The sequence below is a fragment of the Chaetodon trifascialis genome, chromosome 21 (genome assembly GCF_039877785.1).
Source record: "Chaetodon trifascialis isolate fChaTrf1 chromosome 21, fChaTrf1.hap1, whole genome shotgun sequence".
Lineage (NCBI taxonomy): Eukaryota > Metazoa > Chordata > Actinopteri > Chaetodontiformes > Chaetodontidae > Chaetodon > Chaetodon trifascialis.
Window position 1 is genome coordinate 8,670,195 of NC_092076.1, and position 135,693 is coordinate 8,805,887.

The 135,693-nt window shown below is 45.1% G+C and overlaps 1 protein-coding gene across 37 annotated transcripts; it reads left to right on the forward strand.

Moving 5' to 3' along the window:
- Nucleotides 1-22,539: 22,539 nt before the first annotated feature.
- Nucleotides 22,540-112,388, forward strand: tcf7l2 (transcription factor 7 like 2). Of its 37 annotated transcripts, none has more exons than XM_070991367.1 (16): nt 22,554-23,077; nt 23,234-23,300; nt 23,527-23,651; nt 53,393-53,494; nt 60,801-60,860; nt 94,602-94,734; nt 97,427-97,529; nt 98,555-98,641; nt 102,942-103,082; nt 103,179-103,341; nt 103,878-103,985; nt 104,677-104,740; nt 105,553-105,603; nt 106,769-106,841; nt 108,036-108,096; nt 110,136-112,388. In XM_070991367.1, the coding sequence occupies exons 1-15, from the start codon at nt 22,889-22,891 to the stop codon at nt 108,076-108,078; spliced, it is 1,509 nt and encodes a 502-aa protein (XP_070847468.1). In that variant the 5' UTR covers nt 22,554-22,888; the 3' UTR covers nt 108,079-108,096; nt 110,136-112,388. The 37 variants fall into 37 exon arrangements, with proteins under 37 accessions (XP_070847482.1, XP_070847468.1, XP_070847473.1 ...); XM_070991372.1 differs by having other exon boundaries at nt 108,072-108,096; XM_070991368.1 differs by having other exon boundaries at nt 104,692-104,740.
- The last annotated feature ends 23,305 nt before the right edge of the window (nt 112,389-135,693 follow it).

Below are 135,693 nucleotides of genomic sequence, written 5' to 3' on the forward strand. Positions count from 1 at the left end.
GGCATCAGTGGAGGAATCACTGTCTTCAAAAGACGGCCTGCCAGTCACGCTCCTCCCGTAGCCGGAGATCTGAGCGCGCACTGATAACCCGCGACATCTTTCTGGAAAAACGAGGAGTCGATCAGCTTTGATGGAGCACATCCGCCATGACAGGCTACTGAAGAGCTCGCTAATCAACTGGGGAGGGTAGGGGGGGCATCGCTTAGCATGACAGCACAGAGGAGAAGGGTGGTGGAGTGGGGGATGGATAGATGGATAGATGGATGGAGAAGGTGTGCTGTGAGGCAACCTCACCTCCTAGACATGCAGGTGGATGCAAGGGTGGCTGGATGAGGGGGGAGACGGGAATGTGTGTTTGCATTGTCTGGTAAAAAGGGCACCCCCTCCAATACCCCCAGCAGCCTGTTACCTACTCCCCCCCTCTACGAAACCTCCGCCTCACATGGTTGGTGGCAATTAAATATTCATGAGAGGGCATCCAATCCCAGAGCTCGATGGCCCGGTTTCTCCACATAGGCCAGGAAGTGGAGTTGGATTCTTATGAGGCTGTTGCGTGGGGTCAGTTGAATCCAAAGGTTACAGAACCTGTGTGATGTCCTCTCATGTCCCTCCGCCTGTCTTAAAATAGTCCCGCACTTGCCGCGCACGGCACATGGAAGAATCCTGCTTCCTTATCTGTTTCTCATTAAAACACAGATGTTCAAGTTGTTTTCTCAGACTGTTTTGACCAGTTTATAAGCTGGATCAAGCTTCGCATGAGCCCCATTTACTCACAAGTCATTCAACCGCCAAATTATGACCCGAAGTTTCCCTCAAATACCTCGTACACAACCGCTCCACGCACATACAGCCTTGCAAACACAAAGCTGCATCTCGGAAAACAGACAGGCTTACTGTACACACACACACTGGCTCGGGCTCACACACAGAAAACACACACCTCCCTATTGAGACATATGGATGTGGCAACAAAATGCACAACTTTTTGTTCATCTCAAGGACTTGTGCGGGCCCCAGTGAACTGAGAGGCCATATTGATTTTCCCTCTTTTCATGCTGTGACTCTGGGATTACCCATTTTCTCATTCATTTTTAAAGACAACTCGTGAGATTCTTCCTTCCCCTTTTCTCTGTTTTTTCCTTTTTCCATCAACCCCCTCACCCCCCGCCCCCCACCTTCCAACACACACATACACACACGCCTCCACCAGCTCAGCAGTTGTACCCACCCCTTTTCCACAGCCAAGTCCCTCCTTGACCCTGAAAATTGTAATTCAGCCATAGATCACAGCTGCTGAATATTAGGGCTTACAAAAGCAGTTAAATAAAATATGTTGAAATCGTCCAATCCCAGAGGCCACGGCAGAAATTCTAATCAGGTGAGAGAAAGGGGAAGGAGTCAGCAGGGGGATTATGGGTAAAGAGAATCGTCTGGATATACCGGGCAAGAGTGAAGCGCTGACATAGAGGTGGGATTGAACCCAAATCATAGCAACCATAAGTGCGTCATGTGGTAGGATGGAAGCTGTATCATGACCGCAGTTTTACTTACGCAGAGATATGCAGAATACAAGGAATTCACGCCTTATGTTTAGGCTTCAACTCCTTTTTGATTCATAATATTGAAAATATCCAAAGACAAAATGCAAGATTTAAATCAACTGCATCAACAGAAATTCTATTTGTGTTTTATATTAATCAGAAAGATGTTTTAAAAAAGTATCACACTGTTATCTATAATTAGTGCCAATACCAGCATTACCTCCAGCTAAAGGTCTTCAAAGTTGGCAGCTTGTTGTAACCTGCAGTGTCAACCAAACTATCTGCAAAATAATTGAGTCTCCGGGTATTAATGCACTCACTTTATGCTAAACAGGCCAACAACACTTTTGCCCTATAGGCCTTTGTTTGACCGGCGTAGGAGGGGGTCAAAACATATTAATTATTCTGTTGGCGTGCTTGTTAAAGTGAACCACGAAGGTTGACCCAACTGAGGATCCTTCATGGGACAATGCAGCTTCAGATTAGCAGATTTTATCGTATTTTTCCACAGAGAGAATCTTTCTAGCCGGTGCGAGTCCGACATGAACAGCTCCTAAAATACACAAAGGTACCCGTGCACCCGAACAAATAGTCCTTCGAGAGCAAGTGGACGTCATGCGACACTGATGTGATCAGAAAATCATCAACCTGCCTCGAACGCGAGCGTGTGACGAGCGTTCAGAAAACTTTTCGCGCCTTCTCTCTTCATTGTTCCCGCCAGCGAGCAGCTCGGACTCAGCCACATGTAAAACGTCCGGACAGTCCAGAGAGGGGTGATTGATCGCGCTTCAATCCCTCAGCGGTTCTCCAGACAAGGAGACGCTCGATTACACTCTGGGATCAAAATGCTGAATTCACACACACGCCCCTCCAGAGAGAGACGGAGTTTAAAAAAAAAATGTCCAGAGACCTTCGGCAGGAAAATCCTGCACACCACCCAACAGCAGTCGGCTTCTCAGGACTTTGCGCTTTTGTCTTTGGCAACCAAATAATGCGTTCACCTTCATTCTGTCGTGTCTGAGCTGGTACAAAACAGCAGCAAAGCACGCTGGTCTTGATAGCTAAAACAAATGTAAATGAGCATTTTCCTTCCTCCAACCACAGTTCGGTGTGTTTACAGAGATAATGTAGAATGTGAACGCTTCCTCGTCTGTGCAGAAGAGAGCAGTGGACTAAATGAAGCCGAGTCTGGTAGTCTAAGGTTAACACAGCTAAACTGATCAAACCGTCTCTTTTTCTGGACATTTGGTGGTACGGGAAGACTGACGGTAATCAGGCTTCTTCAGTTAGACCTTCACAGACGTATTGTGATGTGAACAAAATGTCTTCAAATGCAAATACAGGCTCTGTGCGCTCAGCTGGCATGAATGCGTCTCTAAAAATGTTTAACTTTCAGAGGTGTTTTAGTTGGGATTTCAAGCATTTCTAAAGATGAAGATGTTTTGCTTCCTGGCTGAAGCAAAACATCATCACCAGTTCAACATCGAAGTCTTCTTTACTTCATGCTGCTTTGTGTTAAACCGTTGATGACATTAAGTTAACGGTTCTGTGTTCTGTGCTTTTCCACAGCTCTTAAATTCTCTTCAAATGCGTCACTGTGGATATAACCGCTGCTTTCATATTTAACTTTTATAGCAAATATTTGGTCAATAGTACGTAAGAGGAAACAGGAGCTCTTCTGTGCTTTGTCCTGTGGAGTGCTGCCTTCTTCCCTGACTTTGTGTTTGGGAAATATTTGTTGGAAGTGCTGACGAGTCTTAAACGTTGCGCACGTTAAATAAGAAACATCGTGATGCCTTTCAGTGCTCAAGGTTGTGTTTGTCGTACCTGCCGTTTAAGAACGATTGATCGATCATGAAAGCTCGATCAAATGTTTGGCCAGACTTTGAAAGCGCGTGGATATATGTAGCATCCGTCTTTTCTTTCTTTGTCTGTATATTGATATTATGACATCAGACCGAGCCACTGCAAGAACAAAAGCAATTCAGACCGAGTCAGACACACTCTGGGAGACATGAACACCTTTTACTTTGTCTCTTAAATAGCTGACTATTGAGATCTAATTTGTTTGGGCTGTTTTTCTGTTCTTCATCTCCTGCTGGCAACACATTCAAGTCCATACAAATAATAACGATTGTTTGCATACTCTATAGACTATAAATCTTTAACCTTGGATGTATCTGGAGGTTTTGTCACTGAAGAAATGTGGGGGACACAAAGGGCGGCAGGGGTATTCACCCCTGTGTGAGCACAATAGCAGCAAGGGTGCAGTGGTCAATGCAAAAGCACTCAAGTATTTTTGAAATGTACAGCTCATAGAAATGATGCCAGTGGACAAAATAAAAAAAAAAAAGAAAATCTGTTTGAGCTGAGTGAGTTTAATAAGACAAGCTGCTTATTCAGCTCAGCCGCTGTTTGTGCCCATTGAAATCAGATGCGATGCATGCTGAGCTGATGGCAGTGGTTGAAGGACAGGCTGTTTAGAAAGGCAATGATCTTACAGTTGCACACATGTAGTGCCTTTCAATGGATACTCACAGTGCTCATTCAAGTGAAAAAGTGTCTCATTTGGTGGGTTTTGTCCAAAACGGGACAATGGGATGGAAAAGTAAGTAAAAGTGGAAGATGGTGTAACTCAGAACTTTTTATTGTGTGTACCTGCCATTCCCTAAAGAATGCAGGGAGGTCAGTAGCTGGAGTACCCTTCCCATTCGCGTGCAGTGCCGTGTGATTGTGCTCTGGCCTTGGGCTCCTATTGGTGCAGAGTGGACATGTGAACAATTGGTTCATTAGGTTGGACTCACTTTCAGGTAGCATCCTCACTCTGTATTTCTCTATAGTGTGATATCAGGAGAGGTGGTGTCACGGAGGGGAGATACATTCCTTCCCTGTGGTTGCAACAAGGACTACAACGCATCATGCCATGCACTGAAAACTACAATACCCATAATCAGCAGGGCAGTCAGGACAACGCTTGCTGCCCAGCTGAACTTTATAAGGTGAGGGAATTGGAAGTGAAGGGAAACAGTTCAGCTAGCGAGGAACAGGTGTTTCCTTATGCTACCCATCAGACAGCAAAAGAGAATTTTGATTTAAATACCTCTTTTGGTTTTGTTTATTTCTGCCTGCAAGAATTAAGTTGGGAAAACATTTCTTCATTTCTTACGCCCACGCCTCAAAAGCTCCAAGAGAGAAGCTCCCGACCTCTCAAGGCATCACAATACTCTTTGAGGTACGCATCGCCCGTGGTTGTCAGTGGAGATTAACAAAGTAAAACAACGCCGGCTGTGTCAGTTAGGTGTCTTCAGGCATTGTCACGAGGGCCTGGTTACTTTTATATGCACATAACGTGTCTGCAACCAGGATTCAGTCAGAAATCCAGTTATTCTTTGCGGTGATGAAGCTGTGTACTAATGTTGCTTCGCTGTTTTCACTGAAGATGTCGTTAAACTGGACAGAGACGTCATTGTGATGCTGTTCGGCCGGTCTGGATCGCACTGAGGTTGCAGTTGAAAGAACTGTTGTTGATGTTAACTCATCTAAGAGCGTGCTAATGCTTTTGCAACCTAGAAATGTTGATTAAAATGTTTTACTTTAATGCTACTCTCCAGCAGGAATGTCAGCTCAAATTTCTTGGATCTAATGATAAGTAGTTTGCTATATATGCGCCTTCCCTGTTGAGTGTAGCACTCACTGGCCTGAGTGGATGGAGCTCTGCCTGTTCATTAGTCTGTCTTATACTTGCACAGCTTTCAAAAGATTTTTTAGGAATTATCTGAAAAAAAAAACAAAAAAACAAGACTTTCAGATAAATAAACAAAACAAATAAATGTAGAGCAACAGGTTTTGGAGCGATATGCAAAGGTTTGTTAGAGCGCTCTTAAATAATGAGTGATGCATGTCAGTCGGTACAGTTCTGTGAGTCAGCAGAGACAAAAGGACACAAGGGCCCGGGTTTATTTCAGCTGTCAGGAAGTCTCAGTAGGTGTCTGTCAGAGTTTTAACTCCACAGGTTAAGACATACAGACTGATGGATGATGGCTATCCACCAGAGAAGACACCATCCAAGGAATGCCAGACATGTGGTCAAAGACGAGCTGAGCATGAACCTGGAGGCCACGGGCTGAAAGATTTGCTTCATGGAACAAGAAATCAACATGGAGGGAGGGAAGGATGTGAACTTGGTGGAGGAAGACGGCCAAGTTAAGTCTGAAATTTAAAATTGTTCATTCAGATATACTGTATGAACTGCGTAGAAGTGCTTGGAGTGCAGTTAGCTCATCCATGAAACCAGGGATATTTATCTGGAAGGCCATCCACTACTTTATTTTGCTTTTGACCTGATCGGCTTTATTCAGGATTCTGAAGTCATCAGAGCAATAATTAAAATTCCTTCTAATTAAAAGCACCAGCACTCACAGGGTCGACTCAGGACATTGTTTTCTTGAGCACAAATGTACCATTAGATGGCAGAATGAAAAGATATGCTAATCAATTTGACTAAAGACTCTGTATTGCCTGTTCATCCATTGCATGCTGAGACCCGCACCCCCATTCCGCGCTGGCCAGGTCGTTTCAGCACCATGGACAGATTCAGCAACATTCAGACAAGTTCCACAAGTTTTGATGCGCAAGTAAATTTCTTTACGTGTGCTTTCTCTCTTTCTGATACGTCCCTGTCTAATTCTGCCCGCCCTGATGGCCTTTGAGCTTTATGATAAAGGTCAGTCCATCTGGCTTTAAGAGCGTTCAGCAGACTGGCCTCAGCCATAACGGCACTGCATGAAATATACTGAGCAGAGAACACACGGGTATCAAATCAGCCTTAAAAAAGTACACCAACTACAAGAGCTCCATTATCACCAGGAAACCAAAGTAAAGCAGTACCTCCTGGCCAGACATGAAATAGTTGTTTTACATGTGACGCACAGTGATGCTCAGCCAGACGGGGTGGTGATGAAGCACGGGCCCTCCTGGTTACACCGCGTCTCCTTAAAAAACAAAAAATCCCCCAGCGCAGCTCCAGCTTCGAGCTGATGTGCTATAGGGAGCCGAGGTCACCGGTTCAGCCGTCAGAGAGGCTCCTCGCTGATGGATGGCACTCAGAGCAACGCGCGCCCAATCCGCTGTAGCCCTAACCGCCGAGAAAGGGCCTTCGCAGGCAGAGAAATAAATAAATAAACAGCAACATCAAAGGGATGTTCAAAAGAAAAACAAAGCCTGCACACGTTCGTTTGCAAACACACACGCACACACACAAGCGCATCGGCTCTCTCGCACACATCCGGCGAGAAAGAAAAGGGAGGCGGAGGGAAAAAATACAAAGGACTGAAAGCATACACATAGTTTACTCTCCAATGACACTCGGCTTGAAGAAAATCTAGACAAAACAAGGCAGAGTGGCAAAAATTGGAGCGTTTGATGGTTCGATATTCACACCGAATAGACTGGAAAACAAAGATCAGGTCAAAGCTGTAGACAGGTTTTTTCATTGGAACCCACCAACACCCACAATGATCTTCATGAACCGCTTCCCCGACTGGACACCGGACCTCTGCGGCGTGTCTGTTACCCGCTTAATGTTACTCCAAAATGCCTTTAAATGGAGTTTCTCCCGTTGTCAGCTAATCCATGAGAAGACCCTGAGCACCGGGCAACATGTGCATTATCACAAAGAACGTGGGCTCTGCGGTTTCTTTGGGGTCCACCTCCACCAGCCTGCTGCAGCTGCTTCAGGACATTAGTTAGCTTTGTTTTTGAAAATGAAGGAGCATATTCCTCTTGTTTTTAAAGATTGTAGCTCTCCAAGAGGAAGCAGTGGGTTGGAAAGTGTTCAGGATGGACTGGCGTGCTGTAGGTTTTGATCTTTTCATGGAATTTTTAGAAAATTTTAAAAAGAAAAGAAGAAGAAGAGAAAAACCCAGAACATTTCCAGCCTTCTTACCAATAATATATGCCATTTGGTGAGCAGCAGCTGGGATTAAACTACAAACCTCGTCCGTGTTATCCTCAAGCCAAGCACTCACACAGAATCAAACAAATGTAAGAGCACCTTTTGTTTGAGTGTGTTCAATAATTTACAGGAGCATGTGACCAGTTAGGGCTTCTTATTTCACACGTTTCTGGACAGAAAACGTGTCTGCTGGGATCGTAATGCAGCACCAGCAGGCCGAACTGGAGACACAAAGAACCTTGCATGAGGTAACGTCATGCAACCGTCCGAGAAACAAGTTCGAGCTCAAGAACTTTTACCTGTTTGAGACCCACAGGATGCCATCAAAGACGAGCCTGCGTGTAATTGTGTTTGGGTTCAGCCTTCCAAAGTGCTCGAATTTTTTATTTTTTTTGTACTTTTTGTTGGGCCTCACTAAAGAAATTTGTTGTGATGCCAGTTTACACCTCCACCTTCGCTGCTTCGCTTCCGGAGCTGCGCTCGAAAGAGAAAACACATCATTTACATTTCATGGAAGTCATCTTGGATTCACTGTGTTCTTCTTTGTCTCATTTATCTGATTCCTGGGAACTGCAGCTAAATGTTATTGTTTCCATGATCGTGTATATTGGCAACCAGGAACCTCTGCAGACTGCGAGCGCTTTGGTTGGTTGGGGAGCCTTGCTCGCATGGCCTTGAGTTAGTCAGCATGGGCTCATCCCATGAAATATTGAGGAAGCTGGAAGGGCTGGGCTGGGGCCTCATGGAGGTGTGTATATGTGTGTGTGGGTGTGTGTGTGTGCGTGCATGTGAGGATTGCCTGACGGTGGAAGCGGTGGATGTTGTGTCAGCTCCCCCAAACCAAAACAAACTCCTTAGCCCCCAGTGTGCTCCTAAAATCAGAAAAGTGGATTGCAATATGCCTTCCATTGAAAATATACCATTCTCTCTCTTGTTTTCTCACCCTCTTCCCCCTCCTTCTCCCCCCTCCTCTCTGTTTTACACACTCGCACACACACACACACCAGCCGGGCTATCCTAGATTTAATCTCATCCTTATTCCCGTACCCTTAATCTTTTCATTTCTTTACATCTCCATTTCCCCATGCAAATCAGTTCCTCTCATCTCTGCCTATTCTCCTTCACTTTCTGCTCTTTCTCTTCCTGTCTGTTTTCCAATCAGCCCACTCAGAGCTGTTCTCTCTCTGTGTGTGTGTGTGTGTGTGTGTGTGTGTGTGTGTGTGTGTGTGTGTGTGTGTGTGTGTGTGTGTGTGTGTGTGTGTGTGTCTAGTCAGTCAGCGAGCTGAGCTACAGTACAGACAGCTTAGTACAGTTGAAAGAGCACATCAGACTTCTGCCCTGCTCTCTCTAAGGGCTGATAATATGGGCCCTTCTTACCTGTTAGGAGCTAGTGAGCCGCCGCTCCTCCCTTTAAATGAACTTCAGAGGGGGAGTCAGATTGACAGGAACACAGAGAGGGCTGCCCTGTTTGACTGGCGGTCCTGTCAAGGTGAACCCAAGGTGCTCTCTCAGGCCCGCGCCGCTTTCCACAAGGCTGCCCTGCTGAGCTGATTGGGTCTTAATGGTACAGTAATGACCAAAACAATCCTGCATGCACACACACACACGCACACACACACACACACTCTCACACACTCCCTCACTATTGTCTTAGCCAAGGGCGCGTTATCTCAAAAGATTTTAGAAACTTAAAGGTCTAAGCCAGCTAATTTAGCAAGTTAACATCAGTTGAGCCTCGCTATTAATCTTTGTTTCAAAGTGTGAGGGAATAAGGCTGAGTGTGGTAGCTGTTTGAGAAACCATTAAGGGTGCGTGGTCTCGTTTCCCTCCCCTGACAGATTCTGCATAGTAATAAAGGCGAGGGGAAGCCTCTCTTTAAGCCTCAGCACCTTAATAGCCTGTATGATGACACTTTATCTATAGTTTGTGCATATAATCACCAAACTAAAGGGGGTGACCCCAGGGCGTGGGTTCACCCGCTGACATTTGACATCTTTATAATTAACTGGGAAGGTCTAATCTCTGCCTTCAAATGACGCGTGGCCACATTCCATTTAATATGCTTATAAGCAGTATGTATTATTCAAATATGCAGATGAGGCTCTGTTAGAAAACAGACTTTTTGACACAGGTTTTTCCTCTCCCGTCGCGGTGGGCTGCGGGGCCACTAATGGACCTGCAGGGATCGGAGAGCAACAGCCCCTCTGAAATTTTCATTCCCAGAGAAAGACGCCGAAGTTTTCTTCTTTGTCTGCGTGCTGCTATTTGAATTCAAGCTCAGGAAACGCAGAACCGAAATGAGCTCATCCCAGCACTTTGTTTTAAGTGTAAAGGCGCTGAAAGATGTCTTAAAACCCGAGTGCAGATTCATCCAGCCCTCATTACTCCATATAAAACATTTCTGGGGACAGGGACTGCTTGTGTGGATTTTTCTGAAGAGTTTTAATAGTTTTGGTCGGAGATGTTTTGGAGGAGCCGGCCATCTTTAGACTGAGTGAACCAGCAGAGCTTTTTATGGATGCGAGCTCTAACAGGGCTGGAAGAAAGAGCCTCTTATGTTCGCTTTTGGCTTGAGTTACTTTTGAGAGGCTGGTGGTCGCTGGGTCAGAGGCTTCAGTGAGCCGGTAACCACTACACGGAGCCCTCAGTCCTCACCGGGGTTTTTCAGCTGCAGCAGCGCCTCGCCACCTTCACAACCTCATATCCTCTCACTTTAGGGAAGGAATGAAGTCAGACTCATGAGTAGTGTGGAGTCTCTAAAAGGCTACTCTATTTTTTTGTCTTTCCTTTCAATCCATATTCATGAATCACTTGCAAATGAGAAAATCAATATCTCGCCACAATTACACTGTGGTGAGGTCATGCAGTGTTATTATTTGGAAATCATGCATGCAGCTATTCACATACACACAACATAAATAAATAGATAAATAAATAAAGCAAAATTATTGTAATGAATGCATTATGATACATTGTCATTACAAACAGGAATATTCATTAAATCTCCTGCACTTGTAATGTTGGAAAGCTACAAAATGAAGCGTTTTGAACTCACTTTATAGAGAATAGTAGATGCATATTTTTAATGTTTACATGAAAATTCAACATCATGATGGAGTCTGAAAGAAAATCAAACACTCTTCAACCTGCTATCCTGCAGTGCAACTTTGAGCAACTTTTTCAGCATTTTCACCCCCTCTAAATATAAATACAGACCCAAATCTGTTTCCATATCTGGCTCAGGTTTGCAGTTTGCTATTCAAAGCTCAAACTTGCAATTTTATCTTCACCCTGTACGAAAAGACCTGCTTCTTTTTTAGAACTCGGTACATTTCTTTTGAGCTTTCTGTCTGTCCTCTGGTCCTCTCCGTCAGGCCTGACTGGTCGGGATCTCTCAGAAACTCCTCAAGAGGTTCTGTCATTTCATCTGTAACTTGAATAACATTAGTTTGTGATACATTTTGAAGCCTTGTGAAAGGTGAGAGAAGCATATGAGTATCTTAATAAGTGTAAATCAGACCTTTCACCCCTTCACTGCGCTGTGTTAACTGTTCTCATTCTCCCCACAAAAGGTGCAAAAACAGCAAGTCTGAAAAAGAAAAAAAAATCATATTAAAGACCAAAAAAATACACAAGTCTCTGTTGTATTTGCCCTCTGCTTCAGGTTTATCCCCAGTTTGCCATTTGGCTGTTACAGGGTTGATATCGAACGGCATCAAATCACCTTTTTTTGTTCCTTAAAGGTTGTAAACATTTGTAAATGAGTGCTTGCATGTGTTGAAGGCATATTAGGTTTTCTCCCTGGTGTCCGTGGGGGTTTATTGAGTGTGCTGTTGTTGATCCTGGGCCATGAATCCTTCCCTGCCCTCTCCTCTGCCTGGAGCCTGCCCCTAGCCTCTCCACCACCTCCCACTGAGCTCCCTCTGTCTCTGGCTTCATCTCCAGCTCTGCCTATCCAGCTCACCATCGCAGCTCCCGCCTCCTGTCTCATGTCCCTTTTAACTCAACTGTGGGCTTTTTTAAGAATATCAGTGTCCTATTGAAGCTCTTGCTATTTACCTACGTCTTATTTCTCATTTTTATGTGGTTTATTTGTTTCTTCTTAACTACGGTTTATTGTGTCTTTTACAGGGAAACATATACGCCCTGCACACACACATATATATATATATTTACAGACAATTTCTACTGTCTAATTGTTCTGCTGTCAACTTCATCTGCTGATAGCACATCAAGAACTAGACCTCTTCACAACTCCCACGGGTGTTTCCCACCTTCTCTCTGCCCACGAGTACACTTTGACTGCCTGGGTCTCTTTCAAAAGACATAAATCTGAGGTAGAATAAACAACAAAACGCTCAAAGCTTGATTTTGTTCTTGGTATACAGCCACAGAACAGCTTTTGTGTTAATTGGAGACATGCAGTTTTGCAAATTCACTGTTTTATGATGTTGAGAAGTCTCAGCATTAAAAAAAAAATGACGTATTGGACACACTGGAGTGAATGATACGAATTTGACCATATCATACTTTTTAAAATTTATATTGATTAATGCACATTTCAAACATGTTGGGATAGGAGCAACTAAAGACTGGGAAAGCTGTTGAATGCCTCAAAAACACCTGTTTGGATCATTCCACAGGTAAACAGGTTCACTGGTAGCAGGTGATAGTATCATAACTGGGTATGAAAGGAGCATCCTGGAAAGCCTCTGACTTTGGTAAAAAAAAAATAAAAAAAATGAACAAATAGATCAGACAACACTGCTTTTACACTTGAGTTTATGTACAGATTAAACACCTTTCAACAGAGCCAGGCTAGCTGTTGCCCCCTGTTTCCAGTCTTTATGCCAAGCTAAGCTAAACAACACCTGGCTCCAGCTGCACATTTACTTAAAACAGCATCAATTATCTCATCTAACTCTCATTTCTCAAAATGTCAAACTTCTCCTTTAATGTGAGCAGAACCGCTATGACCATCAAGTTCATCCAACATTTTCTTATTCTTCCTGGTTGTGAAAATTTAAAGGTGGCCTATTTCTTTTTCTTTTTTTTAAAATCTGCATTCACATAGCGTATGAACACAAGATTAGTTTTCTCATGCCAAGGGTCGGCGTACTTCGACACGAGCAACATCACTGAGAATTTGATTAGCAAATGCCACGCAGAAATGATGTGCTGTAAGATATGCGTGGGCCGCGCGCAACATCTTGTGCATCTGTTCAGAGTGCATGTCCACCAGCGATTCCTCCTCGCCGACACATAAAGAGAGAGGAGGGAAAAAAAAAAACAAACAAAAAAAAGAAAACAGGGGAGGCAGCAGGCCTGTTGGCAGCCATATTGGCTGAATGATTTATTACTTTTCTCACATCCACCTGTTGTTTTTCATGGGGCCTAATTAGAAGCCTGCTGTGTGTGTCATCGTGTAACATCACTCACAGAAACACAGGGGCAGTTGTGTTCAAATTTCCCAAAATAAACAAGGCAAGAAATACTTCCCGTCATCAGCCGTGTGAGATAACAGCTATTTTGGCATCTTGAGCTCGCATCACACGACCACGTTAACGTCTTATCTCGCTTTTTAACACCCTGAGTTTAACATGTGACATATTTTCCTCTTTATGCCCTTTTCTCTCTCTGTCCTCCCTCTTTCTCTGCCTCCCCCCTTACCAACCCCTCTTTATCGCTTCAACACATCTCTCTTCTTCTCTCTCTCCCCTTCCAGGCCCTGCAGATTGTCACTGTTATTTACCAAATATAGTCTGACAAAGAAGAAGTGGGATTTTTTACTGATTGAAGATCAAAGTAGCAAAGTCTCCTCCTCGAAGCCCGCCCCTTCTATTAGCCGCCCTTAAGAACAGAGGAAAACATCAATTTCTCGCACATCAATGGCGGCTTCATAATCAATTGAAAAAGACACTTGTATGGGGATGCAAATCTTATCTTTGTCTTATTAGAGCTTTTAGAAGATGCATGTCGGGATTTAATGTTATGAAATAAAAGGGGGTCGCTTTTTTTAATCTAAAGATGCAGAGGCGTTAGTAATGGTCGAAATCAAAGCCCAGAGACTGTGGTAATTACTGGAGGAGTTTGCCTATCCTTATTAATATTGATCAAATATTACTGTGATCTGATCTCTGGGCTTATGATGAATTTGGAAGGTGGTTAACGAGCACAAAGAAGAACATGGCACTCGTTTTCCCTGTGCTACAACCATGTCCATTTTCTCCTTGTTGAGATTTTGACCACTGAAGAGAGAAAGACCGGAAAAAAAACAAAACAAAACAACGCAGTCGTGTTTGAGGCAGAGTTGTTAAAATACTTAAAGATTTTAGCCTCGCATCTTTCTCATATGGCCGTTTTTCTCCGTTTTGCCTTTTGCCTGGAGCCGCAACAAGGTGATGCGCACTCGCGCTGTTTGAGTGCTGGAAAAAGACAGTTGTGTCAAAGGGAATTCAAGGTTGCTTTTTCATTGACCTGATGATGATGTGCAGTGCTTTAAAATGGCCCTAAATAAGATGATGTCCTCTAGGCAAGAGGGATGCACAAAACACACCGATTCATCCAGCAACAATGCCGCGGATGATCACAGAATGTTAAAAGATCCTCATTTTGAAGTGTAAATAAGGCAGGCTCAAAAGTGTTGGCGATGAGGGCACGATTTCTGCACAATACATCCCAATTCTTAGAAATCCTGTTCACGTTAAGTGATGCTTAAGTGGCAACCAAAGACATCATTTCATGCCCCGACATATACATTGTGCATCACAGGGTATCGCAAAAGGTGGAAAATTAGTGTTTATTTCATTGAAATTCATATATCAAAATCCTCCAGCTATGAACGCATAAACAAAAGAGTGAGCGGGATGCGGAGCCACCCATGTGGAAAGCATTGATTGCTGCTCGCTTGAAGCCTTCAGGAGCCTATTGGACGCAAAACTTGAGGCCAATTGATTTTTCTGCATTAATTTCTCAATTAGGATCCTTGTAGAGGACCATGAGGGCTGCAGCCAAAAAAACTCCAGTTGAAGCAGGAAGCTTTGGGGCCTTAATGGTGTGTGTGTGTGTGTATGTGTGTGTGTGTGTGTGTGTGTGTGTCAGATTATGCATGTGTGCCTCCACGCCACATCTGATCTACCTAACACAGAACTATGTGTGATTATGAACGATTTTGGGATCAATTTTCGGGAAAAAGGAATACCTGAGAGGTAATCAATATTTGCACCAACTATGCCCTTAAACTTCACACGCTCACATCCCTCCATCAGAGCCGAACATTAAAACAAAAGGCCGACGGACCTTTAAGGGCAGCTGTGAGCGCGCGGTGTGTCGTATATTGACAACAAAAAGCATCTCAACAAAGAGAGAAATTACGCCGCTGAATGTGCAGTTTGCTGTCTTGTTTGTCCTCTTTGCTTTTCACCCTCTGCTTCATTACTGTTTCACCTGAAAAATAACAACTATTATTATGGCTCGGGTCGTGTCCCCTCACTTGGCAACAGGCTGGGGATCTTTGGGGGTCAACGCTAGTTAGCGACAAACTTTTCTTCGCAATGTAGAATGTGTTTCATTTTGAGGCTTTACGCTAAGTTCCACGCTGCATTTAAATCTTGAGTTTTAATGCTTTTGCCTCCACTACCACAACTGTATGCGCTATAAAGACGGTGGTGGAAAGCAACTATCAATCAGAGATATTCCAGCTTGTCAATATAATAATATAATGCTCTGAAAGGGACTTTTTGACATGATTAATACTTGTACCTTTGATATTTCTGACAGTGAAGTCCTTTTCCACGCTGAAACTGATGGACGAAAGTGAGATTGTGAATGCAGGACTTTCACTGGCAGTATTTTTAAATTGTGGTACTGCAATTTTCTTTCTTAAGTAAAGAATCAGAAGACTCTCGTCCACCAGTGTCTATATTTTATCCTAAGACAACCTAGAAGCTTGAGTCATACTCAGCTTTGCTCCTATTACTGTGCAGAAGCGGACATTATATACTCGTCTAAGGTGCTTTTAGGGGCATGAGGTATAAAAGGATGAGCGATGCATATGTTGAAGGTTTTTTTGGGAGACTTATCCTCATTCAAATCGATGCTGTTGTATGCTGTATAGATTATAAAGCCCCCTGAGGCAAGTCTGTGATTAGTTTGTGGTTAGACTTTACTTGTTGAGTAAAGAAATGCTGTAATTGAATGACACAACGTGTATGCAGACCAGTTAAAATATTAATGTTTGGTACATGCAGTTTGCTAATTTACTCTGTCATTCTCAAATGTAAACAACCTCGATCTTTTTGACAAATAAAAAAATTAGTCCACATACGTGTTGCCGCGCTTCACGCTGATGAATAGACTTTAGTATAGGTCTCCATGCTGTTTTCCTGCTGTCTTTGAGATAGAGGCAGAAACGTGTGACAACAGAGATATGAGCCTTTGCATCAACTATAACCTGCTCACAATTTAACCTTGGATGATGTTTACCGCTCTTTTGACTCCTATTGTACAAAGAACGCAGGCTGATGTCTCGTTAATGGGCTCATCTTCTATTCTGTTAATGAAAACATAGCCAAATGAACACGACGTTGCTCTGATTTGTACTGAGAGGCGACCCATTTGACTCAAGGTCACGTCTCCATTGTGTCGCTCGTTAATAAGCGTGCATGTGGAGCGTTAAAGATGCAATTGTTTCTCTGTACTAAAGCTTTTCCACTAATTTATAGCATTGAAAGAAAAACAGCCGCTACTTTACAACGCAGCAAATGAGCAGCAGTGTCAAGTTCAAATGGGAAAAAAAAAGTAGGGCTTTCTTTATGTTTGCGATAATTTCTTAAATCCTTCTCTGTGGTTTCATTTGATTTTCTATAAAGATGATGAGATCATGTGTGCAACCAAAAACTTGCCCATCACTAAACTAAAGTGCCTTGAATATCTTGGAAAACATCCCTGAACCCAGCGAATGTGCACTGGAATTCAAAGAGCACTTCCATGAGTAACAGCAGCACCGTATACTGCCTTTTGTATCAACAAGATATGATTTCATTCATTGGATGAATTGCAGTGAATACATTATTTCCTCTGGAAAGCTCTAAATGACTGCGCATGCCAATTTGGACACAAAATAGCGCAAAATGTTGCACATAATGACCCTTCATTCAAACCCCAAAAGGTCAGCTTGCCCTCACTGTGATTTTAATTATGACCCCATTGTCAGGAACATGAAGAAGACACTGTTCTCTCTTTTTCTTCTCTCACAATAAGGCCTCCTGCTTCCTGTTTGAGGAAGTACCTTCTGTGAGATGTTCCCAGTCACTTAACCGCCAATCAGAAAGGATTTCTACCCCATTAAAAGCCCAGAGATGTGGAGGGCCCTGCACACAAGACCACCATGCAAGAGGCAGTTCCAATGTGCTCCTCTAACACAAAGCAGGGGTCAACAGGAAGCTCTGCATTTGTCCCGCGCATCTGCTTGTTGCTTTAAAAAGGTCACTTTGTTTTCTGACTTCTTCTTCAGTGGCTCACCAGCTGACAAACTCCCCAGTTCATCAGGATCTCGCAAACATGACTGGAAAAACCGAGATAAGAGCTTATATCCATCTCTTCACAAGGGGTCATACTCTTAAGAAGAACACCCGCGGGGTTTATCCGTCTATGATTCTGCTCCTGGTTTAATTACGCAGTCTGTCAGTGATTTTCTGCCTGATAGAATCAACCCTCTGCTCCATCATGTGGGCATGCGAGAGGATGACTGGACTTTGCTTTGGACTGCGCATGAACTGAAGGTCCAGTGGCACACACACCATCTTCTCTCCCAATCAAGACATAAATCAGCGGAAAAAAAAAATCCCTTTGGCTGCCTGACGGCTGATGCATTCACTGTAAAGCCAGTGTGAAAATATGACTCAAACCATTAACCCGCTGGCGTGTATACCATTGACCTTTAAGTAACATTTGCCAGCCAGCAGCGGCTTGGCTCGTCTTCTCCCTGCGAGATGCTGCCGTGACGGACAGGTGAACGGGTTTTTGTGCCGGCCGCCAAATCTGCAGCAGCCGAGCACATACTGTAGGTTACCTTGTCTCTCAGGTGGATTCCATGTTTAGAGAGTTCAGGACCTGCCTCAGACCTTGATTAATGACTATCGCGTCCATTTCTGAAAAACGCTTGGCTGTTTGTTTTGGAGGCGACGGGAGACAGCTCACGTAGCCGGCCTAATATGGTTCCCACGATGCTGTGTGGATGAGTTCTGGAGACGCTCAGCTCCTGCTCGAGTCCAATACCTACAGTGATATGAAAAGCAGCACGGCTACATTAATCATGAGTGTCCAGGCTGTTCACAACTCCTGATCTCACTCCTGGGGTTTTTCTGGGGGGGGGGGGGCGGGGGGACTAGGCTCTGCATCCTGAGATTTGATCTATTTTGATTATCGATTCATAAACTTTTAACCTAATGAAATGCTTGTTGAGCTGTCTGTTATATTAGTTGAAACGTCTCTGGGGGGTGATATTGATTTTAGATGAGTGCGGAGTCACAGGCCAGTGTGACTCACTCTTCATTACACTGGTTTTCCCTTCCCTCTGCTGTCTTCAGAGTGATTTGTGTTGTGGATTATAAACAGACAGAAAATTAATTTCTATTAAAAAAATGTGTTTTCAATAAGGTGCTTTTCAATGTTAACGTACATTTTCTGAGCTACTCCCTCAGATATTGTTGACTTTCAATAAGCAGGTATACTCTTTCTCTACATGTGCATCATCACAGTTTCTACCCTCTGCCCATAAGCTTTGGTCAACATAACACTGAGCATTTTGCTTTTTAAATTCAAGAACTAAAGAATTCCCGCATTCAAAGCTTTTATTTTATTATTTATCAAATGCATTGTCCCATTGTGTCAAATGATTAGGCTGCTGGGGGACAAGAGAGCAGAGAAGCTCCTTTTCTGCAAGTACAATGAGAGAAAACATGAATATACATCTATCTACTGTACATACAGTACATACATAATAACTAGTTTTTCAAGAAAGCAACTCTCCCCTTGTCGTTCTTTGTGTTTTGATGTATAGAATACGAATCCCAAGCCAGCAGAGAGCAAGAGAATATTCTCTCAGAGTAATTAAAATAAGTACACAGAAATATTCTGCATAGAGAGCAACAGTGACGTGCTGGATTTAACAAGCGCAGTAATAAGTACACTTATTCAAGAAAACACAATTGACCATCTACACACACACACACACACGCACACATGCAACCTGGATATTTGTTGTCTGGTTTGCTTTTACTCTAATGAATAATATACAGCATGAAAGAGTCTTTTCATAATCAGGTAAATCAGACATCTATTTCTCCATCCTGTCCATTCCAAAAAATGATGAGGACCATTAGTATACATGTAATTATGGCTAACCACAGTATTAGCCTGGTGACAGAATTTATATGAGCTGTGCTGACAATAAATGCCAAAATGCTTAACAGCATCTCTGCCAACAATAGAGGAAATTTGCACTAGACTAAATGCAACTAAAGTTAAATGTTAAGTTTCACTTATTATCAAGTGAACAAACTTCATTGCAGGAATAAATCAAGCCACAGTTGCCATAAAACAAGCCTGTTTTCATGAGGAAAAAAAGAGAAAATGTCCAGCAGTAATATGTTAATCAGCAATGAGAGACCTTTTAGCCGGTATGGCTGGCAACATGGATGCATGATGGGTAATTAACTGTTTGCAAACACAGAGGAAGTGCACCGTGTGCTGCAGCTACCTTCCCCGCTCGAGATGAAACAATGAGGGTGTTCACAGAAAAGTAGGTGATTTCTCAAAGTAGTTTGGTGCTCTCTGCGAGGGTTTTTCAGACCTGTTTCTTTGAGCGCTCGTGTAGAATTATTTTTTTTACCAGGCGTTTCGACTGCAGGTGCAAAAATGGAGAAAAAAAGATGCCAAATCGAAATCACAACGCGGTCAGTAAAAAAAAAAAAAAAAAATTACAACAAAGGACAAATCAATATTAAAACACAGATCTGGAAAATATCAGATTTAAGCTTTCCCACAGATTACATATGTGTTGATTTAATTATACGTCTTTCTCTTTTAAATGGCAAAATCTACAAACATAAACATCTGTGCGGTGGGATTAAGAGGATTTAAGAGATTCTTGATATTAAACACTCACCCTCTTTGGAAAAGCTCTGTACACTCTGCTTCTTTAAACAATGCTTCCTGACTATGGACGTGCTATTTAATTATTCAGCATTAAAAGAAATTGTGTTCCTAGAATCATTTGACACTAAAAAAATGATTAAAGCTAAAATGAATTACGTTAAAAAAAAAAGCTGTGTGGCAACCTGCATGAGTGCAATCTTAGAAATGTACCCTCCCTCCAACCCCCCCAGAAAGAATGCTTAAACGAGCAAAATTATTTGGTACATCTTGTATATGTATTGCACATATTGTTAGATATATTTCAAGGCGAAAACAGTGTATTTTTGAGTTTATTTGTCATCGTTATGTGTTGTCTATTCCCCACAGAGATGCAAACATACATGTAAGAGTCAAAAATATGTTGAGGACTTAGATTATTTACCAGAAACATGTAGCATACAAGAATGCAGCTGTTAGTAATGTAACAGATGATCAGGTGTAAAATATGAAATTATCATGCATTATTAAAAGTGCATGTGTTTTGCATTTTTATATCTTAAATTAGTGCAGGCTGCAGAGACACATTTCTAATTAAATCTGCCACAGTTTGATTATTGCTGACTTCAAATCTAATAGCTGAGGCCAGAATCAGTGTCTTTCTCATCAGGGCTGGTGGAGACAGTAGAGAGCTGAAGTCTTGTGATCACTGCTGATGCCTCTCACTTCCTCCACGCTCGAGAGGAATGGAAGTGCGTGGATGAGACGATCCCCAGAGGTACCCGAACCACATCTGCACGGGGAGCAGAGGTGAGCGTGCAAAACCCATAACAATCTAAATAACAGCAACAGAAAGCCGTGCGCGCTCCTGCTCCATCATTCAGAGCAGCGGCGGCAATGCAGCCTATCATCATCTTATTAAAGGGTCCTGCAGATTAGAATCACCAGGGCGGCATCAGAGGCAGGTGTCCCCACGGCAGGCATGATAACACGCTGCCAGCCCCCAGTAAACTCTCAGGTACCTGCTGCGGCAATCCGGGGAGAGGCCAGCTTGGAGCTCCTCTGCTTTGGTTTGGCCTGTGTGGGCTCAGTTTTGGAGGGCCCCGAGCGGCGGGGTGCCTCTTCTTCCACCGGCTGCCTGAACACAGACACACTGGATGAGAACCAGAGACGCCGATCCCTTCCCCTTCCCCTTCCTCCCTGCTCCCTCACACTGCTGGCTGGGCTGCAGCCAGCTAAACACAAACACTGCTTTCACCTCATCCAGATAAAGCACATCAGTGATCACCGGGCGGAATAGGCTGCTTTCATGGTGTCGCCTGGTCTAGGTGCGTTGGTAGGCAGGTTCACAACGCCGTGCACATAATTCCTCATCACTGCTGTTTGACAGCACCTGCATATAGAGAGGAATTACTGCCATAATATTGGTTCTTATGCATCTAACAGCATGATGACATGAAACAATATTTTTTTAATCAGCAAATCTGCGTCTTCTTTTGATCTTATAGCGATTTATTTTGCTTGAAGGGCCGAGCCATGTTGCAACAGGGTGTAAGTGTCACCTGGATGTATGTTTCAGCTCCACTCACTCGCGGCTGCATTTGAAATTCATTGTTGATTCTGTGATTGCTCCATCAAATATCGGCTATAATAGAAACTGCATTTCCTGAGCTGATGAGATAAGGTTACTGAATAACCGGTGCTGAGCTCATCATCGACACGCACACGCACAATCCCCTGGTGCAGCTGCAGAAAGCTTTTTCCTCCCATTGCTTTTATATACATTTCAGGTGAACCACATGGCAGCTTGTTCTTGTTTTATTTTGTCTTTATCCCTAATTAACCAGTTTTTGCTCAGAGGAAATAGTTTAATATTTAATATTTTTGCATTTTTTTCCTCTTTGTTGCTCCATTTTGTTATCTTAATTGTTAATTAATAGGAGCACAGCACATCAAAAATGCCTAACTGACTTCACAGAGTAACCGGCGTGCATGCAAAATGAACAAAAGCAGGTAATGAAAACACAATATGGTTTAGCAGACATATATTATAAAGGTTATCTTATAATTTAATGTGGTCAGATTCTATTTCCCTGAACTCCACATCAACCACGGTAGAAATGAGCTGTCTTTTTGTGGGCTGGGCTGTATTTCTAGAAGGAAAAAGACACAGAATTGAAGCATCCAAATCTGCATCAGTTATTTGTGTCCAGTCTGGCTGCTGAGGGAGAAAGAAAAAACAAAAAACAGCTCAGACTGTGCTGCCAGTGAGGAATTCAGGTTAGTCCCAGAGGACATCACACCTGTCAAAGAAAGCAGGATGCAATAACACCCTCCATCCCAAAAAATAGATCTGAGGAAACATTATCTAATATAATGAAAAATAGATCTAAAGGAACTGACAAAGCAGATAAAATTGGAAAACAAGCTTGGGAGTAATGGCTCCTGCTTTGATGGGCCTCTTACATTTAGTAAGCACAAAAAAAAAAAAAAAAAAAAAAAAAGAAGTAGGTTACAGAGGCTGAATGTGGAGGTTTAAACACTTTAAACGGAGCTGTAATGTTAACTTAATTTGGCCGGGGTGTCACACAGGACTGGTCGGGAATGGTGGAGTCAAACTGGTTGCAAACAGCCTGAGGAAGTACCTTCTTTTCTCCCCCCCACCCACCCCCCCTTCCACCAGGAGACCGCCCATATGTGCGTTTAATCCACATTTTCTAGCAACTCCTATCTTCCTCCTATTTTACCACCACTGTCCTGCTCCCAAACTGCCTTTTTCCTCCTCACATGCTTTGCACTGCAGTCCTCCGCCGGCTTCCTCCTCTCTCTCTCTCTCTCTCTCTCTCTCTCTCTCCCCCCTCTCCTTTTTTTTCCTCCTATTTATGAAAACGTCACTTCAAGTCCCTCCCTGTTTGAATCTCATTAGTTTCTTGTGTGTTTCTCCCTGTCAATAATCCTGAATCCAGACTCTCTCTATTTCCATCCCTCTCTATCTGTCAATCAGCGCCGCCTTTGAACTGAAAACCACTCCGACCAACTTCAACTCACTCAATCCGAGCGGCTCGGCTCCTTCTCCGGCTTCCTTTTTCTGCCAAGATTCCCTTCTTTTTTAGTTTTGTACCAACCGCCAGAGCTTTGGAAAACGCCAATACAGACCCCAAACTTAAACTCGGACTTTCTAGATCGCCGAGATCAAGGGTTTAAAACTTCGTGTTTTGCCCCCCCTCCCACCAAAAAAGAAAATTTTTGCTCGGGAAAAATGCCGCAGCTCAACGGCGGTGGAGGGGACGATCTGGGTGCAAACGATGAAATGATTTCCTTCAAAGACGAAGGGGAGCAGGAAGAGAAAATTTCGGAGAACTCCTCGGCAGAAAGGGATTTAGCCGATGTCAAATCTTCGCTCGTAAACGAGTCGGAAACGAATCAAAACAGCTCGTCGGATTCAGAGGTAAGTCGCAGATTGAAAAGCGGGGATCGATCGTCCCCGGCGCCGATAAGTGAACTTAGGGGCCTACATTTGTGACAGTAGACTTGAAAAGAAAGTTTCCTATCACGCTCATCGTGTTAACTTTAACGCAATCCCTGTGTTTCATTGCATTTCAAGGCGGAAAGACGGCCTGCGCCTAGATCTGAAACTTTCAGAGACAAAACAAGAGAAAGTTTAGAGGAGGGTGAGTTTCTGGTTTATTGTTCCACTATTTTTCAGCACCGTGACATTACATGTGTGTGACGGAGGGGGTGGGTGGTGGGGTGGAGGTGGGGGGGGGGGGGTCTCCCTTTGCTTTATTGCTGTAATGCATTTTTTTTTGTAGTGGAAAAAAAAAGTTTTCAAGGCCACATTATAAAAAAAAGTTTTCTTCTTTCCCCCCACCCCCCCTCCCCCCCCCGCCATGTTAGCTGCGAAAAGGCAAGATGGAGGGCTGTTCAAGAGCCCACCGTACCCGGGCTATCCATTTATAATGATCCCCGATCTCACAAGCCCCTACCTTCCCAATGGATCACTTTCTCCAACAGCACGCACAGTAAGTTCATTTATTTACAACTGTATGTGCACACACACCTCACACACACACAGACACACACACACGGACTGCCGAGGCAGCCAGACACGCAGTGTTGTCACCCAGAGGTGCAGCCGATAAAAACGCAGAGCCAAGTTTTGCAACTCGTCCTGAAGTGTACAGTACAGTGGCATGCATGTCCGCCTGCAGCGCCCAGCCTGCGTGCGCCATGGGCAGCAGCTAGCATGCTAACAGTGCTAAAAAAAAAAAAAAAAAAATATGGCAGGTCATGTGCACATGGCATTTTTTTTTTTTTTTTTTTGGCGTATTATTATTTTTTGCAACTTTTAAACTAAATGCACGAGAATCCCCCCCCCCAAAAAAATCTACATTGTTGTCATAATTTAGTGATTGTTGTGCTGCTTGTGTTTCACGCTACAAGTGCATGTTTTTTAAGCCCCCTGAATAATGCAGTTGGCTCGTGTTTGCACAGCCTCATCAAACATGCCCTTTTTTTCTGCGCGCAGGCTGCACGAGCGTTCGGAGCCTTTACGCAGACCCTGTGACACGCTGCACGCGGTGTAAAGCGATGTAAAAAAAACAAAAAAAACAACGCACAAATAAAAATCAATATGCAAATGAGCTGCTCGGGGTGATTTGCATGTGTCAAAGACGTGAGAAAGACGAAAGATGCATGCTTTAAAAAAATTTGACAGCTTTTAAAAAAATTCTCCAGAAACATTAAACAGTGTTTTTTTTTTTTTTTTCCTATTGATATACCTATTATTTTTCTTTTTAAGTGTGATTTATTGACTGGAAATGATGTTCTGCATGTGCACCACCTTTGCCTCTAATGAGGAATCCACTGCCTTTAAAAAAAAAAAAGAAGAAGACGCATGTGCCATGTAAACCCATATTTATAAATAAATTCATGTTATTTAGACACAATCAGCCATGCTATAATTATGCACACTTACTCATTTGCTCAGCACCTCGCCAGTCCCACTGGGCAATGGCAATCCTTAAGCGGAATAATTTTCTCAACCACGGGTGTTTTTTTGGCCCCCCTGTTTTAAACGGTTGCAATTACAAGTCTGCACTTTAGGACCTGTCATCTCATTTTACAAGGTTAAGGCAAAGACCAGGCATTAGGAAATCTGACCCCTGCACCCCCACCACCACCTTAGCTCTGGCTAACGAAACTGATATTTGTTACCTCAATTTTTTTTTTCTGTGTGTGTGTATGCGCTGTGCACACCTTGAAAATAAATGCACATCTGACACATAATGCCTCCTTTTGTGTTTGACACAATTTCTGCTTCTGAGTTCAACGCGATCACCCGGCTCTTCCGCACAAAATCATTTCTGCCGCTTACACAATTCTGTGTGTGTGTGTGTGTGTGTGTGTGTTTCTGCACTTTAAAAGATTTGATAATTCCCGGCATATGCACATATGAGAACATTTTGCCATTCTTTCCCTCTTAGTCAGCCGGCCTTGTTAACGCTACCGGCTGGTATGTGGAATTAGTCACTCATTATTCTCATCAGCGCCAGCACAAACACACATTCACAACAGCGCACATGATTTGAAGTGAAGCACTTCCTTGTTTCAGTGGCAGGGGTTTGGAGTTGTCTTTGTGGCTATCGCAGAGCTGCGCTCGTCCGTGGAGCGCTCGCTTCGTTGTGCTTATGCAGCAGTTAAAAAAAAAAAAAAGGGGCAGTAAAGTGTGCAGCATGGCTGGAGGATGCTGCGGCGAGACAGCGGTGACCTTTGCTCTCTTAATTCCGCCCCTGAAATACTAGTTCCAGACAAAATCCAGAAAAGGAAGGATCTTTTTTTTGTATTATTTTAATGTACGAGCCTTGATTTGTCACCTGTGCAGTTCCCCGTCTGCACCTCTTTCTCACACACGCACGATAAAGTCGTCACAAAACCGAAGAAAGCCGCTGCTGATTACTGAGGAGGTGCTTTCTGTGCAAACCAGGCGACAGCGTCTGTTGCATCTAATTCGTAGATCTACCTGAGCTGAGCTGTGACTGTAGGTGAGCACGGCGTTCGGCTCGCGGTGATCTTCCCTCTGTACAGCCTCGGCCCCCACCGTCTGCAGCGCCCTGTGTGTCCAGCCATTAGAGCTTTGAAGTCAGCGGCCGCTGTAATATAAATGTATTAGACTTAAAGCTGGCATAAATAATTCACCTGGACATTGATTAGCTGTCTTGCTCCCTAACATGTCATGTGAGACACTGAATATGACTGCTAGTATTATTGGAATGAGACTTTCTCTGTCTTGTCACGAGAGGCTTTGATTCTGGCTGCTTTTCCCTTCGTTTTCCTTCCTCTGCTCCTCTTGGTCTGGGCGATGCTGTGGTATTATTTTTAGGATGTGGCTTTCAGCTTGTAGGCCTTTAAATCTGTGTTTTTGTACGTAACACAAATGCTTTAAGTGGATTTTTTTTCATACCTGAATGGCAAAATTTTCAGGTATTTCTCTGAGCAAAATTCGCATCAGTTTGGATTTTTTTTTTTTTCCTCCTGTCGGCTGGCACTAATCCTGATCTGTCTGGATGCTTTACATTATTTCAGTGATTTTAGTTTTTGCATGACTTCTGAGAGGGTGGGGGTGGGGGTGGGGGGGATTCCTGCATGTGGCGGTTACCATAATTTGTTGGACCTCTGGGAGCCATAATCAGTGAGAATTTGTTTTTCCTACCACCTAAGTCCAAAGAGGCTCACAATTTACTATCATTTAGCAATTTGACATGACGTCGTGCCCGGGCTTTAAAAGCCTTCCTGTCCTCCTCTCCTCCTCTCTGCTCCCTGCCGTCTCCCTCCTCCCTGAACCTCACACAAAGGCCTGCTGGATCACCGGGTGCAGGTCGAATTGGAGTGGTGGCCTGCCCGGTTCACCCCTGTTTTCTGTCTCCTTTCGCTTTCCTCCCTGTTCCCTTTGCTCTGTCTGTCTACCTTTTGTTTCCTGCCGATGCTAACACGGGTCTTGTGAAAAAAGGCGGTGGGTTAACTCCGGTGCTGTGGGCTAACATCACACCTCAACAGGTCTGGAGACGCAGAGGCTCAGGGAGGGAGAGCGGGATCTGGGCGGCCAGCTCTCCAGCATCGGGGCTGCAGGGCCGTAAATCCGCTGGCTTTATTTACTGCCTCTCGGACTTATGAATGTTAAGATATTTGACGCCACCCCTGGCCCCATAATTCTCCAAGCCTGGAGACTTTTGGCGGAGGTTTTGAGTTTCGACGTATAATTACGAGTAGTTTAAAAAAGAAGAAGGGGGGGGGGGGTGAGGTGAGGGGACGAAAACGCAACACCAAGCATCCACCGCTGTGTTTAGAGTGAAAAAAGACGCTCCCAGAACCCGTGGCGATTCTACTACAAGACGCTGGAAAGGCTTTGTGTGGTTGAAACAATAGCTTTTCTCCCTTTTTCCCTCTTTGTTTCAGTCGTGTTGTCGCGGCGGGATCGCTCACGTTGCCGCAGATTCACCTTCCTGGAAATGAAACACCAGAGAGAGAAAAAAAAAAAAATCAATCCGCTTTCACACAGGCTGACCACTTCCTTTATCAGTTTTATTTTAGGAAGAAATAATGGAGGATTTTCTGCTCGGATTATTGTAATGAACATGCAGAAGTGAATGCAACACCGCCGCCTTTGTGCTCACGTGCGCACGCATTGCTGCGGCCTTATCTGTTCTAATTGACACAGACAGACAGTATCTTCCCTAAACGTGGCAGCAGCATAAGCATAACAATGGTATATCATATGGATTATGTGTGTTCGGCTGCTGTAAATGGATTTTTGGCTGTGACAAGAGGAAAGATAGTTTAATGCGGATTTAAGGGATCGGGCCCACACCTTATCAAATTGGCTTTACATGTTAATAGGGCCTAATTGGTGTCCGTGGGGGGTTTCGTGGCACGACGCGGCCGCGTTTTGCGCCTCCAGCCGCAAAATGCACTCTGAATTTAGTTGGAAGGTTGCGCTCCTTTTGTCTTGCAAATCACTTTTGTTTACAAAGTATGGCGGAAGCGGCTCCCGCTCCCTCTCTCTCTCTCTCTCTCTCTCTCTCTCTCTCTCTCTCTCTCTCTCTCTCTCCCACTACTCCTTTCTGTGCTCCCTCTCTCTCTCTGCTGGCTCTCTCATCCTCTGCGAGGAGAAGGGAAAGAGAAGGTCCTTATTTTTTCTTCGACTCAATAAACAGTCATAAAAAGCACAATCTGCTTTGGATTTGAGGAGTTAAGTTAGAGAAGGGTTGGGGTGGAGGTGGCGGGGGGGGGGGGGGGCAAAGTTTGGCACCATTAAACTAAAATTGGGGCCTGCTAGACATTAGCGGTGCACAGCACATTCTCGGAGCTTAATTAGTCCAAACTGTAATTGTTCATGGTCTGCCAATAGGAGTAATGCTCAGGAAAAGTGGAGTTGCACTAAATCGGCCCAGGGTTTTTAAAACAATAAATCACTCGCATATTTGTGCCGTGATTCAGATGGAGGCTCGACCTCTCCCATCTCGACATGTGGTAAATTGTAAAGTCAATGAATCGCAGATGTAGGGGTGGGGGGGTGGTGGGTGGTGGTGGTGGTGGTGTGTGTGTTGGGGGGCTCAGAAAGAGAGGGAGTACAGTAAGGTTTTGTTAGTGCCTGGTGAATGAATGGAAAAGATTTGTGCAGTAAATATTTACTGAAGAGATATATATATATTTTTTTCTCTCCGCTAGCGGGGCTTAATTGTCTAATGCTGATGATGTTGGCAGGCTGAGCCGTGTGAGAGCTCAGGCGCTCGTCGATCTGTCACTCTGCTTGAAACAGCACAGAGGCAGAAAAAAAAAAAAATCAGTCGGTTTGTGAGTGTGTTTCTAATCAGATTTTTAACTAGTGCAAAGGGAGCAGTGGTTCCCTGGTGGCAGTGTGAGCTGGGGTTGGGTGTAGCTAACGTTCAGCTGCAGTCAAGTCTGGTTTAGGGCTGAACCTTTTTTTTTAATTAAATCATTGACTTCATTGTTTTTAATGTAATAACTGCTAATCTGATGCCTAATTTTGACTTCAATGTAGCAGATTATGCCTGTTACTCATTAAGTCATAGCACAGCCTGGATGTTTTTTTGTTTTTTTTAGTTTAAACAAATTATTCTCAGAATGGATAAATCCATTTTCACCTCCTGTATCCTTCCCTGTTTCTGTCAGTGAGCCACCACTCTGCTTTTCTGTGCCTGAGCGAAGAAAAAAAGGCATTAGTTTAGCAGCTGTGCACTGGTGCCCCCCCTCCCCACAGCCCTCAGTGTAACCCCCCTCCTCTCCCAGTGGCACCCCCCCCCCCGCTCCCTCTTTCTCCCATGCATTTCTATAGAGCTCAACACAAAGATAGTACTGTACATCTGGAATGCAACTTTTGTCATCTGTTAAATATAGGCTCGCTCTGCTCCTGGCCCACAGGGCTTGGGGCTCCCTGAAACATGGAAATTAAATTATTCTGTGTGTGTGCGTGCATGTAGCCACCAGTTAAATTTGTATCCACGTACAGAGCGTGCAGCTTTATTGTTATTTACTGTTTTTCCTTGATAGAGAGCACATTTTGCACTTCCCAGAATTATTGGCAAGTTCACTTTTAATTTCAAAAGCAGCGCAGAAACATGCACAGAACTTGATATTCATTCCTTTTCTGAGCTTTTTTTCTCATTATGCGTCTCTTTTTAAAGTAAAAGTCTGCATTTAGGACTATAAGTGTGAATATGCACCTGAGCTCCTGACAGCGCGTCCAAAAGGCACTGGTCCTGTTGAATTTTGAATTCTTGAAGGACAGTAGATGGATAGCTGATCCATTCATCCCTGTTGAGTGCTGGTTGCTTGTGAAGCTTCCTCTCTCTTTCCAGCCCACAGAGTGACGTTACACGCAGACGTTTCAAATAAAGACTTATTGAAAATGGAGATAAGCCCATTTGGAGCTTGCAGGAGTTTTGAGATTTGATTGGCATTGTTAGCGCGCTGCATCCACCTGAAAAGATAAGGTCAAAATGACTATTGATCGCATCTTTTCGATATGAAGGTTATGGCTGGGATTAGGTAGTTCCAAGAGATGATTGCCTGGAATTGATATTTTTGTGTCACAATCACAAAACCGCGGAAAATGTCATTTTCTAGCAAGACAGTTTGAGTGCTGAAGAATGTTCTCAAGTGTTTTGTCCTGCAGAGCTGTAAATGTGCACCTAACCATATGCTAGCTGCGCCTCGCTTTTGATTGAGGAGAAGAAATCCACAGAATGTTGTGTGCAGGATTGTTAGAGCTCAGGTATCGCTCCAGAAATACTTCTGGTATGTGCATTTCTTTCTCTTTTTTTCCTCTTCCTCTTCTTTTCCTTGCCTGAATGTGCATATTTCTGTAAGTTCATTCATAATGGGCCCAGAGTGCTCCAGTAGCCAAATGAGTTCACCAGTAGCAGAGCGGGAGGGGGCAGAGAAAAGCGGGAAATGTGTGTTAGGACTGCGTGTGTGTGAGTGGAGGGGGGACGGAGGGGTGATGGCGGCGGCGGGGGGGTGGGGGGCGCTGGGGGTCGGACGCACAAAAGCCGTCTGAATAGAGCGCATAATTGCTGTTAATGCCAGGGCAATGAGAGCAGCGACAGTTCCTGGTTAGATGTCCAAACAATAGTGCCCCTAGGCTTCACATTTATCTTCCCATTTACCCCAAAAAAAAAAAAAAAGAAAAACCCAGCAGGGACTGAGCGGAGAGGAACACAGATTGGAGCAGGCAAGTTTCAGTTTTCAGCCACGCTCGACGAGCAGGCATGTGTTCATGTGTGTGTGGTTTCTGCCTCTGAATCAGCCCCCGCGCTCCCACCCACCCACCCACCCTCTCCACCACGTCGCTCTCCGCACTTCCCACCCTCATCGTCATCAAAAAATTAGCCATAAAAGCTCTGGGTGAGAGGGCCGCTGTGACGCCGGAGGAATTCTGGTGGTGCCGGCCTTCTGTTTGGATTGTGGAGTGTGTATGGGAAGGGTCAAAGTGCACCGGCGCTGACATGCTTTTCGTTGAGAAAGGAGCTTCCCCTCTCACCCCTTTTTTACAACAACTGATAGGGAGTGCTCGAGTCTCCACTGGAGTTTTTTTTTTTTTCTCTTCCTGCTTATGTGTGTGTGTACGTGTGTGTGTGTGTGTGTGCATGCAGGGAGGAGGTGCCACACTGCCATCACAGCTCTTAATGATCATGTCGGGCTGGATAATGACTAGCCGTGCCAGCGTGCAGTGAACACCTGTGGTACACCAGCCTTTTATGGATGTGGTAGAATGCTCTGGAACGTACCACAGAAGAAGAATCTCATTCATGCTAATATCTCTTTTTTAAAAAATAATTTGCATTCATTTGTTTTTGACTTTTGGCTCTGGCACATGAATAATCAGACGGTCGTGGTGGAAAATAGCCGCATTCTCTGCATAAAATGGAAACGAGCTCTCACGTTACCTCAGTTTATGGAGCTGGTGGTGCTTTGAGCTCTTGTATTCTGCAGTATTTTAATTCTTATTAAATGATATGAAACATAAATAATATCAGACTCTATGGGCAGTATCAAAATGTGCACAGCTACATGCAGCATATTGTGCAGATGGTGCTTTTCTGCAGTCTTGTTTTTCCTAGTTTGTATCTCCAGCATTACTGCAGTCAAGGGAATTTCTGTATGCAGATAATCTGTTCAAAATGGCTCTGATGGGAAGGAGGCACTTTGTGTGCGCTAAACACATAATGGAGGAGTTTAAGGTGATAAAACTCCAGCCAATGTATTTTTAATCTACTAATTAAACTTTTAATTGTAGCAGGATAAGCCCCGAGGAGTGCGTGCGATTATGCGTGTGTGTGTTTGGGAAGCAGAGCGAGTCCACTAATGAGGCGTCTGCTTGTTTGTCGTTAAAGGTGCTGGATTCATAACCGCCTGCGAAAGGTGAGGGAGGTTTTTCGAGCGCAGGCAGAAATAAATTCATCTGCTAATCTGAGGATTATGATAGGATTGGGTGGGGGGGGTGAAAAAAATGTTGGCGAGATTACTTAAAAATGCACAAGGCTAATAAAATGTAACGCCTTTGTGCCGGCGGGCCACGTGGAACAATGTCAGATTCCTCCTTTTTTTTTTCTAGTTGATGAACCAATTCCAGTGGAAAACAGATTAAGAGTAAATTCCCATGTTAGCTCTTAAACCAGCTGTTAGAAACCTATTTACACACAATAATAATACGCCTCTTGTAAAGAGACAGCTGTCAACTTGTGTACAGCACTAGATAACGTTTCATGTGAACAGCTTGTCACATCCACACATGGCCTACGCCTAGCCTGTGAGCACTGATTCGCTAAGCATTGTGCAGGTGATGGTGTGTGGAGTGTTTATTTTGCTCCAAAATGCAGCACCGAGCAATATGATTGGTTGTGCCAGTTTAAGTAGATTGAAGTGTAATTGTGTGACGTCTGCAAGCGGTGCTTTACAGGCTGAATATCTTTCTCTTTCTCTCTCCTTTAAGTGGATCTTCACATTTTAAACCGTGCTTGTAAAATGCACTGAAGCTCAAAACAAAACAAAACCCCTCCCTCCGAACCCCCACCGTCCTCAGTATTACGTATTCATTCCACTCCAGCGAGAGGCCGGTGTGGCGGCAGTGTTAAGGGTCAATTCCAAAAGTGAACAAATTGACTCACGGCACTGAGTGAATTGTCAGCGGCCTCCCTCCCTCCAGGGGTCAGAGTGAATGGAGTGTCTTGTTTGGACAACCGTCCCGAGGTGAGACGAGTGGCCCTCGCCGTCCAGCCGGAATGGACGGACCGAAATGAACTGTTGGACAAACAGAACGTGGCACTGCTGAGGTGGAAAACAATGCAATCTAGTCACCCTGAAATTGATTGAAATAATGACCCGCAGCTCGCCGTCGTTCTGTTGGCGTCCACTGCTGAGGCTCTGCCACAGGCAGGAAGTAATGATTGTATTCTTCCTATAGTAAAACCCAGCCTGAATGACAGCTGATTTACTCGACATCTGTGCTAAATATTATATGTGCTACACAGGCTCCTGTGCTAGAGTTTACGAACTTTGGCTTTAGGAACGCTGTTGGGATGATTATTCTGCGTCCCGGTTTGTCTTTTTCCGCCAGCTTCCTCCGCTGCAGCCCCTTTTCACAACTGTTGAAATGAGAGATTGACTTTCGTTTTTTGGTTTGGAAGCTTCTTAAGTGCAGCAACCCCTGTCAAAGTCCAAAATTAACACCGCAAAATTCCAAAGTTTGTCTTCTGTGGAAAAACAAGTGAGGAGAAACTGGCCTGTAACTTCTTGGATACACTAAATACAGCCTTTAATCCTTGAGTTATCCCAAACTTGAGAGGAGTTGTTGAAGTGATGCCATGTGTTTGTATGATAAACATGTATACCCCTCTATGAGCTCTCCAAATGTTTTCTCAGGTGCTAAACTACTTTACAATCTCTGGGCATGTAAGGCAAAGGTTAATTTCAGATTATCAAGCATGAATCCGAAACCTGCTAAGTCATAATGAAAGTTAAAGTTAAGAGACTGGCATCATGGAGCAGGGTTGGCCTTTGTTTCATGTGATGCACGTCACAGTGCCCTTTAGAACCAGGACGCTCTTTATCTCCTCTTTACTGCCTCCACTATCTTTATTAGTCGCCACACTTTGCATATTTGAAATATCAATAAAGATAAATTGCCGGTTTCGTCATTGCAGGTGGCGTCAAGCGGTTGTGATTTCAGGAGCGACGTGATGATTTTACCTCTTTCGCGAGCTAATCTCTGTTCCGTGGGAGGTCAGCGTGGACTCTGGCAGGCAGCGTTTCAGCAGCCAGCGCAGGGCTCTGGAGCATTTCTGCTAGACGAGTCCAGTTTTGCATGTCTATAAAAGCCCTTTGTCCGCTGTGGATGACCCTTGCTGTTGTAAGGCCGGTGTCTGTCTCTGCTCAGGCAGGCAGGCCTGCAGTGAGGATGCAGCAGCTGGCCGGGGCCCAGGCACAGGAATGCTGTGTGTGCTGTTTAAACAGTGGCTTGTCTCAGTGCAGGCTTGGAGGAGCTGAGGGAAGGAAGTTGCTGCATGTTTACATAGCTGAATTGTCCTTTGGGCCCCCCCAGCGTCTAATGCACTTCTGTTCAAACAGTCACAAGTGTGGAGATGACCCTCGCTGATGCCGGTGTTCGCAGCTCTGCCTTCACCCAGCCTCTGCTCTCTGTCTGAATGTGTGTTTGCGAACAATGAAACGGTGAAAGACTGATAGCTGCTACTTTCTTTCCTACTGTGGGTGTTTGCTGCTTTGACCTGGAGGCTTGGATGAGAGATAAAAAGTATTACACGGCTCAATTTATCACACAGAGACATAAGGGAAGGGCTACATGAAGAGATGTACAGACAGATGAGGAGATAGAAGGCACCTCATTGCTCCTGTCCAACAAGGAGCCAGACATTGACATACGGCGGAGTCGTCAAGCTAATTGTTGTTTGAATTACCTGTTATGATCCAATGACAAATCTCTCACACTCTTGCCACCGGAGCGGAAAATGTATCCGGGGATTGGCATGATCTTCGCGAGTGTGTAAACCTGGCTTCAACAAGATGGATAAATGCAATTATTGGGCAGACCTGGAGAGGAGAAAATCCATTTAAAGCCCGTAAAGCTAAGCAGGGGCCGTGGTTAATTCATTTGGCCAATTTACGGGTGATGTACGAGTGTCAGGGCACATTAGTCAGGTGGGGGAGAGGTGAGTGTGTGTTGGCTTGGTGCTTTGGGTGCATGTGTGTTTTTTTAGCGGGGGGGGGGGGGGCTACATGTGAAGATGCTCTTTGGTTGCACATCAGTCTCCTTGAGGCCTGGTTCCTCCCCCTCCCCCTCTGCCATCTCAGCGGACAAAACAAATGGAGCCTGGACGTTGAAATGACAAAAAGATGCACTGAGTGCGCTGAGTGGGAGGGAAGCGGGATTGCTTTGCAAATGAGGTGGGGAAACGTGGCCGTGGTCCGCTGAGCGGCAGAGTGAGTACCAGCACACTTTAGCTGTGCCGAGAGCTCAGTCAGGTCCTGTCGGCATCGCCACTTCCTGCAGGTTAAATGCCTTTTCTCTATGCGGCAGTCGTGGCCAAGCTGGGACCAGTCGTAGTAATTAAATGCCCTAAAAGCGCAGACCTGTAACCTAATTTCTGGTTCTAGTCTCATTCTTTACAAGTGAGCGTAAGATATTGCATAGAAGGGCAAGCTGAATGAAAAACAATAAAAATGTTGCTGTAGGGTTTCGTGTTGATTGTGTCGCAATTTGCTCTGACCCAGATTGACTTTGATACTTTCTCTGAACTCAGCACAGTCTTAAATTGGGTTATGATTACAGTGTGGATGCCATTGTTTACTGTGGCTGCGCAAAGCCCTCAGCGCGGTCACGGACTCACCTGAGATTTTCCCTCTGGCCTGAGCTGCGTTCGCCTCTGCCGCAGGAAGTTACACCTACGTTACTTTCAGGTTATCACGACAGCTGCTTGATGCTTCCAGTTATTTTCAGCTGTTTCTCTTGTACGGCAGATTTATGTTGATCAACCCTTGCAGCTCATTGACATTAGGTGGCTTCGCTCTGCTTCGTCTCTGTTACGCAGCCATTGTCTCACTGGAGCAAAACCACTCAACGGTTACACAAGCTGAGCGGTATGCAAAAACAGTGGTTAGAGCATTGCCGGGCGGGTGAGAGGCGTTGAGGTAAGCTTTGGTTTACAGCTCCAAGCCACAGCCTGAATCAGGGCAGGGTTTGCTATCAGACAGAGAAACACGAGAGGCCAAGACCTCTCTCACTATGATGCCGATGCTTTTTAAGTGGTTGGGATCATACTTAAGTGCCTCTTGGTTCAGTAGAATTGGATTGCCGCGTGCATGCGTGTTAGTAGTCTGTGTCAGAGGCAGTGTGTGTTAGCATTTGTCACCTGACTGTCAGGCAGCCGGTCTCAGGAAACCAGAGTCAGTGTGAATGCTGAGGCTTGTCAAAGACAGGTGCCAGCGATGCCACCCATGCCTGCCGTACAGCAGCTGGGGAAAGACTGCGAGGCCCACAGTCAAGTGTGGGCCACGGGGATTCAGCATCAGCTAGAATTCCCTGCAGGCGGGGATCAAATGGGCAGGCCTCACTGCAGTCCTGTGGCTTAAGGCTGAAACATGCTGTATGCAGCTGTGCATGCACCTTCTGCAGCCACTCTGTATACCTTACATGCTTTCTGGCTTCTTGTCTTTGCAATCCTATAAAGTGAGATGCAATTGCGCTTCTGAAACGTGTCAAGATCCCTGATACCCTGTTGCTTATGTTTTAAGCGCTATCAAAATAAGCGAGCTAGAACATGGAAGTCTGTTTTAATCTGGAAGCTTAAACAGCGGAACAGATTCTGTTGAAATATCCAAAGGATTTATACGTAAGACATAAACACTTCAAGCGCAGCTCATCTGTTGTTTTTTTATTTCATTGCGCACACCGAGAATCAAACACCGAAAGGCCTGCAATTAAGGCGTCAGTCGTGTTTTGAATTTAGACAGATCTGCACGCATGCCACTGTTACATCATCGCAGGCGTGAGACCTGTCATGTGCTAGTGAGCACCAACAACCACACAAGGCATGTATGGCCTTCAGTGTCGGAAATATTCCACTGTGTAACATCTGTTGCATGATTGTGAATAAGAAAAGGAATAAAACGCTTGTACGGATCTGATTTTGTTCTGGTTTTACATAGTTTTAGCCGTGGATGTCTGATTTAGCTGCAGTTTACTTTTAGTCTGAAAGTTCTTTGTCATAACCCAGCGTAGTGTCAGGAATGCAGGTGAACAGGTAACCAAGTAAAACTGCCCCTTCAACTTCTCTCTGTTTATGTTTTGGTGTCTCCGACTTCCAGTAGCGCTGTGAACACTGTGGCAGCAGTGCGGCCTCTCTCCCAAGCAAACTGAAAAGTCGAACAGGAAACCTCCCCCGTCCTCTCAGGATAGTGGGATTGTAGATGTGCCTGGGAGCCATTACTGAAAGCCCTCTGAGCCTTCGAGGGGGAAGCTCCACGGACCCCTTTCTTCTCATTTGCTAGACTCGCCTTTGGGATCACTTTGAGTGCAATCTGAAAATCCAGCGCTGCAGATACGCACATCGAGTCATCATCTTCTCCCGAATCCGCCCGCTTGCTTCTTCCCAGATGCTTGCCCGCCCTCATGGGAGAACAACTGCCGTCTGTGGGCCAGTGCAATTCCTCACCCTGACTCGGGGAGAAGAAAAAAAAAAATGCATGGAAGTTTTCGATGTGCTCCCACAGATCAGTTTACATCAGCAGACGTGCTTCTCGACACAACTGTTCCCAGTTAGTGGCGAGCTGCCAACGTTATTACGGTCACCAGCAGGACAAATGTTTTGCTCTACCACTGTGTGTAGTTTCATTCTATGTGGTTTGGTTGAAAAGTTGTTCAAGCTGGTGAACCAACTTCTCCCTCTTATGCTTTGTTAAAATTAGAAATAAACACCGGACTCAGCTGCACTTTAAAGTTTCGCTTTGCCTGGCGCGCATTCTGCTACTCCTGACATGAAACACCAAGGCGCAAGAACAAATTATGGAGAAGAAATGCAGAGTTACCCCAGGAAGCAGCCCGTCAGCTGGAGAATTTAGAGTCATAGCGTCCAAAGCCTCATCTTTTTTTGGTATGCCCAAGAACCAAGTTTTGGTAATTGAGTTAACATTAGTGGCATGCCTCGCGCGTTGAGAAAGCTCTCACTGAAAGCATTTTATGCCTGACATTAATGAGACCAGTCAGCGCAGTTAATTTGCTGTTATTTAGCTCTGTGGTGGTGTTAAATCATAAACAGGCTGAGCGAGGCCTCACTCACAGTCAGTGATGAGTAAATGGCAAAATTCAGGCCTGAACTTGAGGAGAGTCTTGTTTCTTGGCCGGCTGGCTCAGCTGCTGGGGCTCCCTGGCCAGAGATTGAGATGCTGTGGTCTGAGACGCTGGGAAAGTCGACCTCTAATTGTTCACAGAAGCCATTGGCAGGAGGAGCTGAGAAATGATGAGTGAGGCATCAGCAGGGGCGGAGATGAGATGAGACCGCTCACACTTGCGTTTGGGGTTTTTCAGGAAAGAAGTCCACTGGGATGCTCCCCAACGACAAACCGGTTGTCCTAAAGAGAGAGAGAGAGAAAAAAAAACAAAACTCTTTTTCCTTGGCTCGCTTTTAAGAGACAGACACTTTCTTCACGTTTTAAATTGGCCTTGTCATGCGGTTTCCTCAACTGGGCTGCCGGGAGCCGACTGTTTCCACATAGGCCAATGTTCTGTACCAGTTTTGGTTTCGAGAAAAATAAGGGTCTGCTTTTTCTGGCGCTGATCACGGCGGTATTAAACTTCCAGTTTTTTTTTCCCAAAAGCGAACACAGTCATGCGCTTGTATCCTTCACGCCTTTTTGATCTCTGTCACAGTTGCTCGGCAAGAGGCACATCTGCCTCTCTGTCCTAACGCTGCCACGACCCTTTAACCCCCCCTCCCACTTGTAGCACAAATCCAGTTTTTGTGGTATTTTTCTGTGTGCCATAATTCAGCAAATAACATCAGTAATGATTCAATTGGGCATAAAGTAATTGAGAGGCGGCCTGCTTGCCATCTGTCTGGTGAGATTACTACTTTCTGTGTAATTAAACGTGTGACCTTGTGGCCGTGGAGGGCGGTGCCAGTGGGCAGCCGCTGCCAAAGAGCCAGGCCATCTTATTTGAAGTCGGGGGAGGCTGGCTGGGAGTGGGGGGGGGGAGTTGTTGCGGTTTTAACAGTTTAGCCCAGCTGCTAAAGATAGCGCAGGCTGATGTGAGTTGAGCTTAAGTGGCAGTCTCCTTTACATGAATGTGGCCTGCCTGTGTGTGTGTGTGTGTTTGTGTGTGTATGTGTGTTCGCACAAGCCAATGAGCCTGTGTCAAAACCCGAGTCACCAGGCCTCAGTCAATTTGTGGATGTGAGAGGAGCCCCGCCGAAGTCGAAGTGATCCCTGTGTGCATGCAGTGTAACCAGGAGAGGGTAGAGAAGCATGGGGCCAGAAAGAGTGCGCGCGTGTGTGTGTGTGTGTGCGTGCGTGCGTGTGTGTGTGTGTGTGTGTGTGTGTGTGTGTGTGTGTGTGTGTGTGTGTGTGTGTGTGTGCGTGTGTGCGTGTGTGTGTGTGTGTGTGTGCGTGCTGGTGAGGTCAGGATGGGCTGAATAGAGGCTGCTGTTTTAACTCTGATTTTATGTGTGGTTTTGTTTTTGACTCCTGAGGTTTGGTTTCCCTTGGACAGTGTCCAGAGACTACAAGGCCTGCTTCTCCTCAGCTCTCCTGCGAGGCCGACGTAAAGGGCCCTGCAAAGCCCTGTGATTGGATTTCAGTGCTGATCTGGTCGTTTCGTGTTGTAAACAGGACATTAAAGACAGGGCGAGCTAATGAGTCTTTGTGCCGGTGCGTGCGCGGGGGGGGGTATTGCGGTTTGCAGGCTTTATCTTCTGCATCCTCCATTGCGGTGTCACACGCCCAGCGAAGAAGAGGAACTAAAACCCCCGTAGTACCCTGGTGATGCACGGCACACACACAAACACAGAATGCGCAACTGAAAAAGACATCAGTGTGGTTTACTCAGTGTGGGCTGGATGGTGTCTTGCAATACTTCCGCCCAGAGCTCGGAAAAAAAAATCCCTCTTGTTCCCCCAAACAAAAATAACCATTTTAATTACTATGGTTGTGCTATGCTGCAGCCACAGCGCGGCTGGCAGGACCCGGCTGAGGTGGCACCGGCCACTGGGGATGGGGACGAGGCCTGGGCCGGCCTCCAGGGAAATTACAGGGTGGTGTGGGGGGGGGGGGGGGGGGGGCTGAAGACTGCATCCACTCCCTGCTGTCAGCCCAGAGAGCTCCTGTTTGCAGCTAGCTAGCTCCTCTCTGTTTCATCCTCGCCCTCTGGAGATAAATGGAGGATGTCTTCTGTGTAAACATCTTTTTTTTGTTTCAAAGTTAAGTTTCATTGTTTCAGCCGGTTCATTTTAGCCAGCGTGCAGAAAAACTGAGTTTTCCTTTTTAAATAGCACTCTTAAAGTGGACCCAGCTCTCATTTTCTGTTGTTTCTTACATTCTTCTGCTCCTTCTCTAATCTCTTCAGCCATCTCTCGTCTCCTCTCCACCTCCCTATCTCCTCCGAGCGATCCCCCCCCCCCCTCTCAGTATGTGCTCTGATTACCTCTCCAAACTGGCAATAAGTTGATTGCTTTACAGAGATGATGTAAGCCCCTGCCCTAGGGTACATCAGGTTGGATTTCTCCCGCTTTATCTTGTAAAGCCTAAATTAACAGCTGGTTTGGTTGGAGTTCTCCTGGATCTGACTAAAGGATTAGGCTTGGTTCTCATGCGAGTCAATCCGGTTTGATTTATTGCAGGTCTATCAAAAAAGATCAATGGGAGTCCTTTTGAAAGTAAATCCTTAATCGCTCTTTGCACTTACGTGTCATCATTGTGAATTTTTTCCCCCCTCCCTTCTATCTCTTGCTCTCTTCTTTCTCCATTTCTCACTCCCTAATTCTTATTCTTTCCTTACACCACTGCCTTGTCTGTTTTTATTTTTTTTCCCCCTCTCTCCTTTTCCACCCCACCCTTCCCAGTCTGTGGCAGTGATCTGCCTCTGTCGATGGTATCATGGCGAATCGCAGGATGGATTTTTCTCTGTTCTCATTAGTTATCCGTCGGGGCCAGGCAGCCCTAAGCACGGTTTTAGCATCCTCTGGTCGTGATCACAACCGAAATGAGACCCTGCTGCTGCCGCTCTTGTTTAGTCCTCACCCAAACTTCACCTAAATCATGCCCCGTCTTTTCTCCACATTAGGCCTGTCAATCACCTCTGGCTCTAGGTAACAAACAAGTTGAAGAATTCAGGTGTTTTGTTGTCATAGCCTTGGACTATCCAGTCAGTATCAGCGAGCTCAGCCTCCCCCACTGAGCTCCAAATGGCCACGCCGGCGAAAGTGAATATGAGTCATGTGAGAAGGGTGCATTCATTTTGATTTGCAAATTATCACACTGTTGTGGTGCTTTATGAAGCTGATTTACATGTCACGGTTCCTCAAAGGTCAACAGAGCGTCCACAGATTTCACCTCCTGATGACATTTTTCCAGATCTCGGGGTCTTTGCTCTTCGGTTTTGGCGGAATGAGCCATCTAAGACAGCTCGAACTCTCAAATATCACCGGCATCAGACTCAAAAATCCATTTGGATTCTAGTTCATCTTCCCGCGTTGACCGCTTCTCCCTCTCAGTCTACACTCCCTCCAGGCCTAGATGCATGCTAACGCGTGAAACATGCTGAGCAGATTCCAGTAACATAATCCTAACTTTCACTCATCTCACAGTATTGGAACACTGAATATTTTCTTGCACGTTCGAGCGCGCATACTTCCCTGTCGACAAAATGATATAACACTCAAACAACACCCTGCTACATGTTTTCTCTCAGACATTTGGAAAGTGACCTGGCAGCTGTTGAGAAGCGGGGAAGGGGGGTTAAGATGTCACCATGGTTCATGTTCTTCCTCCTGCTCCACTCTCTCTGTCTTACTTTCTCTTACTCCTCCAACAACTCATTATACCATATATCCCTCTCCGCTCCTCATCCTCTCCTGCTCGCCCCTCCGTCTCTCAAGGCCACGGCTTTCAAGGAGTCTGTAACTTAAAGAATACGAGCGGCAGCGCACACCGAAGGGCTAGATGGATGGACTGGCGGTGGCGGCGATGGGTCTGATGATGTGTCGCCTATGTTTCGCCGGCGCGGTGGCTCCTCCTAAGCTTCTCCTCCCTGTCCGCCCAACGCCGTTGTCTCTCTCGAGGATTTCTCTGGATACTCCGGAGTCTATTTTTTGCCCCTGTTGCGCGAATGTGAACGGGGCGGCGGGAGGTGAAACTCAGGGCCGATCGATGTCAGATTCAGGTGTGTCCTCCTGGCAGGCTCGGTGAGCTGGCAGACCTGGGGGTGGAGGTGTGGGAGGGGCTGGAGTTGGGGAGTGTGTGTGTGTGTGTGTGTGAGAAGGGGGGGTTGAGATCGACGGGATACGTGGGAAGGAAGGGCTTGCTGTCAGCCAGCTGGACCTCTTAATCCCACAGCCTTGGGGAAAGGGTGTGTGTGTGTGTGTGTGTGTGTGTGTGTGTGTGTGTGTGTGTGTGTGTGTGTGTGTGTGTGTGTGTGTGTGTGTGTGTGTGTCTGCGTGCGTGCATGTGGATTGTGTTTGTCTCGTAGAGATTTGTCAAGTTTAGCACACCTCTGCTCCCCTCTTCGGCCCAGCTGAGCCCACAGTGCGAGTGTGTGTTGTGTGTGTTTGCGCTCTGGCGAGAGAGGCAGCCAGGATTTCATGTGCACTGTGTTTACTGTGGTCCTCGCTTTAACGGCGCGCTGTATATTTATGTCGAGACGACGCTGCCTCTCGCCCCCTTGATGTGGGAGAGGCGCTGGGGGTTGGTGCGAGGTGGAAGCTGGCGGGGGTGGTGGCTGTCCTGCGTTGTTGGTTGAGGGTGCAGGAGGAAGAGGAAGAGGAAGAGGAGGGTGGGGGGGTGGGGTTGGGCTGCGAGGGCAACAAACACTGCCAGCACCCCCCTGCTCTGCCCCATCCCCGGCCTTCATGCCCAGCCCTCTGCGAGTATCAAACGCCCGTTCTCTAAAAGCGTGCGTGTGCACTTTATCCAGCTCTACGTCACACTGTAACGAAGCGGCTGATTGCGTCATCCTCTTGTCATTCATTAGACACAAAACATACTATTTAGCCACATTCCATGCAAGCTTTCTCTTTCTCTTTTGCTCCCCAGCACCCTCTCTCTCTCTCCCTCTCTCTCCCTCCCTCTCTCTGCCCTGCTCTCTCTCTTTTGGCGTAGACTTTTGCATATATCACAGGCTGGCAGGCTAAGAGCTTGGGACTTCCCCACGCCACACTCCAAGCCTTTGATCCTTTGCTTTGGAGGTAACATCAAAAGGAGAGGCATAGAAAGGCAGCTACTACTGTGAAGTTCAATGTTCAACTTGATGGCTTGGCTGAGGGCTTTTTTTCCTCTCTCCTCCTCCCCCCCCACCTCCCTTCCCTCACCTCCCTCCCTCCCGCTGCTCCCTCGATCCCTTCGCTGCATCCCTCAGCTGACAAAAACACACAGTTTGTAGCCAAGGGTTTTTTTTTGTGCCTCTGACCTCACCACCATAGAGCCTATCTGGCATGAAACAAGACCTCCTCCCTGTAAAAACTCGGCTATACAGATGGTGTACACAAAGATTCAGTCGTTTCTTTTTGATGGCGTGGTAAAAGGTGCAGTTCCAGCGCCCGGCCCTTCCTTTTCTCCCTGTTTCTTCCACTCTGTGTGGATGACATGCAGCAGCATCCTATATTGCAGCTGGTTGCATCAATGCCAAGCCGGGCCCGCTGCCGCAGCGGTGCTGGATAGGTTAGCGGGAGGAACGGGGCATCACACCGTATTGTTTTTCCGCACGCCCCCTCTCTGTATGGATCCATCGCGACTGTCTGCGTCACCTCCTCTGAATGTGAGGAAAAGAAAGTCAGAAAACGCTCAGAGGAAGAGACAGACCTTTCTTTCTGTTTTTTTTTCCCTTTTCAGCTGCTTTGGTTGCTGTGTTGACACGGGGCACATGAAGCTCGCAATCATTCGCTCGCAGGAAAACAAACGATTTTCATAATGAATGCCTCAGCTGAGTTTCTTATGCAAACTCTCTAAATTAAGGAAGTATCAGATGGAGCCATGCATTCCAGGTCAAAGCCAGGCTTTTCTGTGGTGTAGCCGACGGTATTTAAATGACACAGACTTGATAAGGCGATCCAGAAAGCTGAGGTGCTCCACTAAATGCTTTTTCGTCTTTTATGAGCTTCCCTGTCTGACTGTGCCAATTAGCAAAGGCGTGTGGCCTGCTTTTCTTCTCCTCTTTCTCTCTTTTTTTTTTCCCTGCTCCAACTCTCTTTCTAGATAGACGCTCTCCACCATGCTCCCGCACACACACACCGCCGTACACACACCAAGCACACGTTTGGTGTATCATTAGCTTAGTGTGCGGGGAGGCGTGCGAGCCCGGGCTCTCCCCTGCCTTATCTCCATGTCAATCACAGCGTGTGTGTGAACATCAGTTGTAATGATCTCCATCCAGCCTGTCGGTGCGTGTTAGCGCCTGGCTTCCCTCGCCCCCGGAGCAAGTCGTTCCCTAGCTAATAGATGCAAAATTAAGCTGATCAATAGATGGCCTCAGCTCATTATTGACATGTTATCGCGGCGTGGGATTTTTGTGCGGGGGTTTTGTACTGAGCTAGCTAGAGATGCAAGGCAGGAGGAGCAAAAAAAAAAAAAAAAAAAGAAGTTAGTTGTCTTCTCCAAATGGCTCAGGCCACTTTAATTTAACCCAACAATAATATTACATTAAGCTAATTTATTATTCAAACTTATGTGTGTTGTATTGTAGATGCTAAAGCCGTTTTCTGCTCATATTACTTGTCCTATTGGAAGAGTAATCACCTGCTCAGTGGTAGGAAATGAGATGGAGACTTTGTAAAACGCCATATTAAAGATTCATCAATAATTGGCATGTGTGCTGCTGTTTGTGTTGCGGGGGAGGAGGGTGGGGGTGGCTCTTATGGACGGATCACCATGTGATTGAGCTAAGTGGTAATTAACCATGAGAGAGGTGTGTGTTTGCGTGTGTGTCTTCGAGCCTGTGCTTGCAGGTGTGTGCGTGAAGATGCATGTGCTGCTGTGTCAGAAAAGGTGGGGGGATGCAGAGGGGAAGGTTGGGGGTGCATCGCTGACAGAGTTGATTTGGAGGTGAGCACTGAGGGCATGTGGTCAGGTAATGGAGGGATGAGGGGAGGCGGCTGTGCAGCCCGGGCCACAGCCGCCTCCCCTGACCCTCCTCGGGTCTTATTGTCATGGCAGCATCTCCCATTTTAATGAGCTCCAATAACCAAGCCCTTATTACTTATTTATTCATTAAGCTACCGTGGCAAAGCGCAGTACCCCACTGTGTGAGCGTGCATGTAATTGCTTGTGTGGGAATCCCCCCCCCCCTTCTTTCATGCACGATATCATAGTAAATACCATGTTTCATAACAACAGTAATAAGTTAGGTTAAAGCTAATTGAACCCAAAATAGATAGCTTAAAGCTGATGAATTAGCCTCGTTGCTTGGGTTACAAATCCATAACCTAAAACCATATTTGAGACTTGAGCTGAAACCCTTAAAATCCTGGGCTTTAGGTATGCTGGGGGAGTAGGCCTCATGAATATGGAGGCTGAACTGCTTCAAGGTGTATGTGCAAGTGTGAAAGAGACAAAAAAACAGACTGAATGTTTGTTGGTTTCATATGATGCTTTTGTGAAGATTAATTGCCTGTTGGTATGTGTGTGTGATGCCTTCAACATAATGCTTTCTGATTGATGAATATGCGTAGGTGGAACTGTGTGATAGTGTGTAGTGTTTTCAGAATATCGGAAGTCTTTGTGAAGCCTGAGAGTGTACACACTCTCTCCCTCTGAGGCATGTTTCATAGCTTCCTTATATCCAGTCTACCGTTTAACTAATTCATAGTGAACTCTCGCAGAACAAAAACCAGACACTCAACATCAAGGGCAGCGTTCAGCTCTCCTCCAGCACAATACCAAATACAGCGTTCTCCAGCAGAATGTGGGCGCTGCAATCAGCTCACTTTTCTCCCTCAGCAGAGCTCAGCTGCTGTTCACCTTTTTAACTCTCACCTCCACGCCCCAAACCCGGCTTCCTGCAAACAAAGGTAAGCATGCAGTGAGTGTACGAGCTGCCCAACCTCTTCTCCTCCCTTCCCCTGGTCTGGCCTTGTGTAAGGAGCTTAGACACACCTAGGCCTGCAGACATGCCTGTTCACCTCCATGTAGCCTTTATGTAGGTCAGTGTGTACAACACTTCGGCCAGGAAGGTGCAGGACATGGGCTTCGGCCTGGCAATCCATCAGTCTGCCTCTGCTGAGATCCTCTACTGCATTACAATGCATTAGCATCATTAACAGTGATGATGCTAATTTAATTATGCAGAATATCAGATTGCGCTCAAATCACAATTGCTGTGAATACCCAGACTGCGCTAATAGTTTATACAGGTGTTTACATGGTGTTCATGCTTGATGCAGGGAGGGATGTGTGGTAGCGTACAAGCTAATATGAGAAAAGCCCAGAGGGAAATAAGGTTTCTAGAAAAAGCATCCAAAGGCATCTGGATTTGCTTTTTAAATATGTTTTGCCAAGATCCTTATGAGTTCTCAGAATTGATGAATGGCAAAGTGTCCTCAAGACGAAACCAGTAAATCCAGTTGCTTTTGACTGAGCACGTCTAGATATCTTTTTACATGAGTGAAAAGTAGAGGGACTTGTTTATCGTGCTGATGATTTAATAGGGCACCTGAACACAAACAGTTTTAGCCGTTGAATAAAAGATGTTTTGCACTTTGCACTCGGATATCTTTTCAGTCTGGACACGAAATCCAAACATGAAAATTTACCAGGCTTAGGGAGTGTTGACCAGTAATCCAACGCTGTCATAGTAATTAACTATGATCACAACCCTAATAGGAGCAAGTAAGACAACTCTTTTTATGGATTATGGAAGCCAATGAAAGCACCCCAAAGTTATATTTCTGTCCGAGTAAAGGAACAGAAAGAAAGAGGAAGAGTCATTCAGCCTGAACAGCAACGAGTGCAGCTCTGTGAAGCAGGAAAAACACCTGAAAGCAGAGGCTTTCTGCAGCAGGGCCTGATGCTAAAGGTGCCAGAGCGCCTGTTCATTAGTGGGCCTGATGGAAGACCAGCCAGCTCCTGCTGGCCTTCACCCTCCCTGCCACAATATTTATAGAGCAGCCAAGAGATATTCCTAATGACATGGGGAGAGGGACAGTGGGAAAGGGGGAGGGGGTGCAAAAGTCAGAAATGGAACACTGTTTACTTTCTGAGGCTTGTTGAGAAGTTGGTGTGTTTTGGACTGCAGTTGTGTCACCCTTACACTTCCTTTTAGCAAACTGTGTGCATCCAGGTGTGTCCAATCATTGCTGTAGTCTGTCATCATCCACTCACTTTTATCAAATGTGGTGAAATGCGTTTTTGCTAAATTTCTAACGACTTTATTGTCAAAAATGTTGTTTTTTGTTTTTTGATTACGGTGGAAAAATTCGTAGTCTACGTGTTGCGCAATCCTTTGAAACTTTCTGGTCAATCAGCTGGTGTTTGAACAGCACATTTGTCCACACTTGCTAAGTAAACAGTGTCACAGCAAAGCCGTACTTATCTCATGAACCAGTGTGTAAGAGAGTGAAACTAACGTCCAGAACGGGCCAGACAAAAGTCACATGCTCACAGAAATAAGTCTAAAGAAAGGACACCAAACAGATCAGCTAAAAAATAAGCAATTCACCTCTTTCTTTTCAAAGACTGCTGTGCTGTCTGAGATATTATGAACAATAGTAGTTTCACAAGCCTGTTTCCACAGCCGCATTTTAAGGGGTGAGTAAAGTCTGAGTTGGGTTGAGAGGAAGGAGAGGTCATGTGTGTGTTTCCCATGTGGAAAAAAAAAGGCTTATATGAAAGTGTCAGATTGATACAAGAAAGGAAGAGAAGGGGAGTTTGAGGTGGAGGTGGAGATTGTTGGCAAAGGGGGTGGGGGTAGGAGGTGAGGAGGGGAGGTTTTGGATCAGGTCGGCGGCCCCAGTGCTGTCAGGGCCAGTGGAACCCCCAAGCGGTTCTGGCTTTGGAGTAAATATGGGCCCAGCGGACCCCTTCCCGCCCCAGGGCACACAAACCCCAGGCCTTCCCACATTCCACTTTTATTTTCCTGGTTGCAAAATGCCTCTGGCTATCAGAGCAGGTGGGGTGTTTTTTTTTTCTTTAATATTTACTCATAAAATGTGCATTAGTAGAACCAAAGCAGCCGTGATGGGCCCTCTTGTGTCGGCTAACTTTCTCCCAGTTTTGTCAGGGAGTTCTTGCGCTGCTTCTGTTCGCTTCACAGCAATCCCACTCCTCCAAAGGCGGCCGCTGCACCCAGAAACAGACACAACAGTGTGTCATGTAGCTGAGGTGACTGGTGATTTCTGTTTGAACCAGAGGGATTTCAAAGGGTCTGCGTTGCATTAGGCTTCTCCCTCCAGATTACAGAAAACAACTGTCCCATCTTCAACAAATTACGTGTTTGCGTAAGCGCTTGTTTGCTTCCTCTCTTGCACTTGAGAGTGAGGACAGAGACTGCCGGCACTATCCGGAACAGATCAAGACAATATGCTCAGCTCTCGTTTTTAAAGGGATAAAATTGTAGTCAAACTGGATGAACTAATCTTTTAAGCTCTGTGCAGTTTACTTGCAGAGCTTTGAATGGGCTCCTCTTACTAGCCTTGATCATTTCAGACTTAAATAAAGCTCTTTATTGTAGCGGTCTGATTGGTGTAATCTGCAAGCTGTCAATCCCATCTCCGAGCGCTCTCCCAAAGGAGCTGCCGGGCCTGTCGACCAGAGGCTGCTCAAATGTGGGTGAGCATTGTTGTTCAGGTGTGAATGAGTGTGTGAGCGTGTAAAGTATGTCAGGGGGTCACTGCGAATGTACATGTGTTATCTGTATGACGCCCATGTGGAGCCGTGCCGTGTCTGCGACATGAGGCGGCCACAGATGGGTCGAAGATCTGCTGGACTCTCTGGAGCGACACCCAGCATCCATATGCTGGCTCTAAACCCAAGCTGCTATCTGTCTGTCTGTCTGTCTGCGTCTGTCTCCCGTCCTCTCTCGCATTGCTCACATGGCTGGAATGGCTCGACGGAGCCCCAGTGGTCCTCATCATCTGCCCTGTGGTTCCCTGCTGGAACGTGGACCAGCGTATGGGAGCCACATTGGCACATAAGGAGCTCTGTTTGTTTGATTGGTCTGAAGCTCTCTGCTCTTAATCCAAAACAAAAACGAACAAGCCGTGTGGCTGGAGCAGCAGCCGCCGGGCCGCATGTGATAAACACATCAGATGTGGGTTTGATGGAAAAGGAGCTGGTTGTTGACCAGAAACGGGCAGAGCACTCCTGCGCTGTCTGTCATTCACACTAAAAAATGTATGAGGAAGACTTCTTTCCCCTTCTTTGTCAATAGCGCGTATTGACGTTTGGTTAATGTTTGATAGGATGTGGAAAAAAAATGTTTTATTTTTGGGAAGATCAGAGTTGAGCACGGATACCAGGAAGGAGTGTTTTAGGCCAAATTGCTTCAGTGCCAGCTTGCTGAATTAGTAACAGCAGTGGTGGGAGCCGCCATGTAGACGTGTGAGGATGATGTGTGATCGCTCAGGGGGCCCCTCCATTTGTCTCCAGCCTACCTCCTTCCCTCTGCCACGAGCGGTGACACCGGCACCAGGGCCCCAGCTTGTTTTCACTGCGATGACAGTCAGTGTGGGTCTGCTTTAACACTCTGCAGCCCATAACATGCCAAACCTTGATGCAGCAGCAGTCACTCACAGAGGGCTGAGGGGTCCAGCATGCAAGGAGAAAGCACCCACTGGAATATAGTAAAGTAAGGAAAAAAGCCAAACTCTGTTGGTTCTGGCTTCTTTAATGGATATATTTGGGTTGTGGACAAATCACCTTTGACCTTGGGCTCTGGGAACTTCTGACAGGCACATTTTGCTGTTTTATTGACTAAACAGTTAATTGAAAGAAGAACAGACAAGTTAATCAATAATGAAAATAATCATTGGTCAGCCCTCCCCCCACCACCACCACCAGCCCCCTTCTTGTGCTTGGGAAAGCAGTGGAGGACGGGCAAATCGGGACAGTGAGAGTGAGTTCATCCCTCTGTGAGGATTTAGAGGACTCCCTTGTCTTTCACTTCATCAGAGACAATTGAGTCATTCAGCTCCCATTGTGGGGCTGGCCTGGCGAGGAGGGGCCAGGGTAGGGGAAGGGAACGGGGGGGGGGGGGGGGTAGGAAGGGTGAAAGGGAGAGGGGAGACGGAGAAGCCGTCTGCTGCACAACCTGGAGCTGGACAACAACTTTGGTGGGGGTCTGCCGGACAGGAGGGGGGCTGCTCCGTGTTTGTGTGCGTGGGAGGAGGGCAGGAAGACAAGCAGAGGAGAGGAGAGAGTTATCCTGGAACTCCGGAGCAATTTGTCACATTGGAATGGCTCTTGAGTTACCCGGGGGGCCCCCCTCATAGCAGGAGGGTTTTCAGGTCGCAGAGTGTGGAGCAGGGAGGGGCTCGGAGCCGCAGAGAGGGGTCAGAGGTCACGGCCTACTCAAGCCCAGGCGGTGCGTCCGTTAGCGGGGCAGGCGGGCCGGTGGAGAGAGAGGAAGGAGGCCGGGGGGGGGGTGGTCGGAAAGCCTGGTGCTTGCCAGGGCTCCGTTTTCCTTGGCATGCTTGTAAAACCTGCAGGAGAGATTAGTGTGTGAGAACATTTGCAATAGCTGGGCTGAAGTGGAGCCACTTGTCAGGGCATGCGCTGCGACACCCTCCCTCTCTCTGCAGGCCTTCAGCGTCTCTCTACCCCGCCGCCACACTCAGGGGTGTCACCTTCACGCTCCTTACCCACCTACTCAGAGCGTCCTCTCGCCCGACCCCTTCTCCGGCTGCAGCTGTGTTCGAAATATTTGCACCCATGAGCATGCGTGCACACGCGATGGAGGACTTTCCCATGACTGGATTCACAATTCACCCCCCGTCTCTGCAGCACTTCTAGCCCCTCTGGCACCAATGGACACTGTCTTGAATTACCTCATAGATGACAGCAGCCCCGTCGCTCTCTTCCTCCTCTTTTACTGTTACACCCCGCCCCACTTCCCTCCTCCTCTCTCCCCTTCGTGGCAATTAATACCCAGTGTGGGGGGTCCATAAAAACCCACAAGACCTCAACTCTGGAGTTTTTACAACCTTTCTTTTTCCACTTTCAGGACATACAAACAAGCATAAACAAACCCTGTTTTTTAGCAGTAAAAGCCGTCGTGGGGTCATAAATGAGTGGTAGTGGTGGAGAAAGACCAGACAGCGAACTGTTTTTTTCCCTTGCAGGGGCTGTAACTGAGGACATGGAGTCAATAACTCCCTCCAGCGCCTACCACTGGCAGGCACCCCACAGTGAACTCTTCACTAATTACCACTGATTTAGACACAGTCTCAGGAAGGGTCGTGACACACTCACTCTCTGACCAGCTCTGACACACATTGAGCACACACACACACACACACACACACACACACACACACGTGCTAAGACATGCATACAAACTAGCGGTCACCCTCGCTGAATGGCAGCACAAAGAAATTGCATCGAATGTATCTGCATGACCATAAAACTACCAGGCTGCCACAGCTTAGTGCCCTTCATAGATTATTGTGTTAGGGGACTGAACCATTAAAGTGAAAAAAAAACTCTTTTTGTCACCCTCAGCCAAAATTTGATCCTGCGCTCTGGGCCAAGGATGATGGTGAGATAATTGCGAAGTGGAGCAAGACTGCATGAGCCTCTTAGGGCTGCTGTTATTACTGCAAAGAAGCACATGATCTCAATCAGTCGTGAAATATAATTTAATAGGATTCAGATAGCATCTTGAAGTGAAGCAACAAACTCCAAACATGTGGCTGTCAGGCTGTGGAAAGGCGCTCCAGTGTTTAGAGTTCTCCGTCATGTTGAAGGTTTGTGTCCAAATGGCATCACAGGCCCAGATCCAAGTCCAAGTTCACCTGTCAGGCTGTTTTTAGGGGGGCGTCTGGTGTGTGAAAGAGCAGCCTGTATTAATGTAGAATTTGCTCCATGCTCATTGGCCCGTTGAATGTTGATTCCACCGTTCACGGCTGCATCATATCCCGGTTGTGTTCTGTCCTCAGCACAGCTTCACACCCGGCTGGGAGACTTTCAGAGGCTTTTTGCCTGCTGAGGCTTGTTGACTTGCTCAAATTTTGTTTGTTTGGCTGTTAGTTGTTGTAGTTAAGTTGGCTACATAATGAAATGGTTTCATTTTTGGTCTGTTTTACGTTTATTGTTGATATACAATCTGGATTCTACACAGGATGTTGTATTTTGAAATGTTGTTATGCCTTTCATGTGTCTGACTTCCTGCCCGGCTCGATCTGCTCTGTGCAGCTTGACGTGGCCTCAGTCAAAAATAGACTGGCCGGGTATTTGCAGCAGAGTGGAGCTGCCTCTGGGATGCTTTTGAGACGTGCTGCGCTGCTTCTGGTGACATCACAGGCATCGTCTCAAATGGCTGCGATCAGCTCCGGCGGCCGCGTCGCAGCCTGAACGTGACGTGGCCGAGCCCGGTGGGCTCAAGCTGTTAGCCTCCAAAGATTGTTCCTATTCTTTCAATTGGTTTCTTGATACAAACCAATTTTATTATCAAATTTTCATCTGAGTGTGTGAATAATACTTTGCTGGTCTTCATCAGAAAACTCATTTTCACTGCCTTTGCAAATTTCATTGCATGCAAACTCTAAATTGCCACTGAGGCTGATTTTTGAATTGGAACTGCTGCAAGCAGTTTTTCAGAGGTCTCTGGGTTTAGACTGTTTACAGCTGTTGCCCTTGATATACAGTAGTTTCCCCCTCTTGACAGTTTTTCAGCCCTTTACCTCTTAGCACGGTACTCAATCGAAAGCCCTCAGAGCCGGAACAGCTGCTGTGACCTCTTAGCCCTCAAATTAGGTGGTCGTGACACTGATAAGCAGAGTCTGGACCACATACTGCAGCAAGGTCACCGGCAGGCTGTCTGCAAATCTTTGGAGAATTTGCTCTGTGACCACAGAGGAGTTCTGACTTCATACGAATCTGCCCATTTGGATGTTTGCCAGGTTTTTAATCATGATCGAATATATGACGATGAGGCACAAGGTAGCCCGTTTTAGGTAGAACAGTCGACACAGCACATGTCATCAAATTAAAGCGACTCCACCCAGTTTATAGGACAAAGACAGATGTTTCTCATGACCCTTGTTTCTGCTTATCTGTGCTTGTGCTTGTGTGTGTGTGTGTGTGTGTGTGTGTGTGTGTGTGTGTGTGTGTGTGTGTGTGTGTGTGTGTGTGTGTGTGTGTGTGTGTGTGTGTGTGTGTGTGTGTGTGTGTGTGTGAGAGAGAGGGTGGGAGAAAGAGAGGGAGATGTCTGATAGAGGCCAAGTCAATCATTTATGAGAGCAGTCAGGAGGTTTAGCCTCAGAGGAGCGTGGTTAGACGCCATGCTTTAACCTTTTTATGGGTTCCAGTAAAAGCCTGACAACAGTCACATTTATGACATTAGGTCACGTTAAAGCCATGAGCTGTGTACAGTACCCTAACCTCTGCCCAAGTCCGAATTAGCGACTGAATAAAAAGCAAAGTCGCCCATCAGCTACTTTTCAAAAAAAAAAAAAAAAAGATTTTTAGTTTGAGAATTGCTGCTCGCTATGAAGGAGCATTGCTGCAGAAAGGGAAGTTTTCTGCTGTGTATTTGAGAGAAAATGTGTAATTTGGTTCACGCGACCACAGTGTGCACTCCTGCTGGACTCTCAGATGCATGCTTGAGGCCATCCTCACCCCATCCACCATCCGCCTTAAGATCTTTGTTTGCTTTTCCATGTTTTTGAGTTTCCACTCCCATATACCTGTCAAGAAATGTCGTCTCCCCTTTTTTTGTCTTATTTTTAATTTGTTCTTTTGGTTTTTGCTTTCTGCATTGTTAACATGTTTTGTTTCTTTCTTTCCATTCTGTTTCCTTTCTGCCATTCAGTACCTACAGATGAAATGGCCCCTGCTAGATGTTCAACCAGGAGGTCTTCAAAGTAGACAAGCACTTAAAGATGCCAGGTCCCCGTCACCGGCACACATCGTTGTAAGTAAACACTCCGCCCGGTACTTTTCCTCTTTCACCAGCTCTTCTTCCCTCATTCATGACAGAAAGACAAACAAACCCTGCTTTTCTTCTCTCGTCCTTCAGTGTTACAGCCCTCCCCCTTTCCCTGAGAATGGATGTTTTTGACTGGAAAAATGCAGATTTGTTTGCATTTACCCTTAAATCACAGTCCCTGACACACCCAGCCAGTTTTATGTGAACACGATTTGACAGTCAAAGTTTGTGGAGAGTTGAGCTTTTTGCCTGTCAGTGATTGATCATTAGGCGACTGGGACTGGGGACTGCCACTCAGGCAGGTGCAGCAGTTGTTCTTTGGACAGCCACGCCGCCTGCAATCCTAGAGAAAATGATAACTCCCAGCTCGGCCTTGCAATGAGATGGATGATTATGGAAAACCGGTCTCATGTTGAGAGCGTTTTCCTGAGAATGAGCTAATGCTGGGCTGCTAACATACTGTCTTTGAGAGAAGTGTGGGCGTTCCTTCAGCATTGATTACCCTATCCATGGAGTTGGAGGAGTAGTCTGGCAGGAGAGTTGGCTGGACAGCGATAGGGGCATATGCAGTAGATGCACATAACAGAGCATCCACCGCAGGCACGTCGATATCTAAGAGGATAGCAGCTCTAGAATGAACAGTTGAACGTGAACTCAGTAGTTAGCCAAAGGCATGAAGTTTTCAGGAGGTCAGTGGAAAGGTTGAACATAGGGAGGTGTACGTATGTGGTCACAGGGTTAGCGAGCCAGGAAAATCAATGAGAGTGGGGATTGAGCAGAATTAGTGAGGTGATCATGAGTGCCCTGGGCCATTATTGGCACAGTTGTTACTTTTGTTTTGGAGTCGTGCATCTTCTGCATATCCGTATGAAAATGAAAATTTGAAAAGCAAATAACGATTTTAGATGGAGAAGCCTTCCAAGTTTCTACGCTCATGAATACAATATCTCCTGTGGTAACAGTTCAGCGCTGGAGCTAATAATACACTGCTGACCCTTTCTGTTTATGCAACAACACGCTTGCTAGTCGTCATGGCTCTGGAGCTCGCAGAGAAGATAGTGATGATTTTCATCACGCAAATTACACCGTCAAGACACATTGTCCCTCTGAGTCACATCTGACATTTGATCAGTTGGGTTACCTTTATGGTCTGCAATAAATACCACCTCGAACAGTTACTCAAAAGTTGGCGAGCCGAGGCCTCCTTGGTATTTTGCCCGTTCGAGTTAAGCACGTCTTAAAATAGCAGGAGTCGACAGGGCTGTTTATCTGAAACAGAAACCTTGTCAAAAGTTGTGTTTAAGACAAAGAGCTAGCGATGACAGTGCTGTTCTGAACAAAACAAGCCCAGCTAAGGCCCTCCTTATCTTTCCCTGCGATGCCAGTGTTATTTTTATACCATAGAGTTCAGGGGCCTCTTCTTACTCTGTTATTTTCGGAGACGCTGAGAAAAGAGTCCCAACTCCTATGAAGTCATTAAACTGGTCGTAGGCAGCAAAAGCTGCAGGTAAATACTTGAGGTTTTATCCTGCTATGAGTCATATGGCTGTAAATACTTCCCACCTCACATCCACATAAACTCCTGTTGTACAATTCACTTTTAAAGGAAGTTTGGGAACAACACCAGCGTGTAACCGCTGCAGCTCCAACTTTTTAGAAAGCATTTGTGACGTCATAACGCATTTTATATACGTTTCTCTTTTATAACATAAAAAAAGATCAGGTTGTGCAATGATCAGTCGGGCGCTGAAGTGACCTGTAATTATAACAAAACGCTTTTCTGGTTCAGTTTCAGGGAAAATAAATGTAAACATCTATTTTTCACAATGTACACAGAAAGTCGTAATACAAACAGTCAAGCATGCAACACTAACAGCCCTGGAACAAACAGGCTGCACCAGCAGCTCATCACAAAACAGAAACTGGCTGTGGGGCAAAAACAAACTTGAAACAACAAAGATGGACAACCAGTCAGATGGAAAAAATAAGGCTCGCCGAAGTGCAGACATTCACAACACAATGCAGCAACTGTAATATGAAATCCTGAGCAGCGATCTGTTCGAACAACGTGTGTGGATCACTACAAAACATGCCCGTGCTGTGAGCATGGAGATCCTGCTGAGCGGACGGGAAGTACCAGCTTAAAAGTAACGGTAAATTGTGATATATCAATAACAGAAAATGCATGTGAGCGAACAGGAAGTTTAAACATTTTCATTTACAACACGCCTCCTGCCTCCTGCGGTGAGGTTAAAAACATTACGGGATGCCACCCGTCATTGGATTTCTGTTAAATTTGCGAAAGAATAACAGATTTGATTTGGTCATGAGGTCAGAAAATTAAGAATAAAGAGAGTCGTTCAAGTTTAAAATGTGTTTTTTCAGGGCGAAGAAAACAGTTGAGTTCGATGATGAAGAACTCTGTGTCTGAGCCGTACATTAACCCTCTGGCTTCTTTCTTTCTTTGTGCTTTAGTTCTAAGCAGAAAACAGAAGCAAAGGCAGAACAGAGCAGTGATTAGTACTGACACTGATCAATATCACAGAATGTATGGTAATATTATATATTGCCCAGCCCTGGTGTGATCTGTTTGATAGAATACACAGGCTGGTAAGATCAGAGGCATTGCAGCATCGCTGCATCGTCTCACAACTCGCTGTTAGCACGAGTGATAAAATTGAATGTGAAATGCAGCTTGTATTGTTGCCGCTCCTACCATCCTGCTCCGGCATCCACCTCTGACTGAGGAGGACGTGTGATTGAATGTTTCCCTGGTTTGCATCATACCGGCTGTTGTACATATAGAAAAGACAGATAACTGTGGACGGCATCGTGAATGCCAATGATAACCCCACACGGACTCCTGCTGGTGTCACTCAGTCAGTCAAGCTTTTCTTTTTTTTTTTCCTCTTTTTCACTATGAGATGTAGGCCTGCGTGTTCCAGTACGTGATCTCCTTATCAATAAATTGGGCTGTAAACGGTAGTTTCTTTTTGTTTACAAATGCGAAGAAACACTCAGACACCTTGACCTCTCCCTGCCTGGAGCGCTAGCAGGCTGTATTGGCAGTGATAAGAAGCCGTCAATTGGCCTGCTAGATAACAGCGATCTGAAGCCTAAGTGACCCTGAGACAGTTGAAACAACAATGGAGAGACAGCGATAGACTGAAGGAGAGATATAGATGGCTGCAGATAAAGCCTGTTAGAAAGTTGTGGCCGAGGAGACGGATGGAGGAGAGATGGACAGGGATGGAGATGCAGACAGACGGTCTCATTTGGGGCTGGAAGGCTCAGTCGAGGTGGAACGCTGGAGGATCAGCCGGGAAAAGAGGAAGTGACCTCACGCAGGCTGGTCTGTCTGAGGGCACGCTGTATGCCCCTGTTTACCATGCCCTCAAAGGGGGCCACGCAGGACCTTTTGAAGTGCCTGACCACCCCGCAGGCAGCCTCAAAACCTGCCGCTGCTGAACTTTTATGCCATTGGCTGAAAGTTATTCAATATTTATCCACCTATTGATGTGTATTTTTTTGAGGGAGAGACTCCAAGAAACATTTTTATGCCTCACACGGCTCCTGAGGGAAAGATCACAAGCAGTCCTTGCTTTGTCAACCCACCTTTTATTGTGATGTTTTAATTTGACATTGTGGACTTGAAGAGTCTTTGTGGGTACTTTACAGCAGGAAGTAGCTTAAAGCCCATGGACGAATTTAGGAAATGGTGTGTGTGTTATTGTTTTTTGCTGCTTTCACACTTATGTTATTTAGACAGTGATTACTGCTTTAAGCCAACACAACGTACCATACCAGATTGATTTGTTACCCTCTACTTAAAGTGTGCTTGTGTTGATTGCATCAACAATGGTGCGATAAAGGACTCAGCTGGAGTCCAGCCTCATGTTGGTAATGTCATGACATGATTTGGCTCATCTCACAGTCATGTGATCCAACTTTTTTCCACTCTTAGATGAAGAGCAGCACCTCCAGAATGAGATCTAAAAGCATCTTAAACACAAGTCATTCTTACTGAATCACGGTTCCTGATTTGCCGTTCTGGGAATTGGGGCAGAAACATGCAAATGTTAAGGGCATATGCACACAAACTTCTTTCCTGACATTCACGTGCATACACACACGCACACATGTGTGCACGCGCGCATACACAGCCTTAGAGTCTAGAGCCTAGCCCTGCTTGAACAATGTCTCCATTGTTTTGTGGGCTTTCACTGGCAGCAGGGGACGGCTGGAGTGTTAACCATTTCCCAACTGTGCCTCACTGTGTATTATTGTGTGTGTGTGTGTGTGTGTGCGTGTGTGTCAGAGGTAGTGAAGCATGGGCTCAGGGATGAAGGGAGGGAGGGCACTTGCTCCAAGTGTATGGTAATTAGTGTGGAGGAAGTGATGGAATCTGGCCATTTTTATGGCCTGCAAGACCTCCCACCTGAGCCTTTACAACTACTGAACATGCTTATTTTATTCCCATTCAGTCTCACTTGTTCCTCTGAAGAATGTGTGCTGGAGAGAGGCTGTGTGAGAAGAGCTGACATGTTTTTGATATTATATCGAACAAACAAAATGCAGCGTCGTAGCCAAGCATTCAGAGAACGCATGCACAATAACTCTGTGGATCCTAACAATGGGCCAAAGGACTGCGTGGCCATGTGACTGTTCCTCCAGGTCCATGTTAGAAAAGACAGAGCCGGGATCACATTCATCCTCCTTGACCGCTTCTCTGTCCATTTTGGAGGAATGGGGATAAAGGGGGCTTCCTGTGGCCTGAATGGGCTGTGCACCTGGGCTGGCCAGACAATTGCTCAAGACTCTGGGAAGCTTGGCCTCCTCAGCTGTTAATGAGCGACCCCACGGTCAGCAGGCACCACCCACACACTGGCCACAGGCTTTACCCAGAAGGCTTTCTCTGTCCTGCCTTATGCCGACCTTAAAGTGCTCTTTCCCTCCGCATTTTAGGCTTTCTCCAAATAACCTCTCTCACCTCTGTTTTGTCTTCTTTCTGTGCATGCGTTCCTCCATCCACCCTTAGCCTTTGCTGCAAGAGAAAGCTCATATCTCAGACTTCGATGTAGTGTTGTGGTCACTTTTGGATCCAGAGTTGCAAAAGGCTCTTGGCATGTAGGATTAGACAATAAAACAGACATTCCCATCTGGTTCTTTTTAACTGTAGACTGGTTACTCTACATGTAGTGTATCATGATATATATATTCATGGTGAAATCTTAGTTTACATACACTGTGATCTTTATCCACCAGTTCTTCTCAGCACATGATCCAGACCCAGATAGAGACCATTGTGTCTGTCAGCTGTCTCTCACTGTCTCACCCCAGACAAGAAGTTTGTTCAGGGGGTCACGCTTACATCATCGGCTCGGGCCAAAGTCCGAGGCCGTCGAGACGTGGCGTCAGGCCCCGGGAACCGTGACAATGAAAATGAGAGCACCTCAGTCATTGTATCTGTCCAGCAGTCTGGATGGCCGCTTGTTCCCACAGACAATCCACTCAGTGTTGGCTTAGTCAGCAACAGTACGGCAACAATGACTCGAGGGTCCTCTCGCTCCTTTATGGACCTTAACATTTTAAAGGAAAGGTTCCTGATGAATTGCCGACCAGACTTCAGAGTGTTTGCGTATTCATCGTCAAATGTGTATATTGAATGTGCGAAGGACGTCCTTAAGGAGCCCCTCTGTTACAGCACGTGATTGTAGGAGCTATGAACAGTTTGTTGTTTTGTCTCTGAGTGTTTCTGTGTGTGTAGATACCTCCAGGGCCACTATCGTCTTTTTTCTTCCCTTGCCGTGGTATTTGACCGTTAAATAACCCCTGTGAACTTAAGTTACCCCAGAGAATGTGTGACTCTAAGTTGGACATGCACATTTAAAAGCATAATACGTATTTGTATCTGTAAGTGTGTGTGTCTGTGCCTCACCAATAACCACACACTGACTAGCTGTTATGAAAAGTTATCTAGCTGGCCCCGGGGTCAAGCACAAGTACAAATAGAAACCCAGTGATCTCATGCACAGAGCCGATTGACACTGTAGCTTTTAGGTGCTGGAGCCTAAACTAAAGACCCTGTTGCTTTTCTCTGCGTGTTCTGAGACTTCGACTAGCGTGTCCTTTCTTCCTCAGGAAATCAATAACTCCCATTCCCTATTTTCTTCCTCTTTCTCCCTTTCCTGTCCTCTATCTGTCAGAGCGAAGTGAGATCTGAATTTCAGTAGATACAAGTGTGCCAGGTTAACCTCTGAATGCCTCCTTCTCTAAAGAAACTTGTGTTTGAACAGCTAGTAAGACCAGGCGGTTCACAATTTCAATATCAGAGCACAGTGAGGTGATAAAAATACCAGAAATGGCTGATCTTGCGACCCGTTGTCAGCGTGCTTTCTTATTTTCATTAGAAACCCTCTTTGTCATTACACTTTTAACAGCGCTAACATCTAGAAAAACAGCACTCTGACATTTAGTTGATATTATTTATTAACATTTGTGCTGGATCATGCTGCCTGTTTGCAGCTTATAGATATTTCATAGGGGTGGGAAGCACACCGTAGCTCCTGATACGATAGCATCAGGATGTGTGTGCAAGGGAAGTAGAAAAAATAACCCTAAAAAGGCGAAAAGCTGGAAATAAAAAGTGCATTGGCTCTTACTTAAGTGCCTCTCTAACACACAAACACACACACACTGGCTGTCCAAACTGGCTGGGGAATCCATTTAGAGCGCCTGCATGTTTTAATAAAAATATCGATATTTGGTACCAGTGTATCAATAACACGTCCCAAGAGGAAGTAATGCGATACATTCCCTTGTCAATATTTTGTCCCACTCCTAATATTTAGACCTTGAAAAATCTGTGGTGGTGACAGCGGATCCCCAGACCAGCTGACGGCTCCTGAACGTCTGAAGAGATTAAAATGTTCCCCCAACGTGAAAGTGTGTTAACAACCAGCCAGCCGGTACCAACAGCCACGTAACCGGTGCAGAGCCGCCGTTCTCCTATTCTCTCTCTGTAAAATTAGCAATAATGGGGCCGAACACGTACCCAGGAGAAAGCTGAGCCAGCAGAGACGAGGTAGTAGTTTAAATAACTAAAAAGCCAGGGGATGCATTATTTCCAGGGAGGGCACGTTGCCTTTGCATAAAACCTGGTCGGCTGGGATTGTGTGCAGATGTGTATGTGTGTGTGTGTGTGTGAGAGAGAGAGAGAGAGAGAGAACGGACAAGAGATGGAGAGCTGATATAATTGTGTGACTTGGGAACGTCCGTCTTTGCCTTTCAGGGGCCCTTCTGCTGGGAATTCCCCGGACAGTCAGATCTGAGCCTTCACCAATTTCATTTGGTGAGAGACCTTTGAATTCCAAAAATATCTTGTTGGATTTTTTTGGTTGATTCCACACACAAATTAACAGCTGATAATTTGATTGATTATTGTCTTTTTAAGCAAAAATAATGAATGAAACACCCTGAATCCTGGTGATGATGCTGATAATCATGCTGTGTTGTGCTTTTGTGCTGTAACTCAGTGCTGCTGCTTTGCTGCTGGTGTGCTTTTTAATGTCTTTAAATGTCAATCCAGGTGAGGGAATCTTTGTCGGGGAGGGGGATATTTTGGATGGTGCACACCTCATACAGTAAACACACACACCGTCCGGCTCCGTGGGGTAGTGAAGTTGTTTTCTTCTCCAGCTTTATTTGACTTTAAACTCATTTTTCTGTGTTAAGGACTCTGTTTGCCTTCTTTATTTGCCTTATGTGTAACCAGTCTCGGTTTCTGGATCGCCTTGGTGCAATGCCAGCATCCTTTTTAGCCGTGGGAGTCATTATGGATGTATTTGGTTTGAATTAGCCTGCGATCTACCAGCAGGAGAAGGGAGACTTTCTGCTTTGTTTGTCTTGAAGAAGTTGTCTTGAACAGCGTTCTCTTTATGAGCAGCATCTGGATCTGAGTGTAAGACAAAGAGGTAGAGACACACACTGTTTACGTCCACTGATGGAAGATCTGGATTAGAGGTGACCTAACCTGAAAAGTGTTGTGACACTGCATGTTCTTGTCTGATTCCAAACAAGATGTCCTGCAGCTTTTTAAAAAAAACACCCCTTGAATATGTAATGTAAAGAAAGTGGAAGCTAAAGGTAAAGCTGGCCTTGCTTTCACTGCAGAGCTGCCATGCTGAGGACATCAGTAAGCCTGGTTGTGGTCTGGGCTGCGTGAAGCCGGGAAGACGGCGGCATTGTGAAGCCCAGAGGATAACTTATTAATCTCCTCTGAGGCCACTGTGGCTCTGTGGATTGCCTATTTGAATTGTCTGACTAATCAATTGCTTGTTGATTTTGCACACTCTGCCGGGCCTTTGTTGCCAGTAAATAGTCCTTAAAAAAAAAATAAAAAATGAAAAGAGGAAAGAAGGTAAATCATGCTTGATTGTGAAAACAGCTGTTCATGTGATGTGCAGTCGATGAGGATTTTGGACAAAAAAAACAACAAACATTCCTCTCTCCATGTCGGCTCGCTGCCTCTCCTCCCTCTCTTATACAAGCGCCTTTGCTGGAACTTGTTTGACAAGGTCTGGCAGGATCACTGTTGGGTGTGCCTGTCTTTCTGCGTGTGTGTCTTACAAACACACCTTTGTCTACAGCAGCGTATCTGTAGTATCCTTGCATATTAGGTGTGATTTGAGTTTTGGATGACTAGGCAGAGCTGGGTCAGGCCAGGTTAGAACTTTCATGTGTTTGCATACAAGAACATGAAGTCATTTAGCCCAGAGATGTGACTCACAGGTGCAGAGTGGTTACTGAGCAAGAAGATTAAAGAAAATACTGTGTGTGGTAATCATGATTCGGTCAGAGTTCATTTGCACAAAGGGCTGGGATCAAGGTTCAGAAGTGATATTGATAAATAATCTAATTTATGATGAACCACTCCTAGCAGACTGACTGGGGAGTGCACTCATCTCTGACAAATTTCCCCAGATAGCACGATCCCCAGCTCTGTTCAGCAGGCCAGCCTCGTGAGCGACAACAGACTCAGCAGCTCCCTACGCTACTGTATTAACACTAGAGGCCGTTTCACAGGGAAACTTGTTTTGACAGAACTCCAGGTGTCTCATTGTTGGGGCTGGCATGGTTCAACAGATTTACCAATTAGCACTGGGCTGAGGGCACAGGAAGGGTGGGAGTGGAGGAGAGGGGAGGAGAGGGGAGGGGAGGGGAGGGGAGAGAGGAAGGGGAGGGAAGAAATGAAATGGGGGGGGGGTTTGGCTGCAGTGATGGAATGAGATTTTGAGTGAGAGGTGCTGGTAGGGGAAGGTGTGGATAGAGGAGGGGGGCTGTGACCATACGAAGGCAGGCAGGCTGGAGTAAGGCGATCCGTGACCTCCTTTTTTTTTTTTTTGTTTTTCCCAGCAGCAGTATGGAAGGGGCTGAGGTTTGAGCTGCGCCACAAAGAGGAGGGGAACTACGCAGAAAAAGAAGAAGGGGGCAGGAGGGTAGCAGAGGAAAAGGGGAGACAGTGTTACTGAACGGGGACTTTTTAGCTCAACGCACACCTTAACTCAGCTGAAATTTTTCGCTGTTCTTTCAGCTTTGGTTCCTACTGAATAAAGCATAGCTGTGGTCATTTGTGGTATTTCGGTTATAGATAAACCCCTGACACTTGATTCTGTTGATATGCGTTGCTAGCACATCTGCAGGAGCGTTGATTTGTTTTCGCTGCAAGTCCCTCTTGGCTTGCTGTTCTCACTCTGGTACGAGGCAGAATTGTGTGGGATTAAACACAATGTTATTACTCTCACTAACCCTCTTTGTTATTCCTCAGAAATGTCTGCTCCTTTTTCCAGGAAGTTTGGAAGTGAACTTTTGAGAACGGGTTGAAGTGATTAAGTGAATATCCCAGGGGTGGCCTGCAGAATTTAGAGTGGTTTTTGGCTCTTGAGTGTTATGACACTGGCACACGCGTGCACAGGCACTGTAGCATGCATGTGTTGTAGGTACATGAGCACCATGAAATCACTGCCCTCTCACAAAAGGGGGTTGAAAATGTATAACCAGTGAGGGTGTGCTCGCACTGTTTTGTTCAAACTGACAGCCTTTCTGAAGTTGAGAAAAGTTTCACTTCTTAGACGAACATGCTTTTTTTTGTGAGTGTGTGTGTGTGTGTGTGTGTTTGAGCCGACCAATCACAACAAAGAAAAGTCGGGCTTTCTCTATACGTAGGAAGCTGTCAGTTTACTACAACAACCAGAATAAATCTGTGGAAAATAGCGGAGGAGAAGCTGAGGGGTAGCTTTCCGTGTGATCTTTTAGTCTGCGAGCAGTGCATGGGATGTCTTGTTTGAGTCAGTGTTCAGCATCGGGGACTTGGACAGAAGTAATGTTCATGGCAGCCAGTCTTGAGGAAAACTGGTGACCTGGGGTCACGAAGCAGTAGGTGCTGAATGCATCGCATAGAAACTAGAGTGGTGAGGATGGATTTTTCTGTCATCACTGAGCAGAACTGGATTCAGTCGCACCGGGAAAGGTTCTCAGAGTCTTTGACAGTTGAAGCCTAAATATTTCCAACCCTTCCAAGCACTGCTAAAGGAGACCCTTAAGCTTAAGCTTGTACCGGTGCACCGTGGGATGAATACTGACTGATACCATGTACATATGCTAATCTGTGTGATGGAATTCTATGTATTAGTGTTATTAAAGAAACTCTAGCATGTAATATTTTGTGAAAATATGGTGAAGAACTTGTGCAACCAAAAAAACCCTCTGTCTTCCTGCCTTTAAGGGTCATTATAGCTGATCATAATGATAATATCAATAATAATAGCAAGTTTGTCATATCGTGAAAGTCTCATACTGTTGCAGCAATAGTAGATACCCATAACTTGTGGGCTACCAGTGCGACGCTTAGCTAAATTGTGACATTAGAGTTTTAGAATCCAACCATTACTAGCAGCCACAAATCAATCAATCATCAGAAAAGCAGTCAATAATAATCAAACTAGAAAAGCGCGTTTCAAGGATGCACCACAGAAGTCATCCGTAATTATGAGTTCCAGATCACGATGCAGCCTCGTGAATCTCTGGTTTTGTAATGGCTTAGCGTCGAGCGGTCCCACAATGGCTACGGCGACTGCTTGTTGTATACATATGTACAAGCAGCTTGTGATTGAGAGTGATGGAGACAGCTTTGTGGAAAGGGAGAGAAGAAGGGGACTGGAGAGGCGAAGGAGGGGTGGAGAATATGAAGCCCCGCCAAATTCCCCAAAGAACAATTTACAGTTATGGATGAATACGCTGTCACAGTCAAATTTTAACTCTGTGTGCGTGTGTGTGTGTGTGTGTGTGTGTGTGTGTGTGTGTGTGTGTGTGTGTGTGTGTGTGTGTGTGTGTGTGTGTGTGTGTGTGTGTGTGTGTGTGTAAGACAGTGGAATGCTGAGTGATTCCAGAGAGCACTTAAGCTGCCTTGAATTCTGTTTTCTCTTCCCCGCGCATTACAACGGGAGAGGGGCTCTGCTTTGGAGTTTGTGAGGGTAAACACTGGGTATCTGCTTTCTGAGTCATTTAGCATCGTCCTCTGTCACCTCCCTCATATATTCTAAACAGTGTTTTCAGGTTTGTCGGGCCAGCCTGAACGAGACTAACCCCCCAATTTATTTGATTTTGCTCCTCTTGGCAGTTCCACTGAAGACCTATCTGAACTTTTCTTGGATTTGTTTGGCTCTGGTTTTGATGTGCGTGTTGTTATTTATTTATTTTTTTTCTTCTTCTTCTTCTCCGTCTTCCAAGTCTGTGTAGTCGACGGCGCCTGAGTGCCAGGCCCCGCTTTTGTCTCGGCCCAGGGAAGGAATTTGATGTGAGACTTATTTTCCTACCCAGTCAGTTTCTTTGAGCATTTTTCCCCCCTGCTCCTCTGTTTTTTGTTTTGTTTTGTTTTTGTTTTGTTTTTTCTAATAGTCCTGGAAGTTTGGGACACTTCTTTGAGGCAGGTGACGCTGAGATTTGACTGCTCTCGCATACCTGTGCAGGTGTGCGCACGCCGTCGTATTTATTTATCTACTCTAATTGAGTGGCCTGTTAAAACGTCACTGGAATCAGTCATGTAATAGCAGGAGGGAAGTGTGACGGGGTGAGAAGGAGACCTGGATTCCATGAGATTAAGGAGGATCATCATACTAGAGGTTTTGGATGAAGGGAGAGTTATATGAGCTGACGTTATATGGGCTGTTTTTTATGGGAGAGAAGTCGAAACTCATGTGTCAGACCGGTTTTTCTCATCAGCGAAATATGCTATAGACGCCCAACAATGGCCAGACGTCTCCTGCGAAAGATGCAGAGAATTGCATGCTGGGAAAAGAATAAACAAGCCTGTCACCAAAGTTAGGAAGAATCCTTAGTGCAGCGCTACTGTCAAAAAGCAGCTTCCATTTCATACATTATTAACATTACCTAAACGCATTATTTGTGTATTTATTCATTCATTTGTCTTGTTAACATCCTCCTGGAGTAAGATAAACAGCGCGGCCAGACTGGCTGTGTGACAGTTGTGTGTGAGATTTGAATAAAGAGCCCGGCAGCCTGATTGGAGCGAGACAGGAGCGGATTCTGTGGACACCAGACTTCCTCTCCAGGCTCATTAAGGGACAGTGAGGCGATGATGTCGAATCGGCGCGCACTTTACCGGCCTGCCTTTTTCTTTGAACAGCGTCGGCCTCTTATCTGCAACATGCTCTGTTCCTCCATAACAAGACGCTCCCACTCCCATGCACACACACGCTCTGTCTGTCTCTCTCTTCTCACACACACGCACACACATTCTGCCTACATACACACTCGTCAGACTTATTTAGTTTGTGTAGACAGAAAACTCTTAAGTATGTGGCTTGTCCACAGAATTTTGGCAGCTTTTGTTGTATTTTCTCCTACGCTATCGAAAAAGCCTGGTACTTGTTTTTTTTTTTGTTTTTTTTTGTTCTTTTTTTTCTGCACAGACATCACAAATGGATATTTTAATTGGAACTTTTGGCACTGTCTCCATCTTGTGTTGGAATGGCAGACAAGTGAGTGGCTGGTGAGGCCGGGGCCGGGCTGATTGGTGTGTAGCGAGGCGTGCCTAAATCAACTGGCAGCATGAATAGCTCGCTTGATTCTCACTGGCATTCACTGGAATCCATGGCAGTTTTTTTTTTTTAAACAAGATTCTTTCTTTGGAAAAAAAAAGGTCTGGAATAACCAACAAGGGACAGAGAATACCTCCTCTTTCCTTGAAGCATGACTTCCCTTTTGTCTTGTTGGTGCAATTTACTTGCCTTTATGCCAACTCACATTCTGGCGCTTTTGTAATGTCAGAATAAAATGACTAACCTACGTTGTCGCTGTGTCTCAGCCATAGATTCATTCATTCACTCATGGTGCAACTTCATATGGAGGTTTTGAAATGTTAATGCGCTCATGATAATGGAAATAATCGCGTGACCATCTTGAATTAACGTTGCACTCTTGATGTATTTATATTACTGCTGCTAATTCAAAGCAAGGGGTGAGCTGTTGGGATTAGAAAACTGATGTGATCAGCCCTGCAGTTAATTTAAAATATCTGCTTTTTGATGTGACATTCAGGCTTCAGACCATGTGGCAGAGTTAGGCATGACTCTGACTTGCGGTCCATTGTGTTGCTAGGCTTAAATAGTGACGTCATACCAGGATCTTTGCGCACCACCAAGTTCAAGCACGAGGACTAAAGCAGATGGATTGAAAAGAGCTAATAACATGTGTTCAAGTGTGATGTGACAGAGGTAGAAGCCCGCCTAAATGCTCTCTTATTGTTTTTTCTTTGGTCTCAGAACATGCAGTCTCATATCAAGAGACTCCACTGCTGCACTTTTTTTACTCCTGTGCCGGAGATATTAAAGCAGTTTACTCACAATGCCACGTTTTTTTCACCGCTGAGTAGTTTATTCATTCACCTTTTTTTGGAATTTTTTTTAGGAAATCTCTCTTCCTGAATTCAGGGAATTGAAAAGGAATACATCATCGTCCTCATGTTGGGCTTGACTCCCGCTCCAGTGGAAGCTCGCTCTGGCTCCGCTGCAGCAGCTAATGCAAACCACATGCTTGAGCTGCGCATCTGCATAAGTACACACCTGTTTAAACTGTGGACAGTCTTTTACCTCAAACAGTAAATTCAGGCACACTCACGCCAGAGGCGGAGCAGCTGCGGAGCCGGGTCAGGTTGGAGTCATTGTAATCCTCCTTGACATAATGTAGTCCTTGTGTTTGGCTGGGCCTGTGTGTGTGTGTGTGTGTGTGTGAGGAGGAAGAGAGAGAATGGAGAAGAGATATCGTGTGTGTGCAGGTGGGGTTGTGTGATCTGTATACTCTGTGCTTGCAAATAAGTGTTTTGTGTGTGTGTGTGTGTGTGTGTGTGTGTGTGTGTGTGTGTGTGTGTGTGTGTGTGTGTGTGTGTGTGTGTGTGTGTGTGTGTGTGTGTGTGTGGTAGTGGGCCTTTCTCTTCTGGCTGGTAGTCAGTGCTGTGTAATTACCTGGCTGTCTGCCACTGAGCCCCACTGGAGCTGAGACAGAAGTGGAGCTGTGTCTTACACAACGTAACGCAGCAGCCCATCTGAACCACTGGCCCACAGTTTGTTCAGCTTGGGATCTGGACACAACATGGGATCCTTCGAGATGCAGACGAGGTCCAGGGAGACTTCTAAAGATTTAAATGTGTTGTTTAGGAGAAAAATTGCATCCTCACTTCCTTAAAATGCCTCCTATAAAACAATAAACCAGACTTAGATTCACATAAGATCGTGTCAGCACTTGTAGCTTGGATCATGATCATTTTGATTAATTAAGATAGCGACTAATGATTATATTCATGCTATAAAATTAGGAAAAATGCCGAGCTCAAGTTCCCATAGCCCGAGGTGATGCCTTCAGATTCCCAGTTTGTGCAACCTAAAGTCAAAGGTATATTATTTGAGATAACATAAAACAGATAGCAGTTAATTCTTACATTTGATATGCCAAAACAAACAAAAAACAGTTTGGCTTTTTTTCTTTTCTTTGTTTTTTTTGCAACTAATGGATAATTAGAATTGATGAGTGGATTGACATTGACAAATTGTTATACTTAAGTAAATACGGGGAAACGGGCCAGAAAGTGTTGTGCAATGCTGCACTTCTGCCACGGGGCAGAGAGCTCCTAATTGACAGATGGAAACAGGGCCAGCCAATCAGAAGCCAGGAGGAGCCACAAGACAGACTCATAGCTTTGGCATGAAGAACGTCTCTCAGCTTTTATGTGACTTCTTGTAACTCCACCAGTCACTGGGGTGCTGATATCTGCTCTAATACTGAGGTGTACCCCCCACCTGTGAGGGCCAGGTCCGGGGTGCACGGGCGAGCACGTGCCGCACGAGCTGCACGAGTGCATACTGCGGCGTCAGCCTGCCTCTCCCGCCATTTTAATTGTTATATCTCCTCAGCCTTGATATGAGCAAAAAGGGAGGCCTCGGCAGAACCTGGCACATCAAAGGCTACCTCCCCTAGTCTTACAAGTTGCCTGTCTCTCCCAGGCTTCGGAGAGCCAGAAAAGGGGATTGGAGAGGCGGTGTGGATTCCCGGCTGGAATGAGTTTGATGGGCTAATTGTAGCCCCCAGTGGACACAGGCACTCATCACAGAGGGCCGGCAGAGCGGGGAGCAGAAGCTGAGGATGAGGAGCTGCAGTGGCTGGAAAATACTCCTGGTAGCTTTCCCCTTCATCTCTGGATATCTGCACATGGCTACATGGCTCTCTGGTGCCTTTGATTTTAGTATCCTGTCTTGAGTACGTGGATGTCAGAAATATTCCCGACGTATATCACTCGTATTCTCAGCCGTTCCCTCATTAATTGCTGCACATTTCGGTTTTCCCTGGCTCTGTAAATCTCCCTCGAGTAGTCCTTCGCATCTTTGTGTTTTCTCACAAGCCTGCAGGTTTTGTGTGTGCGTGTGTGTGTGTGTGTGTGTGTGTGTGTGTGTGTGTGTGTGTGTGTGTGTGTGTGTGTGTGTGTGTGTTTTCTGAGATGCAGCTGTAGGCCTAATCCGCTCACTTTGACATTCTCCATCGGAATAAACGCTTTCTGCGGGCGATTGTGCACATTAATGATGCAAGCACATCGGCGAGCTTTGACGAGAGTGCATGTCGGTCACTATATTTAATAAGCCCTCTGACCACGCAGAATCATAGGCTGAAGCGTAACACAGAACATAACAAAGGCAGTGTAATGCACGGACAAACATGCGCAATCCTTGTGCCTTACCACCAACAACATTACCAACTGGCTCGACTGTAGTGGTGATCAAAAAAGCTCTCCGCAGCTTTGAACAGTTCTTTTTTTTTCCCCATCTGCATCAAAAAGAAATCAATAGCCAAAACTTTTGAGCACATGTATCAGCTTTTCCTCCCGTTGCACCCTCCCACCCCCATCCCCACCGCCAGTTTGGCAGTTGTACATTATGCCACAAGAGTAAAACACAGTTAAAAGGAGAAAGGCACAAGGAGATGACACCAGCGAGGAAGCGGCTCGTGTTGGGTAGGGCCCTGGCTGGGAGAAAATCAATGGGAGGGAACGCTTCCATACACGGAAATGGCACAATGGGAGGGAGAGGAGGGAGTAAAGATATATATATATTTTTTTTTACAGAAAAATGATGCATTTGTTTTACCCAGGGAGAGAAAAAGCAAAGACGAGGAGAGAGAGAGAAAAAAAACACTCTTCTGAACATCTTTTGAAAAAAGCAAGTTCTTTGGTGAGGTTGAGTTGTGTGGTTAAGGTTTGTTTTATCCAACTGTGCGGAAGCGTGTGTAGCTGTCTTTCAGGTCTCTTTTTAGTTGAAGCGCAGAAAGACTACTCATGGCATGTTCAAGGGCACTCAGTGGACACGGATGCCCTGCAGGAGGCGGAATTATGAATACAACATGAGTAAACAGACACCTACATATACTATTAAAATAGTAAGCCTAGTCCTTGGCAAGAGACCATCCTAAGTAGTAATTTGAGCTGGTCCATAGCAGTTCAACCTCACTCTTCTGAGGGTCATTGATAAAGACTTGTGAAAAATCAGCTCTAATTTGCCTGATAGTAGAATGATTTGCACATTGGCAGTAATGTATTCCTGTGTGCATTCCTCCAATACAACCCTTTTAGTATTCAGTTCAGTGATAAAGGATTTTTTTACACAGCAGCTGTGAACAAAGAATACAATAGCACACAAACTTGAAACACAATTCCGAGCCTGAGCACTGAATGGCATTCAGACTTCACTGTGACTGAGCGGAGCCATTCAGTGGGAGTACGCGGCGGTTGGAGAGATGGTATCAAGTTGCCTGCAGATGGAGGTCAGTGTGACTGGCACAGTTGGCACCTTGGCACAGCAGCAGTGTGCTGCGGCACTCGGCTCCGCAAAGGATGCGTCGACTGAAGGGGGGACTGGGGAGCGAGGCGTTTTTCTCACTTCTCCTTTTTTTTATTGTCTCTGCTTCCTGTTTTGAAAGCCATTAAGGAGCAAATTTCCTCACAGCGAGAGGGGAGATGAAAAGGCCCCGTCTTTTGAAACATGTCCAAGCGCAAATGTGAAAAAGAGGGGGAATGATAGCTATCTGTAAACATCTCTGTTGAGGGGTCGACGGAAAAGGAATTGTGAGGGAATGATACATTCATTTGCGTTCTCTCTCTCTCTTTTTTTTTTTTTGATTTCCTGATGAAAGAGATGCTGCAGTTTTTGTTCCAAGCCAGCTGTATTGCTCTATTCACAACCACACTAATATATCAGGGCAGGCTCGCATAACTACGCAGTCACCACCCCCTATCCCCCTTCCGAAAATGCTTTGTGACATCTGCATCCACACATGTCTGCATTCACTGTAGCCAGTGAGTATTTATAGACGAGTTGGTTTTGTCATCCATTGATCCCTTCAGGTTCTCTGATCACAAAACTGCACTTTTAAGCAGCTTTTATGTGGCATCATGAAGGTAATCTCTATGTATTTGAACTGAGAGCACCCGAGGTTACCTGCAGAACCTGACCTGGTTATGAAGACGTGATTAAGCCCTTGGCAATTCTTTATTTCTCAGTCCAACGCTGGTAACATGAGTTTGTCATTTAACTGTCACAGCTGTCATTTCTGTTTAGTATCTGTTTAGTTGGCATGCAGTGTATTTACACCAGTTTCCTCTCAGTGGTGCTTGCCTAGTTTCTCAAGAGTAGCAGTAGCTTGGTGCTGCAGACTCTCCTCCTCCTCCTCCTCCCTCTCCTCTTCCTCCTCCCTCCTCTACCCCTCACTGCCCCCGAGCCTGGCCAGTCTGTGCCTCTTAATAAAACTGACAGGCTCTAATTGGGCTTAATTGCACCCTTCGGGCGTCGTCAAAAGGAGTGTTGCTAAACAAACTGCAGGGTCTGCAAGCAGGCCAGCCAGTCTACGGCAGCACATCGGCCGCTGAGCTCATGCCCGCATGTATGTGTACAAATCGGCAGAGCCGCCGTGTAAATGCACATAATATGCGAGTGTCTAATAGCGCATTAGGAATGTGCATGAGTAAGCATCAGATTTAACGGCGTGGGTGTATGTGCGCTGAGGTTTGAGGGATGTAGCAAGCCAGTCATTCCTCGCAGTGAGCCAACTGAACAAGAGCTCACAAGTCTGAGAATCTTATGCATTCAAGCAGGCAGCATCACCTGACTGTGAATCTCTCAGCGCTCTCTGCCGCTAAATCGACACCGACAGTAAAACAGAGTACGTCTGTGTCTTTGAGGAAGTGTCTACAACTCCAGGTGTCAGAAAAGCCTTTTAAATCCCCGCTATTATGAAAAACCCCTACCAAACAAATCCCCACCTTGCTTTTCAGCCGTACAAGCAGAAAGGATGAAGCAGTGCTCCACATCCCAGTAGCACCACCTCCTGGTTAACGGACAGGGGCGACCACGACGCCGGCTTCCCATTCGAACGTGGTCTAATTCGGAGAGGTGGGGCATGCGCTCGCCACATGGGCCTTTGCTGGGTCACTGAGCACAATCGATGGAGAGCTCCAGATGCGATGGAGTCATTGAAATGGCAAAGCCTAACCTGTGTGTGTGCGAGACGGAGAGCATGAGACGGTGGTGACCCCTAAAGCTGCGACCCGCAAGGAAAGAGGAGAGATAATCACATTGAGCGCAGCGCTGTGCTAAAATTCTTCTCGCCATTTGTTCCCACCCTTGCACGCTTTGAGCTATTTACTCATTACAGCCTTTTCGCAGCCTGTTAGTCTTCCCGAAAAGTTTGGGAGTTCCAGTTTGTTTTGAAGACGTACAGTTTGATGCGAAAAATGCCACAAACAGGATGGTTTCCATTGTGTGTTGCGCCAGGAAAGGCGCGGGGAACGAGGCATCCACTGTGTTTTTGTTCAGAGCTTAAAAGTCATGTAATGATGCAGTGGCTGAGCTGGAGGCCCCATAAAGACTGGAAGGGCCTCATTTCAGTGGCCTGCTGCTGCTCCAGTGCCTGACTAGCTGACTCTGTCACCCCTTCTTTTAGGAAAAGAGGCAGAGCACATAATTAAGATATACAGCCCAGGGTGGACTGAATATATAGACTGAAAGTATAGAGGAGCAGACCAGTCGGCCTCAATCATAGCCTGTGGTTTAGTGTTTGGCTACAGACGGTGCCCAGACCTGTGCGAGTGTGTGTATCAGTGTGTGTCTGTCAGTTTGTGTGCGTGTGTGTGTGTGTCAGCAGTCTGAGCAGCATGCTATAAAAGGCTGGTGAGTCGAGCCATAGCCTCTCTGTGTGTCGGGGTCACAGTGAGCCAAACTGTTTGTGCGTGTATGGGAACACGTACACATACTCTGTGTGGGTATTCTCCGTATTTATTTGTGTGTGTGTGTGTGTGTGTGTGTGTGTGTGTGTGTGTGTGTGTGTGTGTGTGAAGGACGCTCCCTGACCCAAAGTTCCTTCCCCATTCCTTCTCTCCGTATTCATCCCTGCAGTAATATATAATCCTGCTGTCTCGGGCAATAGTGTGTATCTGAGAGGACACATCCTCCTGCTCCTTGACTTTACGCCCAGTGTTCACACACACACACATGCACATACACACACACACACACACACACACACACTCTGCTGCTCACGCCTCAGTTGTTGCAGTGCTTTGTCACTCTCTAATGATAACTATCCATCAATAGTAGGGGCGTTGCTCTTGGAAATGAAGATGGATTGAATTAGTGTTGAGCGCTCTGGCCGTTGCATTGCGGTGGCAGCCCGTAATTACACTGTCAGGACCATTGAACCCCCCTCAACGAGACGTTGAACTTAACACATTTGCACCAGTGTTGATTACAAGGTCTTTTAGTCTGGACAGATTCACATCATGTAGTTCCTAATAGCAAGTGAAAGGCCCAGTCATTTGCGGAGGATTAGTGTATCGCGGCGCGCACGCGGGGGCTCCCTTGCATTGAATCAACAGCAGCGATCGACCGACTGCTGCTAATTTACCCTTATTGTTATAAAAATGGAAACAGCGGCAAAAGCTCCACCCGGTCTCGCTGTTCCATTATGAACAAATGCACTTTTGGCTGGTAATTAGCTTTCAGGTATCTGTGGAGAACACTGCTGTATTTGCAGTTATAACAGCAGCGCGTTCAGGAGATTTCTGAATGGGAGCTGACATTACACCATTGGCCTTTGAAGAAACACAAACACGGATCGCGTTCGCAGTTCGGGGCGGCGACGGCAAGTAAAACAAGCACAAACAGCCAAACTCTCTCCCCCGCCCTCCACCGCCACGTTCCCTGCGTCTCCCCCTCTCTGTGGGAAGTGAAAATTGGGCTGAAGTGTTTGTTATTAAATACGTCCGGGGAAAACTCCGGGAAATGGACTTAATTTCATATAGAGGCACATGACTCAGAGGATCTTAGCGAACCAATTAACCTCACCTCAGCTCATTAAAAACTCTCCTTTCATGGCCAGAAGCAGCGACTCATCCGCTAACACGGGACATGAAAGCGCAAATTTGTCCATCCAAAACTCTTAAAAGTAATTGGAAAGGTAGATACGAAGGGCCGGTAATCTAGTGACACAGCCGAGCTCGAGTGATGTGAAAATAGAGGTGATTATTGAGGACAGGGGGACGAGCGGCGAGACGGGGATCCATCACACAGACCATCACGCCTAACTGTGAATGCGCTGGATGGGCAGCGCTGTGCAGGAGTTCTTAAAGTTACCCACTCAAGGTCACCATGTGGCTGAGGGGCAACAGCAGCTGGAAATGCAGGAAACATCTCCTTCACACAGTAAAGGTCAGCTCACTCAGTGCCTCAGGGAATGCCAAGAGACAGTTTCAGGTAGCAGCAATATGGCTGACATAATTACTGATTCCAGATTTCAGTGCGCTTAAATCCAGTGTTTTTCTTCTCAAACGGCCCCGCCGCCATGACGGATGTAAATAGTCGCTGCAGTGATGGTGGTATTTTTCTGCAAGAGAAATTTCTTTGCAAGCACATCGCCTGCCCTGGAATTTGAACAAACTCGCAGATTTTTATCCACAGTGGGAGAGCTAAATATCTCTTTTTCACCACAAAAGTACAAGAGGAGAAGATGTGTGCAGTGGTGTTTTCCTGCTTTGGTTGCTTTTGTAAGCTTAGCTCAACACGTCCCATTGTTGCCTGGGGTTTTCTCTTTCAGTCTCATTGAAAGTCCATTTGTGTCGCCCAACAAGAACATTAATATTAGTTGTAAGTTAAGGATTACGGCGCAGTAATTGCGTGTGCGCTGCGCTCTGAGTATTTTTCTGCACATGAAACATTATTTCCGGGCCTTTGTTGAAACTATCTAATGGGTTAATGGCGTTGAGAGGAACCATTCAGCTCTTTCCACGCCAGCGTGCGTGTCTGCGTGTGCGCCCGCGAGTGCATGCGTGTGTGTGTGTGTGTGTCTTGGCTCACACTGTGCACACTCATCAAGCCACATGCAAACAACCAATCTCTGTCATCTGCATCAAAATAATTACAGAGAGATAAACACACCATTTGACCATTTTCACAGTGATCTAATCTGAAGCCGGGCTGTGAAAGCGCACGGGGGAGATGATCAAATCCCCGCTTAATGGAACTGATCACTACTGTGTGTTCAACGTTCAGCCGACAGCCGTGTTACAGATGCATCTACTCGTCCTTCCCTGCATTCAGCCATGTCTATTTAGAGCAGAAATTAGGGTAAAAATTCCATTTAGTGTTAATTTAGATTTTGACTCTGCGTGACCCATTTTTTCTTGGCTGTGTGTACCATGTGGATCAAATGGGGGGGGGGGGGGGGGGTGCAGGCCTTTTGTCTTGAGGTCAGGATGGCGTTGAACTGGGAGTGTATTGGTTACAGCCCTGTTGCTCCACGCGTTTCCATCTCCCTTTAGCTAGAAGGCAAACGGCATCCGAAATCTGATTAGCCTCCATTATAAAGAGTGATATTTTCATCCCGCCGGTTCTCGGCACTGCGTCAGAGCATTCGGTCGCTTTAATGCCGGGAAAAGCCTGCTCTTTTGACAGAAAGTAGATATTCCCAACATCACTTGTTTGGACATTTCTGTCTTTTGTGACATGGAAGAAAAGACGGCCAAGAAAATAAAAAGCAACTAAATAATGTCAAAAGATCAGAAATCAATGGGCCGGAGGAACGTGATCCGCACGGCTCCGTATGCGACCGACCCTCTCTCCTCCGCCCCCCCCCCGCATTAGGAGTGTCTTTCCACAGCCACTAAAGTTGCTTTTGTTCACCCCCTCGGAGATGTAACTCAAGCATGAGGAAGCCGTCTGACAATGTTTGGATAACGGCAAAAAATAGCCCTTTACTTAAAGGTTACTGGCCCAGGTTTATAGAGTTACATGTTCGTCGGTGATGGGAGGCAGAAGAGGTGAGCCATGAGAGAGCTTCGTTAATGTGGAGGTTTGTATTTCACATTTTGATGTAAGCGTGATGTAGAGGAGCAGGAAATGATCAATGAGACTGTGGATAAAACGGTCAGATGGAAGTTGGGTTTTGGATGGATGTTTTTTTTTTTTTAATCTGATATGTTTAAAACTACTTTAAAATAGGTTGAAAAAAATCTTAAAATGACAGGATGAATTGCACTATAGTAGAAATTTATTTTACTGTATTTCTTTAGAGGATGCAGCCTTAAATTTGCTGATATAAAGAGAATACAAGATTTGTTCGTATAATCTATATACATAGGAAATATATTTTTTAAAATTTGTCTTAAAATTGTTTAATGTCCTGAATATATACGATGTATTTTACAAAAAATTTCATCTTTTTACACAGATGAGAAGAATTTAATTAGAATAACATCGCAACAAAATCAAATGTAATAATAACTCAATGCGTCTGTAAATTCAATGATAAACGCTCATGCGAAGATTGATTTTGAAGACTGATAAATACTGAAAAAAGGCCCAACAATTTCCCTTTAAAGCATTTTATTTCTTTAATCAGATAATAGCTCCCCTTGTTGGGTAAAAATAGATACTGCATTTATCAGCGTCTGGTATTTTTGTTAAAGCTGCAGGTCACTGGCAGGCCACTTTATCGCCTCCTCTTAAAGAAATGCTGGACTCCTTTCTAAAATGATTTTTACGGGTTACACCAGAGTTTACAGTATAGGGTTTCAACTTCTGTGGGAGTTGTGATCTGTTCTAATGAGAAAAAGAAAATGCAGCACCACAATGCTTTGTGTCACCCGCTGAGGCTGAGAGATAGACACAGGATTAAAAAAAAAAAAAAAAAAGAAAAGAAAGAGGGGGGAAAAAAAACAATTTCTGGACATTTCTAGGAGATAAATTTAATTTCTTTGCTATTTGGAGGTCTTCTTTGAAAATGCAATTGTAATGAACACATTCAAAACTGGAGAATAGATTTACCCTCGGCTTCAAATAAGTCGGCGTTATCGGACTCTGTCATTCGCTCCTTCCCATTTTCGAGCTGCTAATTGATGTTTTTGATGTCGGCGAGAAAATTGAAGAAAATGTCATGTGTGAACCGGCGCGGAAGTTAATAAGATTGACTTCGTTGACTGAATTCACAATGAGCGAAGGAGAGGCGTGTAATGGGGACTGCTGCGAATTCGCCCGTCCATCTGCCGAGGGATGAAATCGACACCTAGCACGAATGGGCCCGTAGAGGTCGATATGGAGGGATGGAACATTTGGGATGCCCCCTCCACCTCAAAAAAATCTGTTTTTTTTCCCCTCCCTTCTTAGCAGTCGGGTTTCGGTTTTGTGTCCCACTGATTGGAGTGCATAAGCAGCTGTTTTTCCAGAGGGCTCCTGCCCCAGCCCGGGCCTGGCTTTACCGTGGACTGGTCTCCCAGGGCCGCCTCCCTGCAAACAATGCTCGTTCTTAATGCTGTTTTGAGTCTGAAAAGCCACAGAGCTTTAAAAAGGTTAGATTAAGATGTGGCTAAAAGATGCACCTATATCAGTTAGGGTCATTGCATATGCTTGGCCAATGTGTAACAGAGCCTGAACTTAAATCCCCTTAAATAAAAGGATAGAAGCGCCACCGGGGTCGCTCCATCTTGAGCCATTTATCGAGCGCTGGCTGAAAGCCAAACAGCGCCGCTTTAATTCTCTTTCTCTTAAAGCGAGTTTCATCTAACAATCAAATTATTAGTCAGAATTCGCCAATTGCCAATAAATGCATAATTTGCTTAAAAGTGTTTATTTGTCGATTCATATTAGCGTTAGGTGTAATGAGTTCTGCGTTTTTAATTGGGGTTCGGATTAGTCGAGTTTGGTTCAGCGCTTCTGATTATTTTTCCCGGCCTAAAGGGGACTGAGCTAAACCCCTAATACGGCCAGTACCCCTAAGCGCTCTTCTTTTTGAAGACACCAAACAAAAAAAAAAAAAAGAAAAAAAAAGTGGCCTCTGCTAGCGTTCGGCCCTCCGAGGATCGTGGATAAGGGACATTATTCTCAGAATAGGCAATTAATTCCGCTGGCAACGATCGGTTAGAGCTTCTTCCCCCACCGCCCCTCCAAATGCCCTCCTCTCCACCCTCCACTCGCCATTTGAAATGCTAACACAATGAAATATTTTTCTATTGGTCCGTGTCCCTCGGCTAAGCCACCGCCGCGGGCAAAGAATTTCATCGACTGATGAGACCACAGGCATGCCCGATAAAAAGGTTAACTGTACGTGACACGCACTCCAAGCAGCCCGCGGTACCTTGAACTCTCAAGTTCTGTAACTTTTATTTGACTTTTTATTGTTAGCGAGGCCGGGCTTGTTTGGCCGCGGAGGCCGAAAACGAAGCAGGTTTTTTTTTTTTTTGTCGCCGTATTACTGAAGAATGAGGATAACGTGACAGTTTTTTTTTCTTTTTATAAAGCAATTTCCCTGTTTTTGATTGTGCTTTTCCGGCGATGACATTTTGCAGGCGACTTGCTATTGTCCGCTGATTATTTGACAGCTGTTTTTCATAAAAAGGAAATGAGTTATAATCAAATGCAGTGCCTTTCAGATGATAACGGGATAGTTTTATCCATGTAATGTACTGTTTCACACGCTACGACTGAGGAATTAATTTGCTGAACGATGGGAATATTCTCACGAAGAAAGAGAAATCGATTCAGAAGAATAAATAATACTAGCATTTGTGTTGCACTGAATTATTATTATTCTGGAACTACTAAAACCCTTTTGCTTTCATTTACATTTTCCCTCAACGCGGTATACATTTTGTATCCATTGTGCTGGATTTTACAATAGCTTGGCTGTGCTGTGTGAGAATAAAGAGCAATCCAGGATGGCACATTTCTTCCACCTTCAGGGATAGGCAAGGTAGACTGCCAGAGAGTGGGAGGAGGATTCCAGGCTGTTTTTAAATTGTTAGTAAAAGATATATGGGCACAGAATAGGTATGGCTGCTGCAGTACCCCCAACCCCATCTTTCATGCACACAAACACACACTTGCGCGTGCACGCACACACACACACACACACACACGGAGTGCTGTGCGAGGACTGAGGCAGGTGGCTCCCCATGGCTGCAGCTTCATGACAACATGCCATTAGAAATAGCAGGCCTGTTGATCAATCCTGCCGACATGACAGCTTCGCCGCGAGGCCTGGCTCTTTGAGTGCCGACGCCGCGGCAGCTCCCTCTCCCGTTTCTCCCCACTAATTGGTGAAGGTTTCTCTTATATATGCTCGTGGCACAGGGCTTTTTTTTTCTCCTCCACCTCCTCCTCCTCCTTTTCTTCTTTTTCTCCCTCTCCCTCTTTTTTGCTTTTTTAGCTTCTGCTTCTCTTTTCCCCCATCCATCCCCCCACCCCTGCCACCCATTTTTATCTCTTTTTCTCTCTCCCTCTCTCTCTCCCCTGTCTCTCTCCCTTTCTCTCTCTACTGTATATATATATAAGTCTTATATATGACATATATATATCTATATTTTGTTTTTTATTGTAACATTGTCACATTGGAAGCGATAACTTTGGGTGAAATATTGCAAGTGGGTTGAGTAAAGGGATGCGTGCGCCGCCGGCACTGTTCGTTCTGTATTTTTTGCGGGACTATTGGAGCTGGGATTTGACATTGACTCTAGGCAATGTGCATCAGCACCAGATACACAATGGGGATCGTGCAGGAAAAAAAAAAGAAAAAAAAAAAAGTAATCTTTGTCAGGTGAAATGAAGGAGAAACGAGGCCTTTGATACGATTGCGTTTTTAATTGCACGGTTTATTTTGACAATTTAGGCAAGGCTGCTAAAAATACTATAGCCATAATTAAGTGACACTGTGTCATTTACGTCGAAACTCGTTTATTTATTTATTTCCCCTGCTTTTCACAGCTGTGTTGCAGAATCCGTATTTGTGTTTATTTGATTTATCACGTAATCCCTTTCTTTCTCATCAAACAGAATTAAGTTGCAAACCGTCAAAGCAATTGTCAGGAAATGGCTGTGTGTTGCTTGCTGACTTGTCACGGCACACGGGCCTGCGCTCTAATTCCGCCAGCGTTTCGCCGGCGCATCACTCTTAAACGCCACCCACTCTGAATCTCTCCCAACTAAATAAATGAGGGGGGAGATAAGCACACATTAAATGTTTAACTGTCTCGCATTTGTCATCTGTTTTACCCCTCTTAATTAAACAGACGCAGCTTAGCCCCAGCACTCCAAGTGCACACACACACACACACACACACACACACACACACACACACACACACACACACACACACACACAGTCGCACGCACACACACGCAGACACCCTGCCTGTGAGCACTGGAGCCTGAGCGCAAACACTGTCCTGCCGATGATTAATTTAGCCGTTAATATTTATTTTGCTCAGTCCTGCTAAGTTAGCAGCTCGGCGGAGCGCGAGCCTCAGATTGTGCATCTCAGTCTCGCAGGCTGCCTTGTTGCAAAATGAGGAGGGAGTGTTTTTGTTTATTTTATGCTTTTCTTGTTTTCTATTTCTTTCACATTTGTCCCGTAATGGTTTCAGCTGGCAGAGAGGAGAAGTGTTCTGTGGGCCGGTTGTGATTTGTGTCTGCTTCAGTATATTATAGTGATGCGGTGCATGTTGAAAACATTAACTACTACCTCCACCCAGTGGCACAAAGTGAAAAAAAAAAGGCAGGTGTGATTGGCAGCACACAGTATTTAATGTAGTGGGAAGACTTGCCTTAAGCGAAGAGGGGGATGTATTCACCACACAATAGTACTGCTATCTCCCACTCTGCATTGTCTCTCTCATCGCCGACCTTATTACATGCCGTATTTGGCATGAAGAATCCCCTTCTTATCGACACTGAATTTTAATGCCAATGCGCTTAGATGGCAGCCTTATTCTAGTAGTTGTTTTGACATCATATTGCATTTCCTGTGTGTGTGTGTTGGTTTATTATTTCTCTGAGAATCAGAAAGGAGATCTGTCTGCACCACTGTACACTACTGTGCTCTCAACTTGCTGACTGCTGTGTAAAATGCGGCGCGATTGAACGTTGTGTGGCACCGGTGCTTTGCCGGTTCTCGGGGCATCAGCAGACGTGCAAAGGGAAAGGGAGAGCTGGAGCCCGGGCCCGGGGTGAGTGGGAGAAGAGAGGAGAGGAGAATTGGGGGTTCCTCTGAAGCCCCCTCTCCAGATCCGAGGAGCAGAGCGGGGATCAAAGTGGCTTGTTTTATGTGGCTGGTGCGGGACTTTGAAGTCCTCGAGTCACCTACAGCACTCACTTCATCAAGTTCACTAGTGTCTTAATAGCAGATCAATAAGTTTCAAAGTCAGAGAGTTAATTTGATACTAGCGCTGATGTGATCACGCTGGGCCACAGAGCTGCCTGCTCTGCTCCCTCTCGTCTCTCTCTTCCCTTCTCTGCTCCTCACCTAGATTGGACCTGTTTTAGGCTCTCAACTTGAATTAAGCCGCGGTGGGATTCTGTGTTCGGTGCCTGTTTTCATAGACAGCCTCGCCTGAGCACTTAATCAGCGCCCGTGCTCATGTCACAACAATTAAAAGATCATTTGTTTAATTAGAATTTCATTTGCGGCATTCCTTCGCAGCCATTTGAATTTTAAGATCTATATTTTACGTCCACGTTTTGAATGTTTGGATTATAAAAGCTGTTATTTATTCATGTAGATTGATAATCTCTGAGCTGCAATGCAGATATTTTATTTTTTGGATGTTTTGAGCTGCAAATTATTTCATTTTTATAGCTCGAAATTATTTAAAAAAGACTCAAATTAATGTAATAAAATTTTGAGTTTATTTTTGATTAAACCCTTTGATTAAATCATTTATCATTCTTCACTGCTGAACTGGATCAAGTCGCATTGTGAGATCTTGTAAATGGAAGCACTAAATTTCAATTAAAATTAAATTATGTGCACAATGATACACATTTATGCATCATTTTAACAAAATTAACTAAATATTACAAAGTGATACCTAAAGTTTGAAATGTGAATGGAGCGCCGGCAAAAAATTACGGCCATGCCGACGGCTTTTGGAGAATCGGGACGGAGCGCTTTCTTATGCGCGCTATTCATTTCAGAAAAAGGCAGCACCATCTGTATTTGGTTCCGTGACACCAGTGAGGCTGGATCGGCACCTGGACAACAAAAGCCCAATTTAGTATGTTCATCTAAGGGTTGCTAATGGTATTAGGGAGCCGGCAGGGTGGTCGGCAGGGGCCCGGCGCTCCAAGGTGAGCCCGCAGCTTGACCCCCGCACTCACACCAATTCACTGGGCTGCTGGCATTAGTGCCCCACATCTGCCATTTTTTGTGCGACCCCCTCAATGCTTTCCCCTTTATTTTATAGTTCTTCAGAAGGGCGCGAGCAGAAAATACATTTTAATTTGACCGGATAAGATTTTGCATTTGGCCGTTCTTCAGAGCGAAAGCGTCGAACGGGGGAAGCAAACAGATAATTGTGCAAAAAGCGTGGATGCTGCTTTCAAAGCTCGGCGCCGCGTTGCTCAGAATTTGCGATATGTGAGAAAAGAGAAAAGGCTCTGCTGTTTAAAATCATGCAAAAGACACAATGATGCTTTTGGGTAGAGAGGAGTAAAGAAGATGGCGTGTCATCTGCTTAATTTTTCCAGACAGGTGCAGGTAGGAATGCTTTTGTTTCAGGCAAATGTTTCAGATGTGAGAGAGCTTTGTGTTTATTTAATCATTCCAGGGAAAAAATCAGCAGAAAAATTGGAGGGACATGATTATTTATTGTGACATATTTGATGGAGGTTTGGAGAATTGTGCAGAGAGCCGTATTTGACAGAGCCGCGGTTCCTAATGTGAAGCTGTCTCTGTGGCGAGCGGGTGGCGGCGCAGGGAGAAAGCTCCTGGATGCAGCGGGCGGTGCTGATGGAGGCTGCCTGTGTGGTCCTCAGCGGTCGGGGCTCCGCCGGGCTCTGCCGAGAGCGCTGGAGGTCCAGGGTTTCAATGAATGTTTCATGTTAAATTTAGCGCCGGCGTCGTTCACGGTGCAGCGCTCGCACACCTTATTTCTCTTCCACCGAAGGTGAAAAAAACAAATCCGGATCTTCTTGTAAAAAAGGAAAATCAAGGAGAATAAATCCTTTTTTTTCCATCAAAAACAGAAAAAAAAGAGGGTCTTTGAATTTAAGTTTTGTCTGTCGTCATCAAAATTATTTGTAATTTCTGATTTCAATCCTTTAAAAATGTTTAAAATTATGAGTCAAAATATTTCTGTATCCCTCTCCTTTTTTTTCTTGAGGTTCCTGCTGTTCATGCACCATGAAATCTTGCTTCATTAAAAGTGTATTAATCTTGCCTCGTCTCATGGGAGGTACCTTAAGATGATGCTGTGTCTTTTTCTTTAAATTGTTGGAGGAAAAAAAAAATCTTCCAGATTTGGTCCCTGTCAGTCAGAAATAATTGTGTGCTTAATCTTGTCCCTGATGGATGACTTGGAGTTCAGCAATGGGCCAGCTCCAATGACAAATACAATATTAATATTCATTAACTGCTTTGACAATGCTAATTTTGATGCAGTAGTAAAGGGCCTTCCAAAGTTAGCGGCCAAAGCATCAGAGCTGAGCAAGGTGGCAAGATAATTTGTGCTGCTTTACTGAGCTGAAGGCTTTTAAAGTCTTAAGCAGGGGAAAAAAAGGCTAGGTACCACAAACAAAATAAAAGAGAAAGGGAAAAAGTTCAGACGCATTGGAAACCAGGACTGTGGAAGTAATACGATCAAGAGACGGCTACAAATATTTGACACCTCCAATGCTGCATCTTTGAGCAAATATTTTTTTTTATTTAGACAAAAAAACCTACAACAAAAAAGGAGCATAACATGGTAAGTCAGCACATTCTCGATTTTTTTGTTTAATCTTTTTGATCTTTTCAATTATCGCTATTTGAAGATCAATAGTCATTTTTTTTCTGCTGTGGTTAAAAGGCTCACAGCGGTGGTATAGTGGATGGTCGGATCACGGCTTTAAGAGTGGGCTTCCTCTCTTCAAGCCACCAGTTGGCCGGGTTGAATTTTCTATTGCCAGCTCTCCCGAAAGCCACACAGGGCTTGTATCCATTTATTGGTATTTTTGGTATTGTTTTAACTGCTGTTGTTGGCTTGTTGTCTGGCAGGTTTGACTTTGGAGTTCGGGGTTCCTTTTCCCCGCTCAGTTGTCTTAAGAGAGTTCAGGCAGGAGAGTTGGAGGTGCAAAAGCTGCACTACAATGGCAAGCTCTTTTGGTGATAAATGTTTGTTTTTTTGTCTTTTGTGTGGCTGTTTTTTTTTTGTTTTTTTTTCCCGGGGCTTCTCACATCAAAAATTGGGGCTACCGACGGGCAGGACTGTGGGGCAACGTGGCTGCAGCGCCACACACCCTTTGCCCTGGATCGGAATGCTTTCTGCAGCCGTTTTTCTGACACTTTTCCTGCCCGGCGTTTGTGTTTTTGATTTTGCATTTAATTTAGTGTGACTAGCGGTGAATGGAGCGTGGCTAGTTTTGGGGATTAATGACATGACGAGAGACACCCCGCTGCTTGAGTTTAGCCAAGTTAGGGCAACTCCTATAGACGGCACTCCACTACCTTTATGTCTGCCAAGCCGCTGAATGAAAGCCTCTCTCTTTCTCTCCCTCTTTTTGTTGTTCTTTCAACTTATCAAAGAAAGAGAGATGGACACAAAAGAGCTTATTAGGGGGGATATGAAGATGGGCGAGGGGGAAAGAGGGAGTCCCGGTCAGACGCGGAGAGGAGCAGCGCAGCCTGAGCGTGCGTTTGAATGCGTGAGGGGGCTGAGAGTGAACAGCCGGCTCTCGCGGTCCTCTCCGCTCTGGGACCTGAAGGGGCTGCCGTCCTAAGTCGCTCCAGCATACCTTGGCTCTCGCCCGGTCCTCCGGCCGCTCTCTTATCGGCTTAACCCATCGGGCGTCAGCGAGGGGCTGCCGTAGATGAGGTGCTGCCCCCCAGTGGATTAGTGGCTGACATGGTGGTGGGAGTCTGCTTGGAGTCTGTGCACTACCACGAGTGCCAGCATGCTTGTTTTAACCAGGAACCGAGCAGCATCCCAAATACAGCTCTTTTAAATGGTAAGACTTTTCAACATTTTAATTACTGCTGTGCTTTATTTTCCGGCTCTTGTTTGGCTTTAAATATCATGTTTTGATTGAATTTATTCATGGATATTTTTCTGGGCTCCGTTTGGCAATTTATAACACTTATGTTGCTAAGTGACAGATTGACAATTTGGATAATGAAAGGCAGTGTTTGATTGCTTTGTCTTGACAGCCTGACAGGGGTGTATTATTCTAAGACATCAAACTAAATATGATTATTGTTTATTGCATGTTAAAGCACAATTCTATTAAATCTCATTGATGAATGCCAGTATTTATATTGAATTTAAAATATTACACGTGGTATTAACATTTAGATTTAGGTCATTTTGATCGTATGTCTGATCTGCTCTTGCTGCTGGCATTTATAAATCAGGGTTAATATTTTTTAGAGTTCATGTTTAAAAGCTTGAACTATGTGTAATTTTTAACCAAACATGATTTTTGTAAATAACATAATTACACCGTAATTATTATAGTTTATGCTAAAAGAAGAGAAGCAGGACTTTGAAGTTGGACTTGTTTCTTAATATTACTTTCTCTTTATTGTTTTATCGTGCACATTTATCTGAGAAAATAAAGGTCATGGGCCGTTCCGTTAGCTTGTTTTGTACGAGTTTTTGTTCTTCCTTCTTTTTCTTTTTTTTTTGTATTGCACACTTTTGGGTCTCGTGCGAACATCTCAGACAGTGGAGTGGGATAGAGTATTTTTTTCTCCCCCCTCTGCTCTCTTGTGTTGTGGCGTTGATGCCATTGTGGCTTGGTGATTGGGAGCTGTCCATCACTTGCTGGTGAACTGGCAGTTTACTTAAGAAAGTGCACGTGGGACAAAAGGAGATGGCAGGAGTGTGGCAGGACGGCTGAATGGAGGGAGGGCAGGCAATTAGCCACCGCCTTGTCGGGGCTCTTTTACTTGTCAAGCTGGAGCCCCCGCGCTATTGTCCAAGCTGTGTAAAGGACATTCCCAGGGCTTTGTTTTGGCTTTAAGGGCCTCAGGACTGCCTGCTGCAGGCCAGGGGACGAGCAGGGTCCTAACAGTGACGGAGAGGCTGAACGCCTGCAGGAGAAAAAGGAGAAAAAAGGAACAGCGTGTTAAGAGAAAAGTCTCTTAGTTGTTTCTGTTGCCAACTTTTAAAATACCTTAATACAGCTGAAAAACATGAATCTTTTATTGAGCTCACTTCTAAAGACGCCTTTGTTTCATTTCCTTTTCTTTTTCGATTCCTTTGCTTTGCTTGATTTTTCCTCACTATTTTCCTCTTCAGTAACCCTCATCAGGTTGTATTAAAAACACATTAAGTGTAACTGTGCTTCGATGGGAATAATTTCCCTCTAAATATTTAATTTGTCATGGTCATTAGTCAGGTGCGGGTTGTTGGAGTTCGTAAAAGGTAATTAAAGGCTGACACGTCTCGTTAATTATAGAATGCAAAGATGAAAATGAGCCTCACGTTAAGAAAAAGTTTATTCTGTCGTCAGAAATTGGATTTTTGATGATTTTAAGCCACTTTGGAAATTAAAATTTCTTTATCTGAGGTGACTTCACATCCTTTAAAATTATATTTCCTTATTATTTGGCTGTTCCTTTTATCAAACATCTAGATAATAGTTCCCCAATATTAAATATTTAATGTGGGAAATAAATCTTCTCTCTCAGGCATCTCAGGAAAAAACATCTTAGAGTCTTTTTTTGTTTTTATTGACACTTTTTTTTTTTTTTTTTTCCAAACAGCGTGGCAGATTTTAGCAACATTTCCCAAAATACCAAAAGAGCCGTTTGATGGAATTCCCATGTAATGCAGCTTGTCTGTGTGTGCACTGATGGTCAACAGATCTCTTGGATTTCTTGGCGCTCTTTGAAAGAAGTCTTGGCCATGTGAAGCTTATCATTTGACTCCAGCATTCAGAAGAATAATGGATTTGAAGGTGAAATAGTCGCGGAGAAAAGAGAATGGGGAGAAGAGGGTGGCGAGGAGGGGGCTTGAGGCCTTGTTCACATGAACCTTGAATGGAGACGGAGTTGACGGGGGAGTTAGGAGAAGAATTGTTCTCCACTCGGAGGTATTGTTTAGAAAAAGGGTGAGAGGGAGGAAAAAAAAATAGAAGGAGTGCGACGAAAGGTGCCACGTCCGTGTCAGAGTGAAGACTTTCTCTCCCTCTCCTCGGCTCACCCCCCTTCCTGGAAAGTGGGTATGAAGAGGGGACTGTCAGCATCACACAGATAAAGTGACTGTTGGCCACACTTTGCTGAGCCTGCCCTCCCTTTGTGGATGTTGTTGTGTCTTGTTCCTCTTTTTTTTCTCCCTTCTTTCTCTCTCCCTCTCCTGCTCTCTCCTCTTTGTCTCCATCTCTCGCCTTGCTCGCTTTACCTTGTAGCCAAAGCTTTTCAAGCTGCCAGTTCGTCTCTGGGCATCCTGGAGGCACAGCAGAGCCCACACACATACACACACATACTCTAAGAAACACATACACAGACCCAACGTACAGCCGGGATTTGGGTAATAACTGATTTTTGTGTGTGTGTGTGTGTGTTTGTGAGTATATATTTTTTCTGGAGTATTGCTTGTGGGAAGACTGCTGCAGTGCAGAAAAGCTGCTCACAGTAATTTTTCCTTCTCTGTCTGGCTCACACTTTTTGTACTTCTTGTCACCGGCATCAAAACTTTCACTGAGAAAGAAGAGGAGACCGCTGGCCGCTAAGAGCAAGGGCTTCTGTGGTTAGAGTGAGGGATTTTGGGGGATTTTTGTAAGGATGGATGTGGGTGGGTGGGGAGGATTGTGGTGACTGTGCATGTGTGTGTGCGCATGGAGGAACTAGGCCTCAGACCCTGAGCCTGCTCCAGACGCCTCAAGAGATACACACACACACACACACACACACACACCGCTCTCTAATGTCAAAACCTGGGGGAACAATGGTCAGCCGGCCGCGGCACCAAGTGCAAAGAGAGGGGGGACGCTGAACACACATGCACGCACACCACACATGCCCAGCAACACACTCGCACACAGTGAAGGAAGGAGCCAAGGCAGAAACAGACAAAGAAGGAGGAGAAGTGGAGGAGAGAAGCGGCCAAGAGAAGCAAGAGGGCTTCTCCCCGGCGTAGAGAGGGAAGGAGGATCTGGGGGGGCCAGGTGGAAGGAGGAGGAGGAGGAGGAGGAGGAGGAGGAGACGGGGGCGGGGGTGGGACAGAGGGGGTCATGTACCCGCGGGATGGAGCTTCAGCCGGGCCGGAGGAGACGGGAGCCAAGGCAGGAGTCGTGGGCCCCGGGCTCTCTCTCCTCCAGCAGGTGGGCTGCTGGCACCTCAATCTGAGCAGCTGGGTGAGTAACGCAGCTCTGCTCCCCTGCTTCTTCCCTGTCTCTGCTCCCTCTGAAGGCTTTCAGCGCTCGTTCTGACAGGTTGTTGCTGTTGAGGCGGTGGTGCAGCTTGGTGGTAGCTTGGGGATGGGGAAAGGAGGGAGTTGGGGTTTGGGTGGAGGGAGTCGCGGTCATCTGTGTTTAAGATATTCCGCCACATAGAAAACTTGTGTGTTTACGCGTGCGTTCACAAATCCACATGCTGATTATATTCCGCTAATTGTTCAAAGCGTGGGATCTACAAGAGCGATGCTTCGCCTCGCTGTCGCACACTTTGAAATGATTTGCTTTTTAATATTCCTAAATCGAGGCCTTAATAATAAATATGGCAAACACTGCAGCTAGATTGAACTCGATTTCTCCGGAGAGGAATATTATTTACTCGACAAAACATTATTTGATCAAGCTCATGTCTTAACCATGAAATGTAAAATAAGATTTCAATAACCTCACACATTAACATACTCCTTTGTCAGTGTTGCCATCCAATTCAAATTCTTAATTGCCTGTCTTTCAACTGAAATTCTGAGGGGCTGATTGCATTTCAAAAGGCAGAATTCAGTCTGGCTCTTAACACTGTGATACAATATCACCTCTTAGAGAAGCCCCTTTAACTCAGGTACGAGAGCTCAAGAGGCTGTTTACATTGAAAAGAAAAAGCTTTAGCACACGTGTGTCTAAGAGGCGATTTGTCTTCACAGAATACAACGGTTCTACCAAATACCACTTCATATTTAAGCTATTTGTGCGCAGTTTTATTTATCCGTGACATATCAGAACATGTCCTTTCTGCGATTCTATTTGATGTGCCGACTATCAAAGATGGGAAGCAAAAATAAATGGTGACGAGCGACTTGAGTGCTAGCGAAGAGAGCAGGAGGAAGGGGAGCAAAGGCTCTGGCCCACATAATATTTTTGTTCAGCGCTGTGATCAAGCAGTCGGCATGTCACTGCAGCAAAGTGAATAGATTAACTTTTAAATATACTGTGGTCTCGGGAGCCCCTTGCCCTCAGAGACGCATCTTCTCTGCAAGAGAAAACTGATCAACACCTCCATATCTGCTTTTTAAATCCTTTTGCCCCCCCCCCCCTTTACAATTCCCAGGTTCTCGATATTGTGCAGAGGTTTTTTTCTCCCCCCTCCCCTCTAATGATTAACCAAGAAATGTTATTTCTGAAATGTAGCTGGGTTTTTTTAATCAGCGTGGTATGCTGGAGGATCATGGCTCCGATAAGCCTTTAATTTGTCAGAGAATTTCATATTCCATTGGCGTTAATCTCTAAGTATTCCTTTAGATTGTCTGCTTGAATCTGAGGATTGATTTGACTGAGTGCTACCAGGGCTTGTGTGTGTGTGTGCGTGTGTGTGTGGACATCGCTTGGTATGATGTGGGGTTTGCTGGGAGATGAAGATCTTCAGCCTGGAGGGGGCACTCTGTCCCTCCCATAGGAAAAACAACAATCGTGTGTGTGTAAACACATTGCAACAGGCCGACGCTGAGTGATACCAGATGATTGGTTAGATCGGTGGCAGCACAGTTTGTACTTTCTGCTTTTGCTCAAATCAAAAAGTGCGCACGCACAGAAATGACTCCTCTCTGACACTTTCTTCAGCTCCCCAGTGTTGCTGTTGTGTGTTTTCTGCGTGGTGTCACTCCATGTGCCTTGGACGTGGGCCACTTACACGCTCTGGGAGAGGCTCAGGGCGCTCTGGCAGCTTTTTCTGCTTGCTTTGGAATTTGGAGGCCTGAGAGGACCCCAATCCATCACGGCACTGTCATCCCCACATCTCTCTCCTCTCCTCTCCTCTCCTCCTGGCCTTCCTTCCCCTGCCCCGGCCTCACTACAGCTCATTAGCGCCCCGCGAGCTGCTGTGACAACTCATCATATCATGACATAAAGCAGAGAGAGACAGAGGCTCCAGCCCCCCACCCGGCCACCCCCTGGGCCCACGAGGTCGCCACCTTCACATTTAGGGCTCAAATTGGCCCTGCGAGGTGCCACCAGGCGGAAATGCAAGGCCAACAGCTTTTTCCTGTCCGGCCTCCACCTCTCTGTCTCCCTCCCTTAGTCTCACTCCGTCCTGCTGTCACTTTCTCACCCCCCTCTGCCTTCTCCCATACACCCCCCCCCCCCCCCCCTTCCCCAGAGGTCTGACTTGAAGCAGCTCATTCATTTGTCCACTTCCAAAAGGCTCTTTTCACACGGTGGCGGAACAGCATCTCTCACCAGCTAGCATAGGAAATATTTTACACTTGAGATGGTCTTCTGGTCGGAGCAGCAGTGCAGCTTGTGAAAGGAGTTTAGCATTTGCAGAGCTGCTTTGTTGGAAGTTTTGAAACCAAAAAACAGTCGCGTTTGTTAGCCATCAATGGCCAGAAGATGGACAGGAATTGTAGAGGAGCACTGTTGTGAACAGAGGATGGCACAAACAATACAAATGCGTTTAAGCCTCTTTTCCTTTAAGCACGTGAGCCTCGCAGCTGGAAATAGAAGAATAAAATAGAATAGAATGGAATAGAATAAATAGAGACGAAGCAATTTCAACAGCATGACCAGAGGGGGCAACTGCTGTTTCTGTTTGTGTCTGCTGCACTTAAGTGTGCTGCCTGCACTTCACAGCACTGGCCTTCCTCAGCAGCGGGCGCTGTATGTGTCCTGGATGTGGAAGGAGTCAATGTGCTGCTCATTGATGTTTGTATAAGAGTGTGCTCTTAAATCTTTCTGCAGGGTCTTCTGAATGCGAAATCTCTTTTTCGAGGCTTGAGAATCATCGCGGTCATCACGGCTGCAGAGCAGCGTCTCCGCTCGTCTCCTGCTATATTTGTTTGTTGTAATGACGGAGGCAGCGGGAAGGATGCAAGTCAGCGGGGGTGTCGGGGCAGGAAATGTTCTTTTTTTTTTCCCCTGGCTTTTGTGGAGCAGGGAGAGTAAAGCCTCCCACGTCGCCTGCTTTTGTTTCTCGGCGCTCTATGGGCTCTGTGCGAAGCTGAAGCACCCAGCAGCCCGCCAGACGAGTCCCGGGCTCGCATTGTCCCGCAGTGACCGCAGGGCAGGTGCTGGGCCTCCTTTCCGTGGGGACCACCGGGCCCTGTCTTGACGTCAGCGGGAGACGGAAGTGGGTGTGCGGTGATCACATGGCACGCAGAGCGAGGAGGTGAGCTGATGCGGACCACAGGAAGTCGATATCAGCTGACTGATCGCGCGTGCATCGGCTGATCAGCTCTGAGGCCGTGAGCTGTCAGAGAAGTCAAAGGAAAGACATCTGGAGGAATGTGCAAGGATGGAAAGCTGCAGAAGCCACCAACAGAACTTTAGCTTATGTTAGCGTGTTGTTTTCCTCACATCCGCTCTGTAGTGGACTGTGGAGGCAGCAGTCATTCCAGCCCCGTTTCACCGTTTCCCTCACTCCAGACTTTTCAGGAAAAAAAAAAGAGCACACTCAGACCACAAGTGACTGTGATGTAAATCGGCTGGCTTCTAGCTCTTTCCGTCTCTCCCTCAGTCCCATACACACCCTCTCTAACACCCTCTGTCTAAATGTGGACTCAGTGGATGGGCATTTTGAACTGTCTACTCAATGGCCGGGGCCCCTGGACAAAAGAACTCATTTAAATGGCCACTAAAGCTTTTCAGCACCAAGAGATGAAGAATTGACAACATTCTTTCACATCATTACCCAAGGGAGGAGCGGGGAGTCGCGAAGGAGGAGGTTAGGAGGTGAGAGATGGGGGGGGGGCGAGAGAGAGGAAGACAGGGGCCATCTTCTAGCGTCATCAGCTGCATTTGGCAGCTGCCATAATCCTCCTTCTGAGTGCTTTTCTACCAGACTTCTTTTTCTTTTTCATCCCTCTGTTCTAGATGTGCAGATCAGATCAGGAGCCCCAACGCAACAAGGAGCGCCTTGGTTTATGTTTCTTTCTAACGAATCCCATTCCACCTACCGCCCCCCCCCCGCCCCCCTCCCCCACCCCCGCCACACAAACACACCCCCCCTCCAACCCCTCTCTCCTTCTCTCCTCCATAGCCTTTTCAGCTCGGGGCTGTGAATGAGTCCCAGGAGTCTCTCTGCCTCCCTGGAGTTCTGCTGGGGTTCATTAATCTTTCATTGGGACCATGGCAATAGGGAATGCCCCCCCCCCCCTCCGGTCCCCCGCCCACTTTCCACTCCCCCACCACTGCCACTGCAGAATAGAGGTCTAGATGGCCAGGCTTGCACGGACCATACAGATGGACAGCTTTAACTGCCCAGTGAAAATTTAGCACGGGGCTCTGAATGGACTGCAGGCTCTCGCGCCGGCCCGACATGAACTTCAGCCTCAAACAGATGATTACTTTGCAGCATTAAGTTCTGCTCACATTTGCCTCGCCCCGGTGTCCACAGCTTTGCATTTGTATTGTCAATGAGCATCGGGCAACTGAGCATCTTATGTATGTATGCCCCCCTGCCAACATCTAGTCCCATTAATGTGTTTCAAAGTCTGTTGGAAATGTGCCACAGTGGAGCTTTTTTTTTTTTTTTCCTCTTCTTTCTTGCATGGGTTAAAGTCGCTAATGAGGGTGTGTGGCCTATGAGATCGAACACACACACACACTTATATATACACACACACACACACACACACACACACACACACACACACACACAAGCAGCTTGGTGTCTCACTCCTCTCCCCCTGAACATATCATCCATGTTATGATAAGCCTGATTAGTGCTGCTTCTTTGACTGCTGAGGGCAGGATAAGGATGTGTGGGTAAAGAGGCGAGAGCAGCCTCTTCCACCAGCCTAATCTACAGCAGAGCTCTAATCTGGTTATCTTGTGGTCGGGGACTGTGTGTGTATTAGTGTCTGTCTCGGCCTGGCCTGATGAGAGGGGCTGAGCTCCGGTTAACGCAGGGGCCCACGGCAGCACACCCCTAAAGCTCCACTGTAATCTTTGGGTAATTGAAAAAAGGGGGCCTGCACCACTTAGGAGCACAAAGAGAAGATTACATAGCTAAAACTAATTTGGCAAAAATGCAGAAATGGATTTTCAGCCCCACCTCCTCTCTCCTAACCCTTTTATTACAATACACCCCTACCCTCCATGAACCGGGCCCTGGGGGAATAGACGAGGGAAGGGGAGCGAGGAAGAGGGGAGACCGGGAGGAGGCTCGAGTGCAGGGAGGAGGAGAGCCGAGCGGAGCCCTGACTGGAGCTGCTAATGACTGTGGATTTACACGCGCTGCCTTGATTTCGTGGTTTACAGATGATCGATTACTTCACTGCAACGGTGGTTAAAAAGTGCCTCATCACACATCAGGCCCAAATGTGAACTGGCAACCCCCCAAGCCTCTTAGATTGTGTTACTGAATTCCAGGGTGACGCCGCAGAAGTGTTTTTAATTACAAACCACACTATTTTCACTGTGGCTTGGCGGTTTGGCGCCTCGAGAGTACCCAGAATTTGATAGCTCCTCTTTCTGAGAGCCTTCAGACCAAGTTGTATTTCTGTGGCGAGCCTGCAATCTCTAACCCCTAACCCAGATATTAACAACCTGGCCTTTTTTTGTTTCCCCCCTCTCTCTCTGTCTCTTTATTCCCATCTATCTACCTCTTTGTGTATCCTCCTTCTGTCACTCAGTCTAATAAGGTTCCAGTGGTACAGCACCCTCACCATGTGCACCCTCTCACGCCTCTGATCACCTACAGCAATGAGCACTTCACACCGGGGAACCCCCCACCTCACCTACAGACAGACGTGGATCCCAAAACAGGTAAAGTAGTTTTCCACTCCGTGCATGCATACATGTTTGACTGGCGTGAGGAGATTTTTATTCAGAACAGACTCTCAGTTAGCAACATGCTACCTGCTGAAAAAAAAAAAAAAAAACAGCCTTAGAAAACAGTACAGCGTGTTTTTAAAGGTGTCAGGATGAAACTTCTGAGCACACGTTTTGAAGAGAAGTTGAGAAAAACCACAGAAGCAGCTCTGGCTCAGATAAGGCACGTCACCTCTTTGCACTGATGGGTGTGTAAATGTTTTATTATGCCCTGCCACCATGGTTCACATATTCAGGACTGTGTTTGTCTTGATGGCGTCTGTCTGTCTGCCGACACATTCTTGTAAAAACACATCAAGATTAAAACGTTCAGATGTCACGTTCAGCATGCAGGTGTTCTGTAAAGTAGACTATTGTTTAAACTACTCTCCTATTAATATTGATACACCCATGTATTATTTAGATGATATTTTCACATTAATTGCTTATTTAAAGATGTCAGAAACATAACAAGGATTGTGCAAGATTGTGATATTTAAAGTGGGACAAAGTCAACCTCAAGTGCGTCTTGTTGACAACCGCTGCACTCATATGTTTCTGATTGATTTAGCTAGCATGCTAACGAGTGGTTTGGCCTCAGTGCAAAGTGGCCTTCCATTGGAGAACAAGCACCTGAACAGCGGCTCGTAAACCTCTCGTTAAACACGGAATTCAGCAAACAACCACGACGGCTCATGACCGCAACTCTGTTTGCCAAGGCTCGAAACAAGACGGCCTCTGTAGTCAGAGGTCCTCGCGTCTAAATACCAGAGAGCAGCGAACAGAGAGTCCTCGATCCCGTGTGCTTGGAGTGATATCTTCATCTGAGTGCACAAAAAAATCCTCACAATGGAGGATGTGCCCGAGCGCTGGGATTTACAAGTCTTCATCTCCCGACTCTGTCAGAACTGGAGCTGCGTCTTTACAGCCTGTTGATCCTGCAGGTTCAGAGTGTCCACATTTAGCAGCCAGACTCTGCCCACGCATCCCTCTCCTGTAACCATTCAGCGTGCATTTTTAGGCAATTTCATTCATTTCCGTGAGCATCTTGACCCAGCACTTCATTTTGTTAACTGTCATTCAGCCCGTCCTTTCAGGTTAATGCGTTTTCAGTGCAGTGAATAATTTCATGCTTTCCAGTGGTCTCTGGTGGGTTCAGTCAGTGTTTTAGGTAATAATGTTCCCTTATTATGATGGTCTTTACAAGGGGGAAATAATGTGCCAGCTGCTGTTTAATGTAGTGCTTAATGGGGCTGCTTAATTGGGCTCAGTGTTTAATTAATTAATGAGCTATATTAGGTTTTCAGCGCTGGGTGGCAGTAGGATAATGTTAGTAAAGCTTTCCTTTTTAATAGAACTTGCCTTTATTGTATTCCAAGCAAAGTTTTCCGCTTAGACGCAAACTGCCAGACAGCGCATTGTCCATCAGTCACAGAATCCCTCTCAGTTCCTGGATAACCTGGATCAGCTGCAGACTTTGGGTGTAACCACCAACGGCGGCCAAGTGCTGATCTGTGAAGACTGATCTGGCTCTGCATTGGACCGTGTTGGAACTGACCAAAATATCTGCAACAAGAACAGCTGCACGGCGAGCCAGCTGTGTGCAAGAAACACAAATCAGCCGGAATGAAAGCCCCCCCCCCACAGTTCCTGGTCTACTGAGCGCACACACCTCCTTGCTGTGCTTTTACACGTCTAGTGTTCCCAGTTTCAAGTTTGTCATGAGAGAGAAAGTTATTTTTACACCCGGCTGTGTACGAGACCTTTTCAAGGGCAGCTTGTAGATGCAGTTTCTTCGCCTGTCAGCTGCCACGGAAAGTAAAAGGCAACACCGTGGACGCTGTGATTGCTCGGCGATGGCCTCACCGAGAGCTATCCTTAAATTGGACATCTTTGTCACTGTTCGTCTGCGGGGGATAACAAACAAAATCCGCTGCCGTTTCCGCGCTAACTCTGAGAATCGCTTGGACAAATGGAGGCCGACGAGCCAATGCATAGGCGGCGATTCACATAGTCATTAACTGTGTCAGAACGTGAGGTAACGCTGTATTTAAGTAGCTGTTAGTCGGAGTCAGAAGCATAAATTGGCGCTGACTTTCAGCTCACAATCTGCAACTGTTGCATATTTCTAATAGCAGTTTATTCATGTTTGACATCAGGTAAAATCCACATCCATCCAGCCGCTATGACAGGATAAATCAGCCTGACTCAACCTGTAGCCCTGCATTAGCGGCGCTGTGATCACAGAGAGGGCGCTAATTATATTGTTGTGTTTTGTTAACTTCTTAACTTCAGTCATTTTATATCATTAGAGCTGAATCAGTAGACAAATGTGACAAGAATCGTGTTGGTGTTTTCTCCTCACCTCTCTCCCCTCTGCCTCTTCCAACACATTGTGCCGCTGCCGCCTCAAAGGCCTTTGATCAGGAAGTGTGATTTAGCACTGTGTACATGCGAGCAACAAGCCCTCTTCCTCCTCCTCTTCCTCCCATCTGCACTCCTGTGATGTCTGCCCCATTCAGATGTGAAACTCTCAACAAAGAGTGAATTCAGCACTGACAAAGATTTGGTTCTCTCTCTCTCTCTGTCTGTCATCATCTTGTCTGTCCACCTCCTCTCTGCTCCTGTCATCCTCTTTCTTCCACAGGAATTCCAAGGCCTCCACATCCTCCAGATATATCTCCTTATTACCCACTGTCACCTGGCACTGTCGGCCAGATCCCCCATCCGCTAGGATGGTTAGTACCACAGTAAGCAAATCCTTTTTTATTCCTCTTTCTACTGTATTCTCCTGTGAGTTGTGTGAAAAGGCTAGCGACGCCCACATATTGTAATGATTAATAAGCATGTACTGTATATCAAGCCCAATCATCAAAGACAAAAACAGCAAACAGTAAAAGCAGATATTACCTTACATGTGTGTACGCTGTGCAGCAGGATGTTGGTCTTTATGTACACAAAGTCAATTATGGAAGCTGTCTCCGTCTCCTCTTGGTCCCCTGAGTGGGTCCCCTCTCTGTGTTCGAGTCCTCTAAAACTTCAACTTGCGCCCTTAACTTTCTAGCACACTCACTCCTGGACCACAGCAGCCCACTGCAGCTTCCTCAGGCCCTCGCCAACCTCAACCTGCTACTTTGTGGCAAATACTATTTTGCATGTCTCTGTATGGTCCAATTAGAGTAATGAACCGTGATTGCCCGTATTTTACCCACAATTCCACACGGGGGCTCTCCCTTGGTAACTCTTGTCAACACTTGTTAATATGACAAAAGGCTACAAATTAAGCTCTGTTAATTTAATGTTTTCTCACCGCAATCTAAATACCGAGAGAGGCCCCGAGCGCAGCCATGGTGCCCTTTGATTTGCTGCACTTTATTTTGGTATAAATTTACATTCATTATTGTTTGTCTTTGAATGTGTAGACCTCAATTAGCGTGATGGCTCCATTAAAGAGACCCGCGCTTCGTCTTTAATTATCACAACAAAACACCTAGTTCCAGCTTGGGGAGGAACAGGGCCCCACTCTGTCGACACCGAGCGAAGGGTTATGAAATTTAATTAGCCATTGCTATCAAGATTTGTGGCATTCAAATTGTTCAGAGTTTTCCTCCCTTTGATCTGCGCTCTGCAATCCCCTAGATTTTTGTCCTGATCAAATGAGAATAAAGAGGCCCACGGTGGGGAGAGGAGAGAGACAGAGGGCTTTACCTTCTCCTCTTCCATCAACCCTGTTCCTTTACCTATTCGCCTTTCTTCTTTTCTTCCCCCTTCCCAGGCAAGGTCAACCTGTTTATCCAATCACAACAGGGGGTTTTAGACACCCCTACCCAACTGCGCTCACTGTCAACGCATCCATGTCAAGGTGAGTTGAGCCCTAGGAGCTAAACACACACACACACACACACACACACACACACTCTCTCTTGCTCACACATTCGGTTGTGTGTATTTGTGTTGGCTGTGAGGGCAATGCACAAGCAACACACATGCACGCTCACGTGCAGAGACAGCGAGCAGCAACTTCTCCCTTAAGGAGCGCTCACACTCCTCATCTCTGTGTTCAAAAGGCCAATTCTCCAGTGTGGGGCTCCAGCTAGCGTGCTCAAATATTAATTATATTTATCATTTTCTAATGAGGCCCCTGAAGAACATTTACCCCCACTGCATGTCAGGCAGATCTGAAATGAGCTGGGGCATGTCCTTGCTGTGAGTTTGAGCAGGCAGACAGATAAACAAACACAGCAACACTTTGAAGGGGACTAGCTGATATAAGCCGGGGCCTGACACTTGGCTAGTTGCTTTGGTCCAGCCCATTAGGGTCCAGCTCAAGTGCTGCTGTGGACTTTAGAGCACCCATGGGGGGGTGGGGTATGTGTATTTGTTGCCATCTTGTATACATGTGTGTGTGTTTGTCAGTTGGTGTTAAAGTACTTACTGTTCCCTTGAGGGACGCATGTCCTCTGTATTGGTGGGAGGCGAAAAGAATTAATTTTGGAGGACTAAAAGCCCATGATTTGTGGGTGTGGAGGAGCCAAAAAGGCAACAGCACAAAAAAAAAAAACAGCCTCCTACTCCTCCTCCTCCCCCCCCCCCCCCCCTCCACACGCCCTTGCAGCAGGGGCACTTACGACGGCGCTGGTTTAGAGTCTAGGGATGAGGCCAAGCTTAAGTTTAATTACAGCCTGATTGGAAAAGCAGCTCCTGAGGGCGGCGTGTTTAGACCTCTGTGACATTGATGGATCATGTAGATGCAGAGAGGGAGGAGTCACGGGGGGGGGGGGGGGGGGGTCATTTTCTTTTTTAAAGTATAGCACTGAGAATAACGGAGAGCTGAGTTTGAAAGCTTACCCAGACAGTTCAGTTCAGTTTTTACACTCTTTGCTGGTAAATTTTCCTCTGAGTGATTCAAACATTCAGACTTTCAGCTTTTAAACTCTGCAGACGGGTGTCTGGGTTAGAGTCTGATTTGCCCCTCCCAGCCCTTCTCAGGTGCAGAGGGTCAGACGGTGGGTCTGTCCAGACATCGGCATCTGGCAGCAGCACCCAGCCAACCTGGGCTTTAAGTGACTGCTAATTTGGTCCCTTAATGACAGCCTCTACATTGTGATCATCTTATTTCCAGTGCAGTTAATTGAATATACTGGCTGGGGTGTGGGGGGGGACTGGCCATGGGGAAGAGCTAATGCTCTGTGATGAGGCCCCTAATTGAATTAGTATAACTGAATAGATGGAGGGCTCTGGGAGCTCTCTGGAGAATGGGAGGGTTTAACACATCTCTCCCCTCCAAAAAAAAAAAAAAAATCCCCCCAACCTCCCTCCTCACACATAAAAACCCCACCCTAAATTCAGACTTTGACAGGGCAAAGGAAAAGAATCAATTTGTTGACAAAATCAAGTAAAAATCTGTCTAATTGTGTCAGCAAAATGGCAGAAGCCTTTCATACATAGCCTTCAGCCAGTTGGTTTTGTTCAAAGAACGGACCAGACTGTTGTGATAGCTCAAACGATTTGCGGGGAGCAGGCTGAGCGGAGGAAATCGCAGAGAAAAGACATCCTGGCCTTGTACTCTTGTCGGGAGCCAGTTCTTTGCAGGAGCGCGGCGCCTCAGTATCAGTCCCCTGTGACGTAGCCCGAACTGAATTAGGATGCAGGGAGGGATCCTGGTACCTGGTAGTCCTGCAATGAGCACCTTACACCTAGGTCCTGTTAAAAAATGCATTCTTTCAGGACGGGAGGAAAGAGAGCCAAGGAGAGTAGAGACAGTCAGTGGAGCAAATGAAAGACATTATTTTGATAATGGGGTTGGAGCCAGTGCAGGTCCCTGATATTGTGTGTGTGTGTGTGTGTGTGTGTGTGTGTGTGTGTGTGTGTGTGTGTGTGTGTGTGTGTGTGTGTGTGTGTGTGACAGGTGGGAGGATGTGAAGGCCCCTTTGCCCCTTATGCTTAAGCCTGCCCTTTGATATGTTCCCCCATCATCCCGCTCCCTCTCTTTTCCTTGGGAACGGGAGAAGCGCACCGGCCGGATCATTATACATTAAACAGGCACGGGGGCTACTGCTTCGCATTGGCAATTAAATGGCACTGGCTGACACTGGGCTTGCTGCGCCAGTGACCCCTCCCCCCTCACCCCCACCCCAGCACTGCCAGCCATTCTTACCTTTCAGATTGAGACGTAGGAGCCCCAGGGTTGGGGTGGGTGGATGGGTGGGGGTCTCCACTGCGTCTCCCCTCTCTGTGTTGGCTAAATTGGTCCAAGGCGCTGCTTGCTGCTGATGAGCCCGGATGATGATGATGATGCCCCCGCGCTTCAAAGGGATGGCCGTCATGTTTAAACCATAACCTGGGCCATGCAGTGGCAGTGGGAGGAGTGGCGAGGGGGGGTGGGGTGGGGGGGCGAAGGAGCGTGGAGGTGGTGAGGGGACAGGGAGGAGTGGAGAAGAAGAAAAAATAGATCTTGGAACAGAGGAAATTTTAACAAGTGCACAGAGAGAAGGAGGGAGGGTGAACAGGGAGAGAGGAAAATGCAGCAGCCCTAATGATGGGCGATATGCAGCCACTGCTGCCGAGCTCCCCATCAACGGATGACATGGCACAAACACCAATGTGTCAGTGATGAAGGGAGAAGAGGGGAAAGGAGAAAAAGAGGGAAAGAGTTTGAGGGGGGAGCGCGCTGGCACTCCCCTGAGATGGCCTCCAACAGAAACTAGTTGTTCCTGGCGAGTTTATCCTCATCATTATATTCTGGCTCGGAGCCATGCAGCCAGACACAGCCGGATAATGAGCTGCTTTAAAAAAAAAAAAGAAAGAAAGAAAGAAAAAAAAAGAATTATTCCTTCTTTTTTTCTCCTCCTTCATCCTCTCTTCTCTTAAATTTGTGTATGGTCACGTGGAGCTGAGGCGCCGCGCTGTAAACACACACATGCAGATCGACGCGCACACGTTCAAATGACCTGACACAAATAATTAGTGTGATACATACGCCGGCACATACAGTACAGCGGCGTCTCACAGCTGCTCTGGCCACTGAAACGAATTCATAAATAAGGGTTTCTGGCCTCGATGCGTGCAGCGGTTGGAGATGATGAAATGATGATAGGAGTGTAGAGGGATGAAGATAAAAATGTCAGTGCTGCTGACAGTGCTGAATTGGCAGAAAAGAATGGGGGGAAGCAAATGGAGACCCAATACCTGAAGTGATACCAGACTTTGATAGAACATTTTAATCTAGTTTGCAATATTCCTTGATAAGAGATAATGGTTCAAGCTTTACCCCTCCAAAACCCGGCATTTTCATATCAATGTAACTGCTACAGATGCAGTTTTCCTCCAATATTACAATGAGTTGTCATCTACGGATGAAAGACGTTGTCACCGTGACTTAAATCTTATTTGGAAACCCCTTCCTCAGCTCTCATAGGTGACAGTCGTTAAGGCAGGCACAAACTTTTTCCTCAAAAACCAAATGTGAGGCGAGGGGAGGGGGTGTAATCAGCGCCAGCACTGATAGATGAGAGTCTGCACGGTCTCTCTGGAGCTGTAGACAAGTTCAAGGTGCATAGAGCCCTCAAGCCAACACGTTTCATTGACTCTGTGACATGTATTGTTGCCTCTATCGTGAGGACGCAGATTATGAATCTGAGCGAGGTTGCCTTTAAATAAAGGCGACAAAACCGCGCTCAGCTCGAGTGTTAAGCATCTTGGTTTTTTGGGTCGTTCCAAAATGGCATTCAAGAGTTTTATCCTTGTGCAATTGTGCTTTCTTGCTGCCACACAATATAGCTTTTTCAAAACATTTTACTGATGGTCAAGTGATGGTTTGTCATAATGGTACTGTATATAGCTTTGTGTGGGGTGTTTAGCTGTCCAGGCTGGTTTCTGTGATCAAATTAAACCGACCTAACGCTCGTTTTGAGTGGTAAAATCTGATTCCTCGCGAGTAATAACGCAGGACTCGGCCTTGGACGTTTTCATGTGGATGTTTTGTATGTGCATTTATGTCTTTTTTTGTGACTAAAGGCAAATTCTGTTTCTGTGAAAGAAATTGGGAAAAAACTGCTTTGACTTGTCATTAAAAGATGGGAATGGAATTTGGTCTTTAGTCTTGTGTATACATGTGCTCCATCTTCTCATTTCACCCGTGTCCATTCTGACGATTTACACAGTCTTCTGTCCTCTAGGTTCCCCCCACACATGGTGCCCCCTCACCACAGTTTGCACACCACGGGCATCCCTCACCCAGCCATCGTCACACCCAACGTCAAGCAGGAATCCTCCCACAGCGACATCAGCTCCCTCAACAGCTCGTGAGTACACTTTGGCCGCCCTAAACTCACGTTTCAGCCTCGGAGCTTCGTCGGAGTTCGGCTCTGCTCACCTTTCTGTCCTCTTGTCCTCCACAGGAAACAGTCAGACGCTAAAAAGGAAGAGGAGAAAAAGAAACAGGTCCACATAAAGAAACCTCTGAACGCCTTCATGCTCTACATGAAGGAGATGCGGGCCAAGGTGGTGGCTGAGTGCACACTGAAGGAAAGTGCTGCCATCAACCAGATCCTGGGGCGGAGGGTAAGTCCTGACAGCTCATTGGACACACACCAACACTGTGATGGTCAAGCTTATCATAGAGCAGTGTTTCTCAATTCTGGTCCTCGGGCCCCCCCTGCCCTGCATGTTTTAGATGTTTCCTGCTCCAACACACCTGATTCAAATGAGCGGCTCGTTATCAGGCCACTGCAGAGCTTGATGACGAGCTGATCATTTGAATCAGGTGTGGTGGAGGACGGAAACATCTAAAACATGCAGGGCAGGGGGGCCCGAGGACCGGAATTGAGAAACACTGTCATAGAGGTTCTCAATGGGGACCCACTGCCCGGCTACTTTTATTCTAAACATGGGCTGATTCACACCCGGGGTTCAAGGTGGAGATCAAGAGTTGTGGTAATGGAGGACCATGATTGGGATTCGCTGGCATGTTAGAAGATTAAAAAGACTCAATATTGTAGATTGTAGCCTAATTCATAACCTGTGTACCTCTATTATTTCCTGTTCAGGGTAAAAATCTTTCCATGTCTTCTCTCTGTGCCTTGTTTCTCACTTTGCAGTGGCACGCCCTATCGCGGGAGGAGCAGGCCAAGTACTACGAGCTGGCCAGGAAAGAGCGACAGCTCCACATGCAGCTGTACCCAGGCTGGTCAGCACGAGACAACTATGTAAGTTTTTAAGTTTACAAGTCGTAACGGCCTGTTCTCTCCCCCTCTCACTAGGTGACATGACCAGGATGAGCTCGCTCTTTTGCTTTTTTTTTTTTCTTATCTAGCCTGAGGGATCGCTTTCTTCCTGTAATTTTCTTTTGATATGTATATCTGAGGCTGGACAAATTGCTTTGACCTAGACCCGTCTTGTTATGACATGGAGGAATATTTGTAACAGTCTGGCCATGATGTTGTTCACATGAATGCGCGGTGAACGCTTTGCGGCCCAGACGCTTTGTTCTGACACATAAGTGCGCAGATTCTCATCAGTTCTGGTCAGTTTTGGGATCAAGCTGACCAGCTTTCCACGAGCAGCCTGAGAGAAATCTGTCTTCCAAAGCAGAAGCTAGTCGAGATGTCTAGATGTTCACAGAGCAGAGGAAAATAAGACAAAAGATTACAGAGAAAGAAGAAAACAGCATAAAAAGACAGAAAACAGAGAGAGGCGGGAGAATTCTGGTCTGGCCTGCAGTGGCTGTTACAAACCGGAGGGCAGAGACAGAAGAAAAAAAAAAAGGCAGAGAAAGAATGAATGAATAAATAAGTAAACACAAAGATGAGTCCTATTCTCTGTTTCATGTTTTGGGCATTCTGCAATATAATAACTAAGGTTCCTGTCTGTGTCTATTTTTTTCTTTCTATTTTTTTGGCGGCTAACCAACAGGGGAAAAGGAAGAAGAGAAAAAGGGAAAAGCAGCAAGCAGAGAGCAATGGTAAGTGAGCTGCAATTATCTCTCATATTAGAAGAGCCCCATCATGTGTCAGGCAGATGTGACATCTTGCAAGATAAAAGTCAAGCTAGTGTGTTTTTTTTTTGGTTATGTTTCTTTTGTGTGTGTGTGTGTGTGCGTGCGCGTGTGTGCGTGTGTGTGTGTTATTGTGCCTGGCTTTTTTCTCATTTTTTTTGTTTTTTGGTATAGTTATGCTACCCAATGCAATATTTAAATGGTAGAGTTGCTTGTAATACCCCCCTTTTCCCATTTTCCCCTAGCCTTCCCCAGCTAACAACTGAATATGCATGACCCCCCACACTCCTTCTCACCTCCCCTCTTGACACCAACCCCCCCTCCACCCTCCTCCCCACTTTGCCCCTTAGCGTTCTGGTATTGTGATATGTATGTTTGGAGAATGTGAAGTTGAAGCATTGTGAGAGCCATTAACTTTGCTAGTGTTGTGTGCGTGGCCCCGTTCTATAATGCCTGTGCCCTGCAGATAGACAGCACTACAGTACAGTGTGTGTGTGTGTGTGTGCGTGTGCGTGTGCTCGTGTGTGTGTGTGCATGTGCTTGCTGGGCTGCCCCTTGCTTGCTTTCGTGCATGCTTTTGTATCAACATAAGACAAATCACTTAAATCCTAAAATTAAGGAGGTTTGCTAATTCTATGATTTATCCATTTTTATTCTCATGATTCATATTCTTCTGATCGTGTTGTGAGGAGAAATGGCGACTTGTTATTATGTATTTTGCGCTCGTTTGGTGACGGATTTCTTCTTGAAGGCCTCTCTATCTGTTCTTTTTTTTTCAGAACACAGAGAATATTTTCCAAACCCTTGCCTTTCACTCCCTCCGATTACAGGTGCTAATGTCATTTTGAGTATTAAATTACTAACTTGTTTATTTTTTCTTCTTTTTTTTTTATTAATGTATATTTATTGATCAATGAATGTGCTATATTAGGCAGGTTTAAGATTAAATTCTCTTTTGAAATATGCTCTTTTTGCTTTGTTTGCTGCTTTCTTTTCTTAAAATGTTGCTATTGTTTGACTTCAAGCTAGATTATATCTAATTTATCTCCATTTACACATGTTGCTATTTAGCTCAGAGCATTTTCCGTATTTTGGCAAAGTCACTATGCACTATGCTTGAGGAACTGATGACATAAAGACTAGATTATAGCTTAGGAGTATGACCTGAGGGTTATGATGTCAGGGTAAACCTCCTTAATCTATATGCTTCAGTAGCTGCGCTTGTGCCTTTCCTATAGGCCAGCATGAGTTTGGCTTCAAATCTGTCTCTACTCGACAAGACCTGGACTCAAATGCCACAGTATTCTGCCGTCACTCTGCTCTGCCTCTCATAACGACACGGTTACTGGGTAGATTTAGCAAGTGACTGGCAGCTTTTCTGCAACAGCCAGCCAGAGTTGATGGAAAACAGTCAAGTGTTTGATGCCAGGTCTAAGGAGTAGATTCCCTCTTCAGGTTCCAGCCTTTTTAATCCTTCCCCTGGCTAGGGCTAACTCACACCGTGCTGTTTTAGCACTCTGCTACTACTGTTGCCTAGTTCCCCCCCCCCACCTTGACCCTGTCTTTTTGAACCCCTTACTGCACTGATAACATCTACCAGTAAATGAACCCAGTCTGCATTTGCGCCGTTTATATCCTCTCCACCAGATAAGCACTTCAGCTCTAACTCCAGCTAGACTTTAGATTACATGACCGAGAGCAACTGTTTCCATATTAATGCCTTAATTTGATGATTTGCATGCATTTTGATTTTACTAATGTCTGGAACACACTAATTGTGTTCAGTTTTTATCTCTGAAGGCACTCTTGAGAATGGCTTTAAGGGGGTTTTTGGGAGGGGGGGGGGTTCTTGCACAATGAGCCACTGCCAAGCTTCATAGATTCACTGTTACCTGTTTTTTCTCCTTATTTCTCTCCTCCTTTTGATTTCTGTTCCTTATGGTTTTGGTTCTATTCCTCCTCTCTGCTGGCTTCCCCTCCCTGTTGCGGCATCAGACCTGAGCGCTCCTAAGAAGTGTCGAGCGCGCTTTGGGCTCGATCAACAGAATAACTGGTGTGGCCCGTGCAGGTGTGTATGGTGTGTGCTTGCACTGGCCAGGGCCAGGTGAGGGCTGGCCAACAGTACACTGGGACTTCCTCCTTCGCTCTCTGCTGCTGCTGCTGCTGCTGCTGCCTTTTCTTCCTCCTCTCTTCCCCCCGTCCCCCCTCCCTCTGTCTGTCCCGCCAGGCTATCGTGACCTCTCAGCTTCCTCCAGCCACGCCCTGCCGGTCTATCTCTAGGTTCCCACTATTTGATTTTTACCTCCTGTTTGGGAAGAAGGGTATTAACTGCATATGCCAGAGTGTTTGTGTGAATGATGCATGTGTGTCGATGAAGAGACATTTCAGGGGTCATGGGGGTTTCATTGCAGGATGTACAGTACAATAAGCCTCACTGAGATTGGTCAGAAATCCTAAACTGGCAGGGTCGGGGGCTTGGAGGATCTGGAGCCTGATGGTTTGGTCAATATGGAGGACATCCCAGTGTTGCCAGCCTAAACCTAAGCCCTGGCTACATGTTTTTGTCTGTGCAATGACGTGTCCATTTTCTTTTTTCTTTCTTTTTTTTGTCTCTGTGTGTGTGTTTTTGTCTACCTCTTTGGCTAACAGATGCAAATACCCCAAAGAAGTGTCGTGCCTTGTTCGGGCTTGACCAGCTGAGTTTATGGTGCAAACCATGCAGGTATAACTGCTGTAGTACCAATGGGAGGAAGACATCCACAATGAGCAGCTTCTTCTCCTTGAATAATATATCCCTCCAAAACACGTTTCCATCAGTGTGGTAACAGATGGCAAACTCTTCTGCTCCTTCTCCTTACTGAGGAGCTTCCTGCTATAAATTCCCTCACAGCAATTTTTTTCCTCATTGAACTCGGTTCAAGCCCGGTGGCAGAAAATGGATTTCTAAATAAGATTAGCGAACGTTTTATGTCAACAAAACATCTTGCTGAAGATCAGGGTTTCCTCGTGTCATTTGGAATAACGTTACTCTTGGACTTGTTATGGTTTGAAATCCATTTTCTCTCCAGGCAGTGGATAATTCCCTCCCATCTTAACTGTCATGTTTGTTCTAATTGGCGTCCTTTGAATAACAATGTTATGCTTACAAATTTAGCCCTGCTTTCTCTGAGGGCCTGCTCAGTGACACTCTTTTCTGTGCCCTCTTCCTCCTCCTTCTCCACCTCTTCTTCCTCCAAACTCCTCTTCAATAACCCTTACTTAGTCCCTACCTGTTGTCTTTCTGTTCTGACACAAGCAGTCTTTGAATTGGGAATATTTTCATGGTAGGTATTTGTTTCTGCTACGTAATACCCTTCTCTGTGTCTGGCTTGCACCACACCCTGCCCCACTCTCTTCACTCTTCAGCACCAACCATTGCAACACATTGTCTGTTTCTGCTCCTACACCTTTTATTTGTCTTGATCATTTATGTGGCTCGAAAGTCAAAATTCAGTCATGTGATATTTGTATTTTTATCACTTTATGAACCTATTTTTAAAGGACATTTCCCAGTTTTGCCGCAATTTCAAGCAATAAGAATTTCACACAACGCCTCTACTTGTTTTTTTCCCCATTAAAATTGTCTTTAAAAGAAGTAGGACGTCACACTCACCCAGCTCCACACAGTCCGCCATTGTTGGTGTTTCCACTTGGCTCTCTCCTCTCCCTCCCAGCTGACACGCACGATATCAGAAACGCTGCATTATTCCTTAAACAATAATAGCGGATCATGAGATCAGGAGGCTGGAAAAGCGCGATAATTCAGTTTTCGTCTTAGGAGCCGAGAGGTTAAAAGTTCTCTCTGGGCTCCATTTCCTAAAAGATGCATCTGGTGTAATTTCCCCCGAGAAGGAGAAATCAATAACATACACAGGCACATACTATGAATCGATATGTCTGTTAAAAAATGGATATTAGCTCATTTGTTGCAGTTTGACAGACAGTTATCGAGAGCAAGATGTGTATGTAGTGGCAAAATGATACCTTTTTACGGGCGGTCGATACTCCGCACCACCCGGTGCTACAGTATCCGTGTAGAGCGCACTCAGAAGCCTCATCCCCACTCTTTCCCAGACTTTTCTAGTGTTCTACACCGTCCCTTGTTGTGTGCTTGTACTGTCGAGCTTTATTGGAAATGCATGCCTGTCTTTCACCCTAGAATGCGTTCAAGGTTTCGTGAGCCCTTTTATGTGATTTGTTGATGTCCCTCTTCCTTTTCATTCTCAGTAATCTGCTCTCTCTGTACACGTAGAATTCCCCCCCTCGGAATAACAGGAAAAGGTTTGATTTGATGACCTTAATTGAAGAGTAGATGAACCTTATGTGGCACAAAAGCCTCAATCTCTCTTTTTTAAACACCTTAGACTTCTTTTTACCCGACTCCCTGTCCCTCCCCGAGTCTTAAATACTAATACTCCGTGGCCTTCAGGCATCCTCGTGATAGAATGGAGAGCTGAGAGAAGGGTCACTGCCAGGGTCAGGGTAAAGATGAGGTGGGCAGAGATTCCCCCTTAACCAAATCTGAACACAGCTTTCGCAGCAGAGTCACCACAGATAAATGCACCAATCCTCTGCTCTCCCAACTCCCCCTCCATCCCTCCACTTTCCTCCCCTCCCCATGCTCATTCATCGGGTTCCACTGAGCGCAACGGGCCTGGCCTCAGGACTCGGCAGGCAGGGGGAGGGTCCCGACCCCAGGCAGGAATGCAAACATGATGCCTTGACCCCTCACGCACACACACTTGTGTCTGTGGGGCACATACGGGGTAGTGTGGATCTTGTTGACTTTTTCGCCTCGTATCCAAACTCTGTCCCCTCAGGAGACGAGCGAGTAGAGCCAGATAGAGGTAGAGGAGAGAGACAGGTCCAGTAACCTCGTGTTGCTGGAGAGAACAGGCTGATCCCCAGCTGTAGCTCTGCCTGTAAGAAAGGCTGAGTTTACATCCAGAGAGCAACCATTACTACATCCAGTCTGCTTCATTTTGTTCTCTCATCATCATCATCACCACCTCTCTGTGTGCTTTTCATCTCCCTGCTGCTTCCTGTCCAGGTGCTTCACCTGTGATCTTTCCTTCATGTCTGTCCTGTCTGATGGTTTAGTGTTTGGAAATTGACCGTCTTTTCTACCACCTCTCCTCTTAGCGCGAGGTTGTGAAGCCACTCAAATGCACCTACAAAACGTTATCTGTTACGCGAAACCGGTTTTAAGTGGCGGGTTCTCCTCGATTGGAGGTGCATTTAAGTGAGCAGCCGTGCTAAGAGGCGATGCGGGTTCAAGATGTGATGCTAAAAGATGCTCTCTTTCTCTCGCCTTGTCCCTCAGGAGAAAAAAAAAGTGCATTCGCTACATCCAAGGTGAAGGCAGCTGTGCCAGTCCTCCCTCTACGGACGGAAGCATACTAGACTCCCCCCCATCCTCCCCCTCCTCAGTGGTTCCCTCCCCCTCCTCAAAAGAGTCCAAACCTCAGACTGAACAAATGCAACCTCTCTCACTGACTATGAAACCGGCCCACCAGCCACTCCACCACCCGCACCTCCTGGCTGGGCCTCCACCATCTTTGGTTCAGCTGGAAAACTCTGCTGCAGCTAGCAAAACGCCCGGCGCCTCCTCCCACAACGGAGCCCTGGAGCACGGTGACGTCTCGTCCTCGCGGCAGCCGGGCTCCTCTGTGGTGCCCTCAATGGCCCGGCCCTCGGCATCGCTGTGTCATTCCCACTCGCTCCTCCCCTCCACGGCCCCTCAGCCTCTGTCGCTAGTGACCAAGTCTATAGAATAGTCTACCTTATTCTTCTCCTCTTTTCTAGCTCTGCACACACACACCTTTCTAGGCCCTCCCTCTGCTATATTTCACTTGCCGTCAGTTCTTTTCTCTTTATGTTTCTGTGCCATAAGGCTTTGAAATTTTAGTTTTTGTTTTATTGAAGTTCATTGGTCAATATTTGACCCATCATTATCAAAAAATCTAATTATTATAAAGAAATGATACAATGAGCTGTAGTATAGCTTTGTGAATCTGCCAAAATTTTTATGAATTTTGTTTTGTCTTTTTTGTAGTGTTAAACAGTGCAAACAGAAAAATTATCTAGTTCAACTTCAAAATGTTTAAAAGACGGATATAAAAAGGTAGGCTAGATTATTCAGTGAGCCCTTTTCTTGAAAGAGTTGGTTCTCCTTCTTTATTTGTATTAAATACGAGCTTGCGAACCAATCATTTGACATCTGTTCAAACTCTAGGAGGGCATGAGGCTAGCGGTGACACCTCTCTGAGGAACAACTTTAATTGTGATGTTACTTGTTCTTGTTTAAATGTACAGAATAATGGGGGGGGGGGGGATTACTGTGTTAAATATGCATTCTTCCACTGCGTTGTCTTTTTTTCTTTGTTGTTTACCTTTGGGGTGGAGTCAGGCAAGTTGGGTGGGCTTGAGGGGAGGTCGGGGTGGGAGGGTTGAGGGTTATTAAATTCAAAATGTCACAACGCTAGGACCAGTAGTATTTATTGCTTTAGAGATTGCTTGTTGTATCTTGTATGTGTCTCTTTTTGACTTTTTTTTTTCTTAATACATTGTACAAATATTTTTTCTTAAGGTAAGCGACTTATATATGAATGATCCATTTTTACAAGGAGGTTTTAAAAGGCAAATCTTTTGTTATTGATTTCTTTCCTCACTGAAAACCTGGATTCCACTCAGTGTACTGTGTAGATCTCATGAACAGAAGTATGCACAACTTCATTTCAAGAAATGCGTCTATAAGCCATTTTACAAAAAGAAGAAAAGAAAACTTGAAACAAGAGACAGTGGGTACCGTGTCTTCAGTAGTTGGAAAAGTGTCTAAAGCCCTTCTTTTTTATTGCACAGTCACATCTCTCAAGACTGTAGATTCGTGTACAGATTTTCCGTGCCAAATTTTGTGATAATTTTCTCTGCCCCTCTAACCATGCTGTAGGGATCTTTTTTTGTTTTGTTTTGTTGTCGTTTGTTTTTTTTTTTATTTCGATACCATTCTTTGCTGTGACGTTACATAGATTGCTATGTATGTAGTATAAATGTTGCTATAACAAATGTGTTTGGTAGCAAATTGTCAAATATTAAAATTTAAACTTAATAAAAAGGCGGACATCATACTGTATAAACCCACAAGGGCCAAATTATGTATATTAGGAGGTTCATAAAAAAACTATTAAATACAAAAAAATACACAAACTGCCACTTTTAAGTACACTACTACATATAGGTAGATAGAAAAAATAGGCATGTTGATGTTGCAAGAGGCTGTAAAAAAAAGCTACAAGAGAATCATCCACTCGGTGCCATTGTAGTTGACATGACGCGACTGTAATCTGTCGATTTCTTCTCTGGTTTATTAAGATGCTAATGATAAATAGTTTGAATGTTTCCTTAACGGCTGTGATGTTCCTGTTCTATTTTATGCTCTTATCTTTTTGTTCGTTTGTTTTTTCCTGTTATTTTAAATGGTTCCAAAACCATGTTTTTTTGTAATGAATAAATGTTTATGCTGTACAGTCTCTGTAGCATGCAGTTCTGTATTAATAAAAGCAACTTAGTATGTGCACATCTTTGTCCTCTTTTTATTCTGAAATTCACTGGCAGGTGCGGCAACCTAATAAAATGTTCAAACGGCATTTAGGCTCTTGTCCAGTTGCATTTCTCCTCTTTAGTTTACACAGAATTGTCAAAGAACATGACGTAATTACTGAGCATCTCAAAAGAAAATGAGTAGAGTAATAGTAAATGATCTGTTGGCTTTTGAGCACATACTGAAATACTCTATCAGATTTCATGAAATGCATTTATCTACTTATTATATTAACATCAAGTAACCTTGTAAACGAAGGGCACACACTGTTACCCTTGTGTGCATCAACAAAGAGCAAGAAATTATCAAAGTATCAACAATTTTATGCAAAACATTAAGGCAGAGGAACTTTAAGGTCAAGAAACTCCTGCTGGACACGACTTAACAAAATGCTTCATATCAGTCATTAATCTATACGCAGCTTTCAGCCAGGCAACTCATCACACACTGTTTCACATTTGACTCATTAATACTGATTTAACAGTGACCCCAGATCCTCACCAGTTTACATTTACTGGTTATATAAAATATAAACCTTTTTTCAGGGTCTGTATGTTTCATTCAAATGATCACAGATGTCACGTAAACTGTATTTGCTCACCTATATGCTAAAAATAATGTGGATCATCAACTAAAAAAAGACAAAAACTGAAGTGACGTTTTTGTTTTCCACAACTGAAAATCTAAATTTTACTGCCCACATCATCACTTTCTCCAAGATAACTGCAAGGTGACAACTGCTCTATCTATGCTGCACTATTTCATCAGTGTCGGTGCAAACCTGAGATCATTTACACCCAGTCAGATCACAGTACAATATTTTCAATTTAATCATAAAATCTGGGTCATCGTTAAAAAACAACCCTGTTGTCCGGGTTTTACGAACAAATACAGCTAATGATTTCAGAGTAGATCTAGTATCCAGATATTAACATTGACCAGATTGTGTCTTGCAACTAAAACGGACTCTATTTCACATAAAAATGCATCTTGATAGCAGCTTGTGTGATTAAAATCTGTTTAGTTTGGATTTCATCAAAGAAGAAACAACTGTTGCTTAACAAAGACATGCACATCTGCACAAGGTCGTTACGTACAGACAGAGAGGAGGATCAGGGCTAGTACGTATAACCCCGATTACATTGGACTCTGTGTAAAACATGAATAAAAACAGACGAACAAGCTGTGTTTACTGACAACAGTTTCACAAAGTGTCCCTGAGCTCATGTAGTAACATCCTTTATACAGTCATGTGTCCACTAAGTGGTGAACCTCGCTCCATCCTCGCTTCTGAACGACTGAGCCTTTCCAGCATGCCCCTTTCAAACCCAATCATGATACTCTCACCTGTTACCAATGAACCTGTTTGCCTGTGGAATGATCCAAACAGGTGTTTTTGGAGTATTGCACATCTTTCCCAGTCTTTAGCTGCTCCTGTCCCAACTTGTTTGAAACGCGTTGCTGCATCAAATTCAGAATAAACAGATATTTGCAAAAATCAATGAAGCTAATGAGGTCAAACATTAAATATACTGTCTTTGTATTGTTTTCAATTGAGTCTATGTCAAAAAAGAGTTAGCAAGTTATCACATTCAGCTTTATTTATGTTTTACTTTTGTGGAATCAGGGTTGTATTTGGTACCATTCGTCAGGTACAGACTAAACCTATTGCATAGGTATTAAGCACAGGCAAATCAGCCGTGCTTTGAAGATTTGTTGAGCTAAGTACCAGAAAGAAAAGCGGAAAGTACAGAACTGTGTGTGGAGGAGGCGATGCTGGAAAACAAAGGGAGATTTGAGAACGACTGCAAAAAAATTGATGCTGCTCTGATCCCTAACACTTAGATAAGACACATCTCTTAGCCTGCATTATCTGACCACCATCAGCCATACATGCGCCCCATACAAATGGACCTCGAACACTTAATTAATAGTATAGTGATACTCGACTAATCCCTGAAGGAAAATCCTCCATGCCCTTGCTTCCATCTACATGGAGGACAGAGTTCCAGATTAGCTCAGAGCAGCACCTCTGGAGCAGGTAGAGATTCAGCGACATGCTGGAGAACCTTTAAACAAGCCTGTTTCTTGCTGACAAAGGGCGCTTACTGCACGCAGTGTGGTCGTCCGTTCGCTCAGGTATTTGAAGTATTCAGACATCAGCGTAAGGCGTCTCTCAGCACGTTCAGCATCTTCGAAACTGATTTTAATACAAAGGTTGTTGGGTGTTGTATAACAGCAGTGGTTTTATTTTGCCAGTCATTTTTCTTGTAGTTTCACCTGGGCAATACTGCCCTTGCAGCATTTCAGCGTTCCATCAGTGGCTAAATCAGGAATTTTGTGTACAATTTTACTGCATTAGAAACAGCACACAGGCGTTACATTGCAGTCAAAATGTGACATTCTCAATGGACCAACAACGGCGTTGCAAGAAAACAGTGTCTGTGTGTGCGTGTTCGCAAGTGAGTGCAACATTTTATAGATTCACTCGGCACTGTGGAGAGCAGAATTGATTTCTTATTTATTTGAAGTTTGCTTTACTACAAAGTATCCAAGCAAACAACAAAAAAGTATTAGAGTCTAGCTGAGGTGCAGTGTGCATGCTGTACATGTACATAATGTAATGTAGTCCTCTAGTGAATACAGAGCAAAAAAGAACTCAAACCAGGGGGATGGGTTCAGTTATGATCAAGCAAATGTGGGACTCTTCTTTGTTCCCTTTGAATGTATACAATATGCACACTTAATGTATTTGTGTGGGCTATATCCTTGAACTATAAACCTACTAGCGATGTATAACATGGGAGCGTCCGTGACGATTCTATTACATTTCAAGAAGGAGAAAAGGCGTTGTATACCTGAGTAAAGAAATGACATTTTTTGATGTCAGCGTGGCATGGAGGAACAATGTTGAAGGCCATCGCTGCAGGCAAGCATACAAATCAGAAAACATTGCACAACATTAAGTATGTCCCCTAGGTTACAACAAAGAGAGCACAAAAAGATATTGTTTTGGATGCTATTAAAAAACGAGATGCATACCACTGACCCTGATCACGGTGGTAGAACAAAATTGAAAGGTTGAAGAAATGGCCACAGCGGAGCGTAAACATCAACAATCTCCTTTGCCCAAGATGAAAATGCCACACATTTTCATACAGCTTCGTATGAACAGATTTATGTTGTCCTCCGTAATGACATTCCTCTTTTCACCCCAATTAGGTTTAATACAGAGTTAAAAGAAAAAAAGGACGGAGGGTCGCACTGCGGGTTCTCTGTGCAGGCGAGTTTTGGAGCCCTTGCTTTTTGTGAAAGGAGTTCTCATAACGCTCTTGAAGCAAAACAATTAAAAAGCCTGAATTGCACCTATAGTTCAAAAGAATGTATTGAAACTGTCTCTGGCACATTCAAGCCCTGCTGTGACCTTCATCAGTGAGGAGCAAACCTTCATTCATTCCTCGCGCACTTTGATATGCTGCTCCCTAAAGAAGAACCACTGTGCGGCCAATAAAATTCATAGGTTCAAAATGCACTTGAGTAATTGTTTGGGAATTGGAATACTGAGCCAGAGCCTTGTTCGCGCTGTTCTTGACCGTATCTCATGATCTCAAGATTTAAGTCGCGTCTAAGGATGAACGGGAGTCAATTGATTTGCTGCAGGATTGTCGGAAAAAAAACACAGAGGTAAAGGATTTTGAGGTCACGTCAATACTTATTACAAGTTTGCACTCTACAGCGTAGGTGAAGAGGTTGAGAGAGAATAGGACGACAAAGGAGACGACGGTGAAAAAATAATAAAATACAGCGAGGTCTGAGTGTTTCGAATGATTTTGTGTTGGAGTCTCAAACAGTGGTGGGAAAAAAGAAGGTAATTCACAGTAGTGCACTGCAGGTAAAAGGCCTTTTGGAAATTTCTCAGAAAGTTCTCTGTGGAAAAAGAGTGCAGGCTACATTATCAGAGTCACAGCAGACATCTGATGGATAGTGAGTGCAGGCTCTGGTCACATTCTGACTTAAAAGAGGACTGTGGTGCTGCAGTACTTCGGTTAAAGGTCGAAGTGTTCATGGGGATGCCACCATTTTTCTCTGTTGTCAGTTTAGCAAAATAAAAAAAAAAGTTAAGGACTTTGTTTTAAATTTTGGTCTTGGCTGCATCCTTTTCCCACATCCTTTCATCTTTGCTCACATTAAGGATTATCTGTTGCTATATGTTGGCCATATGTCGCTATATTCTTTGTGTTTTGGAAATACAAGTGACTGAGATGCATGCAGTTTCAGTAAAACACATGAAACTCATACAGTAAACGAGTAAAAGAAGCCCCGGACGGCAGGAGCCTAGAAAGCAAAAGTGATATGCTTTTGAAATGTTTGTAGTTTCTTCTTCTCATTAGCTCTTGATGCTCAAAACCCCTTGTTTATACCCATTTTCATCAATTCTAATACAAGCCACTTAGTAACTTGTAAACTAAATAGCCTCCTCTTTTCCAAAACTAGTTTTTGAAAGAATCCCCCCACTCTTTATTGAGTAACAATTGTCCTCTAACCTTGAAGAACAAAATGATGCACATGAAAGGTGGGTATTTTGAGAGATTTTTTTTTTCCTTCTGTATGAAAGAGTCTCTTTTATCTGAGGAATAAATAGGGGCTACCACACAGGGGAAAATTTGGTACAATTTGGTGCACAATGCTTTCCCTAAAGGACTATCCTGCGGCGTGCCAGTAACAAGGCCATCTTTAATCAGAGAGATTTTGGATCCATTAAGGCCATATTGTGTGTATTGCACTACAATAGATCCTGAAAAGAGGCACAACGAAAGTAGCGATCAAGTACACAGAGGAGAGGAATAAGCAACAGGGAGCGCAGGGCTGCTCCATCAGAAAAAAAAATACATGCAATTCAGACCAGAACACAGAGAGCCTTTTTACTTTTCCAGCTCCAGTCTCTCTCATAAACCTGCATCCGCCCCTTGAAAATTAAATGCCACATCGTCTGATGTATGAAACCAAAGGTCATGTGGTGGCAACAGTTGGGCAACACAGAGCTGAAAGAAGAAACAGATTTGAATGTCTATTGTGCTCCTTGCATTGTGCCACACGAGCCAACGGGACAAACGATTGCCTTTGGAGCATCCTCATATGTCTGACAAGTGCATCGCCATGACTGACGATGAGTGTTATTCAAACCACATCTACTCAAACCACAGACACGAGTGACGAGGTCAAAGGTGTGCTGTGCAAGATTCGGGAATGCCTTGATTAGCTGATTTTATTGACAGAAAATCAATCAATTGTTTAAGTCATTTATTAAGCACTAATTAATTCTAACTATGTCTTGGATACAGCTGCTGAAAAGTGTGAATTCACGGCTTGATTGAGATATACATTTATATTAAAAATGCATCAAATCACCTAACTCTGCAGTTCCCCTCAGCTCACCAGAGCGCTTTAGTGTCTTTCAGCTCACTGTTTTGGTTTTTCTGGCCCACCGCTTTATAATTTTGGTTAACTCAAAAAAAAAAAAGATCTAAAACTCACTGTACACTACCTGCCCAGCTACACGTGTCCCAGAGGAGTCAGTCAGCCAAAACATGACTCACGACATGACTCTTTCTTTATGAATGCTAATGTTGCTCCATATCTACTTGCTACATTGCTACCTCAAGTTTAAAGGTCATGTTTGTGGAGTGCAAATCTGAGACTCAAAACAACAGTGGAATCCACGCATACTGATGTTTTGTTTTATCATTTTTCATTTGGCAGTCACTAACTTTGAGTTAGTGAGGAGGGCCCCTGTCAATGGGCCAATGAATAAGCAGCTGTTTGCTATCTAATATGCCATATTCACTTTACAAGGTGATAATATGTCAATGCGTTCGCAACTTGTTTCCTCTGGCCCCAAGGGGTCAGAAAATCAGTTAATGCAGGCATAATTGACCAATATTGGCAGCTCAGCACAGCTAATATTGACCATGAAGAGGAAATGGTCCTGGAAAGCCAGAAACATCTGCAAGTCACCATTAGGCCACTGGTATTGATTACCAACCGTATCAATGCTCTGCAGAAATACACTGTTTATTCTGTGCTACAGGACCATACACATCTCATTCATCCACTTTTAAAGGTTACTCAAAGACTGGTCATTGTGCATTTATTATCAAGAAGCCTGGTTTGCATTTCAGCTAAATAGCGCTTCATGTGAGGACTCAGGGATTACAGAGCAATAATAACTTGAGAGCAAGTGTGAGGCCAGGACGGAGAGAGAGAAGGCTGCAGAGAAGAGGTGCAGCATATATACAGGTGTTATGTGTATGTGCTGCTGTCTGAATGTAAGCTCGTGTGTCACCTTCCCTGCACAAGTGCCCTAGTCCCTAATGATGGCGGTGTGCAGCGAGCTAACTACCCTCACAGTGGAGCGAGCCCCCAGGCTAGTGCCACATCTCTCCATCAAGGCCTGCCTTCATCCCGCTTTACACTGGGCCCTTTCCAAAGACACACACATACACACATACACAGAGCCAATGACAAATAATTCATATTATGGCCTGCCTGAAAGTTTGCCACACTACCTCATTAAGCAGCCTATTGTAACTGGCTGACATTCTTTCAGCACAATAACATTCCTTGGTCGGGTTGTTTTTGAAGTGACATCTCACTAGAGGGAAACAGAAATAAATAAAGTAATAAAAAAAAAACACCCAGTTGTGCTATGTTGTTTTTCACCTTCGGAACTCTCAAGGTGAGGCAACTTTAGCTGCCAGATATCAATAATGGATCCCTGTTGTTTCTTGATATGAATGATAGATATTAATGAAGACACTATGGCTCAATCCAAACCTACATATTGAGTTTGATCTCCCACTTAGGGCGCCATTGATTTTTCCTCTTAGCCACACAGTCCAGCGCGCCGCTTCTGACACACCGATGAAAATTAGCCAATTTGATTTCATGTGCGAAATGTACAATGGGCAAAGAGAAAGGCAGGCTGGGTAGGTAGGGAGGAGGAGGATTGCATGGGGGGCATTTGGGAATGGGGTGTATGGCTTGATGAGGGTGTGGAGAGGGGGTAAGTGAATATGCTGCTTTGATGTGCTCCATGTTTGCGAGCGCGGCAGCAAATGGCAGCATGGCAACCGTGTGGGTGTTTTTTTTTTTTTTTTTTGTCTGAGTGGCAATCAGTCAGTTCAGAGGCGCTGAGCTCCTGGCGAGCCTACAAGGCATGTGGCTAGGTGCTCTCTGTCCTGGGGGCGAGACGGGGAGAGCTCTGACTTAGCTCTGACTTTTCCGGGGCATCAACGAGGCATGGGAGAGGAAGAAGAAACTTTCTCAGCAAAGTGAAAGGGGGTGGAAGGGTCGGGGGTGGGGGGTTGGGGAGATCATCCAAGTAAGGCAGACTTGAAGCTCAAGCGCTGACGAGCACTTCAATCTTCACTTCAGTCTCGACAAGTATGCCAAACATGGATTTTGCGTAAACACACGGCACTTCAGAGGCAGACGTAGAGATAAAGATGAAGTTATTCGAAATAACAAAAGGAAAAATGAGAGGAAGATGGAAGGCGAACCCCCCAAACATGAGGAAAGATGGAAGACAACCCCTGCTAAGTTGGATTCTTCGGCTGTCTTCCATCTCCCTCAGCAGATAGCAGGAATGATAGCAGAGCATGTTCCAGCCTCCTATAATGAAGTCCAGATGTATCAAGTCAGCTCTGCTACTCATCATCACAGACTGTGACCTTGGGAAAACTACCTCAGCTGTGGGCCTTCTCTCATATTTACTGAATACTGCAGAGACACAGCAAGCATGCTCGCTGCTCAGGGATTAGAAGAAGAAAATTCCAGAGTAACGTCTTTTCCAAATGCCAAACGGCTGCATCTCCGTCATCTGTTAATGTTGAATTAATGGAGTGGCTTGCGTCCTCCTCTCCATGACAGCCTTCTTCCTGCATGAAAGGCGATGCTATTGAGCTGACCCTGGCCTATGCTGTGTGACAGCACAGACGCAGTGCGGAAGATCTTTTCCACTTTGTCAACTCCACTGCATGAAAAATGTTATTTGTAAGAGGATGACACCGAGAGGCCAAGGCGAAGTGCAATGAACATTAAAAGACAAAAAAAATGCGTGCGATTCAACTGTATGTAACGAAGAAGCTCCAGAGCAGCATTGTGATTTAACAGCGTCCAGTAAATAAGAAAACTCAAATTAAAATCAGATTATATTACAAGCACAAAATCTAAATATCTTTCCTCCAAGAGAGAATCGCTCGCCATTGAACTAGAGGACAGAAGCAGGAGATAAAACGACAACTTAACAGCGATATAAGGTGTGCTAATGCACTGGGCCTGGATGTAAAACATCACTGTAATCAATTAAAAGTGGTGGCAGTCTTCCTCTTTTTAGCTGCCAAAGAAAATCTTGAGTAGTCCTTAAAATAAAACCTCAAATCCTGCTCCACATTTCCTACAAGGTGCTGAAGATAGGCCCCAGAGAAGAGGCAGTTGTCAATTAGTATTCCTAAGCCCTTGTGAAATTCAGTCTCAATCGCTTTGCCTGAGTATATACTTAACAAGTTGGTTTCATCCCAAGGCTGACAATGGGAGCAGATTGTGTTTTTGTACTGCATATTACTTCTTATTACCTCTTTTAGTGATGGGAGATTAGAAAGCACAAGACACACTGATGTGGCTGAGAATAGCAGGTAAAAACATTTCACTGATTTTCAACTCCTCAGTCAAGTGCAATGTATCATAACTTCAGTGGCGCGCACTCACTGTATGAAACAAAAGTGGTGTAAAAGTGGGACGGCAAGTCTCATCGAGTAGACACAATTACAGTGTTGAGGATATGCTGTGAGCATCGGATGTAAGACAAGAGAGCCATTTTAAAGGAGATTAGTGCTGACACCTCCCTGTGTCTCAGCGTGCAGTGATCACACTGCGCCAGCTACTGTGTGTGGGAGGCCTTTTGTCACTTGTACCATTCAAAGTGGGAGAGGGAAAACAAGCGATGGGATGACACCCAGCCGCCTCCGATAGATCAAAACCAAACTAATAAGCCAGGATGCTCAAATTAACAATGAGGCCTCTTGTTTAACTCAGCTGCTTGACTTCCTCAGCTGAGGCACATCAACTACACAGGCACATTTAAATCCATACGAGGATGAGACTTTGGAAATAATGACGGCGCTCAGCGTCATCGGAAAAAGAATTTGGGTGTAAAGGCGATAACAAAAGCTATTTTCTGTCAACACGCCTCAAAATTTAAAGTGGATGTGCACGGCTCAAAAAGCAGCATACTGTAGTTGAGGTGAGGTGGAGGCATATTAAGAGGCCAGTCATCCACTTAGTGGACCTTGGAGTAAAGCATGAGGCCCTTTCCAACGATAATCCATCTCCATTGTTCCCCTGAAGAGGCTTGTTGAAAATTAATTTGGGCTGGTCAACAGTCAATAACATGCTCCCTAGAGGCACACAGTTTAACCTCAGTACTGTTGAGTGTATTAGAGCACGCACACACACACACACACACACACACACACACACACACACACACACACACACACACACACACACACACACACACACACACACACACACACACACACTCACTCACTCAAATCCACATTCCACTCAGTTGCTTCTGAATAGTGAGAGGAAAACATTATTGACCAATTTCTGAGCTTAATGTGCCTACATTTCACCCTCCAGGCAATCCACTCTCACCTCCTGCACCCACTTTCATCGTGGTGTCATGTTATCGTGTTGTTTTTTCGTTCATGTTGCACCATTAGATGAGAATTTTTCAGTGACAGGAGACGGTGATGAGGACGGGAAAGTTAAATAGAGCAGACCAAGCTGGTGATTTCAAAATGAATCATTTTATTAATGGAGATTAACGCCATAATGGCTGCATATAATACCTGAGTGAAATTTGGTTTGAAGACTGGAACTTGTAAAAATCTTTTAAGAAATATCATTATTGTTCTTTTTTCTTTTAGTGTGTTTTAGCTAGAAGAGAATTTTTTTCAAGCAAGGGCTATTTCATATGTTCAAATTCATATTATGATATTAATACAAACACTTTTCCAACACTGACATTTATATTTGCTTTATATACCTTTTAAAACTGGTCTTATATTCAAACTGGATGAAAGATAAGTGACAAAAGTATATGTATTCGACTTCTTTAGAAACTTTTCAGAGTTTCTCAATGTGATTCACATCATGTAATATCTTCTCTTTCCTTACAGCAATACAACCTGAGAAAAAAGGCAGTGGAAAAAACTGTGCACTGACCTGAGAAGACCACTCGTTATACTGCTGTATATTCATTTTAGATCACACCAAACACCTCAACCATGCTGCTGTCAGCCTCGCATTTGGCCATTCACCGCAGACAGCGCTTGACATGACACATCTTTTTGCTGGAAAGTGCACCAGATATGTTTTAGAGTAGTCAGCTATTTTCAGTGCTCAGCGCTGAAGTTCAGTGTTTGCAGACACGGGCATGAGGCAACTCTGCAAAGGAAAAATATAATAGCTTGTACTGTCCAGTGTGTGTATTTATTCCTCCATAAAGTAGACATTGTGATTCATCCCTTAGGGTCACCCTATAAAAAAATGCATCTCTGTCTAGTGACAGACTGAGGCAACAGCCAGCAAAGTGTTGCAATTCCCTTGAACAAATTTGGGACACTTACATCAGGACATTTTCTCCATCTATTATCTTTTCCAGGGCTGAAAACCTTCCCCCACTGACAAAACTCCTGGGCTGCCTTGTTAAATATAAGAGCAGATTACAGTTTATTTATGGAGGTGACATAATTAGAGTATGTTGATAAAGCTTCGGCAGAAAATGAAACATTTTTCTGTTGGAAAGAAGCTTTGTGATCTAATTTCTATTACGTCTCATTTACTCACAGTTGGGCACTGACATGCGGTATTGTTTAGCTCATAATATAAGAAATCAAAAGAATGATTGACAGGGTATTTCTACACAATAATCCTTTCTTATCTTACCTTGTGGAAACAATTAAAACTGAACTGAAACAGCCATTGGTGAATATCTTTTCAAAGTGTAAGCACTTGTTTTTCACCTGAGCTTCTCGACATTGCGGAGGTAAATAAAGGCTTTTCTCTGCTCATAACCAATCCAGCGCCCTGGACCTATCGATAACAAAACTGTGCTTCTCCAACTCTCACCTCCTCTGAGAGGAAAACTACAAGCCCCTGAACGTTTGGCGCTGCTGAGATGTGTATAGAGGAGCACACATGAGCCATTTTGTCAGAGCAAGTGGTGAGGGTTTGGCGGTGAGTGAAGACACCAGAGGAGAAGCGCCTGTATTAAAGTTGAGAAAGAGTGAGAGAGAAAAGAGAGAATGGGGCTCAACCCCCCCACATCAAAGCTTTTCCCTCCAGCGGTGTCTTGTGATATTTATTTATTGAGATGATTTTGCCAGAAACCCAGTGGCCTGGCTGTGCCCCCCCACTCTTTGATATGTTGCTTGGTTCTTAGCTGGCTGTCCTCAGAGAAAGAGGGGTCGGGGGGTCAGCCAAAGAGACCCCCAGAGGAAAAAACATGGCTCACAGAGTACACCTAGAAACACCACACACCATACCATATACACATACACACACAAACAGCACACCAGATGATGCACGGGGAAAGTGGAGGGGGTGGTGGTGGTGGGTGGGGGTTCGGGCATTGATTATTATTAAAGGGCCAATGATTTGTTTCCTCCACCATTCGGAGGAACACGGCTCACATCTAAATGAATAACAGATTAACACCTTGAAGTCATTACAGCGCACTCTTGATTGTCATGTTCAGTTCATGCGCACAAGCTACATGCTAAAAAAAAGCAAAAACAAAAAAACAAGCGGGATGAAGCTCGAGAGATTTTTTTATTTTCCTCCGCGTGTGTCTAGTGGACAAAGAACAGAGAAACAGCCTCGGGGTTCATTTCTCTCATTAAAATGTCCAAATACAAAACAGGTTGACACCTTGTAATGAGATATCCACACACACATACACACACATTGCACACACAGGCTCAGAAGTCAAAGGATCACTTGTACATCATCAGTGGCGGTACAGCAGTCTCACCAGGCCTCCTGTAACCAGATGAAGCTTCCTTTATGGTCAAAAAATGGTCACGTGCTGCTCAGAAAGCTAAGATTAGCTGCAGGGGAGAGCCAAGACGGACGATCCCGATCCAGTAGGCCCAGGTGGAAGCCATTTGTTCGCACCATGTCGTTTGCAGGGTAAAATAGCCTGGGGATGGACCCGGGGTGGCATGTTTATGGGCCAAATAATTTCCATGGAGCAGTAAACCACTAAACGGGAGAGAGCTGCGAACTCTTAAAAACATCAACTAAAACGGACACAACATCAAGAGTTAAACAGCAGTTTTTTCTGCTGTCACATGAGGAGCATGTTCCATTTTCTGCCTCTAAGTGTAGACCTACGAGCCCATTGCTAGCTCAAGTTTAAAGGTCATGTTTATGGAGGAAAGAAATGCATGCAAAGTTAAGGTTATGGTCAACAATGCAGTGCAAATCTGAGAAAGGACACAAAAGTGGAATCCATGCATACTGATGTTTTTTATCATTTATTTTGGCAGTCACTAACTCTGAGTAAGTGAGGAGGGCCCCTGTCAATGGGCCCCCCGTGTCAAAGCCGTCCACAGAGAATTCACAAAGTGGGGCGGGGGAGGTGGTCCTCACTTCACCGCAGGTTGTAATTTCAGCCGCAGGGGAGGGCATGCTCATCTTTTTTGCGTGACAGATCTCCAACATAATGCATTGTCAAATAATTCTTAATATGGCGAGTGTGACACGATTGCCGCGTTCTCAATATTCAGATTTGCTCTGGCTCATAAACTCAGCCGCCACCGCGTGCCATTGGCCCATCAATCAAGGCATCTCCACACCGCCTCCTCCTCCGACTCTTCTTCACCTGTCAGCCCATTTGAATAGGCCTGTGAGGTGGCGCTTGGATGGCTTCCACAAAATAAGCCTCTGGGAGAACGCGGCCTGGCAAAGCTGTTTACACGTGTAGGAATTTTTGATTGTGGAATATGCACAGCTCTCCTGTGCCAACGGATGTGACAACCCCTCTCAGAGGTCTTCTCCAGATTTATTTGCACGTTATGAGGTATATTCTCATCATCTTGAGGAAAAAGGCAAGGCTTTTATAAATCAATTTGAATATTTGCCTCTAATGTTGACACTCATTGTTTGAACAGGCTTTTACAAAATTCCTTGGCAAACAAGGCGGCTAGAAATGAAAGGCTCGACAATGTTTGCTCTAGTTTGATGATGAGAACAAACACTGACAGAAAATATCAAGGACTGACAATCATTGCCCATCTTTCTTAGTCTCCCCTTCAATAAGTCTCCATTCAGACACCCCCTATAATTGAACTTGTGTAAACAATCATCCATCTGAAAGCAGAAGGGCCATTTAACACAGAGTGATTGTCTGCATATGAGGGTAAACAAACAGAGTGCTACTGGATCTGTCATGGCTCGGACCCCTCTAGATAAAGATGGATGGGGGAGAGGGAAGGAGGGAGGGGGCCGAGGGACTGGGACAGGCAGTAAAGAGCCGCGTCAACTGCTCTCCCTTGTCATGCATTAAATTCAAAGCAGGCTGGTGTACAAAACTCCCACTGATCAATTGTAAGCAAAAGGGAATGGAGGGAGGGAGGATGGGAGGGAGGGGTGGGGGAGCATGAGGCTCTGGTTTGGCAAACGTGATCAGCACATTGGGCCAAATGATGTCATCCATCAGGATGGACACTGCAATTTGCCATCTATTTCCTCATCAATCAAACTGGAGCGCTCTTAGAAGGGGGTGTGTTTATGTATGTGTGTGCGTCTGGGTGTCTTCCAGAGAGGCATCGGCAGACTTTACCTGCAGGGCATTAAGTGCCATCAACAGAACCCGCTCCACTGCTCTTTTATCCACGAATATGATTTACAATCTGTTTAATCTCAATCATTATGGATACAACGCTCTCAACAACTTTCATCTGCAAATTTTCAAGTATTTGTCCAAATACAATACATGAAATAACCTATTTCCAATCCCTTTGCAATAATAGTAGCATTTAAACTTTGCAAAAGAAGACAGAAGACTTTTGGGTTTTATCTTTTTTTTTTTTTCAAAATAGCCTATATGTTGCCTGTGCTCTCTCCTGCAGCACTGCTATCAGTAACTTCACAGAGTTCAGCTGGCGAGCTGTTCTGAACTCAATGCACCTTTGGCTCTTGAATTTACTGTATCTCACAGAAGATCCTCTAACTGCCCACTACATGTTATCACTGCTAAATTCACCAAAGAGCTTGTAAATACATTTAGTCCTAACTTTTTATCTATTATGAACAGCTACTTGGCCGCTGGCACCCTTCCATACACTTTTATACATGCAGGATTTTGACTGCTCTTGACTGCATTATGAATGCCCATTCATAATGCAGCTAGTTCCAGCAAGCCTCAATCATGAAGATTTCAAAGAAATTAAACATCAGTGGAAACATCTGGGGAAAAAACATTGTCTACATGTGTGTCTGTTAAGAAATCACTTCATAAAATGGATTAGCAGTGTTGGATGGTTTGCCCTGGGCATCACAGTCAAATCACCTGTTGGATCCTGATTAGTTTATTCTAAGCAGTTCTTCTAACTACTGAGCCTATCCCAAATGGCAGCTTGAAGATGAAGCAGACATTAAGTATTTGATAATTAAATTCAATATTTCAAGTATTAAACCAGATACAGTTGTGGTTTAGAGAGAACTTGTGCAGATCACCTTTGTCACCTGCCTTATAAGTGAACCATGATCATGGCAGAAGATGCCTCTGAGAATCAGGTACAAACACTGTACCTGGATTTTGATACAGGACAGTGACATTAAGGCTTATTTTACAGGATTGTAGGTATACTAAGTGTGACAATAAAGAATAGATGTTACTTCTTTAACTCAGTGATTTATTATACTTTAACTGTTGGCATCAAACATTGGGTTTTAGGAAAAGTGGTTTATGTTTTAAGTACTGTAAAGTGTTGAAAGAAAAACTATAATTATGGTACAAAAAACCTGGTTTACCCTCTTCCTGGTTTCTTCTTCTTCTTTTAAGTTCCTGTTCCTGCCTCTTCTCCTCAATATCATTAATGCAACAATGACTTTTACTAATGGCATTATTACTACCCCTGCTAATAATCCATTATCTCCAATCTCATGGCCATTATCTGATCCAGCAGTTCAGAAAAATCACCACTCTCTCCCTCATCACTTTCCTCTTCTTACACACATTGTTAAGATAACGGTCTTCTCCCCTCTGTAGAAAGAGCAGCCAGTCTTCTTTAGGACTGGAGAAGCTCAAGTTCACCTCATTATTAACCCATTCACCCCCATTGACCTCTGAAGCACCCACCCACAAGGCAGCAACATGTGCATTTCATTGCCCCCCTTTTACCCGCGGCCTGGCTCTGCTGGCTCATGTGGAGATCCAGAGCTGATTTATGGGCCAAATGGATTGGTCCCAAGTGACTTGAATGCGTTGCAAAATGTGGTGCATGATTAAGGGTTGGCACAAGTGCTCCTTGCATGACTGATGAGCAGGCAGAGTGTGTGTTTGTTCACTTAGTGTGTTAGTTAGTTGAGATCAGGATCTTTTTTGCGAGATCACATAGCATGATCAGAAACACAAGTTAGTAAAGCTTTAAAGTGTCTAACTTCAGGGTTGTGTTGCAGGTCATTCTTGTAGGAGGGCGCACAGTATCAGTCTTCCCCAGTTCAGAGTTTTTATGACGAACCTTTAAAGCCAACCTACCCTGTGATCTGGTGTCATTATTAGCTCTGACCTCAAATAAAGATGTTAAACATCTCTCAAGCTTTGATAGCATGGCCTCATGAATGAAGACATGGTTATGTTGCCCTCTAGATGCGAGTGATGACCATCCAACCTTTTCACATAACTCACAGTGGTGAGTCTGATCTTGTGCAATGAACTGAGTGGCTCTGTGATTGATAGTGTGCAGTGGTTTAAGGGTAGTGGCAACAGCATAAGCATAAAGGATATCTATAATCCAACATAGACAGTATGATGGATTTCATGTTTTTACTGTTTTCAAAGCAGACACAAGCTTTGTTCAGGTATAAGAATCCAATAAGAATTTATGAGTATCATGTTAAACATGAGTTTTGCAGAATAATCTGCTGTCTAACCAAATCCCTAAGTATTTATAATGCTGTATTGTTTCAAGTAGTTTCTCCATTCAGAGCAAGGATAGGATTGGGATCATCAGTTATTACCATGCATTGTGAAATGCATGGAGCAGATGGCCTACAAGATGGCATCATCCGCATAAAAATGGACATCACAGTGCTGAGCTGTAATAAATAGATAATATTTATCTGCAGATAAATAGCAGTGGGCCCAATATTAATCCTTGAGGGACACCTTTAGCAACCATTTAGAGGACTTGAAACCAGTGGCAACAGCAGTTTGAACTCCACAAAGGCCACAGAAAGCAGCTTATTTGACACAATGTTGTGATCAATGCCATCAAAAGCCTTGGACAGATCTATCGAGAGTGCAGCGCAGTACAGTGTTGTTGCTGTTGTTGTTGTTGTTATCAAGTGAATGAATGTTATCCACAACAGTTATTGTGCTCTGAACCAAGTCTGAAGCCTGAATGCTGTGGCTGAAGGACATTATTATCCTCCAGGAAGCCACGCTGCTGTGAGCTGACTAGTGATTCTTGGGTTTTTGGACAGATGAGAGACCTGAGCAGTCTTTTATATTGAAGGATATTGCCTGAAGTAAAAGTTTGATTAAAAAATACATACAAGTAATACAATAATAACAGAAGCACTGCCACTCGATATCCATAGGTCAAAATTATCCAAACTCTTTGTTAAGTTCACTGTATTACATACCTCATTATGAAGTGAGAATTTGCTAGTATGTATGAAGGAGGGCTACGAAGAGGACAATTTTGTGATATTGGAGTGTTGCCTTTGATTATTTAAAGCTTCAAACATGCCACTTTTATTAATAATGGGCCTGTTTTCATTGTTAATTACTGGTGTGAGCAAAGCAGAGTACTTGTTCTTTAAGGATTTTACCAATGTCCAGAATGCAGTTCCATAACCAATGCACTCTGAGAACGCAGACAGATAATTAGATTAATAAGATTTTCCTTTTCTTACAAAGGTGATGCTGCAGTTCCTCTGCTGTCTGAAGTTCTGCCAGTCAGTATTTGTGCCAGACGTTCTTGCAGTGGACCAAAGTTTATTTCTATTACGTATGGCTGGAGCATGATGTGGAGAAAACCAGGGCTTTGATCTATTTTTTATTCTAAATGTTTTGTACAGGTTATGAGACTTTAATGAAACAGGTCATTCCAACATTAAAGTGATAGAAAGTGTTGAGGAAAACCTGCACATTTAAGTGTTTGAAATGTCTGTTTAAAAGAAAGTATGATTTTCTTCTTTAGAATGACATCTATTAATGTAGATTGAGCAAGATTTCTCAGGTTGGTCTGGTGGGTTCACAGTGACATCAGTCATTACCAGTAATGGATAAGTCTTCATCATTAGGATCTTCAGCAGTGAGCCAGGTTTCCCCAGGTTTCTGTAAGAATGAAAGTCATTTAGCTTCTCTGTTTTAAGCCTAAAACTGGGGATTTATGGGATTTATAAAAAAAAAAAAGTCAAAGTCAATGATCTTCTGTTATTTTTAATGTCAACAGGGAAGCAACAGCTGTAATTTTTCAGACACATCACCTTTATTGGATATATAAACAATTTATGTACTCAGGTGTGCATGTACATATATACTGTATTCCTCGTAACGTACTGCCATTTTCAGTCGTAAAAACAAAGTTTCAATAAACCTCTGTGAAGGCTGGAGTGATGAAAACTTAGTCAAGTCAATTTTATTTATATAGTCCAGTATTACAAATACAGATATAAACATAAAACAAATATAAACAAATATCATGAGGCAGCACAGCAAGGCTCGAGCTTGTGGTGCATCTGTGTGTTTAAAATCTTATAACTTAACTGATTAACTGATCAAGTGAGTGCACTTCAGATGTGATAATGTGTAGGCTCATTTGATCCAGAATTTCATGGGATCTCACTATATGCTAACTTACATTTGAACAAAAATCAGCATCTATGTTCACCTTTTTTTTACGTTGACTTCTTTTTGAGTGATGCATATTTCTTTCTTTTCTTTAAATAAATAACATAAAATACAGTGTTTTTTTATGTGGACTATACGGGGAGGTGTTTCTTCAACCCAGACATGCTTAGTGTTGGAGCACAACAGATAAGATAGAAAACAGGAGAGAGGGCCGACAGTTTCATAAAAGAATAAATATGCAAAAAGAACAAAAAGTAGAGGCACTGTACAAAACACACACAGGCACACACACACACACACACACACACACAATACATTCTCTCGTTCTCACTTACTCACTCTCTTTCTCGCTCTCTTTTTCACTCTCTTTGTCATCCAGTTTCAGTGCTAGCGAGAGAGCTGGCATCCACTAGGGCTGGGAGATGTTCTAAGACCTCTTCTTACTTTGTGCCAGCTCTGCTATACCCTAGTGGGTGTGCGTTTAAGTTTCCCCATCTGCTTCTGTTCACATTATCTAGCTCCAGGGCAGGCACCTTGTCTAAAATACACACATGCACACACATGCACTCACGCACAGACACACACACTCAAGGGTTTCATCTTTGTGCTGATGACGCAGTTTTACAGTTGTGTGAAGCCCACACACACAGCATAGCAGGGGTGTTTTTTATCTTTACCTTCCTTTTCTTTCTCGACAGAACAGGCGAAATCAAGAGGAAGTGCTGGCCTCTGGAGAGCGGAGGCCGCTAACTTCCTCTGAGCGTTGTGATCACTGGCTGCTCATCCCTGGAGGTTAAATCAGCGGTGGAGCTCGAAGGACTTAGGGGAGCAAACATCACTGGCGGTTCTGCTGTGAACGAGGGGCCAAATTTGCATCAGGGTTCTCCTTTTTTTTTTTTTTTTTTTTTTTCTTAACTACCTCCTCAATCAAATTGTATTCTTCATAGCGGGGTTATGACTTTCGAGGTATGGGCAAATAAAATGGCAGCAGAAGCTTCTGATTCTTAAAGATCACTGATTATGGTTTGGCAAAATAAAGGAAGTGAGTAATACATGAGGATGGGCGAAATGCCCCAAGTGATTTGCAGTGTCACACTATAAATTAAAACCCACAGCAGCTCGGAAGGGTCACAATGAAAGAAACTCCAAAGAGGCCTCCCAGTGGCTTATTTCCCCCCCATGAGCTGTGTGTGGCAACGCTCTCTCTTTCTCTGCTATGACTGGTGCCATAAAAAGCTGATTGAGCTGTCTGCTCAAGGGGTCAGAGGTCAAACTCATCCTGTCAGAAGCAGGCTGGTGGTGAGCCACAGGGAGGGGTTAGGGGGCTGCGACCTGTTGATTGTCCGAGGTATGACAGACTGAAGGTGGGGTGTGGTGGTGGGGGGGGGGGGCTGCGGCGTGTGGCTCCCATGAACTATGAGGAAAATCAATGGCGACAAGAGGTGACTCAGGGTGGCTGGACAATTCTGTCACCACCTGACACTCTTCTCTAAAAGTGGGGAGGAAGCGAGAAGGTTGAAAAGGAAACAGAGAGAGGAAAAATATGTCCAACGGGGGGCTGTTCTTCTAAGAATATTTTAGTTCAAAGACTTAGTCAGACATCATTCAGAGTTATTTGAAAATACATCAGTGGAAGTTAAAAATAAAAGCACCATGAGGTACCTGGCACAATCACATAGCTATTATGTAACAAACGAAAATTCATGAAATGCCGTGGACCATTTCTGGAAGCATCGTCTCAATAAATTTATGCATGCGAGCTTTTTTCCACCACTGCTAACAAAACCTCAAGGGCAAGGTCCAACAGGCCTGTGAGCGCAGCAGACTGTCAGTGATGACTCCTTCTTTACTGTATATCTGTGTGAAAACTAAGAGACCTTGACAGCCATGCAGCGCCATCAAACAAACGATTATTTCCCATTTAAAAAGAAGTGCCTTCACATGCTTAGTTTTCATGTTTCTTTCAGTTCCTCGGAAAACCTCGCCTGGGCCCCCATGTTTCACGGCCAATGAGCTGTTGTGTGTGCGCCTGTCTGCCTGCCTCCCCTCTCCCTTATTGCTTTATGTTTGCTTATCTGTTTGCCTTTACTTATTCATATCTGCGTTTTGGGCGCTCCTTTCTTGCCTCTTGATATTTGTCAATATGGGCTTGACCTCAACGGGCCAAGTCTCTCCTCTGAAGTGGGAGCTGGCGATAGCCTTGAAAACAGACCTTTAAATTAAACGAGGGAGAACACAGATTGTTGTATAATTCATCTGGACCCCCCGCTGAGGATCCTCTGTGCAGTCGTGTTACTGTCTAGATTAGAATTTCCTTTTGTTGCTGCCTGTTTGTGTAATACACAATGTGGATCCTGCCAGGGCCCAGTAAATTACCTCTTTAAACATTCATTTGCCTTAACCAAGAGGAAGGGGGAGACGGAGCGGAGGGGAGAAAGGAAAAAACCTCTTGATTTCACATACAATGAATAAGTTAATAAAAAGATTTTTTCCCTCTCCTGCGCACGCATTTTTTTTCTCCTCCACACTTGAAATCATCCCCACCAAATCAAAAAGTAAGAGAGAAAGAGGAAGGGAGGTAGGAAGAAAGAAAGAGGGAGAACTAGAGTGAGACAGAGAATGTCTGCGTATGCAGAAGTACAACAACAACAAGAAAAAGGAGAGGAAGCCGATTGGAGAGGAGAGAGGAAGCAAGAGAGAGAGAGAAAGAGCCACATGAGCTCTTGGAATGATGTGCCTCATAGTCCCCGCTTGCGTATCCCAAAATACCTGGTGCTGGAAATGTGAAAGCCAGGCGCACGACGGACGCCATTCCCCAGAGAGGCTCCGCTGGTATCATTAGTGAGGGAAACGGCGGGCTCAAGTGGCGTACAAACTTCAGCAAAACGTCAAGCGAGAGAAATGTGCACGCATTGCGCCTCTTTTTTTCCTCCCCTCTTTCCCCCTTTTTCTCACTCTCCCTCTCTCTTTTTTCTTTCTTTGTGTTGTGTTTCAGATACGACACCACTCTTCTACCAAATTAATATTTCTCAAAATAAAAGCCAGGACAACTTTAAACTAGCGAGGGAAGAAAGGGGAGGGAAGAAAAGAGAGACGGGGAAGAGAGAGAGGGAGAATTTGGTTCAGTTTGCACGCCTCCTGTGAAGTGGAGTCTCTGTCTTCCTGCTCACCTCATTTTGAGGTCTGTGGTTTTGTCTTCTCTGTCTTGGAGTCAGCTCCATCTAACTGATGAGGTCGTCACAACTGCTTATGAATGCCAAATGAGGGAAAACAGTGAGCATCCGTGCTAGCAGAGAGACATTTACATACAGTTTGATTCACCAGCAAAAATCCTCCTCGACCTGGACAAAATACCGTCACGTTGCCGGACTGCTCTGCCATTTTGAGAACAAAAACAGCACCATGCGCCAACCTAGCTTGCAATCACACTCGTTCCTGTTTTGCTGCGTGTTTATAGTTATAGCCGTCCACTCCCTGGGGCGCAAACTTAGCACATTTAATGGTGAGAAATAAAAGTGTTCTCCTGCCGTGTGACATATTTGCTCATACCAACACATTCAGAACAGTTGAGTCACTTACAATTGCTTCTTAAATGAGATCCTGGTGGCTCACTTCTCGCAGAGCCGTTGGGATGGCACAGCTACAGTGCACAACTGTAATCAAGAGGGACAGCGAGCGCCCTTTGACGACTGGCTGGTGAGTGGAGCCAAATATGTCTTTTCTACGTGGTGCAGTCTGTCGCAGACGTAATTACAAGTTAGATCTAAATAAACAAACAGCTGCTGCCTGACCGCCCCTTCAGGAGCTGTTTGGTGGCTGCTGCTGGAGATGTCTGCTTGCTTTGCTGCAGCGTTCAAGCCCAATCACAGACGGGTGCACACAGGCATGTTCTATATAGAGTGCACTACACACACAGCACAACAACTAACCCTGTTATCATGCAAGACCTCACATGCACTGCATACTTCCTAATGACAACTCTAGTAAGAGGATAAACATACATAAGGCATACATTCAGACTCGCGACGTACAATTTTAGCTGTGAAGGGCCCATAGATGCGAAAGAGAGGATTTTTCTGTCTGATGAAAAAGAGGAAGGCACAAATACGGAGGAACTGTTGAGCAAAGTAACAATTAGCCCTTTATTTTAATTGGAGCATTTCAAAGTGAATCAGCGAGCCACTGAGGCTGACCAAAAGTACCGAGCGGTGCTAAACTTGGAGCGAGTGGGGCCATTTTTCACCGGCACTATTTTAAAAAAGCGGGAGAGAGAGGGCAATATAGAAGTCAGGAGAGGTGGAAAGAGAACTGTGCTCTGTGATACACACAGAATCCAACGGAGAACTCCTCTGCCACCTCAACAAAACATATCTGTGGTACGCCGCGACAAAACCAGACAGCAAACGAAACATCTGCCTCCCTCTAGGGAAAATTACAGGTGGTGGACAATTTAATCTGTGTGCTGTGTACTTCAATGCTTTTGTGGCCAGCAGATGACATGGAGTTAGATGGTCATTCTCAGCTGCCACTGTTTAAATTGGCCCAATGCTTAAGCAGCTGGAATCTAGAGTAATAAGTCACAAAGCTCCTGGATAATGTCATCTCCAAGCATGGTCTGCTCTGAGACATCAGATGTATAATAGTCTGCAAAAAAAACTGACAGCCTTGTTTTTTTTCTTTGTTTGTTTGTTTTTTGCAACATTAAGACTAATTTGTTTATGCAATTGTCTGCTCTGATATTTATCTTTAGATATTTATTATGTAAAATGATTTTAAGTGCGATTTTGTTAAGATTTTTGCTTGGTTACATGTAGAAAAACAGATTAACTCACTATGCCTGTCTGTGCACCTTGCCTGTGTACTCTGTAAAGCACTTTGGGTATGAAATGTGCTATATAAATAAATTTGCCTTGCCTTGCCTATGAATTTTCTGCAAGAACGGGTTCTTAACTCACATTTCGATACACCATTATCTGTGTTTTCTTTAATTAAAACCAGTGTAAAAGGAAACAATGCAGTTCTTTGGAAGTAATTTCCTTGCATTCATGATGCAAATCAATTTGAGTTAGTTGTGTAAAATCAGCAAGAAATAAATTAGGATGTGACAATTAATTTTTTTTTTTAAAC

Excerpts from the sequence above, each read along its gene's own strand:
- tcf7l2 (XM_070991351.1), top strand. The coding sequence starts at position 22,889 with ATGCCGCAGCTCAACGGCGGTGGAGGGGACGATCTGGGTGCAAACGAT. Across the intron at positions 53,495-60,800 it reads CGTCACCGGCACACATCGTT|GGGCCCTTCTGCTGGGAATT; the intron begins GTAAGTAAACAC and ends TTTGCCTTTCAG. Across the intron at positions 105,604-106,768 it reads TTCACTCCCTCCGATTACAG|ACCTGAGCGCTCCTAAGAAG; the intron begins GTGCTAATGTCA and ends TTGCGGCATCAG.